We start from the raw sequence: 144,179 nt of genomic DNA on the forward strand, positions 1-144,179 counted from the left end.
TGACGTAGCAATACATGTGGCATCATCCGCATACTGTAAAACTTAACTGATCTACCACTCCCTCCAGGAACATGATATCCAATTATACTTTTATTTAATCTAATGAATCGCCAAAGTGGTTCAATAAATAAACATAGAGTAGAGGAGATAAAGGGCAACCTTGCCTTACTCCCCTACAAATCAGCACATCTTTACTAAAAACATTATTGATAAACAGACGACTCTTGATATCCGTGTATAGGATTCGTACCCACTGAATAAAATAAGGGCCGAAGTTTAACTTTTCTAAGACCCTTAGCATAAAGTCCCAATTTACCTTATCAAAAGCTTTGTGCTGATCCATGGAAATTAATGCACAGCAGTTGTTACGAAGTTTAGAACAATCTATAATATCTCTTAACAAACATAAATTAGAGTGAATAGAACGCCCAGGAACAGAACAAGTTTGGTGTTCGTCAATAATATCAGGCATTAATCGAAACATTCTTAACTGTAATATCTTTGTAATGATCTTATAGTCAACAGTCAAAAGGCTTATTGGTCGCCGGTTCGCTGGGCCAGCGGATCGCCTTTTTTGGGCAACAAAGTAATTATAGCGGTCTTTTGAGACTCTGACATACTCCCGCTCCTATAAAATTTCTTGATAGACAGCTAACAAATCTTCAGCAATAATATCAAAAAATTGTTGATAGAATTCAATTGGTATACCATCTATGCCTGGTGACTTATTTTTTGCCATGCAGGCTACGGCTTCTTTAAGCTCATTAATATCAAAGGGTTTATTCAAAGCTTCCGATTTTCTACAGCTCTCCAAAAGATAAATTAGACTTTTTTTGATCACGAAAATTCCAGGATATTCTATTTTTAAGAGAGGAATACTATATACCATTACTCATTTAAAATATAGTTAATAAAATCATATTTTGAAAAATGAATTTATTTTTAAGACGATTTTTCAACAATAAGCACTCAAATCAAATACGTTAATAAAAAAATAGCGTGATGCAAAACCCTTTTCTCGTGAAATAACAGAGGTGACGGTCGGGGACATTTTAACCAATAATTGTAATCGATTATAGTGATTAGATCGATACCATCATTTTTTTCGCATCATGACCTTCGCCGAGTGAAGACGCAACCTTGCAGCGGCTCCAAAACAGCTCACCCACGTGTAATTTGAATAAGAAAAAATTTGTGAGGAACACGCGGCAACACGAGTGAAAGAGCGAGAACTATGGAATCTGGAAGGGGGAAGCGGCCGCGCCCTGCTAAAACGCCAACCAGCCCTCTTTCTTCTGAGGCGGCAATTTTACCGGCTATTCAGCTTATGTTGAATGAACAGTCAACTAAATTTGAAAATCGTTTTTCGGTTTTGGAAAACAAAATTTTGAAAGAAATTAAGCTGATACGTGAACAATGCGCTGAGGTGGTTGCCACCGTTGAACATCATTCCATAGAGCTGAAGGAAATGAAACAGGAAATGGAAAAGCTAAAAGAAGAAATGGCTATCGCCGAAAAAGAAAATAAGGAGGAGCTCGACAAAATGGAAACCTATGTAGCAAGAGAGAACTTGGTATTCCTTAATGTACCGGTGCCTGAAAAGGTAACAAGAGAAGTAGGAAAGGAAAATGTGGAAGAAACAATGAAAGAGTTTATGATAAATAAACTACAGTTCACAGAGCAGGAGGTGGAAGGTATCGAGTACCAACGTATACACCGTGTCCAAGCCGGAACGTCACCAAGGCCAATCAAAGTAAGATATCTACGTTATGCGGATAAGGTGTCTATTCAGCAGAGGGCGAATCTCTTGAAAAATACGAGGATGTATATAACGGATGATCTATCTCGGAGGGTGAGAATGGAAAGGAGGAGCCAGGTCGAGGCGTTAAAGGCAGCGAGAGGAGCGGGGAAACTCGCCTATTTTTCGAGGGCTGAGCCGACGAAGTTGATAGTTGACCACGTTTGGATTCCGAAGAAAGACCAACCGAGATTCATCGAAAAGCTAGGAAGGAGGGTGGAGATAGGGAAGGATCAGGTAGTCCAACGGAGAGGAATACCCATGGTGGTCGATCAAGGAGCACGCGGAAATGATGTGATTGAAGCAGCAAACCAGTAATTATTTTTTAGTTGTCCTTGCTGTAATAACGAGGGGAGCGTGAAAGGAAAATTAGATTATGCAGAAAAAAAGCGATTAAAAATATTCAAATTCAAGAGGAAAATCCTGTGAAATTATCTTCAACTCCATCAGATTATTTGGTCTCCTGAAGCACTTGGGAAATACATCGTTGGAAATAAACTGTGAAGATGGAGATGCTGAAACATTGTAAGTGAAGTTTGTTTATTTCGACACCAGTATCAAAATGAAACTTGCTTCAAGATGCGAGATATAAATTTTATTTGAGAGTATAATAGACATTTATTCATATCTGTTTGAGTATTGGTCAGGATGGTTAGTATGGAATTAGATAACATGGATAATGAGACCAAATGTTTAAAACTTTTTGGGGGGTCAGTATGGTGGACACAGAAAAGAAACTTATTTAATAAGAAAGTTAAAAGAGTTTCTGGGAAATTGCCAGAGAAAGAAAGTGCTTGGAAACGTAGATAGAAAGAACGATTTATTTGCAAAGTCTATTTAGGTAAATCTAGGAAAAAGGGAGATTTGATTTTAGATATGATATCCTTTATTAATGAAACTGATGTGTACAGGCAATGGAGGTCCTGGTAAACTGTAACAACATCCCAAAAAAAGAGTAAAAAGGATTGTACAGAAAGGGAAGTGCTGTTTGATAGCTGTACAATATTTTTTTTTTTCATTTGCTTGCTAAGTATACAGTACTTAAGTCATTTGTTTTTATTGTGAGATACATGTTTTTCATATCGTTGGGCAATTTGTTTTAAAATCCCAAAGAGAAATTTAGGGCGCCCCTTTGCCTGGTTCAGGCAAGGATTACTGAAATGGATAATTTTAGTGTTTTACTAGAAATTATACTTTTCAGAGAAAAATTGCACATTTTGGAGGGTAACTAGTATCAGAAGATATTACTTTGTCTCTTTAGAAATGGATGTGTTCATTGCAATATTGGGTATCATTTTGAATATACATATAACCTCCGCTTGTATGTTGTTGTTCATCCTTGCTTGAACAAATAAAAACCAAAATGAAGAATAAAATTGTCAATAGGCCTATTTCGCTATCAGGTTAGAGGTCTGTTGTATGCAACGAAGTTTTGTTTAAAGGGCGAAATGGCGAATGTTTCAGGTATTGAATGAACATCGCATGCATTATCGTGACTTGCGGTAATGAGTGGCCCATGATTGCACATCCTTTTCATCCTTGTATTACCTGCGTAGACTATAGTGAATTGATACAAATGAGCAACTCTTATGACATTTTTATGCTTATTTTCAAAGCCAGTAGAATAGAAGGGCATATATTTTGAGAGTATTTGTAAAAAAAAATCACACAGTCCGGCCATTTTTTGTATCAGGCATATAGTGGCAGTTAAAAATAAGAGAGAGAAGTTTGAAAAATGTTGCAAATCCTCCAGAATAGCAAATTTTCTTGTTGTAAATGTAAACCTATTATGTTTGTTGAATAGTTGCAAGTGCCTATTTGGTTAGATTTCAAAATCAAAAGGAATAACAGTGTATCCTTTTCCCCAATCAATGCAATGATGAATTTGGAACATCTGAATGGGGGATATCCTGAAATATCTTTCCCAAGAAATGCAAAGTTTATTCTTTTGAAGAACGGATTATTTTGAACGTAAAGCATCGTATTGATTGTTAGAAGTATTTAATGTTAGATAAGCATTTCTTTCTTCATAAGGCCTATAGAATTGGAGTGTCTATTTATACAGGATCAACACTTTTAATATTGCTTGTCCCGGGGAATGTTGCTCATATTCAAGGAGGGATAATACTAATTTTTTGTTTATAAGTAGAACCATAAGATGGAATTTGGAGAGTTCGAGGCATTGATTGGGTACAAAACATTGCATTAACTTGACTAAAATTATTGTATGGTGAGTTGCGCATGATCGCTTCTCGTTTCATCCTCTATGAATTACCAAAGTGACACTATATAGAAACAAATAACACCTTGAATTTTCAATGCGTTATTACATCCAGTAGGTGAAAAGAAATAACTCTTGAGAGTATCTTACAAAAAATAAGCAGTCCAGTCATTCTTGTACTATGGTACAGTAGAATTTTAAAAAAGAGAATTTTGAAAAGGACTGCAAATTCTTAAGATGGAAAGCTTTCATGTTGTAATGTGTTTAATAGATACTTGAATAGCAGGAGTATGTATGCTTAAGTGTCTGTATGTTTGGTTATTAAAAAGGAACAACAAAGTGTTTCCTTTTCTTCTTCCCCAATTGATGCAAGGATGAATTTGAAATAAAAGAGTAGCCTGAAATGTATTAAGAAATGCAAGTTTATTGTCTTGAAGCATTGATTAGGAACACAAAGTATTGTATTGCTTGCTATAAGCAAGCATTTTTTGTTCTTCATTACACAAATTAGGCCAATAGAATTAGAGAAATGGCGATCAGCATGCTCACATGCTTTAGGAATGTTGCACAAATACCAAAGGAGAGACACTGAAGTTTTTTTTTGTTTATTAAAAGGAACATGAGGCATTGATTGAGGTATGGTGATTTGCGTTAGGAGTTGCGCTTGGTCGCATCTCTTGTTCACATCTCTTGTTCATGCTTGCATCGGTTGGGTAAACCAAAGTGAATTCAAACAAATAAGTAACAGTTTGGGTCTCTATTTTTTTTAGCAATATGAAAAAAAATCACAATTCTTGAGAGTTTCTTAGAAACAACAACATTTGCAACATTACTGCAACTTTGCAATGATATATATATTGAGCATAATGGAAGTAGAAATGTTATTTCTGACCATGGTCCAACAACCATAGGTTTGAAATTTGTCTTGTGATAATGTTACTTGAATACTTTTTGTATATTACAAGGGCTTACTTGTTTAGATTTCAAAAGGGAACAATAAAGATTTTCTTATTAATGCAGGTTTGAATCTGAAACAATCAAAGGGCAATGCCATGATATATCCTCACCAACGAGAGGCTTGTTGTGTAATATTGAAAAGAGGGACACGATGATTGCTTTTGTGTTCATGATGGAAATGGAGTGATTGATTAGTAGGGGTATAAACAACAATATATGAAAGCATTATTGGTGAGTGGAGCAAGATTGTATCTCATTTTCACCCTTGCATTAATTAAGTAAACTAAAATGTGTATACAACTTGGTGAAATTATATCAACGAGCAATACTGACTTTGTTTCTCACATTCACAAGAAGAAAGGGACGTAAGTCTTGAGTTTCTTACAAAAGAACAGCATGTTGAATACCGCAATTCAGACATTTTGTATAGAGCATTCATACATTTAAAAAGGAAAAGTTTAGAGAATGTATAACAATTTCAAGATGTGGAACGGGCCTATTATTGAAATAGTTTGCTTTTTCATATTTTTTGGCTCGTGTATGCTCCAAGTGTTTGTTTGCTTAGTTTTTAAGAAAGAAAGGAATACCAGGTGTTCCTTTATGTAAGATGGAACTAAATAGTCAAAAGGAGGATATCTTCGATACAATGTCTAAAACTGCATGGTTTGTTGATTTGAACCAATGATTAGGTACATTACCAGCATTGGAATTTATTGTCACATAAGTATTTTGTCCTTTATTCCTGACATTAATATGGAAACTAGTGTGTTTTTTTTTTCTTTTAAGTATAACACCTTTAATGTGCTGATATGGAATCCAATATCAGGACTAGCTTTTGTACATTGTTATATAGGGATTGGGTATTTAGTTACAGAAAGGTGAATCTCAGGACTGTTTGATTTTTTTTTATCTATAGAGACAGGGGGTTGGGAGTGCCTTGGGGCCTTGTTTGGCTATGTATCAACGGAGCACGTGTCATTGTTTACTTGTGTTGTTTTTGTCGGGGATATAGCCTGTGTATCCCCGGCGGAGGCAATGCGGGTGGGGTAGTGGTGCGTACGTGTTTGAGTTGGTGCGGCCGAGCAGGGTCCCGGGGCGTTCCTAGTCCCCTTGTTTCTATCATATAAGTTCTTATTAACAGGAAAAAAAATCTGGCTTAGTAGATATAAGTTTAAAATTTAACTTATTAATGTGGTATATGCTGATTGAATGCCAGTTTTTTTTTTTTTCATTATTAATTTCATTTACAGCTATTTCTTTATATTTAATAAGACAAAGAAAAAAAGTCAAGAAGGGGTAGATTTTTACTATTGGAAATACTACAGCAACCTGTAAAGTAGGGTGAGCTGTGAGGGAGTGCTGCTTTGGAGAGGGTCGTATAGATGGGATTCCTTCCCTTCTTTTTTTACCTGCAGGAATTACGAGCAACTTATTTAGGATTTTTAGAGATAATGTTCTACATGGAAGGGATAACAATACTCGAATTGATCGACATTCATTTTTGTTTTAAACAATGGCGCAATAAATTAGATTTTATTATTCAATTATGTACTGCAGTTACACTAGGAAATCCAATCCTCACTCTCCCTATAAATAGCATAGTGAAAATCTTAGTTTTTATACAAAAAAATGGTGGAATGATCTTTTTAGATTCTTTTAATGAATAGATGTTTAAATTGTAATTTTGTTTCCTTAAATGTTAGAGGAATAAGAGAATGCGCGAAAAGGGGACGAATATTTTCATGGTGCAAAGAAAAAGGGGATGTATTTTTTTACAGGAGACGTATAGTACAAAAGAAGTAGAGGATAGATGGAGTTCTGGGTGGGATGGGTCATGTTATTATAGTCATGGAACAAATCACAGCAAAGGAGTACTCATTCTTATCAAATTTCGCTAGACTTTAAACTTATAAATATAAAACAAGATGACGAAGGGCGATACATACTCATTGATTGTGAAATCCAAGGACATAGAATGGTCCTTTGTAATGTATACTTACCGACGAGGGATAAAGAAAATCATCAAATAAAATTTTTAAAGGATATGATTATAGAGTTAAAGAGGGTGGATAGTTTTGGTAAATTCCTCGAAATCGGCCTGTCACCATTCTAATTAATTTGTATGTAATATGAATCTGTATGCCCTAAAACAGTCATGATGTAGATGATATGAAATGAAATGGTGTTTTTCATGATAAATTATGCTCTTTTATGTGTGAATTTAACTCTGCGGGGATACCCGATAAAGTTTCAAAGATACCATAGGCCTAGGTCCTGCGGGCGGATCACCACTGCTGCCGTGCGTGTGCTACGCGAGAACGACAATGTAGTCCGCTACACAATTTAGTTGTCACTCAGTTTACAATTACAAGGCTCGTTGATGTTGATACATTGCGTTTTCCTTATTTTTTTTCTTGCATCAGATTAGACTTTAGATCTAAAATCTTCGATCGCATATCGATATTACTTTACGTTACATGCAACATCACTCTGTTTTCCTACCTTCCTTGCTCTTGCCTCGGCTGGGGCTTGCATTCGATAAACAAACCCGATCGTCCTCATTTAAAAAAAAAAGAAGTGGAACCACGGTGTGATACGCTGTTGCACATAAATATGCTCTCTAACTGTCGATATAACACGGGAACAATTTGTAAAACTGAATATAGAATGAGAACTGGAAAAAAAACATCTTTTCGGTTCTTCTCTGACTTCCCGCGTGTTAGTCTCGGCTCATATGTTGTTTCAGATCGTTTAATAAAAAAAGTTTATTCTATGATTCTGATGAATAAAGAGAAAAAAGGGGAAATAAAACCAACAGAAAGAAACCCTTACAAACGAATTTCCAAGATTATGCATCCTGTTTTATTTTTTGGAAATGCACCGATTTCTCAATAAAATTATATACAAACCGTCTTTGGGTTACCAGTGTTTGAATTTATAGACTAGCTTCACTATGCACGTTGGCTATGTGTGTATGTATCGGCCTGGCCTATGGGAATTTCATTCACTTGCATGATACGTGTGTGTGTGCGAGGCCGGGATGTGTGTTTTTGTGTTGAAGAATCACTGCAGGTTACGTAAGGAGGTTTGCCCTGCACGCTGAATTTATACTGTACTCGTAGTAATAAAAGGTCATGGACAGTTCAGTCCACTGGTTGTACACGTACATGTAGTTAGAATCCATGCAGGATATGCAAATCCCTGGTCCATGCATGTTCACTTTTCTCAGTCACTGATGTTCTGTCAGGAGAACATATGAATTCATCTCCTGCCCAGAGATAATCGAGCTCTAACTAAAACTCAGTATGTCAGTGTCCAATTTTGGAAAACTGGCAATCCTATGGAAATAGTAATGAACTTGTACATAAAGTTATGGAATTTATTACAGAACGTCACCGGCAATTGCCAACATTTTGTTCAAAACAAGAATATATATATATATATAAACAGATAAACAAAAACAAGAGTATTTTTGTCAAACAAAACATAAAATGACATTCAGTTTGAAAGTATATTTTTCCAAAATTTCACAAGTGGTAAACCACTAACTAAATAGGCCTGCCAAAAAATGAAATGTTGGTCGATCGTCATACTTTTCTCCATATTTCTATTTTCTCCTTTCTCTTTATAACTGCCATGGGGGACACTGCATGACGCCATATTACTGTAATGAATATCTATCTCACTTTTCAGATCTCTATGCATATATTCAGTGATCGATGTGCGCAGATTTTACCTTCTTATAACTTTAGACTGAATGAATATATTATTTTTATAACGTGTTTTTTGTGGGGGCGGGGTCATTTTCATATGGAAAAAATGGCAACGGTCACTTGATCTGCAACTAACTGTCCTATATCCACATGAGAAGCATAGCGATCAATTGAACGGAGTCCATCGCAACAAAAAAGTTTATTTGAATAAAAAGAAAAATCCAAGCACTGAACATTTCATCAAAATGGGATGTAAACTTTTTTTATGATCATAATTTCACATAACAGTAATTTATATGCACATCCTGGTCTGTATATGACTGACGACGTGTATGAAATATGACTATCTAATTTCCTCCTCATTGAAATGTGACAAAAAGTGTTATTTGTTCCTGAATATGTGGAATAACCGTTGTGGATTACATTTTGATGGTTGCATTCAAGTTGGTCCTTATTTTCAAATCTCTAAGACTATTCAAACAATTTCATTTCTTTCATTTTACATCCGGTTTTCGTGAAATTTTCAAAATTATGCAGTGTTTGATTTTTTTAATTAATTGATTCAAATCAATACTTTCTGGGGTGGACATTGAACCATGTGCGCAATGCAAAAATAGCAGGGACAATGATTTAAGTATAAGCACATTGTTCCAGTCATTATTTATAAGCACAAGAAGAAGAAACTGAGAACGAGAAGGAAAAATTGCAAGAGAGAAATTAGTAGATAAAGAAAGAAAGAACTGAAGAAGGGGGAGGGGCTAAAATCGCGTCGTTGGGAATTTGTTCTGACAACGATGGCCTCAAAACTTTATTGCAACTTTCCGTTTCTAACTTTACAAACAAGTCATGCACATACACATGTACGTCCCTCATTATAAAATGGATAAATATCCGGATATTGTCAATCGGACTGTATTTATGAGAGAAAAGCTATAAAAAAATATGGTGCGTTATCGGCCTAAATTATTAATTGCAACATAATTCATAGTGCACTGAAATAATCATGGACCTGGCTATGGAGGATGATCTATATTGTTACTGGGGGTGCTGTGACAATGCTCAATGTTCATTTTACATAAAAAAATCTTACTTGACATCTAACACGAAACGAGTGACCATTTCAAACTTTCTTCAAAACGTAGAATTTTATAAGAACCTTTTTACTGTAATTTTTGAGCTTGCCTGACACATTCATTCCAATTTGATATTGACTGAACATTATACTGATAAATCGTTCTTGTCCCAAGATTGCTAAGAAACAAACGTTGTTCATGCACCTATACCCTGGTCAAAATAATGGCAATGGGTACATGCTCAGTTTCAAGTTTCCAATTTGCACCTTCCTAAAGAGTCTGAGCAGAAATACAATTTAGTAAAGAAGAACATAGCTCTTTTATAAGGAATCTTTACAACTAATATATCGGAGACAGACATGGTACCAGGGGCGTCGATCCATTTTTCAGATGGGGGGGGGGGGGCAAAATCATTAATGTTCCAAAGGCGCTCGATCGTACAAAACACTCCCCCACACACCACACACACATAAATATATATGTATATATACATATATATATGACTCATGAGACCCAGACACGTATCTCACAAATTAATGCGAGCGCGAAGCGCGAGCTGATTTTTTTTAGTATACTGACAGGAAAAGCGTGCCTGTTTAGGACTGTTTGTAGTAACTCATGAGGAGGATACATATCTCACTACACAGATAGTACGAGTGCCGAGAGTGAGCTGAAATTTCCTTATATTCTGACCTGAAAACTTGATATTCTAAGCATTTTTGGTACCAATGATAAGATTTGTATCTAAAAGAACAATAGATGCGAGCGCGAAGCGCGAGCTGAAAATTTTGATATTTCGATCTGAAAAACAGTTTAGTGGACATTTTTGATGAAGAACAAGATATATATCAAAGAAAGAATGATTGCAAATCGAAGCAGGAGTTCTTTTGAGGCTTAGAACTGAAAGTGGGACATTTACATTCACCTATTTAATCATGAAAAGTATGGGTTTTTGCTACAGAAATGATGCGAGCGCGAAGCGCGAGCTGAAAATTTGTATATTCCAATCTGAAAAGCGGACATTTTGAGCACGATTTTAAATAAAGAACGAGTTGTGTATCACCATCTCGCTTGCTGAACATTACAATCTTGTTTTTTTTAATGCATATCCGGAATTATTGGGGGGGGGCAAAATGATATGTTTGGCCCCCCCCAATATTTTCATTGGTGGGGCGATCGCCCCCCCCCCTGCCCCCCCCCAGGATCGACGCCTCTGCATGGTACCAGCCTTCGCTGATGGGGGTGGGGAGGCGGATTTGTTTCTGCCATATTTTTCCCGATTGGCAGCTAGAAGCTTGATTTGTGTACTATTTGAAGGGGAGCACCACTATACCTTTATTCTTAAAAGTGACATTTTTACAGGACACTTTCTAAAAATCAGTTTGTAACTTTTTGAATTAAAGTTCGATTACTGAGCTGAAGTATGTGCATGATATGTAAATCACCTAGCATGCAGGCTATGCGAGCACGAACAGTGAGCAAAAATTTTATAAAGTGACATGAAAGATTTGTTTATTTTCCAAGTCTTCCCTCATTTTATTTTATTCATTCGTCTTCCTTCTCTAATTTATTTCACTTATTTCTCCCCCCCCCCTTTTTTTTGTTTTTGCTCCGCCAAAAAGGGGGACGATCCGTCGACCCCTGTGAAAGTTTAAAGTGAAAATATTCTGTAATGATGACAGGATCATGTATAGGCAGGGCTTACAAATCCATGGGGGCGAAGCGGCCACTTATAGCCCCCTCCCCCTCTATTGGCGGCGAAAAGGGAAGCTATAAGAAAAAGAGGGAATGAAAAGATGAGTTAGGGAAGAAAATTATAAAAGAAGGAAGAAAGTATTATAAAACTTAATTGGGAAGGGATAGATAATAAAAAAAGAAATAGTTCATAATATAAACAGAAAATTTGCTCACGCTTCGTACTCGCATTGACTTGAGCGACATAACAATCTGTTCAACATGTTCAAGAGGATATCAACTGCCCTAAACTATTTTTCAAGTCTAGTCAATAAGTACAAATTATTCTGCTCACGATTCGAATATTAATTGTCTTTTTTTATTCAGCAATACACATACTCTTCATGAAATACAAGAAAAGTTCTAAATTCAAATTCCAAAATATCAGTTCGCGCTTTGCGTTCACAAATTGCGTTCAATATCCGCTTCACAATTTTCCCATAGTGCTTGAAGGTAGCTGAAGTAACATTTCTCTATCATTTTTCATAATACCATATTCGTGAATTTTCATATACACCAAAAAAATTAAGATATACCCTAAAATTACATTATACTGTACAAAAAACACCGAGAACGAAACATAAATAACCCACTACCATCGATTGATATCGAGGACATGACCTCTTCCCCCTTTCAAATAAATTGAGATCCATTTACGCGCATGCACATCTAATACTCCCCTCTCCCCATTTCTCTCCAAAATAATACGAGTCCGTTACCCTCCAGGAATTGCTCGGAGTTCGGGGGGGGGGGGGGGGGGGGGTGAGTGTCGATCCAGGGGGATAGGGAATACATTAACTTCCCTTAATTCGACAGTCATAAGTTTTTATGAATTATAATGACAAGTATGTTCATGATAAGGAGGGAGTACATTATTATGATCATTATTCTCATGATTCTGGTACCATCGAAACTCCCGCTAGCATTGCTGATATAGTCCTTTTAGCACTTATTAGACTTGGTCTTCCCCCATCATGGTGCATTTGACCCCCCCCCCCCCCATTGAAGAGAAAAGAATAGTAAAAGAGAAGTGAAACATGAGTATCACGTCAAAATATAACACAAAGTTATATTTTTGTATTGAATTCAAATGGTAAAAAAAGATTGCTCGCTCGTAGCTTTTCAATAGTAATAATTTTATCCTTTTATGCACTCGTGCCCCCCGTACAAATTTTGGACTGGTTATGGAACTGACCACCCCCCTCAGAAAAATAATCATAATGTTAATAAAAAATTATAGGCCTTAGACTGGTTATGGAACTAACCACCCCCCCCCCTTTAAAAAAGTAATCATAATGATAATAATAAATTGTAGGCCTAAATGTAAAAAAAAATTAAATACTTCCATCAGGGACCAAACTTAATTGTGTCAGTTATCCAATCCTATGAAAACCGACAGTGGACATGCATACATGGCGGTAAAAACGAAATCTCTCTCCAGCATGGGGGGGGGGGGTGTTACACCCACAAATGTAATAATCGCCCACAAATGTAATAACGCCCACAAATGTAATAACACTTTACCCACAAATGTAATAACGCCCACAAATGTAATAACACTTTACCCACAAATGTAATAATTTCACCCACAAATGTAATAATGCACTTTACCCACAAATGTAATAATTTTTGATCGCCCACAAATGTAATAATGACTTTACCCACAAATGTAATAAATTTGAAGGGATTTTTTTGGCAAATCCGTTCTAAGCTTAAATCGTATAGTAATGCGTTCATTAAGCACAAAAGTGCAAAGTCTCATTTCCTGACCCGGTTAATTAACAAATTATGATATAAATCCAAAGTCTTTATTCCAGACCCGGTTGTTTCAAAAATAATAATATGAGCCCAAAGTCTTTATTCCAGACCCGGTTTTTTCAAAAATTATAATATAAATCCAAAGTCTTTATTCCAGACCCGGTTGTTTCAAAAATAATAATATGAGCCCAAAGTCTTTATTCCAGACCCGGTTGTTTCAAAAATAATAATATGAGCCCAAAGTCTTTATTCCAGACCCGGTTGTTTCAAAAATTATAATATAAATCCAAAGTCTTTATTCCAGACCCGGTTGTTTCGAAAATAATAATATGAGCCCAAAGTCTTTATTCCAGACCCGGTTGTTTCAAAAATAATAATATGAGCCCAAAGTCTTTATTCCAGACCCGGTTGTTTCAAAAATTATAATATAAATCCAAAGTCTTTTTCCAGACCCTGTTGTTTCAAAAATTATAATATAAATCAAAAGTCTTTATTCCAGACCCGGTTGTTTAAAAAATAATAATATAAGTCCAAAGTCTTTATTCCAGACCCGGTTGTTTAAAAAATAATCATATGATCCAAAAGTCTTTATTCCAGACCCGATTGTTTCAAAAATGATAATATAAGTGCAAAGTCTTTTCTCCCGACCCGGTTGTTTCAAAAATTATAATATAAATCCAAAGTCTTTTTCCAGACCCTGTTGTTTCAAAAATTATAATATAAATCAAAAGTCTTTATTCCAGACCCGGTTGTTTAAAAAATAATAATATAAGTCCAAAGTCTTTATTCCAGACCCGGTTGTTTAAAAAATAATCATATGAGCCAAAAGTCTTTATTCCAGACCCAATTGTTTCAAAAAATGATAATATAAGTCCAAAGTCTTTATTCCAGACCCGGTTGTTTAAACAGTAATAATGCAAGTCCAAAGTCTTTTTCCAGACCCTGGTGTTTCAAAAATCATGATATGAATCCAAAATCTTTTTTTCCAGACCCGGGTGTTTAAAAAAATCATGATATAAATCCAAAGTCTTTTTTCCAGACCCGGTTATTTCAAAAATTATAATTTTAGTCCCAAATGAGATACATTAATGATATTCCAGTGCTAATGGTAAATTGAAAATCAAGCATAGTCTTTGCTCCAGACCCGTTAACTAAAAGCTGAAACTTTATAGTAATGTGTTTATATAGCACAAAAATGCGAAATCTTTTTTTCCAGACCCGGTTAATTGAAAAATTATAGTATAAGTCCAGTCTTTTTTCCAGACCCATTTATTTCAAAAATTGTAATAATTAGAAAAAAACAAAGACCCACGATCCTATCTATGTTGAATAACATGGAAATGTAGCGTAGTCTTTCTGTCAGACCCAGTTATAAAAGTCATTAAAAACACAACAACAACAACAAAACAAAGACCCTGCAACCATTAAAGGTCAAGTCCTTTTCAGAAAAATGTTGATTTGAATCAATAGAGAAAAATCAGACAAGCACAATGCTGAAAATTTCATCAAAATCGGATGTAAAATAAGAAAGTTATGACATTTCAAAGTTTTGTTATTTTTAACAAAATAGTTATATGAACGAGCCAGCTACATCCAAATGAGAGAGTCGATGATGTCACTCACTCACTATTTCTTTTGGTTTTCATTGTTTGAATTATACATTATTTCAATTTTTACGAATTTGACGATTAGGACCTCCTTGCCTAAAGCACAAAATGTTAAAATAATGAATTTCCACGTGTTGCAGGGAGGAATGAAACTTCATTTCACATGACAATGACGAGAAAATAAAAATATTTCATATTTCATTTAAGAAAATACAAAAGAAATAGTGAGTGAGTGATGCCATCAGTTCCTCATTTGCATACCGACCGGGATGTGCATATAACTGTTTTGTGAAATGAAGCGAAACATTAAAATGCCATAACTTTCTTATTTTACATCCGATTTTGATGAAATTTTCAGTGTTATGCTTGTTGAATTTTTCTCTTTTTATTCATATCAAGTTTTTGTTGGGGTGGACTTGTCCTTAAAAAAAATAATTTCTTGTATATTCCTTCCTTTTTTTCTATGAAAAAACCTAAATAACAAAAACATTAAAATGCATATGAAAAAAAAAATGAGAAATAAGATATCAGTAAACAATAGGGGGATTACTTCCCGAAAACGATAAAGTTGTTGATTGACGATCTATGATATATTACATAAAAGAAAAACATTCTAACAAGAGGGGATAACCATTCCATTCCATGTTTTTATTTGGCAATAAGTCATGATTGACTATTTTTGCCACCCACTGTATGAGAAGTAGGGTAACAATTTTATTTAGTATTATTTTTATTACTTCTTTTTGTCTCACCTGCATAGCAGAGTGAGACTATAGGCGCTGCTTTTCCGACGGCGGCGTCAACATCAAATCTTAACCTAAGGTTAAGTTTTTGAAATGACATCATAACTTAGAAAGTATAAGAACCTAGTTCATGAAACTTGGCCATAAGGTTATTCAAGTATTACTTAACATCCTATTAGAGTTTCATGTCACATGACCAAGGTCAAAGGTCATTTAGGGTCAATGAACTTAGACCATGTTGGGGAATCAACATCAAAATCTTAACCTGAGGTTAAGATTTTGAAATATCATAACTTAGAAAATATATAGACCTAGTTCATTAAACTTAGACATAAGGTTAATCAAGTATCACCAAACATCCTGCATGAGTTTTACGTCACATGACCAAGGTCAAAGGTCATTTAGGGTCAATGAACTTTGGCCGATTTGGGGGTATCTGATGAATTACAATCAAAACTTAAAAAGGTTTTGGATCTGATTCATGAAACTTGGACATAATAGTAATTACGTATCACTGAACATCCTGGGCAAGTTTCAGGTCACATGGTCAAGGTCAAAGGTCATTTAGGATCAATGAACTTTGGCCGAATTTTTTTTTTGTTGAATTACCATCAAAACTTTGAAAGAATGTTGGTCTAGTTCATAAAACTTAGACATAAGAGTAATCAAGTGTCACTGAACATCCTGTGTGCATTTTAGGTCACATGACCAAGGTCAAAGGTCAATGAACTTTGGCCATAATGGGGGTATCTGTTGAATTACCATCATAACTTTGCAAGTTTATTGATCTGACTTTTGAAACTTGGACATAAGAATAATAAAGTATCACTGAATATCCTGTGCAAGTTTCAGGTCACATGATCAAGGTCAAAGGTCATGTGAGATCAATGAATTTTGGCCACATTGGAGGTATTTGTTGAATTACCATCCTATCTCTGTAAGTGTATTGGTCTAGTTCATAAAACGTGGAAATAAGAGTAACCAAGTATCACTTAACATCTTGTGCGAGTTATAGTAGTTTTCAAAGTCAGCACTGCTGCTATTTTGAATCGCGTGATGCAGGTGAGACGGTCAGAGGCATTCCACTTGTTTATTATTATTATTTCTTGTACATTCATTCCTTTTTTATAAAAAAAAAACAAAACCTTTAAATACATATAAAACAAAAAACTGAGGAATAAGACATCAGCACACAACATGGGGATTACTTCCCGTAAACGATAAAGTTGTTGATCGACGATCTATGAGATATTATATAAAAGAAAATCATTCTAGCATGAGGGGATGAAGTTGTAACAAATTCTTCGGTATTTTAAATTTTCAGTGTACCAAACACCATTTGTAATATATTCAGCATTTCTTTTTATTAGTTACAATTCCAATAATCTCAGTGGCCTAAGATATATTTTCTTGGGTTATATTGACCCGTTAAGTAAAGAGAGAGAGAGAGAGGATTTATGTGATCAAGAAGTGATAAGATATGAAAAAAAATGATTTGAAATGACTGAAAGAGAGACAGGCAAAGAAAGAAGAGGCCCCTCCCACACCCGTACCAGAGTTACGGAGTTAGGCTGTCCCGTCGGTGGATTCAGATCCATCAACATCTTGAGGTTTAATCTTTCCAGGGGGCAAACGTGTGTGGGTGTGTGTTTGAGTTTTGTCAGACGTGTCTAAATCAGATATGATTATTTACGTCTGGGACCGACCTTTAACGTCACCATCCGAAAGACGTGACCAGGGCTCGAACCTCGAACCTCTGCATCAATTTGTAACTTCCCCACATACCTTGGATTACAGGCGCACGCCACAACGCCCAGTGTTGTGTGTGTGTGTATTTGAGTTTTGTCAGACGTGTATCAATCAGATATGATTATTTACGTCTGGGACCGACCTTTAACGTCACCATCCGAAAGACGTGACCAGGGCTCGAACCTCGACCCTCTGCATCAATTTGTAACTTCCCCACAGCTTGGATTACAGGCGCACGCCACAACGCCCAGTCTTTAAATATGGTGTAGTCTTTGCTCTAGACCCATGCAGTTATTTCAAAATAGGAAATTATTAGAAACGATAAAAACAGACAAACAATATTAACCAAGACGCCACAATATCATTGATGTAGAATAACGTTGTTGTTGTTGTTATTTTGGGTTTTTAAGGCGCGTACCATTCAGATCTTAATATTTACGCCTTTTATTAATTTGACGTTTTTGTGGTATTCAATTCAATTGTATTTATTTCACTTCCATCAAACAAAAACAAGTTGTATACCAACTTACGGTATGCCTTATCACAGGGTTTTATAGTTTGGGAGATGCTGGTGTCTAAGTTTTTAGATTAATCTTTTGCTTAATTTGTATTTTAAGAGAACTGGATGTGGGGTAAAGACAACTCTCTAAACCCAAGCATTTTAACTGGGTTTAATTTTAAAGATTGGTCTTAGCTTTGATTTTTTTAAATACTTGTGTTATCTTATAAATAGCTGGGTCTAGACGAAGGTCTAAGCATAATAATAATGTTATTCAACAGGAATAAGAATATAACAAAGTCTTATGTTTTTAATATTGTTTGAATTAATTTCTAAATGACTGGGTCTGGAATAGAGACAACGCTCTAAACAACTGGGCGTTGTGGCGTGCGCCTGTAATCCAAGCTGTGGGGAAGTTACAAATTGATGCAGAGGTTCGAGGTTCGAGCCCTGGTCACGTCTTTCGGATGGTGACGTTAAAGGTCAGTCCCAGACGTAAATAATCATATCTGATTGATACACGTCTGACAAAACTCAAATACACACACACACACACGCTTTTGTACTTGGTCTTAATTTGGAGGATTGTTGGTTCTTAGATTCGTTGTTGGGGGTTGGGTTTTATTGTTTTTTTATTCTTAATATAATTGTGTCTGGAGGAAAGTCTACAATCGATCTCCATGTTATTCCACAGTAGTTAGATTATTGGGTATTTGTTTTAGACAATTTTATTTTTAAATAATAACCAAGTCTGGAAATGGACGTTTTCTTTGCAAATGCATAATTACAATGTTTTGTAGGGGTCTTAGTATTATTATACAAAAGAATCTGGATTTGGGGTACAGACATATTTTTTACTGGATGTAACTTTTGAAAACTGGTTTTAGATTTGATTTTCTTTTTTAATTCATTCCTTAGATAACCTGGTCTGGAGGAAAGAGTACGTTTTACAACTCATGTTATTCCAAGAGAATATGATATCGTCTTATGTTAGATTTTTTTCTCGTAATTTTTGTAATAATTAGGTCTGGAATAAAGACAACATTCTAAACCTCTTTTTAAAAACATGTTCTTAGGTTCAAGAATTGCTTGGTATTAGATTAGGATTTATTTATATTTTTACTCTTAGCCTTATTTTGAAAAACAAATGACTGGGTCTGGCTGAAAGACTACGCTATATGTCCATGTTATCCAGCATTAATAAGATTATGGGGTCTTATACGGTTTTTGTTGTTGTTGTATTGTTATTTACAATTTTTGAATAACAGGGTTTGGAGCAAAGGCTAAGCTCGATTTTTTTTTCCACTGGAATATCATTATGGTATCTTAGTTTGGACTTATATTATAATTTTTGAAATAACTGGGTCTGGAGAGAAGACTAGGCTCGATTCTCATTTTTATTCCACCGAAACATCATTATCGTATCTTAGTTTGGACTTATATCATAATATTTGAAAAAATCGGGTCTGGAATAAAGACTTTGGTCTTATATTATTATCTTTTGAACAACCGGGTCTGGAATAAAGACTTTGGATTTATATTATAATTTTTGAAACAACCAGGTCTGGTGAAAAGACTTTGGACTTATATTATCATTTTTGAAACAATCGGGTCTAGAATAAAGACTTTAAGCTCATATGATTATTTTTTAAACAACCGGGTCTGGAATAAAGACTTTGTACTTATATTATGATTTTTTAAACAACCGGGTCTGGAAAAAGACTTTGGATTTATATTATAATTTTTGAAACAACCGGGTCTGGAGAAAAGACCTTGGGCTCATATTATTATTTTTGAAACAACCGGGTCTGGAATAAAGACTTTGTACTTATATTATTATTTTTGAAACAATCGGGTCTGGAATAAAGACTTTGTACTTATATTATTATTTTTTAAACAATCGGGTCTGGAATAAAGACTTTAGGCTCATATGATTATTTTTTAAACAACCGGGTCTGGAATAAAAACTTTGTACTTATATTATAATATTGTAAACAACCGGGTCTGGAATAAAGACCTTGGGCTCATATTATTATTTTTGAAACAACCGGGTCTGGAGTAAAGACTTTGGATTTATATTATAATTTTTGAAACAACCGGGTCTGGAAAAAGACTTTGGATTTATATTATAATTTTTGAAACAACCGGGTCTGGAGAAAAGACTTTGGACTTATATTATTATCTTTTAAACAATCGATCTGGAATAAAGACTTTGGACTTATATTATTATTTTTTAAACAACCGGGTCTGGAATAAAGACTTTGGATTTATATTATAATTTTTGAAACAACAGGGTCTGGAAAAAGACTTTGGATTTATATTATAATTTTTGAAACAACCGGGTCTGGAGAAAAGACTTTGGACTTATATTATTATCTTTTAAACAATCGATCTGGAATAAAGACGTTGGACTTAAATTATTATTTTTTAAACAACCGGGTCTGGAATAAAGACTTTGGACTTATATTATTATTTTTTAAACAACCGGGTCTGGAATAAAGACTTTGGATTTATATTATAATTTTTGAAACAACAGGGTCTGGAATAAAGACTTTGGATTTATATTATAATTTTTTAAACAACAGGGTCTGGAAAAAGACTTTGGATTTATATTATATATTTTTAAACAAGCGGGTCTGGAGAAACGACTTTGGACTTATATTTTCATTTTTGAAACAATCGGGACTGGAATAAAGACTTTAGGCTCATATGATTATTTCTTAAACAACCGGGTCTGGAATAAAGACTTTGTACTTATATTATTATTTTTGAAATAACCGGGTCTGGAATAAAGACTTTGGATTTATATTATAATTTTTGAAACAACAGGGTCTGGAAAAAAAACTTTGGATTTATATTATAATTTTTTAAACAACCGGGTCTGGAGAAAATACTTTGGACTTATATTATCATTTTTTAAACAATCGGCTATGGAATAAAGAGTTTAGGCTCATATGATTATTTTTTAAACAACCGGGTCTGGAATAAAGACTTTGGATTTATATTATAATTTTTGAAACAACAGGGTCTGGAAAAAGACTTTGGATTTATATTATAATTTTTGAAACAACCGGGTCTGGAAAAAAGACTTTGGACTTATATTATTATCTTTTAAACAATCGATCTGGAATAAAGACGTTGGACTTATATTATTATTTTTTAAACAACCGGGTCTGGAATAAAGACTTTGTACTTATATTATTATTTTTTAAACAACCGGGTCTGGAATAAAGACTTTGGATTTATATTATAATTTTTGAAACAACAGGGTCTGGAATAAAGACTTTGGATTTATATTATAATTTTTTAAACAACAGGGTCTGGAAAAAGACTTTGGATTTATATTATATTTTTTTAAACAACCGGGTCTGGAGAAACGACTTTGGACTTATATTTTCATTTTTGAAACAATCGGGTCTGGAATAAAGACTTTAGGCTCATATGATTATTTCTTAAACAACCGGGTCTGGAATAAAGACTTTGTACTTATATTATTATTTTTGAAACAACCGGGTCTGGAATAAAGACTTTGGATTTATATTATAATTTTTGAAACAACCGGGTCTGGAATAAAGACTTTGGATTTATATTATAATTTTTGAAACAACAGGGTCTGGAAAAAAAACTTTGGATTTATATTATAATTTTTTAAACAACCGGGTCTGGAGAAAATACTTTGGACTTATATTATCATTTTTTAAACAATCGGGTCTGGAATAAAGACTTTAGGCTCATATGATTATTTTTTAAACAACCGGGTCTGGAATAAAGACTTTGGATTTATATTATAATTTTTGAAACAACAGGGTCTGGAAAAAGACTTTGGATTTATATTATAATTTTTGAAACAACCGGGTCTGGAGAAAAGACTTTGGACTTATATTATTATCTTTTAAACAATCGATCTGGAATAAAGACGTTGGACTTACATTATTATTTTTTAAACAACCGGGTCTGGAATAAAGACTTTGTACTTATATTATTATTTTTTAAACAACCGGGTCTGGAATAAAGACTTTGGATTTATATTATAATTTTTGAAACAACAGGGTCTGGAATAAAGACTTTGGATTTATATTATAATTTTTTAAACAACAGGGTCTGGAAAAAGACTTTGGATTTATATTATATATTTTTAAACAAGCGGGTCTGGAGAAACGACTTTGGACTTATATTTTCATTTTTGAAACAATCGGGTCTGGAATAAAGACTTTAGGCTCATATGATTATTTCTTAAACAACCGGGTCTGGAATAAAGACTTTGTACTTATATTATTATTTTTGAAATAACCGGGTCTGGAATAAAGACTTTGGATTTATATTATAATTTTTGAAACAACCGGGTCTGGAATAAAGACTTTGGATTTATATTATAATTTTTGAAACAACAGGGTCTGGAAAAAAAACTTTGGATTTATATTATAATTTTTTAAACAACCGGGTCTGGAGAAAATACTTTGGACTTATATTATCATTTTTTAAACAATCGGGTCTGGAATAAAGACTTTAGGCTCATATGATTATTTTTTAAACAACCGGGTCTGGAATAAAGACTTTGGATTTATATTATAATTTTTGAAACAACAGGGTCTGGAAAAAGACTTTGGATTTATATTATAATTTTTGAAACAACCGGGTCTGGAGAAAAGACTTTGGACTTATATTATTATCTTTTAAACAATCGATCTGGAATAAAGACGTTGGACTTATATTATTATTTTTTAAACAACGGGTCTGGAATAAAGACTTTGTACTTATATTATTATTTTTTAAACAAACGGGTCTGGAATAAAGACTTTGGATTTATATTATAATTTTTGAAACAACAGGGTCTGGAATAAAGACTTTGGATTTATATTATAATTTTTTAAACAACAGGGTCTGGAAAAAGACTTTGGATTTATATTATATTTTTTTAAACAACCGGGTCTGGAGAAACGACTTTGGACTTATATTTTCATTTTTGAAACAATCGGGTCTGGAATAAAGACTTTAGGCTCATATGATTATTTCTTAAACAACCGGGTCTGGAATAAAGACTTTGTACTTATATTATTATTTTTGAAATAACCGGGTCTGGAATAAAGACTTTGGATTTATATTATAATTTTTGAAACAACCGGGTCTGGAATAAAGACTTTGGATTTATATTATAATTTTTGAAACAACAGGGTCTGGAAAAAAAACTTTGGATTTATATTATAATTTTTTAAACAACCGGGTCTGGAGAAAATACTTTGGACTTATATTATCATTTTTTAAACAATCGGCTATGGAATAAAGAGTTTAGGCGCATATGATTATTTTTAAACAAACGGGTCTGGAATAAAGACTTTGGATTTATATTATAATTTTTGAAACAACAGGGTCTGGAAAAAGACTTTGGATTTATATTATAATTTTTGAAACAACCGGGTCTGGAGAAAAGACTTTGGACTTATATTATTATCTTTTAAACAATCGATCTGGAATAAAGACGTTGGACTTATATTATTATTTTTTAAACAACCGGGTCTGGAATAAAGACTTTGTACTTATATTATTATTTTTTAAACAACCGGGTCTGGAATAAAGACTTTGGATTTATATTATAATTTTTTAAACCAACAGGGTCTGGAATAAAGACTTTGGATTTATATTATAATTTTTTAAACAACAGGGTCTGGAAAAAAACTTTGGATTTATATTATAATTTTTTAAACAACCGGGTCTGGAGAAAATACTTTGGACTTATATTATCATTTTTTAAACAATCGGCTATGGAATAAAGACTTTAGGCTCATATGATTATTTTTTAAACAACCGGGTCTGGAATAAAGACTTTGTACTTATATTATAATTTTTGAAACAACCGGGTCTGGAATAAAGACTTTGGATTTATATTATAATTTTTGAAACAACCGGGTCTGAAATAAAGACTTTGGATTTATATTATAATTTGTTAACTAACCGGGTCAGGAAAAGAAACTTTGCACTTTTGTGCTATATGAACGCATTACTATACGATTTTAGTTCAGAACGGATTTGCCAAAAATCCCTTCAAATTTATTACATTTGTGGGTAAAGTCATTATTACATTTGTGGGCGATCAAAAATTATTACATTTGTGGGTAAAGTGCATTATTACATTTGTGGGTGAAATTATTACATTTGTGGGTAAAGTGTTATTACATTTGTGGGCGTTATTACATTTGTGGGTAAAGTGTTATTACATTTGTGGGCGTTATTACATTTGTGGGCGTTATTACATTTGTGGGTGCAACAGGGTGCATGGGGTATGCCCCCAAATTCTTTGGCTAGGATTTAGCATTTAATAACTAGGATAAAATGCTGGGTTGGTACCTCCGAAACCTCGCCGAAATTCAGCAATAACAAATTAGCAAGCTATTCCAGACATTATGGCACATACGTCATCACATTTTTTTTCCTCCCGTTCTTTTTTTTTTTTACTCCTCGATCGTCGATCCGGAGGTGTTTTTCTGGGCCTAATTCCACTTTCCACTTTTCCTTATTCCTTTTCTTTATTTTTAAATTCATCTTCATCGTTATCACATAGGCCGATCCAGGGGCGAAGTACCCTGGTCCCCCTATATAGTGGCGGAGCAAAATATCACGATAAGTTTTTCGCTCGCACTTGCATGTTTGATGTCGAGATACAAATCTTCCTCAACAGGCCGATATGGTATGCTAGCTAGCATTATTTGTCAAGTACCCATTCTCTAGTACTCATAATCTCATGTATTCCATAAATTCTCAAAATAATCCTATTCAGGTCTAATTGTCAAAACCTATATATATATATATATATATATATATATATATAGGGGCTATTCCACGGTTACTCACGTTACATTTGGAGACACCTTGACTCATACTTGGAGCTGTAACTCCATTATTATTGATAGGAACTAAACACCTCCGTATCACAACAAAGTACACAGTCTGACTATCCTTTGTATAAAAACAAAACTTGGGAAATTCTATTATGCTCCTGGCAAATCTTTGGAATGTGTCGGTTACTCACGTTACAGATTTGTCCCAACCTGTGGAATTGCCCATATATATATATATATATATATATATATATGCTTTTCTTTATTATTATGATGGTGATGCTGTTTTGAGCGCGATCCCATGACTACCAGAATGTTATCATTTCAGTTCTTGCCATTGTGAGCATTTTTGTATGGGTCCCTGAAGAAGACGCGTGTATAACGTCGAAAATTTGGACTAAAAAATACCACTTTGCCTCATTAATATCATCTATGTCCAACACGGGGAATGTATCATCGTTTTATATATATATATATATATGTATGTATATATATATATATATATATATATATATATATATATATATATATATATATATATGATATACAAAACCTATTTTAGCTCGGACATCGAGCTGTTGTTATTTTGTTTGATTTACATTTTTTAATTGCAGCCGTAATCCGTTTTATGGTAACATTATCAATGCAGCTCACGCTACGCGCTACCTTACTCACAAGAATGAGCATTTTTTGTCAAGTACCCACTCTCTAGTACTCATATATTCCATAAATTCTCGAAACATTCCTATTCAGGTCTAATTGTCAAAACCTATCAGCTAGCGCTACACGCTCGCAATTTGATTGGTGAGAAATTTAACTCTAAACAAACTATTCAAAAATTCTTTTATGACAATTTATCAAAATTTTCGGTTCGTGCTTTCTATTCATTAATACAAAAATGCTTAGAATATCCAATTTTCCGAACTTGATATCAACAAATTTCTCGCTCTCATCGAGCTTATGAGATAATTAACAATTTCATGAATTTCCAACAATTATATTGTCCTTTTTCAGAATGTCGACAAGTTTCAGTCTCGCGATTAGGGAGACTAATAGGACGATAATTACCATGTTCATATGATGAAAAAATGTCCTTAGAATATCAGCTCGCGCTTCGCGCTCGAATCTTAAGTGCGATCTAACTCCAATTTACAATTGTCATTGTCAGTGTTTGAATCTAGTGCTTATATATTGACGTTTTCATATCTAATATCAAAAATATTCTGCTCGCACTTCGCGCTCGCATTATAGATGTAGAAAGATACCTAGTTATACCCATCTTGTGTACCGTTTTTAGATCTAAATCTCAATTTTTCCCATCGCACTTAGCGCTCGTATTGTATATACCCATCCAGTTCAGGATTAAAGAAAATGCATAGAACTGTAGAATGCCAATTTTCTTAGTTTGAATGTCAAAATGATCGACTCTCACTTCGCGCTCACATTACTCGATTTTTGAAAATAGGCCTACATGAATGTATCGTCATGGCTATACTGCAATCAGAACAGGTCCCCTTCTATCAGGCTAGCGCTTCAGATTCATGTTCGCAGTAGTTATTAGTTAGATATACGAATCTTGCTCAGGATCAAAATCACTACTAAGAACTTTTTTTCAGGAAAAAATATGACATTTCCAAAAAAACTTATAGCTCTCGCTTTACGCTCGCACTATTGAATAGGGGATTATAGGATTAAACATTTATGTTGTTGAGAATAAAGTTGACTATTACAGGGGCCGCGGAATGGTTTTCAAGGGGGGGGGGGCTGACCATTAAACAATCGCAATCATATGGTAATTTTTACGTTTTTGTACACGGTTTTGGAAAAAATTGGGGGGGTAAATCCCCCAGCCCCCCTCCCCTCCCGCTTATAGCGATCGATCGTGGAAAATATGGGTGAACCCCCCCCCATATTGGCGAAAGCTGGATACGCCCCTGCTATCATAATAGCTCGTTCCATTCTAATTTCCTGTTTCCTTATTCCTCATTTCCTTCCCTTCACGAGACAAATTCCCGTTCCATTTTCCAATTTCTTATATATATATATATATATATATATATATATATATATATATATTTTTTTTTTTTTTTTAATCCCCATCATTTATTAGTATTTCGCGATTGTCTCACTTGCAGGCCTACATCTCTTCATTTTCCTCTTTCCTTCCCTTTCTTCTCGCCTTTCTTCTCTCCATGTTCTTTCTTTTCCTTTTCTTATCAATTTCATTGTTTTCTTCTCTTCTTCCTTTTGTTTACCTTTCATTTTCATTTTCTTTTCTCCCTTTTTCCCATTTCCCTTTCCCAATGCATGCGTTGAAATATGACGTGAAAATCATGAACACAATCATCGTACACCATACGTTGTACACGCAAAAATGTGTATGTGACTGTTTTGCTCAGCGAGCGTGGCCAATGTCGATCGCAGTGTAGTTCAATGCAAGGAGAAGATGTATCCCGTGGTTCAACCAATCTTGCACCTTTTCGTACGAGAAAAATTGTAGCCAAAATTTTCACAGAAACATCTCCAATACGTACGTTTTCATGAACATACGTTTACATGAACGTAACATGAAGGTAACATGTGAACTACAGGTTGGACGGACAGCATAAGGGTAAGAAGGTCCATATATTTTTATTCTCTATGCTAACCAATCTATTTTCGATGTTACCGTTGCCTGTACTGTGCTCCTCGACGAACTCGCTGGGGGAGAAACTCGACGGATGCATTGCTGTAACAGCTGATTGACGAGCGTACATACGGAATTAGCAGACGATACTCGCAGGGATATTTCGGGTTGGTAAAAGTGGAATGACCAGCGATCGACGAAATAATCAGTCGTGGACGGTAGTGGGCGCTATGTGAGTGCTCGTAAATTCAGCAAAATTCAGCGAGGAAAATGAAGTCATTTCTAAGCATTTCTTTGAAATTTTGATATTTCCAAGAAGAAATATTGTCAATTTCTCATTGAACTATTATCAGCAATTGTTATTCAATGGAAAAGATCCATTCAAGCGCAATTTTTGTATCCTTTACCAACACTATCCACGAGCTTTAAAAAAAATTAATAATTGTAACAAACCTGTTTTAATGGGAGGAGATTTTAATATTATAATGAATTCTGATTTAGATTATAATGGAACAGTAAAACAAAAATTACATGATAAGGTTAGTAAAGAAGTAGAAAATTTTATGGAGGAACTACAATTGATAGACATATGGAGGGAGAGAAATCCATTGAAAAGACAATTTACCTTCACTAAGAATAATCCATTTATGCAAAGTAGATTAGATCATTGGCTAATATCAGATGATTTGGTAAATGTTGTTATTAGGTGCAAAATTTTACCATCTATAGCTCCTGACCATTCAGCTATATTTATGTTTTTGTATGATAAAACTGAGAAGGAAATGCGTAAAAAGAATGGTTCTTATTGGAAATTTAATAATAGCCTTTGTGGTAATGTAGAATATGTGAAAAAAATGAAAATAGAAATACTTACATTAAAGGAGAAAATAAAAACAGAAGTTAAAGATAGAAGAGTTGTATGGGATTATTTGAAAATGAAAATAATGTCTTTCACAAGAACTTTTTCGAAAAAAATGGCCAAGGAAAAAAAGAATAAAAAAGAATCTCTCGAAAAGGAATTGGAATGTTTAGAAAGTAGTTGCGTAAATTCAGTAGATGAAGAATTAATTAAAAAGATAGAAAAGAAAAGGAAAATACTTGCAGACAGTTACGATTACATTAATGAAGGTATTAAAATTCGGTCTCGTGCGACATGGTACGAAAGTGGAGAAAGGGATACAAGGTACTTTAGTCAACTATTACAATCTAACAAAAAGAAAAGTACTATAACAAAATTAGTTAAGGTTAACGGAGAAATTACTGAAAATGAGAAGGAAGTTTTAAATGAAATTAAATCATTTTATATCCACCTTTATGCAAGGGAACACACGGAAGATTTTAGGGATTTCTTTAAAAATGTACCAACGTTATCATCTGTAGATTCTGAAAGCTGTGAAGGGGATATACTAGAAGAGGAGTGTATTTCGGTACTGAAAGAAATGAAGCAAAATAAATCCCCTGGTAACGATGGGTTAACAGTTGAATTTTATTGTACATTTTGGGCTGAAATAAAGGATGTATTGATTGGGGCATTCAATGAAGCATTTGTTCTTGGAGAACTTTCTGCATCACAAAAACAAGCAATTATCATTTTATTAGCTAAAGAAGGGAAAGACCCACATTACGTAAAGAATTATAGACCCATTTCGTTATTGAATACAGATTATAAGATCATATCCAAAGTTTTAGCAAAACGAATTAAAGAGGTTTTGGAGAGCGTGGTGTTAGTAGATCAAATAGGATTTATTAAAAACAGGAATATAGGAGAAGCTATTAGATTAATTGATGATATGCTTTTTCATACGTTATATAATAATATCCCTGGGTATATGATAGCAATTGATTTAGAAAAAGCCTTTGATTCGATATCCCACAAATTTTTACATCAAACATTAGGTTCATTCGGTCTTGGCCAGCAATTTCGCAAATGGGTCAAAATATTATATACAAATAGCCAAAGTTGTATTTTTAATGGGGGGGATTCTACAAGCTATTTTCATGTTGAAAGAGGGGTAAGGCAGGGAGATCCGCTTTCACCATATCTTTTCATTTTATGTATTGAAGTATTAGCGCATAATATAAGATATAATAATGATGTTAAAGGAATTTCCTTTGGAAAGGAAGAAGTAAAACAGGTTATGTATGCAGATGATATGTCTATATTTGTCCGAGATCTAGATTCAGTAAGAAAAGTAATAGAAATTTTAGAAAAATTCAGAAAAGTGTCAGGACTCAAAGTTAATAACGATAAGACGAAGGTTCTATTATTAGGTTCCTCCCAAGGAAAATCATATGATTTATCTTTTGGCCAAAAGGTGGATTTTATAAAGATTCTCGGTGTATTTTTTTCTTTAGATGTAGAAGTAAAAGAAAGATTGAATTATAAAGAAATATTAAGTAAAATAAAGAAGTTGTTAAACTGGTGGAAGCAAAGAGATTTAACTTTGATGGGCAAAATACAACTATTAAAGCAGTTTATCTTTTCAAAATTCATATATGTGGCATCTCTTACACCAATTCCAGAATGGGTTTATGTTGAGCTTGATCAGTTGACTTTTACTTTTTTGTGGGGTGGCAGAAATAAGATTAACAAAAAAACGATGTACTTAGATTACCATCAAGGTGGCTTAAAAATGATGAACTTTCAATGGTTAATAAAGGCACAGAGAGTTATGTGGATTAAAAGACTAAAAGAAAATAATACAATGAAGCGCTGCAATGAAGTGAAAACAATATTTCAATTATGCCACAAAACATCTGGGAGGAAATTTTATATTTTCATGTGATTACTTGCTTGGATTGTTGGAGATAGCATTGCCGCAATTTTATATAGATTTGTTAGAAGTATGGATAGAGACGAAGGATTTTCGTTTAAAATCTGAAACATTTAAAGGAAATGAGATATTTTTTAACAATAAATTTGTACGAATTGAAGGGAAATGCATATTTAACCAAAAAATATATGATAAAAATATTTACAGATTGAAACATATTATGGATTATGATGGAAACTTAAGGCCATTTTCGTACTTCCAAAGACAGGGTTTGAACATAAATGATTTTCATCTGATAGAGTCAATTTATAAAACTTTTCCAGTCAGCTGGAAACGAAATATGAAAATAGATAGCAAAGAGGCTTCTCTTAGGGAAGAAATATCATTTATATCTGGAAAAAGAATTTTGTCAATGGAGGAGTTAGTATCTAAAAACGTTTATGCAAATTTTATGAAATGCAACTTCTCAATACCTGATGTTTTCGACAGGTTAAAAAACAAATATAGTTTCTCTTATGAAAAGATTGAACACATTTTTATGAGACCAAGACAATGTACTCTGAACAGTAGATTAAGAGAATTTCAGTTTAAAATGTTACACGGCATTGCTTACACAAATCATCACTTGTTCCGTTTTAAAATCTCACAAAATAACCTTTGTTGTTATTGTAAAAAAGAGGAGGAAACATATCGCCATCTTTTTTGGAATGTGAATATGCTTGTCTGGTTTGGGATAATTGTAAGGAGATGTTTGGTTTTATTTCTACGGGTAATTTAAGCTGGGAGGAAATTCTTGTAGGGGTAGAATTAAAGGACGAAGGAAAAGAACGCTTAATCAATCACTTTTTAATCTTTGTTAAATTTTTAATCTTCAAAGGGAGGGAAAAGGGTGCACATATAACCATGGATGAAATTAAAAGGAAATTTAAAGAAGAAGAATGGGAAGAAAGAAGGCTGGCGCTAGGAAGAGGCAAGATGTCTCTTCATTTAAGGAAATGGGAAAATCTTAATTAAAAGAATAAATAGGGAGAGTGAGGCAAAGGTATATATACGAGAGACAAAGCCACAAAACAAAATAAATAAAAACACAGAAAAAAACCAATACGGAGAATTGCAGTCCCTTCCATGTAGAGTATAGGCATAAAGGGGAGAATGCTCCTAACCTGGGGGGGGGGGGGGGGGGTGGGAGGTGGAACAACATTTTTATCTTTTTTTCTCTCTGATCATGTCATATATTTTGTTAATATTTCATTTTGTAATTGCTGAAACGCATTAGTATATTAATTTCTAGTATTTTTGAAGTTTGATGTATAAGTTGTATAATTATATTGTAATGGATTTATTGTATAATTTATAATTATGTTTCAAATAGTTTGTACAAATTGTTTATAGAATCTGATTATGTATGTTGATTTGAGAGAATATAATAAAACATCCTTAAAAAAAAAAAAAATATATCGATTGAGAGGGCGCCATGAGGAACGACGGCATCACGCAATTTGGAGGTGCTGAATAATTCGTTAAAATCCTACGAAATCCACGGAATGAACTGCAAATAATAACTGATTTTAACATGAAATGAGTGGAAACAAGGAAAAGAACAAAAGAGGGCCATATTTGTTACGATCTAACAAGGTTACGAGAGATTTGAACATGTCTAATAATCAAGTCACCATGGAAGAGGACCATGCATTAGAAGCTGGCAAGACATCAGACATGGTAACACGTGCAGATTTTCAAAAACTGTCTAACCAGATTCTACAACGTTTGGATACATTGGGCTCTCAGATGACTGCTATCAAGAAGGATATTTCAGGAATGCATACAACACTTGCTGATCTACAGGTTGCAGCAGCAGATTCGGCTTCAAGAATAAGCGCAATTGAAAACCAGGAAATTCCGAAGCTAAGAAAGGAGAAAAATGCTATGGAAGCACAAATTAAGGATTCAATCCTTGCTCTGGAGCTACACGATCGCAAACTCAACCTTCTGCTGTACGGAATAGAAAAGGAGAAAGACGAAAATATTGAAAGGAAAGTAAGAAGCAGCATACAGAAGTTAGGTTTTACCCAAGAGGAAACGAGTAAAATTAAGTTCGTAAACGCCCACAGGCTTCCAAGACGTCAGATTCAGGGGGAGCAACGCAGAGGTCTGGATCCAATCATCGTTCGTTTTATGAGTATGTTCGATCGCGATGAAGTATTGAAAAAATATCAGCAAAGTCAGCTGAAGAAAAATCACCATGCTCAACCAAGTTCTGATAGTCCACGGCTTCGAGTTGTCACAGATCTTCCATTACAATTGAAAAAGCGACGGTTTGAGTTGGAAAATCACGCCTATCAATTGAGGAAAAATGAAAATAAATCAACAAGAATCCGTCTAAATGGAATCAAGCTAACCCTAGAGTGTAGAGTAAAGGGATCAACATCACCTTGGACAGCACTTGTAAACGCTTGAAAAGAAGTAGGTGAGCAAGCCTCTGTACAACCACATATTTATCATGTTCATTGATTCAATGTAAAACATTCAACAAAATATTGTAAAAATGTGAGCACCTTTGAAAGAAAATATATCATGAATATCTAATTTCACTGTAAAAGATTTTTTTTTCACAGTGAGTATGGATAAAAATTCCATTGGTTTGTTTTGATATTCTGAAAATATTGAATATATAGAAATCAATACTATGATTGTACAAATCCAGGATAGTTTCTCAAAGAAAATACAGAATTAATTCAAAACATTATAAAGTAAAGAAAGATAATCAAAACATTTTTTTATCATGTTCATTGATTCAAGGTAAAACATTCAACAAAAGATTGTAAAATGTGAGCTCCTTTGAAAGAAAATATTGTATCATGAATATGTAATTTCACTGTAAAAGATTTTTTTTTCTTCACAGTGAGTATGGATGAAAATTCCATTGGATTGTTCTGATATTCTCAAAATACTGAATATATGGAATAATAATACTATGATTGTCCAAATCCAGGATAGTTTCTTAAAGAAAATACAGAATTAATTCAAAACAGTATAAAGTAAAGAAAAAAAAATAAAAAAAATATGGCTATCATAGATGGGAAACAACTATGACAAATAAGTTTCCACTTTATGGTTGAAATAGATAGATAGATTCACTAAATAACAAAATGCCAAAGGAAGGTATAGACTAAGATGAATAGTAATTGCTATAAATGTATATTGGTTATGTGCTATGGGTTTTTTTTTTATAAACACATTAAGTTGAAATGTAGAACAGCCAGTATTCATCTATGTATGCATACAATTTCATGTAAAAAAAAAGAAAAGTGACTTTTATTTCAGTACATTGATGTATTTATTGTATCATTCACTCAAACAGCACAGACCACAGATTTTTTGCCACAGATATACGCATGGCACGTGGTGATACTATCTTAAGACATGAAATTTTATTTGACAGATTGTACAATGAATAATACTCAACATTAAAAACATCCAATGCGTAGATAGTGAAATAGACATAGGCTTGTGAAACTAGAAAAAGTGGAATATAATAACTTCATAGCTTGTAAGAGAAAGTAGTCTTTTTCAAGTTTGACAATTTTGAAATAGAATGATCTAATTATATTGATACGAGAGAAAAAAAAAAGTTGTGACATTAAAAATGTTCTAATTAAACGTAAAGAATATATATATTTTTTTGAATTATATTCAGAACGAAATGGAAATAAAAAAAAACATGATTCCATTCATTCACTTCATACAATTCTTGCAGTCATTAAGTATAGTTTAAAGTGCTTGAGCTAGTATGTCCGCATAATCATGATGCTTGGACGAGAAATCGAGTGAATCAATTATAGTTTTTTACAGAGAGTCAAGATATTTTTTTATATTTTTCAAAAGGAAGATTTTTTTTCCTTGTATATTTACTTGATAAATACTGTAAACATTTTCCGGAATATTAATTATGAAAAGAGCATTCATATGACTGTCAAATGACAAGAGATCAATATTATTGTGTGTATTAAGCGAGACCATAAGAAATAGTCATGTTTATCATGCATTTTACATAAGTATTTTCAAGATGTATTTTTACCTCGGTTATGTTTCTTTGAAAAAACTAATACGAAGAGATCTGTAACTCAATCGATGAAAGTAGCACCACTATTAGCAATTTGCTTCAGCTTAATTTTGTCGGAAATGTTTAAAAGCTGATGGAAGAATGATCAGGAAGTAAACTGAAGAAAATTTGATTTATGTTTATGGCATTTTAGGTAATTAGGTTGAACACGGACATTTTTTTATTTTTTTTTTTTGAGAACTCAATAGGCCAAAGTTGCTGTAAATAGCAAATATATATATATTATTAAAATTTCCCGTACTTTTTCATTATTTACAATTGCATCTACTATAAAAAAATATATATTTTAGGGTTTCGAAGCTTTTACCCTTTTCATTTGGACAATTATAATCACACTCTACAGCACCGGAATCGCTGTTCGCCTATTCTCATTTCAATGATCCGTGTTCATCTTAATTTATTCCTACATTGCATTTAACTTTGTTATGTTAAACGGTTGTAAATTCCCGGTCACACACTAGATATCCTTTTTAGGAACGAATGCCGGGAAAGAATGCTCTTTCATGAAATAAGGGCAAGGTTCAAGCTCTTTACATATTTTACGTACTTATGTAAGAAATGGATTTCGTAGGAGACCCCATGGGAAGCCCTACTCTCCTTTGTTATGTGTGGTATTTATGTAGGGAAACGCAGTGCGAGTCTCTTGTCTTGTTCAGGTGTTGTTTTGGTGTCGTCTTTTATGTTTAGAGTGCTTGTTAGATTACTCTTATTTTTATCTTATTTTTTCCTTCTTTCATTGTCGGAGGAGAGGGTTTCGCCTATGATGGTCATGGTCATTCCCACCTTGCCTCTTGCTCACAACATGAAGCTTACTCTTCGGAGTTGCCCTGGGTTTTTGGGAGGGTTTGGGGTGGGAGGGGACGGGGGCCTCAAGTTTTGGGATCCCCTTTGGTGGGTGATTGGCTCCGGTGTTCGGCTATTTGTTTTATATCGGTTTTTTCATGAGTCTCCAGATTAGTTGTAAATTGATCTCCCTCAATGTGAAAGGAATTAGAGATAGTGATAAAAGAGACCGTATCTTTTTTGGTGTAAAGATAAAGGGGCCGATATTGTCTTTTTGCAAGAAACCTTTAGTACTAGGGAATGTGAGGATAGATGGGATTCATCGTGGGACGGCACCTGTTATTTTAGTCATGGTTCATCTCATGGCAAGGGTGTATTAGTTTTAATTGCGCCAACGGTAGATATAGAGATATTACAAGTCTTAAGAGACAATGAGGGTAGATATATATTCATAGATTGTAAGTTTCAAGGGGTTAGGTTGATTTTAGGAAATGTGTATTTTCCTACAAGAAATTTTGAAAATGAACAATTGCAATTTCTAAAACAAATACGAAATACCCTTGCTAAGTTGAATAAAGATAGATACCCTGTTATAATAGGTGGTGATTTTAACATGATCAGGGACAATAATTTAGATTATAATGGACAATCTCTAAATAGGATTTCAAATAGATTTAATCGAGACTTTGGAAAATTTATGGAAGACTTTCAATTTTTTGATGTTTGGAGGGTTCGACATCCCCTGAAAAGACAATTTACATATATGCAAAAGAACCCCTTCATGCAAAGCAGACTTGATTACTGGATAATTTCAGAATGTTTAGAGGAAATGGTTATAAAGTGCGATATAATTCCATCTGTGGCCCCTGATCATCATTCAATTTTTGTACACTTATTCGACAAAAGAAAAAATAACATTATTGGTAGGAAGAGGTCATATTGGAAGTTTAATAACAGTTTATGTGAAAATGAAGATTATGTTAAAGAATTAAGGAAAGAAATTCATGAATTGAGAAATGAATTGCAATCTGAAATAAAAGATAAAAGGTTGTTATGGGATTTTCTAAAAATGAAAATTCGAAGGTTCACACAAAAATTCTCGAAAAAAATTGGCTGATAAAAGAAGGATAATAAAAGCGGATTTAGAAAGAGAAATACAGCTTTTAGAAGAACAATTGAAAGATCGTACTGATGCAAATACCTTAGAAAAACTAGAAAATACAAAAGAGAAATTAAGGGTAATCTATAGTTATGTTAATGAAGGTATTAAGGTTCGATCTCGTGCCTCCTGGTATGAATGTGGTGAAAGAGACTCGCGTTATTTCAACCAGTTGATGCAAAGTAATAAAAGAAAAACCACAATTAAAAAAATTAAAACCACAGATGGAAACATCTGCTGTGATGAAAAAAGAATAAATGAAGAAATCAGAGAATTTTACAGTAGGTTGTATGATAAAGTAATGTGCGTGTGTTCAGATAACCTCTTTGATGAATTTTTTCAAGGATTACCTAAATTGGCGGAGTCATCTCGAGAACTTTGTGAAGGAGTAATAACTAACAAAGAATGTCTAGAAATTTTGAAAGAATTGAAACATAACAAATCACCTGGAAATGACGGTCTTTCTTCGGAGTTTTACTATACTTTTTGGCCAGATATTGGAGATTTAGTAAAAGATGCTTTAAATGAGGCATATTGGTCCGGGGAATTGGCTTCGTCGCAAAAACAAGCAGTTATTACGTTAATCGCTAAAGATGGGAAAGATCCTCTTTTATTGAAAAATTATAGACCTATATCACTTCTTAACGTAGATTATAAAATTTTAACAAAAATTTTGGCTAAGCGAATCAAGAAAATACTTAATGAAATCGTTGTGGGGGATCAGGTGGGTTACATACAAGGTAGAAATATTGGTGAAGCCATTCGTACTATAGATGATGTTATTTTTCATACATCCCATTTTAATCTACCTGGCTTTTTGTTTGCCATAGATTTTGAGAAGGCCTTTGACTCGTTATCACATCATTTTCTTCAAAAGGCTCTGACGGCTTTTGGTTTTGGTCCATCCTTTCAGAGATGGGTCAAAGTTTTGTATACTGATACTTTAAGTTGCGTTTTAAATGAAGGAAATTCCACCGGCTATTTTGAAATAAAAAGGGGGGTAAGGCAGGGGGATCCGCTTAGTCCTTACCTCTTTATTTTGTGTATTGAAGTAATGGCTCATAAATTACGAAAAGATAATCTGATTGAAGGAATTAAATTTGGAGATGAGGAAATTAAATTAGCTCTTTATGCAGATGACATGACAATTTTTGCTCGTAATGTACAATCAGTGGATAGGCTAAAAGTTCTATTTGCAGATTTTGAAAAACTTTCTGGATTAAAAATCAATAATGACAAAACTAAAGTATTAAAATTAGGTTCATGCCAACATTTGCATTATGACTTCTCCTTCGGCGAGACCGTGGATTTTCTTAAAGTTTTAGGAGTATTTTTCACCTTAGATGAACATAAGAAAGAAGATCTTAATTACAAAGAAATCTTAAGCAAAATTAAAACACTCTTGAACTTTTGGAAGCTAAGAGATATAACGCTCATGGGGAAAATTCAACTATTGAAGGTGCATATCTATTCTAAAGTCCTCTTCCGAGCGTCTCTTACTCCTGTTCCTAAGTGGGTTTATGAGTCATTGGATAAATTAACTTTTGATTTTTTATGGAAAGGTAAGAAAGACAAAATTAATAGGAATACAATGTTTTTAGACTATAAGCAAGGAGGATTAAAGATGTTAAACTTCCCTGTACAGGTAAAGGCACAGCGAATAATGTGGATTAAAAGACTTTTAAATAAAGATGAAGATATGAAATGGAAACGGTACTTTAATTTTGCCACTAAACATTTGGGTGGAGATTTGTTATTTTCATGTGACTATATACCAGGTTTATTGAAAGTAACAGCTTCCAAATTTTACATGGACTTATTAGAAGAGTGGGTAAATATAAGACATACTAGAAGTACAGAGTTTGGGAAAGTGGTGATTTTTAATAATAAGCTTGTTCGATATAAAGGGAGTTGTATATTTGATAAGATTCTATACGATAAAGGGGTTTATAGACTGCATCATATTTTGGACAATAACGGTAAACTAAAATGTGATACACATTTTCTTAATTTGAATTTAGATGCAAATGATGTTGAAAAGATTAAGCATATTTATGCCTGTTTACCTGTTAGTTGGAAGAACAATAGTGAAATGAATGCAAAGCATAACTCTGGAATCGATTTCAATTTGGGTAAGAAAATGACTAATTTGATGTTTTTAAAATCAAAAGAAATATACGAACAGCTGTTATACAAAAATGAAATTAAACCTTCCATTTTTGACAGAATTAGAACGAATTATGATCTTACCAATAAGGAAATAGAAAGTATATTTTTAAGACTAAGATATTGCACACTGAATAGTCGATTAAGGGAGTTCCAGTATAAACTCTTGCATAATATTTTATACACTAACCACCACCTTTTCCGTTTTGGTCTTATTTCGACCAATTTATGCTCATTTTGTGAAAGGGAAGAAGAAACATATGAACATCTATTTTATACTTGTGAATTTTCAAAATCACTTTGGGATCTATGTGCAAGAAGTTTAAATTTTGAAATAGATAAATTTAGTTGGCAGGAAATTCTTTTCGGGAAGCAGGAGAAAAGTAAAGGTAAATATCAATTAATTAATCATGTCTTGATTTTAGTTAAATATCTTATTTACAAAAACCGAGAATTAAAAAAACCTCCTTCATTGATTGAAATAAAAAATAGTATTAGGGGGGATCAAAGAGAAGAAAAGAAATTAGCAACAAAGAGGGGGACTCTTACAATCCATTTCTGTAAATGGGAAAACTTAAATTATATTAGACCATATACTGGAGCCCAGAGCCAGTTCTCCACCGGATAGGGGATGGGGGTGTTCAAGGGAGGGTTGGGGGGGGGGAATGACAAGGGCTGAGAAAAAAAGAAAAAAAAATCATAATCCTTTTTTCTTTTATCCTTTTTTCTCTCTGATCATGTCATATTTTGTTAATATTTCATTTTGTAATTGCTGAAACGCATTAGTATATTAATTTCTAGTATTTTTGAAGTTTGATGTATAAGTTGTATAATTATATTGTAATGGATTTATTGTATAATTTATAATTATGTTTCAAATAGTTTGTACAAAGTATGTATGTTGATCTGAGAGAATATAATAAAACATCCTTTAAAAAAAAAAAAGACTGCATCAAGCATTGTTTATAAAACAAAAATTGTTTATTAAAGAGGAAATTCACCCTGAAAGCGACCTTTAATTGACAAATCATGGGGGAAATCAAGACCAATCTCAGAACGGGGAAGGGTTTAAAGTCTTTCACTCGGGTGCCTAGGAGTCTTATGTAATAGAGGCCGGCGTGTCTGGGAGGTCTAATACAGGAGAGCAATAGTTAGTAGACTAACCAAGTAGAAGCAAACTGTTGATTTTCACTTTGAAACATGTAACTTTCACAGACATGACAGAGGTTATTTATTTTGGTTTAGCAATCAAGAGACCTGCTATGAGTCTAGGAATTGGGATTGTTGGAAACTAGAACTGCGATAACCCGAAGTAAACAACGATCACGAGTTCGGTCAAATTCGTGTTGTCCGAACTTTTATCGCATTAGTCCGACGGGCTCTCATGACGGACGGATTATATTATGCAAGTCAATTGGCCATTTGCAAATTTCGTATTGATTCAATATCCCTATGATTCGGCAATGTAAGGTTGCTTTAACAGAAATGATAATACTCAAATTGTAGGTTTGCCGAAAATCAATTAAAGATTAAGAAAGTGAATGGAATTTCAAGTTTTGGATATGTGATTTCATAACCGAGCAGCTATATCATATTTTGATTAATATATAATGCATAAATTCAAATGTTTTACATTGTTTGTGATGAATTATTCACGGCTAACAAAACAACAAGAACAAGTGAATTGCGATTTGTCGTGGCTTTAATGAAAATAGAGATGAATGTGCATCTTTACCAATTCTGCTTTTTGTGTACAGTGTATGAATATCATCACATATACATATACCGATAATGTCTGAAACCAACCGATACCCTTGTTTAATAAGCTCCTCGGAGAGGGGTTAAACCCCCGGCTAGAAGGCCCCCCTCGTAAGTTCTTCAATGTTTAAAATTCATGGCTGTTTTCCCACTGGTTCCCTGCTAGCCGGACCGGAATCCCAGCACAGCTATTAATTATGAGCTATCGGTGGATTACAGATGACATAAATATAGCATATAGAGATATATGAATGCCCATGACTATAGACCAGCCTGCCCGCCTTTAAGATCAGGTCAGGCTAAGATTAAACTTTAAGCATGACACAATTATTTCAGTTTAACAGCGTTCTCAAACATTTGTATGTACAAATAGGTCCCCCTCACCTAGGTAACGAGTGGGGACCTGCAACTTACATAATAACATAACATAATTGATTAAAATCCACATGCCTGCCCTGGCATGACCAGAAATACCCAATTATTCTTGGAAAATACGTGTTTCAGGTGGCCTAATTGCCAAATTACCGCCAAACGAGAATATATAATTTATTTATATATGATCGACCGCCAACAAACACGTCAAAATTTTACTCGTATCTACCAAGATATTCAATAAATCTTAGCAACCATTACAGGATCATTCTACTAGTATTCACCAACGTTATCATCCTTAGTGCTTTTACCAGGGGGGGGGGGGTACCAGGGAACATTGCTCATTCCTCCATTACAATGTATATCTAGGTTATCCATAACTGACCCCAACATGATTTAATGCATGCATACATTGAACGTAAATGCATGAGCAGCTAAATAACAACAAATGATACATTATGAAAGCATAGACACACTGGTGAAACCGGCTCCAGACCAGCCAAAACCCTTATTCATACTATCGGATCGGACGGTCTGGAGTCGGTCACGCCGGAGCGACTAAGGTAAAATGTATAAATACATACTCAACGAAGATATGAAAGACCAACTTTTAACTCACTGATAAATCTGTCCAACCCTTCATCGGCCAGATGTAGGCCATCAGTTCTGTACAGCGAAATGTCATTATGGGATATTGATGGATGCGGTATGGCTTTACCATGAAATCTTGCAGCTAAAGCCTTGGCGTACCTATTGGCCGCCCTTCTCTTTAAGTCCAATTTACCTTGATCTCCTGTACAGCCAGCGGGGTACCAAACCCTCTCCAAAATGTCCGACCACACTATTTGAAATTTGTCCTTATTGGCGTCAAAAAGTCTATACGTCAAACTAGCCAGCTTCTTCTTGGACAGTGCCTCAATGTCATTCGTTCCTACATGCAATACTACTACTGAAGGCTTTGGTTCACTCCGACCCATCTTATCTAACCAATCGCTTACCCCTTCAATTCGTAGCCCCCTTTTCCCCAACCAGCGGACCGACGTTCCAAGTCCAAGGTCAGCCTCGCCGGTGTTCTTCGCCCTGCGATGTGCCCAAAACACTATCGAGTCCCCTATGATCCACACCACAGGTCCTGTAATAGAAAACAAGAAAAGAGGGCTGGGCAGAATTTTGAAGTATGAAAATTTCCCCCTGAAAGGTCTGCTACCCTTCACCACCCCTTCATCACGGGGTTTTCCCCTCCAAGATACAATGTATGTAATCACATTTTTGACCCCTCCCCTTAATCCTGAAAGCATTGATATTAAACACGTCATTATACCGTTGTAACATTCTCTCTAAAAAGCAGAATGCTCGTAATTGTGTGATATCATTAAACCCGCACTTACTCATTCAATATTAAGCCCAGAGTTATTTTGATGATACATGTATATTGATATCAACATGTACAGGGGGGGGGGGGGGGGGGGGTCGTTATGATCAATCTGATGTTCCAAACACCTTCCAATCAATATAGTACTATCCCTTTCTTCCTTTTGTATAATGTAATAATGTATAATGTATAAACACATTCCAACCAATATATAATAATGTATAATGTATAATGTCTGAGCACATTCCAATCAATTTATAATAATGTATAATGTATAATGTAAAATGTATAAGGTATAATGTATAATGTAAAATGTATAAGGTATAATGTATAATGTATAACGTATAAACACATTCCCATCAATATAGTACCATCTCTTTCTTCATTTTGTATAAAGAATGTAATAAAGTATAATGTATAATGTATAATATATGATGCATAATGTATAATGTATAATGTATACTGTAACAAGGGCTCCTTTGTAAACAAGCCTCTTGGCACTGAACATACCACCCTGCTTCTGAATAGGGCTGAATAAAATAAAACAATACCATGTAAGCAGATATATTGAGAATTATACACCCAAATATCCAACAACCCATCGGCCACGGCTTTGATTAAAGCACATGTCCTCGTGTAAAGTAAACGCGTTGTGACATTATTGGAAGATAACTTACACCTGATTTTGGTCAAAATGTCAAATAACCTAAAATCATCATTTCATATATATTTTCGTTCTTTTTTTTTTTTTTTTTTTTTTTTTATTTTTTTACTTAACCATGTCGAGTCTTATATATCTCCGATGTGCACTCGAAACCCAACGCCCCATGCGTTGGATTTCTTCATCCGAGCAACCGGCCATGGCAGCGGTCGTAGCCGCCCCAATACGAAAGGAATGCGATGAAAACATTGCCGCCGGCATATCCCCGTATGTCAAACATCGTTTTATCATGTTTCCAAATTCACGCCTAGTTAGCGGGAGAGCACCATATGAACAAAAGAAGGCTCCACCATTCTTTGGGCGGATTTCTAAATAACGAATAACCGCCATCACAGGGCAGCTAACTGTCCCCAACTCTGGTATCGAAATGGTGCACCCATTTCCCCGCTGGTCAGTCTTTGACTTCCTTAGGAATAATTCCACCCTGCGATGCGGTGCATCGCCAGTGACCCTAACATCTGTGTGCTGCAGAATAGACTCACATCTATGCCTGGACTCTACTGTCAACTCACTAACTCTCAACAAACCATAAAATGCCACTGAAAAAGCAGCAGAGTACATCAAAACATCGTAATGACTACCACAAACATGCCTCAAGTAGGCGAGCATTCTATTTAACACAGACAATGTGATTGGATGCCTAGCATCTCTTCTCAAAGTACTTCGCCTACACCCTTCAATTAACCTTGTAATCACAAAACTCTTGGTCACATCCTGTAGCCCAGATGAACTCATATAAAATGCCAACCCAGATATGTATGTTTGAATAGTAGACCCTGCATATCCCATAAAGGATAAATAAGAAATGAACTGCGCCACCCATTCTACATTAGGGGGTAGCTGGGGGTCGTATCCGTACACTTTACAAAATTTCACGTATGCCCCCAAGGCAATAGAGTAAGTTGTGTGTGTTCGAGCTGCCCTAGAAGCCATCAGCAGTCGACTTCTCTCGATAGCCAGCTCTTCCAAAGACGGACTGGAACCTCCACGCCCTCCCGGGCGGCCCCCGGTGCTAACGCATGGAACCTCGGCATCTGAAATCGAGATAGTGCATCAGCTATACCATTATCACATCCATGTACATGCCTAGCCCTCAACACTATATTATTGCTTAAACATATAATCACCACCTTCCTCACCAAAACCATAATATCAGGGCATAGCGCCGACTGCTTGTTAAGTACTGCCACCACGGCCTGATTATCACAATTAAACAATATATTCTTGTCCTTTAGCTCCATGCCCCAAATCTCCAAGCCTACCCAAATAGGGAATAGCTCTAAAAAAGCTATAGACCTCCTACCGGCCTGGAAATCAGCAGGCCACCTGGATTGAGCCCACCTGCCTCCAAAGAAAATTCCAAAACCAATGCCAGCCGCCGCATCAGTGAAAAACTGAATTTCCTCGCTTCCAAACCAGCCTGGAGCCCGGAAGAAAACTTGACCATTAAAATGTGCCAAGAACTCCAACCAAACCCGCAAGTCAGCCTTAGCCCCTCTCGTCAACCTAACCATGTGAAAAGGACGCTTAACGCTCTTAGTTAAGTCAATGAGCCGTCTCATGAATGCTCGCCCTGGAGCAATTGCCTTACATACAAAGTTTAGACTACCTACAATCGACTGAATGTCTCTTAGGGAAATTTTTTGTTTCTGTACCGCCCAATTTAATTTCCCTACTAATTTCTCAATTTTGTCCTCCGGTACCCGAACCTGCTGAGAAACGCTATCTATTACCAGCCCAAGATATGACAACTGTGTGGTCGGGCCTTCCGTTTTTTCTCGCGCTATGGGCACCCCAAATCGTTCGCAAATTGCTTCAAAACAATGCATTGCCCGCCTGCAATCCTCCGAGGCAGGGCCGCCTGCAAAAAAGAAATCATCCAAATAATGGACAATATTTTGCGACTTCGCAACTTTTCTCGCGCAAAACTCTAAAAAAGTACTAAAACATTCAAAAGTGGAACAAGAAACTGCGCAGCCCATCGGCAAACAACGATCAAAATAGTAACGACCATCTATATACATCCCAAGCAACTCAAAATCTTTGGGTGAACAGGCAAGAGCCTGAAAGCTGACTTAATGTCAGTCTTTCCCATAAGGGCACCCCGCCCCAATTGCGTCACAATATCTACCGCCGAATCAAAGGACGAATATGTTACTGTACACTGCCCCTCCGGTATGCCATCATTAACTGAATTTCCCCTGGGTGCCGATAAATGTTGAATCATACGGAACTCCCCTGGGGCCTTTTTGGGCACCAACCCCACTGGTGAACACCTCATATTCTCGAAGGGAGGAACAACAAAAGGCCCAACTATCCTACCTAAGTCTATTTCATCCCTCAATTTCTTTTTCAACGTATCCATGTGTTCGAATGCTGATTTCAGGTTTTTAACAACCAATGGGACCCTGTCCCCTTCAAAATGTAATGAAAAACCAAACTTAAAACCATTATACAAGCACTGAGCATGCTCCTGATTAGGATAAGTAGCTAACATGGGCACCAAACGTGCTAACTTAATAGGGGTCGGAGCAATAGACGACACCGCACTAGCCGTAGACCTATTTACTGCCAGCGGGACTGGAACCGGCCCGCCCTTGGCTACACTGCTTAGCCCCATGACCTGTCGCCTGGCAGCGGGAACACTTGTGCTCATAGATGCAAGCTTTGCCTCGCATGCACTTGCCTCTATTAAAGGCAAAGCACACGCCTCGGCTGGGTGTGCCATTGGCTCCGGGTCCCTTTCCTCCGAAGGGAAAAGATTTTCTCGCGCCGTACTCCCCTCTGTAGAACTGATGGCGAGGGGCATGGGGTAAATTGTGGCGCTGCCGCGGACCATTAGAGGCCACCAGCATCAACCACAACTCGGCGTCGACGCTCGCCCAGGATCGCCCGGGTAAACGCGCCTGCTTGCTCCTAAACTGAGTGTCATAGTCACGCCAGCCATAACCTGCAAACGCACGGGCTGCATGCCTTATCAAATCCATATATTTCATGAGCTCCCTGCTCCTTTCAATGTGCTTCTCAGCGTAAATTGAGGCAAATACTAGAAACACCGAAGTCCACTGCTCTACCGACATGATTTTCTTAGCCTTTGATTGAGGTTGAAGTTGCAAACCAAGACCAGATCCCGATTGACACAAACTCAAAGTGGTGTCACCTACACTCAAGGCCCCAAACTCATCACGTGCATTATTATGCTTAAGGAGCACTCCCAAATCTATATATTCACTTGCCCAAATTTTTTCCTTCAGTGAGATAGCCACTTCCACACCTAGTGGGTCGCATGCGCTAATAAATGGTTCCGGTGCCCCCAACACGGCAGAAAGCCTAGGCGCCTGGGGCTCAGATCTCTCAACACCGACCTCCACTAGATCTAGGCCTAGATCTTCGGCTACCCCTGCCGACCGCGCCGGCACTGAAACTGCTGGCTGAGCCTGCCCCGAGCTACCGGTATCCGACTCCTGAGCTACTATCTCACGCCAAGCAATAGATCTGCCCACGGGCGCCTGGCCTTCCCGCCCCACTAGATCTAGATCTAGCTCTGCCATTTTATCACCAACTTTAGACCTAGGCCTACCACTTTTTTCATCAACATCGACAACTTGAGACTGAGAGGGATTTAACTCACCGCTCCTTCCTGGCCCGTTGTTGCCGCCTCCCAGCCCCAGATCCACACTTGCGGGGGTTGACGTCGCCCGTGGACCTCTCGGCCGACCCGGCCTCCTCTTCGGTGTGTCATCTCCCTTCCTCGCACCTGCGGTCGTTATTTTCTTGGCCTTAACCTTTGGCATGATCAACTCGCGAAACTAGAGTTAGACTCGAAGCTCCGTCACTCAGCCCAAGTCCAATGAATCCTGGATGCAATCACCTCCAAAGTTCAATCAAGCGAACCGCCAAGAAAAAATTCAATCCTGAAGTTGCAAACTGAATCTTTTAGGTCCACAAATCGGCACAGCTAACTTAGTCTTAGTTCTACGGCAACAATTCCTGAGGCTGAAGTCTGAAGACAGTAAAAAACTGAAATCAGCGTCTGTATAATCCAATAAAAGTATGAATCCTTTGTGTAGATATCCGGTATAGGTAGCTAGACAAATGTCGAAATATCTGCCACCTAGGCCTAGTTGCCAGTGCCGAAAGAAAATTTTCAAAAAATTTTGTAAGCACGCTTTACACATGCACCGTCATCTCTCTTCATTGAAAGCCAAAACGAAAATGAAGCATTCCCCGCACTTTTATCCGCGCATAGCTCAACCGCGGCAAATGTCTGGCATTGTGCCCAAATTCTTTGGCGCGGGCGCCAAAAAGCGCTGCCCCGCCCTTTACGGGTCGGGTCACGAGCCCTTTCTCGGGCAACCACGCCCCCTTTCAAAATCAAAACAAACTAAAATGTGTATTTTGCTAGCCCGCTAATAAATCATTTTAAATCGTCAAGCCGTCTTTAAAATCCATTATTGTTGTATTCTTTTTAGGAGCAGATTTGAAATAATTGAACTATTGGTATACTCGTGATACAGTAAAACCTACATTTAAATTTTCTGAGAAAGTGGCCTTTCGCCGATTATTTTACCATACGATATGAGGGAAAACTGCTCGCATTACGTCACAAGTCAAATAATCAAAATGCTATTTTTACTATGAACGCTTTTTAAGGGTGAACCAAATTTCAATAAATGGCTTGTAATTCTTTGGCCGGGTACTGTAGTCTATTAAAGGAACCTGACCAGTAAAGTCATGTGTTGGGTCCTTGGTCACGGCACTTATGTCCGTGAGCAAGGAATTTAATCAACAATTTTATTCTTCATTCAAACACATGAAAATGATAGAGCATCATTTATAGCTACATGTATGTGTGCACTTCTTTAAGAAACATGAATGATTTTTATTCCGTAGAATAGAAATGGTTTTGTAGGGTTCTCCTGAATTTCACACATTCGTTTGCATAATTATATACTTCAAATTTATGCAAGATTAATCTTCAGCCTTGCAGTTTGTGCGAATTTTTGGACTGGAACACATATGTTAAGAATAATCGCTGATTGAAATATTTATCAAAATCATCGTTGCATGCGTATTTTATTCAGTAGACTGTCGAGGAACCAATCAGAATTGTTCTTTTATATTAGCAATTGATTATTAACCTTTGTGTTACGGGCCCAAATAGTCGAGATCATTCCAAATATTCTTTCTCAGTTACGTTAACCAAACGTTTCAGTGCCCCCCCCAAAAAAAAAATAATAATAAAAAAATAAAAGTACACTTACAATCGATTATAACGTGTGGCGGTGCCGTGGCCGAGTGTTCTAAGGCGCCTGGCTATACATGGAAAGTCCGGAGTTCGACCCCTGGCCGCGGCTCCTATGCCCGTGAGCAAAGCATTTAATCTACACTGCTCTCTTATTTTGCTTTCAAATATATGGAAATGCTATATACATTATTGGTAACTAGGTGTGCACTTGTTTTTTTTTTTATTAAATATGATTACTTCATACACTAATTGTTACTTCGAACAGTCGAATGCATTGAGAAATCTGTTTCGATCTGAGTTTCATGATCAAAACCATGGTTTCCTTTCAACTGAAACATGCCGATAAACAATCAAATCGTCGTTTAACGCTCAACCTGTTCCTAAGATTGGATTATCAACCATTAAGATTTGTTCTTTCATTCGTTTGATTTTAAAGGGGAAGCGACCAACACTAGCCAACACTGTGTGGTGTCTCAATGACTCTGTTGACTATGTTTTAAAAATGGCTAGTTTAGAAGGATTTTTCCCACAAACACCAACAACACAAAATCCACTACCATGCATAAATGGCTAATCTTAAAGTGTACCTTTTGTTAAATTAGACGAACTAAAGTTGATTAAGCAAATTACTCTCTTCCTCTCTCTCCCCCACTTTCCTTCTTTTTCTCCACAACAATCCACGCACACAATCCAACACGATGCATTGATTTTTACTTTAGGATGTATGTTTTTATTCATGTTTAATATTGATCAATACAACGCGCCCTCTCGCGCTTAAGATTAATTACTAATGCATTCATGCAGGCATTCTTTACACAATAAGAATACACGAATGAATTGAATAAGATTATGAATGAGGTACATCCTACTTCAACCCTGAATACCTGAATAAAAACTTATTGATATAATTTGTTTCAAACTTCTGAACTCTGATAATTCAAACCATGACATCTTCTGTAATTTTTTACAGAACTTCTTCATCAAAATATATCAAGTGAGTACTCACTAGGATTCGACAACTCCAACTCTGTCACATTGTGACCGTCATACGCACGCATGAGTTATTTCAATTATGTCATATTGTCTTTGTATTGTATTCTACAGGAAATCTTATAATCATACGAAAAACCCCAAATAATGAAATATTGTTTTATTTACTTTTTCATATTACGATTTACAGATTTATGCGCGTGAATGGTACTGCTTAAGCAAAACCCGTTAATCACGCTTGGTCATATTTCTTCAGTCGTCGGTAAGAACAGTCAATACGTCAAAAAGATTGAGTTGTAGTCGATCTTTTATTTGACAGCCAAATCGAAATGCCATGAAAGTGAAACCAAAACAAACAAGTAATAACAAAAATCCATCAAAGACAGTAGAAATGCAATAAGTACACTGTACAACAAGGCAGTCATATATGTAATAATATATCTTAGTATTGCATAGATAATTATATACATGTTTCTGTAGTATGATTATGTGTTTCAACAAAATATGAAATTTATAATTTCTCTAAATTCAATTTGTAAATGATATTGAAATCTTGAGCTATAACAATACAAGTTATTCATTACCACCCTCATCTGTATCATTAAATCAGATGATAAACTGTATATCTTGAGAACATCATCACCTTGAATGTGACTTGCAAATTCCTCTGACATGTCTGACTTGCTTCTCAATAGTTACTTCCTGTGATAATACTCGTCATCTTACATGGCAAGAAGTAAATAAGTTTGGAAATAAAAATCTAACTTGCAACCCTTACTCTTAACTCTTTAAACCTGAAATAACTCCTAAAAATAAAGTTAAATGCATGCTGGAGGTAGGCCTACACACACACACACACACACACATATATATATATATATATATATATATATATATATATATATATATACATATATATACATAGGTGTGATATTATATAGAATCATTTAATACATAACTGGATAATACTTATTACTATTACTACATGAACTGCCATTTTCAATAATCTATTACAATAAAGATACTAATTTTATAGAATCTTCAATTATCTGAAGCAAAAACTCTTATCAATCTTCAAATTCAAACAAGACATAAATATATCATGTCATCTTCTGGTCCATAGCAAAACTGTAATATTTACAAGACTTCTTAATTAAACCAGCTTCATGATTAAACTACCAAGTGAGTACTTACTTAGATTCAACAACTCCAACTTTAAGACCCTGTCCCATTGCGGCTATCATAACTGCATCCTACGAACAGCCAGCAGGCAACACAAAGATTAAATCAAAATTCAAATCACTAACCTGTACTCCAATATTTAAACACTGGAGCCCGTATTCTCAAGTCAAGTTTAACTTAGACCACGGTCTAACTCTTCTTAAATCATGGGGAGCCAAAAGTTCAAAAATTCTGTATATATTGTTTTATCTATATATTATGTTTACTATTTCGCTTCATTTTGCTATCACAATGAAGAAAAATACTTCAAAAATACATTTGTTATCAATCCCAGACAATTTGGCTGTCATGAGTTAATAAATTGGATATGCCCGTTTAGGGATTCGTGCCCCAACTGGCTCTCCTAAGTTAAACCACAACTTTAAACTATGGTTTAATTTATACCCGAATTCAGAACACGGACCTGGTTATTTAGTATTTACAGACATTAAAAATTGAATTCAAAAGATCATTTTTTATCATGTCTGATTTTAAGCACTATTAACATTGAAGCACTTCATATCATATTTACAAAAAAAAGTAGAGTCAAAGTAGGCGTGGCATAAATACAGTGGGTGGGCCATCTCCAAATGTCATTTTTCCACTATTAAACAAAATCTAAGACCACACAACCAACACAATTCAGATCTTCCAAATACAGAATCAATTCACGCATTTTATAAGCTTAAAATAATCCTTACCTTATTAACCTTAGCTTTTGTTAATCCTGATAATACACTAACCATACCTCAGTGAAAAATGCACCCATACGGTACATTTAAATATGCATATCGATCACATTCCCATGTTCTTTAAAGAAACACACTTGTCATTTAACAAGTAATATATATTCATCATTCCTAAGATTTTACATACTTGAAAGTTTTTAGTCATATCCTCTGTTATATTTGGTCGTAATCACACATGTTCTTATACAATAAACCAAATTGTCTCTATTCTTTTAAGCCGCTGAGAATTTCCAAACTGCAGAAGTACTTTTGACATAGGGCCTTTTCAAACGTGAATCTGAAATTGCATTAATGATTGCAATTCGTCTTTAGACTCATCCGACCTTTCACACGCTAAATCGAAAACTGTGATTTGAATTCGAATTCCTACCAAGCGAAGGCGGTATGTGTCCTTGGTGACTTGTCAATCAAAGCACTGTATAGATACGATGAGTACATGACAACTGTATTATCTACGGAAGTGCTTGAAAGGACACGTAAGCCCCCCCCCCCGGAAGATGTTTTGGAGGTCAAGCCTTTCGCATGTAAAATTCGTACAGTCATTTGAGTGAAATTTAACTGGAATTCACATTCGGAGTAGAATTGAATTCGTAATTATGATTGGCGTTCGTGATTCTAGTTTGGTTTCACACATGCTACAAATTTGCCATTACCCATATTTTTGCTGGAATCATCATTCAAATTACGATTTTTTTTGCCGTGTGAAAGGGCGGGTTGAGTAAGAGAGATTACTGATTGAAACCTCTTACATACTTGGCTGCCCAAGCGCATGCCAATCTACATGTTACACACATGCGCCTGCTCTAATAATGTATGCCGTTAAGAGAACCATTAGACGCCTTTCACACGGTTTAAAAACTAATTCGAATGATTCCAGTGAAAACAGGGGGTAATGACAAATATCTAGCACGTGTGAAACCAGCCTAGAAAATGATTAGAATCACGAACGATAATCACAGTCACCATTACAATAGTAATCATCATTATAATGATAATTGAATATTCACGTGCTAAATCTCTGCACTGTATGATCGTTGTTTTAAATACCCTTGCATGTAGCTATCATTAGAATCTAATAATAAACGATTCTATTTTAAGTGCACTGCAGTCTTATAAAAGTAAAAGTGTAGTTCTGTAAGTACAAGCAAGCATAATCACAACCCCCGACACTGACAATTATAACTTACACCACCACAAACATTTTCACAACTCATTAATTACTGGCAACGTGTTCACTTCTATGATTACATCGCTAGAAAAATACATCATGTCCCGTAGTTAAAACCATTATAACTTCAAACATTTGACAAGAAGTATGTATTTTCGAGAATATTTTTTTTCTTCAGATATGTTATAAATGCAATTCTCTGCTTTTATGACGAATAATTTTGTAAAATTCATATTGAAAAATATATTTTATGTAATGGAAAAATGAACGTTTATTTAAATTGAATTGAAAATATTAATCATATCCGCTTTTCTGCAATTATTATACTGTCGGTTAAATATGCATGAAAAAAGCATCCAATGGTGATATAAAGTTCAGTACAAAATGTTATTTGATGCTACCTGTCAACGAGTAATAATAGAAAACAAATATTTACAACATGATAATTATTGATGAATACAATACATTTTCATCTTTGGTCAACGAAAATACATAATAAACAGTTCATTATAAGGCTACTAACAAATAAGTGAAGATAGAAGACATTCGGTACGAGCAAATCGGGTCTGAACTAGTCATATTACTTATTATATTATAATAAGCTACTTTAAGAAATAATATTAATAAATATTATAGTAGCTATCACTACAAGATTAGGCACAAAAAACCCCATAAATTCATGGAACATAGCAGTTGACTTGACGAGTTCTTGTGTTTTCAGTGTCTAAATCCTTTCCATGGAGTGGTACTATGAACCTGCTTGCATTAGGCTTTGATGGCGCACGTTGGATTCAGCTTCACTCTCATCATACCCATCGCTCAATCGATGTGGGGAATCAAGTAGCATTCATAATCAAAAGCGTCATCCTAAAACGAGACACAAAACAATACAAATGCCACCGAGATAAACAACATTTCATAAGTGATGACACATTTTTCAATTTGTATATGATTTTAACGTATTGGGTATGGACATTATTTTTTATTAATATACATTGGTTTTGATAATTATACACCCCCTGTTTTTGTTGCCTCCTTCATTTGGTTGTAACCCTCTTCCGATTCGGAGCCCATGCCCATAGCCCTGGGAAGCGCAGGTGCTGGGTGCTGAATCGCCACAATATCTTTCTATTTCATTTATTTATTTGATTTATTTATTGATTTAGATATTAATTTATTCATTTTCATTATTAGTACTTTTCGGGGGGGGGGGTGCTGTGTATGTTATATCCCATAAGCAATTCCCCTGAAAATCACTTGGTGTGCAACTAAACGTAGATTTAACTTCTTGTAGAATACTTATTTCATCTAAAAATAATTCCCATGTCCCTGTCCGTTCCCCTTTTTATCTAATTTTCCTACCGCCCCCTATCACGCTACAGGATCCACATACTGTGACAAAGTCATATGGGAAAAGATCATTTTCACATGCAGCTGCTATTTTATGGAATAATCTGCCAGAATATCTTAGGTATATACAACCATACGAAAAGTTAAGAAATAGCTTGAAACACCTTTATTCACCATTTTGTAAACAATTAATGTAAGAACCCAGTGCTCTCCCCTCCATCTCCACTTCTTTTGTAAAAAGCGCTTAGAGACATGCAACTTTGCTTATGTATTTTGCGCTATACAAAAACGTTTCATTATTATTATTATTATTAATTTGTTTAATATATCTTCATTTCGTCTATATCTTTTTTTTCGTCTGCCAGTTATTGCGCTTACAATTCTCTTCATAGTATCATTTTAATCTACAATATGATTATACGATCAGTAAAATAATTTTCTTTTGATAAAAATGGAAAATGAAATATAGACTATTGGAAAAATAGGTTAAAACTTTGCTTCCTTTTGTTATTTTTGTTTCGATTTTCACTTTTTGTTATTTCCACGGAACGGTGACAGGGAAATAATCTAAACAAAACGAAACTTTTTTTCAGTTTAGCTATTGATTCTTCAATTGTTCCTGTATTTTAGTGTAAGAACTTAAATGGTCCGCAGGAACAGACAATTGTTTTATTTTCAATAGTGCATAATACAGAATCTGAAGCAGTTAGACTAGATTCAATATGTTGTGTGGCTGGCTCTATTCTCATTTCATGCAGACAGGAGAGATTGCAGCCTGTGCTTGCAGCCTATACATTAAGTTCGCTGTCCGTTACAAAATAATAATGCAATTTGCAAGTCATAATTGTGATCGAGTTAGGACTTCGATTTTCCTCCTTCATAGCGCTTGGTACCTACGTTTTACTGGTATAGGATCGCTCAAGAGTAAACTTGCGTAAAGGGAATATTTACATAATGGGGCTTTTGACCGACTACGATAAGAAATAGCAAAATTTATGTATTCATCATTAAGCATCCTTAAGTTCGCTGTCCGTTACAACATAAGTTGTAACGGACGAGTCATAACGAGTTATGATTTCGATTTTTCTCCTTCATAATGCTTGGTACCTGCGTTTTACTGGTATAGGATCGGTTAAAGGTTAACTTGCGTAAAGGGAATATTTACATAGGGGGATTTGGACCGACTTTGATTAGAAATAGCCAAATTTATGTGTTCTGACTTTTCTCCCTTTCCCTTCCTTCATCTCGCTTTCCCCCCTTTTCTCAATAAAATATAGGCCTATAGCAAATTATGGGTTAAAACGCGATCACATTTTCCCACATTCACAGTGTTTTACTGGGTGCTATTTGTTTTCTTCATTAGAATAAAATGCTTCACTTCCTCATTGTCATTGGATTATGCTAAAAATTGAAGGTAAAATTGATTAACGCGTTTGGCCTGCTTTCAATTCAATTTATTTCACGTTTGCATATAAGACGACAATACATACAACTACAGTGATAAAAGGCATATAATACATAAGATCACACAAAATACAAAGAATACAAATGTATGGAAACTAACAAAGGCCAACGGCATATCAAAGGCAAATCCCAAACAGTTGCAAACAGATATAAAAGGTGTTTAAAACAGAACTAACCTAGGCAGACACAACAAAGAACAAAACGTTTTATAAAAAAAATCTTATAAATTCGTGACTTGTTAAGAAACAATCCACGAATTTATAAGAAATTCTTTAGATTTTCGATGAAAGAGTGGAGTGAATTAGATTTCAAATTGGGCGATTCCACACTAGAACTTCAAAAATATCATAAATTTCAACATGCTTTCAATAAGTCATAAGTAGTGTAATATTTTACTATGATACCTAAATTTTATGAAAATTATGAGTTTTAACCAAAAGTGAAGACAGATATAGTTTTAATTGGGGGAAAATGGAATTTTAAATTTTCAATAATTTTGCTCATTGAATAGTCAAGTACAAAAACCACCTGAAACAATTATTTGCAAAGCAAGAGAAGATTGAAAATATTGCAGGTCAATAGAATGATATATCATTGATGGTTCCAACTAATATCTACAACATTTTCATGATCCATAAAGGGGGCAGCCCTGATTTTTCCGAACCTATTTTTGGCAATGTCCCGTACGACACATGACAATGCAAAAGTTTTTCCTACAATTTTATTTTTGATGATGCAATTTCATAAAATCAGTTTCTCTTTGTTTGACCCATGGGTGATCGATTTATCCCATAAGGATCTAATTACTGCCCTTCATTTTTCAAATATTGTCCTATTAAAAGTTGTCCCGTACGACACACAATGTAATAATGCATTTAATTGCAGGATTTGGATTCAGAAACCATAAATAGTAGGCATATTTAAATTCATTTAATTGATTTAATATAAAGTGAACTGAAAAAGTACTTTGTTTATCTCCATAGAACATGAAATAGGTGATTCTAAACATTTTAATTGATTTTATGTAGGCTTATTCTTTTGTGAATCCCTTCAGCTAAACTGGTGATTTTCACTGATCAGAGCAGGTTAATTTCTTTTCATTGAACATTATAATTATTTCAACCTAGCCTGGAAGATGACTTCCTCTTGCATGCTAATGTGGAATTATTATAAGATGTAAAAAAATACATATCAATCATCATGATCATCTATTTGGACTTCCCTTGATGATCACAATTTTTTATATACAGCATTGAAACTCCTTACTTTTTTCAAGTTGTTAAAAATAAATCTGGAAAATAAGACAAACCATATGGTTTCATGAAATGCAGATGGGTTTGAAAAGTAGAACCGCATTTCTTGAGAAAAAAAATGTGGAATTACAAGTGACAGTTGTGACAAATATCATGTAGATATTCATTTTATATAAACAAATTATAACATTTTAGCCCCATAATTTACACAAAGTTTCATTCATTCATTGTTTAAATAGTGTTTGGAAATTATCAATTAATTCCCTAAAATATAACTTCACACAAAACCTCAAGTTTTTCAGCTCGTAAAACTGCTGTGAACACTTGTACATTTCCCATCATGAAAAAATTATAACATATTGCTCCCAATTGTATATATTGAGGTTACTTAATTATATTGTCCTGAATGACTCCTTATTAAAAGATTTCTCATAAAACAGGAAAAATTTAGGGGCAATGCTCCTTCTGATTGATGAAAAGTTCTTTTTTTTATTCAGGCTGCCCAGTACAACACGCAAGTGTCTGGACGACACACAATTGTCCCGTACGACACATTATAATAAAAAAATAATGTTTAAAGCAAGAACCTACTCTACGTATATCATCTTCTTCACATGTCTACAGCATTCAATGAGGTACACAAAGTCATCCTCGTCTCTGCACCTAACCACCTTCAGATAGAGCTCGTTCAGGTTCTCGGTATGTTCCTTGATGAGAAGTCCCAATCCTCTCATTGTTTCTCTCGATACGCGACGCTTCTCTGGTGGGAGAGAGTACGGAGTGCAAAGGTTGATGCGTCTGAGGTTCAGTCCCCCAGTCCGACGAAGACCAGCCGTTATATGGGATATGTCTCCCTCTGCCTCATCGATAGAGATATCGATATATAGCAAAACAGGGAGCGATGAGATCAACCCTTCATAGCATTTTGACGTCACTCTCTCAGCTGATAGCTCTGTGATGGATGGTAGCTCAGGAGGAGATGGAGGGAAATCGATAGATGAGTCTGAGATGGTGAGATGGTTCAGTGAGGTGAAGGAACTGAGACTGGACCATATTCTCGTAGTCATCTCTGGATACAGTTGACATTTGGTCATCTGAAGAAAAAATGAAAATAAATTTGTGCATATATTGAAAATAATAAAATGGTTTTCAAGCGTGATTAATATTCACTACTTAATGGGTGGATAGATGCTACAGGTATTAACAAATTAAGTAGTATATATCGCTAGTTAGTAAGAAAGAATGATGGCTTTATAGATTTAATCTTCAGACATCTCGATACGTTTCATTTCAGTGAGAAAAAATTAAGTCCTTATTTCGAGTTAGGTTCTGCCCGTTCAGTCAAACAGTAAAGATTACGTTATTGATTTTACATTTTTGCATTTGAAATTCCATAAAACGTTGCACTACTCTCTTCGTATACTTGCTTTAATTTCCAGAAAAAAAAACACACACAACACGATCTTTCAAGTATTTATATAAAGTTCAGTTTTCTCTGTTTTGTGTGATTGGTAATTTCGAATTTTGTGAGTATACGGATGGTTTATGTCTGTTTCGGTATCTTAGCGGCTACTTAACGTTTGGCACTGTGCCCTAGTTTAAAACAGCATGACGAAATGAATTTGAACTAACATTTACCAGGGTTACCCCTCCAGTTACGACAATGCTTTGGTGAATCCCCCCTCCAAAAAAAAAATAAATCAAAATAAAAATAATTAAAAAAATTAATAAAACGATAAATAAATAGATAAGTAGTATGCATGAAAAAAAGAAATATCGTAAAATGTATATATTGATTTCCTGGCACATACCTCGAGCGGGAAAATAGAACATATTACAGTGATTGATCCTGTCTACTCCTGTACTAGTCAAACTGTATAAACAGTTTTAAAAGGGAAGTTGACCTTGACAAAAAAAGTTTATTGCAATAATAGCCAAAAGAATGGAAAATAAATATTGGCAGATTTGATTTGTGACGTCATATGCGACAACTTTCCTGCATATCGTATCGTCAAAAACCAAGGAAATTTCATTTTCGCAGAAAATTTGAAATGGGTTTTCCTGTACCTTCGTTATATCAATAGACAAATCATTTCGCGGCCGTTAAAAATAATATGACACCCACTCGTTTATGACGTCACATTTGCGAAATTTTAAAGCTTAATACCTTTCGTTATGTTTTATGGAATTCGCTGAACCTTCACCAATATTTTTAAACTATTTTTTGGCTATTGAATGAGCTTATGCCGTGGCGTGGCGTCCGTCGTCCGTGCACAATTAAAAATGCTTCTTCTTCTTCATTTAAAATTCGATTTCCATTCTGTTTGCTTTAGGTGGGGGATTCAAAACTTCTACACAGAATTTTGAAACTCGTTAAATATGCTAATGTATGCAATTTTTTCAAAATTTACCAAAAATGCTTTTTTTATTGACCGCTTATGAATTTTTTGCTTTCATCTGTCAGAGCTTTATGAGGTTCACCAAACTTGTACACAGAATTTTTAAATTTTGACTAGAACAATTTTTATGCTAATTTATGCGAAATTAATTTATCCATATTAAAAAAATCACATATATAACTTCTTCTTTACTTGTTGACCAATTTTGATTGTTGTTTCTTTCATCTTGCAAAGCTTCATTAGGTTCATCTACACAGAGTTTTTAAACTTGTAGAAGAAAATTATGCTAATTTATGCAAAATTCATAAATCACCTGTCGAAAATGCCTCTTCTTTATTCGTTGAGTAAATTTCAAAATTAAATATGCTAAGTCATGCGTATTTTTTTTTTAATTCACATAAAATGCTTCTTCTTTTTTAATTGTTGACCGATTTTGATTTTTTTCGTCCATCTGGTAGAACTTAATGAAGTTCACCAAACTTCTACACATAATATTGAAATTTTCAGTAGTAAATTATTAATACCTCTTAACGCGCAAAGCGAGTTAATGAGAGGTTATCTCAGGTCAGACTAGCTGGACAACAACATATCTCGCCAGCGGAACGTAACAGGTGTTTACAAGGAAGGAGCCTGGTCAGGCGAATTCCTTTGTCCTGGTGGAGATATGTTGCGATGCCAAATATGGTATTTTTCGGACTTCACGAGGAGGCGTGGCTCAAAAAATATTGCATTACGAATTTTGGTAGTTCGGACATCACAAGAAGACGTGGCTAAAGATGCTACGTCGCGTTAGCTGACGTGGTAATTTCGGGAGGGGGCATAATCCAATTTCTAACAAGTTAGCATTCTTCTTCGTGGAGTCGAGTGGAAAGCATTTTTTATCTCAATTCACCTGTTTCGAGCCACATACTTCCTGTATTTTTGTTATCCGTTCGTTGGACTCTTTAGCTGTGATCCTGCTAATTGTCATTTTAACCCATTCGTATAGCTATTAAAGAATGCTTCGCAGTTGAGAATTATTTTCCTTATCTGGGAATATACCTGTACATATTTCGTGTTTATATCCGTTTGTTGGATCTTTACCGGATTGAACTTTTGAGTTGTTAGGAGTCACAGTTTGCTCTTAGGATTTTTCAATTTCATCGCCACCCCCCGCATATTCCAATCATGCCTAAGGTTAAGCCCGGCAAAAAGTTAAGTCAGAGGAAGTCTACTCGTCGTTCGGTCCGAGATGCCGGCAGCCAGCCTTCTCCTGTCGACCTCGCGACAGACGTCGGCCAAGTTTTTAGTTCGACGCAGAGCCCAGCTGCTGGAAGTTCGGCGTCGACAAGCAACGGTGAGTTCGGGACAATGGGGGGCTCCTGGCCTCTTGTGACTTCTCCACAAGATCCGGTCATTCCCCAAATTCAATCTCAAGCTCCCCCTTCTATCCCTCCTGCCCCTGTAGCTGAGGGGCTTAATAGTCATGATAATTTTACACCAGCCCTCAACCCTCCTTTTCCTACGCAGCCAGATATGCTTAGCTGCGTGTGTGATGAATTGGGCGGGGAGGTGCCGTCTAGTGTTAAGGAGAAGATTTGGAAGGGTGAGTTTGTAGAGTTAGGTGGATTGCTAAAAAGGGAAAGCTTAAGTGAGGAAGGTTCCCAGTTGCAGGCCTTCAGCCTTTGTGCCTCCGGGTCAGCTTTAATGCTTCGCCCCCAAAGTAAGGCTCCGCTGATCGCGAGCATAGAGCAGTGGACATCTGCGTTCCTTATTTACGCGTCTATATACTTGGAGCGACACTGTATGAGTGCGCGCGAGCTCCTCAAGTATATAGATATCGTTCGTTCTATTGTGCGTTTTGGGGGTTTCAATTGGCGGGCCTATGACATTCAATTTCGGTTACGTCAGGCCCGTCATCCACATCGTTCCTGGGCTGTCATAGACACTGAGCTATGGCTGACAGTAGCTTCGACTCCCGGTCGAGCACCGTTTGCGTCTTTTGGGGGTAACCAGCCCTTTCGGCCATACGACCGGAAGTTCCGGCGGGGTAATTTCCCATTCTCAGGATATGCCAATAGACAAGGGGCAACTCGGGCCCCTGGCGCCGCGCCTGCCCCCTCCCGCTCCTCACCAGTCTGTTTCGCCTTTAACGCGGGGTCATGTCAACGCATTGCCTGCCGTTATGCTCACCGGTGCGGAAAATGCTCCTCAGCAGCACATGGCTCACACGCCTGCAATTCTGCCGCTGCAGTTGCCAAACAGAAATCTAGCTCCAACTCCAATTAAACTTTGCAGCATGCTCCCATTTCTTCAAAGGCACCATAATAAACAGAACGCAGCGTTTCTGATTTCTGGGTTTAGGTCTGGCTTTTCCTTGGGTTTCACAGGCGAGCGTCGCTCTGTGTTCTCGCGTAATTTGAAATCGGCTAGGGAGCATATGGGCATGCTGTTGGAGAAAGTTGGTAAGGAAGTTAGTTTAGGGAGAATGTCAGGTCCTTTCCAAGACCCGCCTTTCGATAACTTTCGCTGCTCTCCGATAGGGCTCGTCCCCAAGCGAAATCCGGGAGAATTCCGGCTAATTCAGCATCTATCCTCTCCTTGCGGGGCTTCGGTTAATGACCACATTGATTCCGAGTTATGTTCCGTGAATTATACTTCATTCGACAAAGCGGTTGATCTCGTTGCTCGCTTGGGAACTAATGCTCTCATGGGAAAAACCGATATCAAATCCGCTTTTCGTTTACTACCAGTAAATCCCTCCGACTTTGACCTTCTAGGGTTTTGCATTGATGGCGCGTATTACTTCGATAAATGCTTGCCAATGGGCTGCTCAATTTCATGTGCCAATTATGAGCGTTTTAGCACTTTTCTTGAGTCATGTTGCCGTGAAATTGCAAATTCAGAGCAAATTTTTCATTATTTGGATGATTTCTTTTTCGTTGGCGCAACACAGCAGGAATGTCGTTCCTTGATGTTTCATTTTAAGGCAATGTGCGAGGTTTTTGGCGTCCCGATAGCGGAGGAGAAGACTGAAGGGCCCGTTCCCACTATCACATTTTTAGGGCTTGAAATTGACGCGGCTGAGCAGAAAGTTCGGGTACCCAAGGAGAAAGTAGACGTGTTACAGGCAATGCTCATTGACTTTGTTAAGAAAGATAAGCTCTCGTTGCGGCAGTTGCAGTCGCTAATTGGCAGCCTTAATTTCGTGTGTAAAGCCGTGGCTCCTGGAAGAGCCTTCCTCAGTCAGGACCATATTCGATATACCACTAACGAGAATGTTAACGCGAAAACGTTAGTTTCGAGGTTCAACCTGTTATGCAACATTGCGCAATACTTTGGCCGCTGTGCTATAGCTATGGGAAACCGACCTCCGGTTTTGACATTCGATGAAACAAAAAATTATTTCGCGCTATGTACAGGTTGGTTTATTTTCTAGTTCCCTGTGTTGGAAGATGAATAAATGAACTAGCGGTTCAGAATTTTTCAGAATAAACCAACCTGTACATTGGGCGAAATTCGCGTCGAAACAACAAGTTTGAATTTTGGCTAAGAAATCCTCAACGGTTGTTCGTACACTAGTCTCGGAAGGACAGTCGTAAGTTCGGACTGTCAACCCATATTAACACATACAGCCAGCACACGATCGACGTATGCGTAGCATGCAATATGCATTGACTGCGAGCATGCGCTATTCACATGCAAGCTTGGTATGCTGGCATTGCATAACACCATGAACATGATGAACACTGATGCTTTGTCTTTTCGGAATAGTCTTTCATTCGAATTCTTTAGTAATACCTTGCACTGTGCCTTACTATCTTCCCGTCCCCTTTCCCGTTCTTTAAATAGATATCATTAAGGCATTCGTAATGAAAATGATACAAAAGACAACTGCTGTATCATTGGAGTGTGAGAGGAGAATTGGTGAAAAATATTTATTTTGTGACGACTCAAATAATTGGCAAAAATACGATAAGATGTTTCAACGGTAAGACTACCAATCTACGGATAAGAGAAGGGTCTGTTACATAAACTGCAATTTAGTTTGTTTTTTTTTCGGGTCGAATCAGCTGCTTAGCAGGCTGGGCTCCAATCAGAATTTGGGGATTCCAACCTGAAAATCAGTTGGCAGGTTGGAGTTTTATGCAACAGACCCCAGATATGCCAGAGTATAAAACTCCCGCCAACATCTCTTCGGTTGGTGTTCCTGTGCCATATTTGCTGTGTGTGCTTTCATGAACAGGGGCTATATGGAGAGATTAACTTTCATTAACCATACATATATTATTTTTTGGGTTTATCACCAATGACTGTGGAAGCGATTGGTCCCAAACTGGGACGATCGAAGAAAAGTGTGCCACTTGTTATTTGTTGGAACAACTTAATGAAATGCATTTCTCAGTGATTGACTCATGATGGACAAGCGTGGAATACTCTAATTTGGAATAACATAATTTTCTGTGAAGTATCGCTGTTCTAATGGCAGGTTAGCAATGGATTTCATTTTAAGGTAGGATACATGAACTCCTGTGGTTTAATAATCATAGTTATGCGCTTATTTTACAAATGCTGAGCTAAGCTAGGCTACCCATGTGATTTCTCCATGGGCTGGAAGAGAGGATACAGAAGAGAGGAGAGAGAGAGCGTGAGAGGGAAAGAGAAGCGGATAATCTTATGTGTATACAAGACGGTATGGGCAGACGGGTACACAATGTACTCTCATACTCATACACACCATGCACACGGGAGTTACGCCGATGCGAGATCGTAGAATGTTTCGCATTTGAGAAAACGGCTGTGAAAATGCTAGTTTTTTCGATCGCACAGAGCGTATCGATAGAGACGCCGACGCCGATCGAAATCCCTCTATGGGCATAAGTAAGCCATGAACGTTTCCACACTAATATTTCCTTAGTGAAAAATCGAATATGGTCCTGACTGTTCCTAGGAGACTTATCGATCTTACTAAAGGGGTCCGCACCCCCAACCTCCGGATAAGGCTTTCACGCGGCGCGAAAGAGGACATGCAGGCCTGGCTTACGTTTCTGTCCGATTTCAATGGCACGGTTATGTTTTCACACTCAACATGGGTAACTAATGCTCATTTTCAGTTCTTTACTGACGCTGCGGGTAGCATTGGCTTTGGTATATCCTTCCAGGATAAGTGGGCTCAAGGGAGATGGCCAGCTGAAATACTGGAGAAAAATTATTCCATTGCTTTTCTAGAGCTTTTCCCAATAGTAGTCGGTATACGTATGTGGGGGGCTCTTCTAGCTAATTCTAAGGTATTATTTTGGTCAGATAATCAAACAGTTGTTCATGTTGTTAATTCCTTAACTTCGAAATGTCCTAGTGTAATGAAACTGGTTCGTTTGCTTGTAGTTCTTTGTTTGGAACATAATATTATGTTCAAAGCACGTTACGTGCCAGGCTCTCGCAATGAAAAGGCTGATGCCCTCTCTCGTTTTCAGATGGACAGGTTTCGCAGGTTAGCTCCAGGCGCAGATCTGGCTGGCAGCAAGCTTCCCGCCCATCTTTGGAGCAGCTTCGTATAGAGAGAGAGCATCTGTTGCTTTCTTCGCGGGCGCACAGCACTCATCATACTTATAGGAACGCTTGGTCTGTGTTTAAGCAGTTTCGGCTGCAATATCATTATGATATAAGTATAGCTCCTGACGTTGAGCAGGTTGCTCAATTTATTGCTTATCTCTCTTGGAATGGGTATGCGGGGGCAACAATAAGTACTTATATTTCAGGCCTGGCTTTTACGATGCAAACATTGGGTTGGCCTGACGTGACTGACGCTTTTGTAATCCGGCGGCTGGTAGACGGGTGCAGGCGGAAAAACGCTCGCCGCGATACCCGGTGTCCCATTACTCTACCTATTCTCAAATCCATCCTAAATTCATTGACTCACGTATGTGTTAATACGTATGATTTGGCGTTGTTTCGGGCTGCCTTTTTAATCGCTTTCTTTGGTTTTCTTCGAGTAGGGGAGTTCACGTCTCGATCTAGACATGAACCCGTTCCTTTATCAGAAAAAGATGTTATTATTCAAGGAATGGGTAATCAAGCAAATTGCGCATTATGATTGCGAAGTCTAAAACAGATCAAACTAGACGTGGATGCTCGATTTTAATTCCACAGAATGTTGTTTCGTATTTATGCCCACTTCGCGCTGTAAATGATTACCTCGCTCTGCGGAACTCGTGCGGCTCTGCCTTTACCGTCATTTTGACTCGTCACCCCTAACGAGGCGCAATTTTGGCAAAGTTTTAAGACGTGCCATTACTTTTTGCGGTTTACCCGTTGCTCACTTCTCTTCCCATTCTTTCCGTATTGGGGCTGCAACTTCTGCAGCCATGGCGGGTGTTCCCGATGTTTGCATTCAAAATATGGGGCGCTGGGCTTCCAACACACACAGATTGTATATTCGACAACCTGTCCCCCCCCCCCTTAATTTAAGCAATTTTTGCCAGTATGTTTATCGCCTTTCTGTTTAAAATACCAGTTCGTGCGAAATTTAATATCGACCTAATGTTTTATGAATTTGTTTTGACACCCTCTAACAAGCAGTATATATTATCTTTACTCTCTCTCTCTCTCTCTCTCGCTTGTTGCCATGGTGACGGCGATGGTTACTTTACCCAATAATAGCTCCATGGGCGCAGACAGACTTGCTCGCCCACTGTTATTAGACTGTGGGCTTTGCTACTCTTATCATGTTTAGGGTAATTATGTAACCCCCCCCCTTTAGAATGCACAATTGGTGCCGCTGTTTCTTTCCTTTTCTCTCTTCCATGTGCAGTTATTTGGAGTTTCAACGTGGGCCGTGTCAGCCTTCCACGGAATCGTACGAGAGGAAGGGGGCGAATCACTTTTCGCTGACGTGGTCAGACCAACTCTAAATGGGGGCGGGCCCTCACAACTCGGCGCGTGCCCGAGTCCTAAAGCTCAATACATCCGCCAACATGAGGACCCTTGATTTCTTTGTCGCGGAGCGATATCACTGGACAAACAGCTGTTTTACCTCCGTCAAGCAATCGCTGGCTCGGACGTCGCGAACGATTGGACCTTTTTTATGAGCAGATGTTATAACCTGAATACATTATCCAGAACTCACACGTGGACTCATGAGATTTCAAGTTACCACAACTTCACTATTTAGTTGATAAGCCCCGCCCCCCCCTTTTCATAGAACATTAGACTCTTCGCCAGTGAACTGAATGAGCAATATTCCTGCTGGATGGTATAATGGTATAATGCGTCCTCGTTCGTTTAATGCACCCCCCCCCCTCTTTCCCAGCTTCTTAGCGTGGACCTTGTACATACAGCATGGTTGGAACTATTGCATCATATTGTGTTGTGGCGGCGGGCTGACGATGAGTCATCCCGTTTGGCGGCATTCCATTTTTTGCCACAACACATTATGATTCTTCACTTATTATGGGCTTCCTGAGATAATAATTTTCAGTTATTTAGACCAATTTCGTATATTCCACTCCTCAGGTTATAATGTGAACGGGGCTTGGTTCGTCACCCGATTTGGATGAGGCCACCAGCGAATTCCATTTAGGACCGAACATTAACGTTGCCTCGTTCACATTCTAGTTCGGGGCCGTTGGTGGGGCTTCTGAGCACTAGTTTCTGTTTTAAAAGTTTTCCTGCATAAGCTCGTGTTGCAAACGGGAATCTTTGCTTCGTAGCTTTGCAGATGGATTTTTACGTTTCCCACATTTGGCCAACATGACAAACTGGTGTCTTTGTCATGAATGTGGATGGACTGTTTTATTTTTCAATTGAGGAGATTGGTTTAATAACTTATATTTTTCGCATATGACACATCTCAGGAGGCTTTATTTATACATGTATTATTATGTTTTAATTCTTGCATTATATTATTTTGGCTTTATTTGATGCCACATCATTTTACATTTCGGTATACATCATTTGGAAGATGCTTTTCAGAAACAATTTATTAAACTCCACGGAAACTGCATTTACTCGCCTCTCGTGTATTTTGTCTGGGTTGAGATAACGCTAATTTATGAGAATCACAGAAAATGCCTCTTCTTTATTTGTTGACCGATTTTGATTTTTTTTGTTTCCATCTGGTACAGCTGCATGCGGGTCGCCAAATTTGTATACAATTTTTTAAAATTATGTCTAGAAGATTATTTCTGCGAAAGTTGTTCATAAATCAAAAAGCGTTTTTTTCTTTTTCATTTATTGATCAATTTCTATTTCGTTTGCTTTATATGATACCTGGAGGTGTAGATACACAATTTCAACACATAATTTTTAAACTCATAAAATATGCTAATTTATTCATATATTTTCAAAACTCACAGAAAGTACTCATTTATTTGCTGATTGATTTTGATTATTTTTGTTTCATCTGAGAGCTACATGAGGTTCACCAAGGTTCTACACAGATTTTAGAAATTTTGACTAGAAAATTATTAATGATTAATTTACATGAAATTTAATCATAGATCACAAAAAATGCTTCTTTCATTTTTTCACCAATTACAATTCTATATCCTCAATTTATGTCACCAATGTAATTCACTACAGTGTCAACTGGGCTGAAATTAAAATTTTGTTGCGAGATGCCCGATGAGCTCCACATCATTGATGTGCAAGTTATAACATTTTTTTCTTAAGGGGAAACTTCCCTTTTAGTTATCGTATTTCAAAATATAGTACTTAGAATAAGAACCTGCATGCGAACAGGGGGCTAATAATTGCTTTTAAACACTTTGCTCCTGATGGGATCATACGTTAGATTGTTTTCAAAGATCGTCTTATGGTATTAAAAAAAGGCGAAGCTCGTTAAACGTATCAATAAACTTCGAAACAATCAATGCTCACCTTTAACCCAAACCCCCTTTTGAAGTGGAAAGACCAACCATCAAGGAATCTATATAATAGAGGAAAATATCAATTAATGACATATCATTTTGATGAGGAAAAAAAACGTGTTGTCAGAAACATATCGGTGGCTTTATAATCTCTAAATCCGTTTTAATTTTGTTAACGAAAAATGTCTAATGGAAATCTCCCATGTCAATGGATTACCCTTTTAATAGATCCCTAGCGTGTTTATCAGGGGGGAAAGGGCCAGTTGGGCCTTCAATTCATATACTTCAGGAACGTAATAAACCCTGTGGTCAAATGATTCAATCGTCATGATAATGCAGTATAATGCAGAATTCTTTTTTGACCTTGTAAGATCCACGTTTTTTTTTCTTGCAATACGTTATGTAAGTTAGTACTAAAGAAAATTACGATTTTCATAACGTCATCAATGTTTAATAAAAACACAAAGAAAAGTAAATGATGACAATGATTTAGTAAAGGCGTAATGAAAATGATCAATATCAATTTCGTTGCTTTCTTTTTTCTCTAGGCTTTTTAAGACAATCGTTCTTTTGAAAATTGTGGACGTAGTTGCAAATGCGAATGGAAATGATCATTGATTGAGAGTAGGGAAATAGCAATTTTTAAGAAGGGCACACAACTTTTTATAAACTGTACATGGTGTATTGATAGAAATGTGGTGGATTTTGATTTGCCATGTACGATATGTTTTTTTTCTAAAAATAAGAACTCACTTTAGTTCCAGTTGAGCCAATGATGCCAAAAATGCAAACGACTCTAAGAATTCAACAGGACCTTTGTTTTCCGATTCGTTCGAGCTTCTGTCCTCCAGTCCGACGAAGAGCAGATGTGATCATGGCTATGTCCCCCTTTGCATCATTGATATATACCAAGTCTGTCAAACCAGGGAGCGATGAAATCAGACTTTCCAAACATTGTGACGTCACTTTCTCAACTGATAGACTTTTGATGGATGGTGGATCAGGAGGAGCTGGAGGGAAATCGATAGATGAGTCTGAGATGTTGAGATGGTTTAGTGCGGTGAAGGAACTCAGACAGGACCATATTCTTGTAGTCATCTCTGGAGACAGTTGACATTTAACTATCTGAAGAAAAAATGAAAACAAATTTGTGCATATATTGAAAATAATAAAATGGTTTTCAATCGTAATTATTATTCACTACTTAAAGGATAGATGCTACAGGTATTAACAAATTAAGTAGTATATCGCTAGTTAGTAAGAAAGAATGATGGCTTTATATATTTAATCTTTAGACATCTCGAAACGTTTTATTTCAGTGAGAAAAATGTAAGTCCTTATTTCGAGTTACGTTCTGCCCGTTCAGTCACACAAGAGAGATTACTTTAATGATTTTACATTTTTGCATTTGAAATTCCATAAAACGTTGCACTAATCTTCTCATAATCTTTTTGCTTTCTCTTCCAGAAAAACCATAACGACACGATTTTTCTAGTAAAATATAGTAAAGTTCAGATTTCTATGTTGGTAATTTTAGATTTTGTTTGTAATGGATGGTTTATGTTTTTTGTTATTTTAGCGGCTATTTAACGTTTGGCACTGAGCCGTTGTTTAAACCAGCATGACGAAATCATGTTGAACTATCGCGAATATATTTTAGTTTTAATATAACAGGGTAGCCCCTTCGGTTACGAAAATACCTTGGTGAATTGCCCCCTCCAAAAAATAATAATAAAGAAATGAATCGATAAATAAATAAATAAAAAGAATGCATGAAAAAAAAAGAAATATCGTAAAAGGGGTTACACTTCGTAATTCCGAAACACGTAAATTGCATACACCTCGATGTTCTGTAATCCGAAAACGTAAAAGGGTTCATAAATCCGAACATATGGGGCATTATTCCGAAGGTTCGTTATTCCGAAGGTTCGATAATCCGAAAACGAAATAAGGTTCGTTGTTCCGAAGGTTCGTCAGTCCGAAAACGAAACAGAAGTACGAACCTCACTTCGTTTTCGGACTAACGAACCTTCGGAATTATGTGAACCTCATATTCGTTTTCGGACTCACAAACCTTCGGAATTACGAACCTTCGGAAATACGAACCTTCGGAAATACGAACCTTCGGAAAAACGAACCTTCGGAATATTCGAACCTTCGGGATAACGAAGCTTCGGAACTACGAATGTATGCGCGTAAAAGGTATTATTGTAATGTAGTGATTGTATGAATCACTACATATACACAGTCTAGACTTCATAATGTATATGCCCCCTTCTCAGAACCATCCTTTTTAAACCCCCTTCTCAGAACCCTTATCATTAATTTAATCCAAGCCATTAAAACCCTTATTGTTCATAGTCAAACAAACTCCAATCAGAGAACAAAGAACTGCCTTCCCCTTCCCAATAATTAAACCCCTTTAGTCCTATATCCAAACCATTGGATTATAATTTGGGTACATGTATATATTGAGTGTACACTCAAGGGTTGAGGTTAGATAAGTTAAGATCATCACAGAGTTCAGATCTACATCGTCGTACGTTGTGATATGCTTCTACTCTACATGTAATATTGCTTAAGATTGATTATCAATAAAGTTTCTTGATTGAAATGTACATCGAACGTTCCTGCGTGGTCATTGTGTTGTGTTCGGGGACTGGATCGATTGCACTTTAACTTCAACCAGACTTAAATGAAGGAGTCAATACAAAGCCTGTACAGTTCATATATACATTTATTGAAGATGATAACTAAGTTGATGATGATGACAAATAATACAGGAACATGAGTAAGTCTGATGGTGACTATACTCTGCAGTATAAAATATAAACTCTTCTGTAGCTGTCTGTATGCTGGAACAATCTGTAAAGTAATCTGCAACCAATCTAACAATCTCTGAAGTAATCTCTAACAATCTGATTTTGGTTCAGAAGTGAACCCCTTTTATATTGGTCTGGTCTAGACTCTTTACAATCAAACAGGTGTTGGTCAACCTTGGACGCTTGACCAAAACAATCTGTACGTCATAACTTTACTCTGAATTGGGGGAGTTGACCTTTTAGGGAGAACATGAAATGTAGTGAATAAGAAACTCATAAAATGTGTGTGCGTCAGAAGTTTAGCTGGAAGAAGAATGAGTAATACTTTCTAATGAAAGTTGGAGCTGGTATACTTCCTGTAGAAGTATTGATTAAATATTGATTATGTATAGATATAATATTGAATATGTGAGATATGTCTTATCATCACATAACATCCCCTTTTGTTAGAAAATGTGGCTTTCCCACATTTGTTTAAAAAATATATTGAACTAATGGTCCAAGTCCAACATAGTTAAACAATTGAATTTCATGTAAAACAAAATAATAATATTGTGAAACTTTTTAATTTATCTTCTACCTCCTCTTTCTCTCAAACTCTCACACAATGCAGTATGAAAATACATCGATAAAGGAAAACTGTTTCCAATAATGTGCAGACTTATGCACTATTCCTGAAAAACTATATCACATATTTATACTGTACAAACAATCTTACATACAATAGAATACATTTAAATCCAACAAGATCAAAAAGTTTGTAAAAACAATTATTATAGGCGACATAGCAAAATTCAACAATCATTAAACACAAAATATCAAATTCACTGTTCTATCAGAAGATATATCCATAATCTTCTATCCAATCAATAAAAATCTCACAACTTATGATTTCGGAAATAAAACGAGGGCGCTCAAGATATTGGATATACTCTATGCAAATCTAGACCAATTTTACTTCATATAAAAGAAGTGTAAACACAGAATATTGTATAATCCAAACCTTACTCGTGTAAGTTAACGTCATATAAGACAAATTTTCCTACGTTATAAATATCTAAAACGGTTCTTCAACAAGTGCTTTTAAACTTGTAGATAATCATTATGAAATGATCTAAAAGCAAATTATCACATCTGCCAAATTATCAATGTCTTGATACATACTAAATACATTTGAATGTTAAACAGAGAAAAAACTCTAATAATCAGACATGATATATGAACCTTTATCAATTTCACACATCAAATTACATAAACAAATTCTGCAACATCCTCTTAGGAGTGCCTGTTACTGGTATAATCTTATCAAACAAAATCCTATGAATCAACTGTTCATGATCTGGGTACATATCTATATTCCACCAAAAATTCACTTGTCTACTAGGTTTGTTATCAACCTGTGGTTTGTCAAATGAAACCAGAATTTGCAAGTGTCCTGACTTAAATCGTCCTCTATGAAGAGTCATAATTTCACTGGTAGGGGCAGTCAACAATAAGTCAATTTGTTTCCTTAACTCGTCCTGTGTCAGTTTCCTAGGGGTAGCTATACCTTGGTTATCTATCATTGATGAAGTATAGAGACTCTCATCAATTGGTTCTGCTTGTTGATAGCACATGATTTGTTCACAATCAAACTTTGACAAAGTTTCATCATTTTCATTGATGAATTGTACTGTCTCTTTTTCAGAGCTTTCTTTGTCATTCTGTGTTTGGTTGTTTTCACCTAGTGCTTGTTTCAACTTTTGGATGTGAGTGATGTTTTTCCTTTCATTGGATGCTCTTACAAAGCAGGGTTTAAGCCTATTGTAATTGAACACATCTCTTAGGATTTCTCCCTTTAGTGTGGCCAGAATATAATGAGTTCTGTCTAGTACCTCATGGATTACCAAAGGTCCACACCATTCAGCAGCAATCTTTTTGGAGTTTGCTGTCAGGGAAGAAGAGCTTGGTTTGTACAAATAGACTAATTGTCCTACTGAGTAGATTGGGCTCTTACTTAGCTTCTGTGAAATGTTTGAGTTCTGTCTATCTTGTTGCTTCCTTTGCAACGAAAGTATGGTTCTAGAAATATGTTGGAATTTCTTCTTAAGATGATCTACATATTCCTCATAGGTCTGGGATAATCCTTTCATAGGATTGAAAGTCAAGTTAGTCAAGTTGGGAGGTTCCCGTCCGAACACTAACTCGTATGGGCTATGATTCCCTAATTGAGCTGAGGAGAATGAATTGTAAGCGTAGCATGTAGTTGAAATATATCTAACCCAATCATTTCCAAATTGGTTCAAGTTCACTTTCAAGAACTGTGAAAGTGTACGGATATGTCTTTCAACATGCAAACTACCGTGATTCTCTACGCTAATTACTTTCTTCTCTATCTGAAGTGTATCACACAACAATGTCAATAACTTGCCTGTCAATGATGCGGCTGCATCAGTTACAATGCAAGAGGGTGGTCCAAATACACAGATAACTTTCTGAATCAAAGCTTCACAGATAGTCTCTGCATCTAAAGTCTTCAATGGTGCACAAATTACAAATCTAGTTATCTCATCACATACAACCATCAAATGTTTATATCCTGTGATTGAATTTGGCATAGATTTGAAGTCTAAGCTAATCCTACCAAATGGGCAGTATGAGTCTGGAACTCGAGTATGAAATGGTCTGACTTTGTCTGGTTTACCACGAAACTGTTGACATCTAAGACATGCTTTTACATAATTACTTATCCTCTCAAACATATTTGGGAAATAGAAATTACGCCTGATAGTCAAGTACGTACGCATAGTTCCTTGGTGGTTACTAAGAAGATTGTCATGATACTGTGATATGATCGTGTCTGTTAAAGACTCTGGGATAGCAAGTTGTAAGGTGTAATCATCGTCATTGTCATGAAAGAATAAACGAAACAAAAGACCATCACACAAAATGTATTGCTCTGACTTGGTTTGTACAGCTCTAGCTGCTTTCTTGTCACTTGGCAATATATCATAAGCCAAATAGTCATAGACTGGCTTAAAAAATGGTGATGTTTCCTGTTCAGTTTTCAAATTCCTCATATCAATAGGCAAATTATAATCCCTAATGATCTTTCTTTTGATTACTTCCATGATTTTGTCTACCTCTTGTTGTTTCGGAACATGTCCGGCAACTACATTATTTACTTTAGTAGTAAGGGGTCTAGGAGGTGTATACAAATCACTTGGTACATCCCTATAATTATCATCAATAGAAGATTCTCTATTCTTATCAACTAATCTTGGTTCAACTTGAACATTATTCTGTCTACCAGTCCTGGGTTGAACAGGTGGGTCATTATTCAGTTCAGTCTGACCATATGGAATGTCATACTGAGATTGAGATCTAGGTAAATCCCTTGTAATTGGTAATGGTCCATTTGTGGTCTGCTGGGACGTTTTGCTTTGATTTATTGGGGTCTGTTCACATTGTCTAGTATCTGAAAGTTTCTTTGGAAACAAATCTGGGACTGAAATTCCCATCTTCTTGGCATAAGCCCTAGTAACAGTTCGCTCTGCGGGTTGTACAGGGTTAAGTGAATCATCACTTTCAAGTAAGTCTTCTTCTGAAAAGAGACTATATGCCATAGGAACAACATTGTCAATTTCTACATCATCTTCGCGTGGTGCGCGAGAAAGAAAGTCCGCCAAAACTAAATCTGATCCCTTCTTGTAACCAATTTTGAATGAATACTCTGACAATTTCAGTATTAGCTTCTGTAAGCGTTTAGTGCAAGGTTCTTCTTTTGATTTCATGATTTGTACTATTGAGCTATGATCAACAAATGCATCAAATTCACAACCTTTGAGTAGATACTTAAAGGCAGTGACATTTATCAAGAGTCCAAATAATTCTAATTCAGTTACACTGTATCTCTGGCATGCATTTGGTAAGACTTTGGAATAATATCCAATGATTCTTTCCTTGCCTTGAACAGTTTGAGTCAAATAAGAACCTGTTGCTGTTCTAGAAGTATCACTATACAATGAAAATCTACCAAATTTATGTGGCATGTGAAGAACAGGTGGGTTAGTCATCAATTCCTTAATTTTCTCAAATGCTTGTTCATGTTCATCAGTCCATACAAATTTACTATTTTTCCTGGTCAATTGGTGTAATGGTCGTAAAGTGGCCTGAATGTTTGGAAAGAAACTGGAGACATAATTTACTGCTCCCACGAGTCTCCTAACCTGTCTAGGGGTCTTGGGCTTGGGTAAATCCCTAATTGCCTTACATCTATCTGTCATTGGTTGGATGCATGGGTCACCAAACTTATCGATTGTTATTCTATGTCCCATGTATGTGACATCATCTCTGAAAATTTTACATTTCTTGGGACTGACCTTCAGTCCGTTCTTAGTAAGTGCTTGAAGTACAAGTTCTAATTGTCGCTTATGAGTGTTCTTGTCTGGGCTAAACAAAATTATATCATCATGATGGGCTATGCAAAAATTCCTAGAATTTGGTATTGTACTCAAAATATCATCTATCTTAGCTTGAAATATTCCTGGTGATACATTCAATCCTTGAGCTAGTCTCTTGTAATAGTAGTGTTTACCTCCATGGTATGATGCAATACCTGTGTATTTCTGTGCTTTCTTAGAGAGTGGGATGCAATGGAAAGCTGATTTCAAGTCAATAACACTCATTACCTTGGTGTTAGCATTTCCTATTCTTTTCAGTGTCTCAGATAGCAATGGAAAGGGGTGATTAATACGTCTAATACGAGAATTCAGATACCTAAAATCTGTCACTACTCTTTTCTCTGTTGTATCCTTCTTGGATATGAGAAGAACTGGGGAAGTATAAGCCTGGTGTCCTACTTCAAGTATTCCTAGTTTCACTAGTTTATTGAGTTCAAGCTCGATTCTTTTCTTGTCTTGTTCAGTAGCAAAGTAAGGGCGAATGAAAAATGGATCGTCATTAGCAAGTTCAATGTCTACTTCGAAATTTGGGCAACTGGAAAGCTCTCCGTACAAAGAAAATGCTTCCCTATTTTCTTTAAGTAATTCATACATGCTATCTTGTTCATCATGAGAAAGAACACTATCTTTCAAATTAATCTGTTGCCTAATTATTTCTTCTTCTGTCATTTTTCTTATTGGGTCATCGGGATTCAGGTGGGGATACTTATCTAGATTCTGGGATTGAACATCATTTGATGTTTGTCTATTGTCTTTTAACGTCACAAACATGTCATCTACTGGAAGGGGTTGAGTAGTATTAATTAGGTTCCCTAAATCTAAGGAGGCAACTGGTCTGCCTTTAGTTAGATGTATCGGCCTATCAGTGCGGTTAGTCACTAGGATCTGAGTCCTACCTTTCTGAAGTGTTACAATCATTGTATTAGGACAATGTTTACCAAGATAATTATTAGCATTGATGGTAACTTCAGAATTTCTGACATAAGCAGGCGTCTTGCCTTGCAATGTGACATGTTTTGTCTCTCCTGGGTTTATGGTTACTTTGCTCACTGGAGCCAATGCTACCTTCTTAGGTTTGATCTTAAACCTATTGTCTCGAAAGGTCAATGTACCATCTAGATCAGAAAGTGTATTCTGCCCTAAAATTAAATCAACACCTACTAGGTTATCTACAATCAGTGCTGAAATCTCAAATTTATGTCCTTGTACAGTTACGTGAAACTTAACTACAGACCTAGCAAGTAATAATTGTCCATTTCCAATCCTGAATCCAACAGGTTTAACTTTGGACGTTGGAAGAGTGGAAAGATATCTGCAAGATTTAACATAGTTTCCAGAAATTATAGTCTTGGAAGCACCACTATCAAAAAGTATAAATATATTCTTTCCACTGGGCAAATGTCCTTTAACAAAGTTACGTCCATTAAGTTTCAAGTCTACTTCGTCTGTACCTAAGTATTTAGAATCATTAGTCATTGTCGGTCTAGATTTTCCAAAAGTCGGGGAGGATGCGAAATGAGCGCTATTTCCATTCTCCCGTTCTAAAAATCCTGTTGTCGGTTATTATTGGACCTACGTCTGTTTTGTCTGTCTTCCACGTCTCTTTGTCTTATTCGGCATGCTCGCCATACATGTCCGGGTCTGAGACAGTAGTCGCAAATGGTCCGTCGTTTACCATTAAACTGGTGGGAACGTTGGGAGGGGAAGTCGTCCTTACGGTAGGGGCTACGTCCTGCGCTTGTGCTGCGCTCGCGACTGCGACTGCCGCCTCGCCATGTGCGGTCTCGGCTTCGAGGTCGGTTTCGTCTGTTGTCTTCGTCGCATTGGATTTTTAGGGAGTGAATTTCATCCCGTAGATGGGATAATTCGTCCTGTGTCGAAAAACTCACTTCAGTCCGAGTAGCAATGCAGTCATGATTAAGATCGATAAAACATTGCGCTTTCGCCGCAATTTCATCGCTGCCTGCTGTCTCGGGAAGAGACATGATTATCGCTGATCGGCATTTAGGTGTGAGAGAAGATAAAATCTTGTCTCTTACCTGTTTCTCCCCATAGCCGATGCGCGCCGCCGCTTGCCTTACGCGCTGCAAATACATCTCTGCGCTTTCGTCCGTCGTCATAGATAAGTCATTAAACTCTCTAACGTATGCATAGGTCGATTTCGTACCACTAAACCTTCCAACAAAGGAAGACTTCAGTCCTTTGTAGTCAATAAAAGTCTGGCCCTCAATCCAAAGTCTGGCTTGGCCTTGCAGGCTTCTTTTAAATGTCCGAAGAATGTCGGTGAATTGGGAAGGGTCAGTAGGGTTAAAGTCATGGGCATCCAAGTAGTCTTCAAATGTCAAAAAATGAGCTGTGCATAGGTCGCGGTCAATTTTGTCACCCAAAAATCTGTTAGGTAAAAAGTCAGTCTGTCGTAGGGGAGGGGTGGGTCTTGGATCTACAGACATATTGTGATTAATGTCTTAACAAAAAGTACAAATGAAAATCTACAAATGAATGGAGGAAAGTACAATACAGTTTAAATTAATCAGATGCATGGACTATATAACACACTCTTTCGCTCTCTCTTGTATCGAGGTAGAAAATTAAGTTTCACTTACCAAAATCAAATGAAAGAAACACGAAGCTTGAAAGATGCAAAAACTAAAGTTCAATTTTAAGCTAGAGTCCAAAAGTCATTTGAATTATTCTTGCTTCTAGAGGGGCTGGAATTATCAGTAGAAACAGGCAAGGTCATCTGTTAATTCTGTCGTCCGTCGGGGAAAGGAAACATTGATGTTGCTAGAGCATCCTTCTGGTCTTCCGTCTGTTCGTCCGTCTGTCCGTCCGTCTGATCATCCGTCTTTAATGTTTGTCGTAGAAGTTGTGGGGGCTGTGTCATTGAAGGTACATCGTTCTCAAGAGTTCTATATACAGGCTTGCAGAAATCTGCAGCAGTTTCATCGGATGTGTGTCTCTCTCTCTAACAATATATTAAAGTTCTATCAATCGGAGTTGAAGTTCATTGCTGGCTGAAAACGGGCTTCTCCACCATGTTGTGTTCGGGGGCTGGATCGATTGCACTTTAACTTCAACCAGACTTAAATGAAGGAGTCAATACAAAGCCTGTACAGTTCATATATACATTTATTGAAGATGATAACTAAGTTGATGATGATGACAAATAATACAGGAACATGAGTAAGTCTGATGGTGACTATACTCTGCAGTATAAAATATAAACTCTTCTGTAGCTGTCTGTATGCTGGAACAATCTGTAAAGTAATCTGCAACCAATCTAACAATCTCTGAAGTAATCTCTAACAATCTGATTTTGGTTCAGAAGTGAACCCCTTTTATATTGGTCTGGTCTAGACTCTTTACAATCAAACAGGTGTTGGTCAACCTTGGACGCTTGACCAAAACAATCTGTACGTCATAACTTTACTCTGAATTGGGGGAGTTGACCTTTTAGGGAGAACATGAAATGTAGTGAATAAGAAACTCATAAAATGTGTGTGCGTCAGAAGTTTAGCTGGAAGAAGAATGAGTAATACTTTCTAATGAAAGTTGGAGCTGGTATACTTCCTGTAGAAGTATTGATTAAATATTGATTATGTATAGATATAATATTGAATATGTGAGATATGTCTTATCATCACATAACAATTGATGCTCCCAACTAAGATATAAACGATCCCAACACAACATGGTGGAGAACCCGGTTTTCTAATTGAAAAATACTTCATTAACATGGCTATGTGCTTCGAGAAAAGACTGAGAATTGCTCTCATGAAAAGACAGTTAAGATACCATCTATCCTACATGTGTTAGCACCGGCATGAACCCCTGTTAGATCCTGAGCTACATCGGATGACAAAAATCGATGACTACAATTACCGCACTACAGAAACACACAGACGGAAGACAAAGACGGATGAACAGACGGAAGATACAGACGGAAGAACAGACGGACGATACAGACGGAGGAACAGTATGGACAAGGACATCGATGACAACACAGATGACAATGAATCTAACTGGAAACATGACAAGACGCCATCGTCAACGCCAAAGACGCAGATCACCACTACAACAACATAAATCTTGAATTATAGAATGAATAACTTTGACTCTTCCCCGAATATATCAAACACTGGACATTACTTTAATTGTGCTAAGACTACATTTTAATCATTCTTTTGAGTTATATTCTTCATCTCTGATCGGTAAGTGAAACCATTTTCTTTATTGTTCCACTGGCATATGAGAGAGTGCGAGAGGCTATATTTGATTTAATGTCCATTACATGCGCATAAATGTACATGTATTTTCATTGTACACAGCTACATTAATTTGTTATGATAACATCATCTTTATCCTTTGATTTGACATTGGAAATAGCAATATTTGACAAACACTGACTCTAACCAGTCTCATTTAAAATTGACCACGATGAAAAATAAACCACCTTTAAAACTTAAGACGAAGTCATTGACACTTTCGAATACTGAGCTTGATAAGGATTAACTAAGTTTATGTAACATATGATATTTCATTACTTCTCAAACAACATTGGATGTGATGTAATCAAGGTTAATGACATTATGAAGCAAGAATTTTTATTTTTCAATCAAAATCATGATGATGTTTTATTTGGTTAACATTAACATGTAAAGCAAAGCATTTTCCAGTGATGAATGATACTGGACTACACATAGGCCTAATGTGTCAAGAAATACAATTTTATTTTGGCTTTTATTATTTTCTTTTAGTATTTCACCGCTTTGTGTATAGCATGAAACTTGTCAAGTTTGAATGTACTTGAAAATGACCATTAAGACATTATCAGAGCAAATTAGGAGTGAAACTCATATAGAAGATTTGGTGCGTAATCCTATGACATAAATATACTTCGGAATTTGAAGTGAAAATAGAAGCACATTTCCCTATGATGAGGACGCCCACCGCTCACAAATTGATCGATTTATATAATATTGTTGCGGAGTGTATAGAAACTACTTTGGTGACATCACTATTTTCTGGAATCTTACAAATATCAAGGAAGCTTTAGGGAAGAACACAACTGCTCAAGAACAAAGGAAACAAAACACTGAAAAACCATCAGTGAACTTCATCAATGAGAATGATGAGAAACTTCCAGAGTTCAATGCTGAGCAAATTATGTGTACCCAATTATCAGACCCAATCCATGATTCAGATTACTTGCATGCAATAGCGGACAACAATGGTATAGCTGCCCCCAGACCTTTGACAAAGACCGACCTGGAAAAACAGTTTGAAATGCTTGTGAATGCCCCCATTGATAAGAACATGACTCTACATAGAGGACGTTTTAAGAATGGACATTTACAATTACTGACCTCATTCGACCAAAGCCTTAATAACACCACCAAACAAGTAAGATTTTGGTGGAATGTCGATTTGTATAGGGGCACGGACGATTTAATTAATGACATATTGACTAATAGACAAATACCAATAACAGGGTCCCCAGCAAGATTTTACAAGTCTTTGTATGCGTAAGCTTTAATCTCTTTATAATAGTGTATACCCTATTGTAATTTTATAGATATATTGTACCTTTGTTATTCCTGGAAGAGTTTACTTCCTAGATAATGTTTTAAGTCACAATGGTTTGAATAAGACCTGCAAGCAATTTGTAGTCAAAATCTTGCTGACGGTATGTTTGTGTTGTTGTGTTGAATTGAACACGTGTTAGACTGCATTTGTTTATGAACAAAGTTATATATCATAGATCATCATTTTATTGACATAACAAGGTTTAAGCATACTCTTGTTAGTGATACTGAACAAGTTTGAATTACTTGTTAAACTTTTTTTTTTCATTAAATATGATTGTAAAAAGAGATATTTGACAGGTTAGGTTGTTAGTGACTCAGGTTTCTATGTTGATGCTTCGTATGAAGTATAATATGGCCTATTTGAACATAGACACACTTTCAATACCTAGAGCGCACCTGTTTTTCTTATATATAATCATGTTGGAATATCACATTTGTATCTTTGGTTTGTCTATCATCCGAGTATGATGGGAATTTATTAATTAATGGTAGATAGCGGTGTAGAGAGAGACACACTAGCAAACTTGGCTTATATATTGATTGTAAATTATTACATATACAGGACATTGGTATCTACATATCTTCAACCTACAACTGTACCAGATTTGTTTCACTTACATTATAAAAACATTTGTTATCCATTACTGAATTTCCTTAGCTAGTAATAAGGATATTTGATACATTATGTTATTGATACTTGATTGTTAATCTAATTTTTCTTTTTCCCTGCATTTTACTTTGTCTTTTAAGTGCATAAGTCTGCACAATTTGTGATTAATTTTGTTTAGTTTAAGTGCATAAACCTGCACTGGTTTCTGAAAAATGAAATTTATGTTGTGAAATTTTGAGTAAGGTTAGCATTATGTCTCAGTTTATCATTACCACAATAATGGAAAGATTTATGCTAATTTTTAATATGAATTTACTGTAAATATGTATATAGGTTTGAAGTATTTGTTTGGGAGAGAGAATGAGCGTAAGAGAACACGGAACAATGGTCAATGTTTCACTTATCGTTTTCTTTTCTATTTTTCTGTATTTACTCTATGTTGTATATATTTTCATTTCTATTTCTTTGTATTGACTTTATAATGTATATAGTTCATTGACCCCATGGTATCTATTCCTCTGATTTTGCTTTCTTTGATAATTTTTTTCCACAAGGAGGGGAGCCTCAATTTTCCAAAGAAAGGGGATGTAATGTAGTGATTGTATGAATCACTACATATACACAGTCTAGACTTCATAATGTATATGCCCCCTTCTCAGAACCATCCTTTTTAAACCCCCTTCTCAGAACCCTTATCATTAATTTAATCCAAGCCATTAAAACCCTTATTGTTCATAGTCAAACAAACTCCAATCAGAGAACAAAGAACTGCCTTCCCCTTCCCAATAATTAAACCCCTTTAGTCCTATATCCAAACCCTTGGATTATAATTTGGGTACATGTATATATTGAGTGTACACTCAAGGGTTGAGGTTAGATAAGTTAAGATCATCACAGAGTTCAGATCTACATCGTCGTACGTTGTGATATGCTTCTACTCTACATGTAATATTGCTTAAGATTGACGATTAATAAAGTTTCTTGATTGAAATGTACATCGAACGTTCCTGCGTGGTCATTGATGCTCCCAACTAAGATATAAACGATCCCAACACAACATTATGTTGATCCCCTGTCACAGTTTACATATCTCGAAGGGGAAAAAAGAGAACATATGACAGTGATTGATCTTGTCTACTCCTGGGGTAGTCACACTGCATTAACAGTTTTAAAAGGGAAGTTAACCTTGACAAATTTTATTGCAATAATAGCCAAAAAATGAAAGAAAGATGTTAAAAAAAAATCCGTAAAAGAGTAACAAAGTTATTATGATTTTAATTATTTGATTTGTGACTTCATATGCGACACTTCTCCTACATATCGTACGGTTATAAAGCAAGGATACGTCATTTTCTCAGAAAATTTAAAATGGGTATTATTGTAGCTTTATTATATGAATAGACAACTCATTTCGCACCCGTCCCCCCCAAAAAAAAGTGGGGCCCCTGCATGTCACCTGTTTTCAAAAAATATTGATAAACTATCAAATTCAATAACTTTGCTATTTACTATCCCAAGTTGGTGAAATTATTAGCAATTCGTTCTGTAAAGCTTACTCTAATAAATATTTTCAACCAGGACCATCCCTTTAAATGGTAAGGCGAAGCTAGTTAAACATATCAACAAACTTCGAAACATTAAATGCTTACCTCAACCCCAAACGCCGTTTCAAAGTTGAAAAACCAACCACCAAGAAATCTATATAATAGAGGAAAATACAAATTAATGACATATCATATTTAAGGAAAAAACGTGTAATCGGAAACATATGGAAAACCTTATAACCTTTAAAGCTATTTCAATTTTAGTAACGAAAAATATCTAATAGAAATATCCCATGTCAATGGATTACCCTTTAATAGACCCCTAACAGGTATACTAATAGTATCGAGCGGGAAATGGCCAGGGGGCATCTAATTCATAGAGTTTGGTAAGACCATGAAAACCTTGTGGTCAAATGATTCAAATGTCATGATAATGCAGTAAAATACAGATTTGGTTTTACCTTGTAAGGTCAAAGGTTATTTTTTTTGCAGTACGCTATGAAAGCTAGTACTATAGAAAATTACGATTTTCAAAATTTGGTAAATGTGTAATAAAAAAAAAATAAAAGTGATGACATTATTTTACTGGACGTAATATTTTTATTGCTTTACTTTTACTCTTTAAGACAATCGTTAATTAGAAAATCGTGGACACAGTTGCAACTTTAAATGCAAACGATTATTGATGAAGAGTAGGAAAAAAAGCTATTCTGAGAAAGCCTCGCAACTTTCTATAAACTTTACATGTTGTATCGATAGAATTGTGGTGGATTTCAATTTGCCTAATCTTTGTAGCTAAATCAATTTTAATCTAATCTCACGTTTACTTAAAGTTCAAGACCACCTCAAAAGAAATTCATTTGAATCAATAGAGAAAAAAATCAGACAAGCAAAATACTGAAAATTTCATCAAAATCTGATTGAAAAAAGTTATTACACTATAAAGTTTCACTTATTTTTCACAAATTAGTTGTATGCACAATTTAGGCACATGCAAATGAGAGAATCGATGATATCCCTCACTATTTATTTTTTTTTTTTTTAATAATACATTATTTAATTTTTTACAGACTTGATGATAAGAACAAACATGCCTAAACCACAAAATGTTAATCAGTGGGAATTCATTATGTTCAGAGAGAAAAGATCATTTGTTTCACAGGAAAATGAGGAGAAAATTAAATACTGTATATCTTATATTTTTCATAGAATGAAATATAAAAGAAATAGTGAGTGATGTCATCTATTACCTAATTTGCATTCCGTTCGGGATGTGCATACATGGGCGATTCCACACTAGAACTTCAAAAATATCATAAATTTCAACATGCTTTCAATAAGTCATAAATAGTTATATATAGTTTAATTGGGGAAACAATGGAATTTTAAATTTTCAATAATTTTGCTCATTGAATAGTCAAGTACAAAAACCATCTGAAACAATTATTTGGAAAGCAAGAGAAGATTGAAAATATTGCAGGTCAATAGAATGATATATCATTGATGGTTCCAACTAATATCTACAACATTTTCATGATCCATAATGGGGGCAGCCCTGATTTTTCCGAACCTATTTTTGGCAATGTCCCGTACGACACATGACAATGCAAAAGTTTTTCCCACAATTTTATTTTTGATGATGCAATTTCATAAAATCAGTTTCTCTTTGTTTGACCCATGGGTGATCGATTTATCCCATAAGGATCTAATTACTGCCTTCATTTTTCAATTATTGTCCTATTAAAAGTTGTCCCGTACGACACACAATGTAATGTAAGGATTTGTAATGTAAGGATGTAAGGATTTGGATTCAGAAACCATAAATAGTAGGCATATTTAAATTCATTTAATTGATTTGTTATAAAGTGAACTGAAAAAGTACTTTATCTCCATAAAACATGAAATAGGTGATTCTTAACATTTTAATTGATTTTATGCAGGCTTATTCTTTTGTGAATCCCTTCAGCTAAACTGGTGATTTTCAATGATCAGAGCAGGTTAATTTCTTTTCATTGAACATTAAAAAAAAATATAATTAATTCAACCTAGCCTGGAAGATGATTTCCTCTTGCATGCTAATGTGGAATTATTATAAGATGTAAGAAAATACATATCAATCATCATGCTCATCTATTTGGACTTCCCTTGATGATCACTATTTTTTATATACAGCATTGAAACTCCTTAATTTTTTCAAGTTGTTAAAAATAAATCTGGAAAATAAGACAAACCATATGGTTTCATGAAATGCAGATGGGTTTGAAAAAGTAGTACCGCATTTCTTGAGAAAAGAAATGTGGAATTACAAGTGACAGTTGTGACAAATATCATGTAGATATTCATTTTATATAAACAAATTATAACATTTTAGCCCCATAATTTACACAAAGTTTCATTCATTCATTGTTTAAATAGTGTTTGGAAATTATCAATTAATTCCCTAAAATATAACTTCACACTAAACCTCAAGTTTTTCAGCTCGTAAAACTGCTGTGAACACTTGTACATTTCCCATCATGAAAAAATTATAACATATTGCTCCCAATTGTATATATTGAGGTTACTTAATTATATTGTCCTGAATGACTCCTTATTAAAAGATTTCTCATAAAACAGGAAAAATTTAGGGGCAATGCTCCTTCTGATTGATAAAAAGTTCTTTTTTATTCAGGCTGCCCAGTACAACACGCAAATGTCTGTACAACACGCAAGTGCCCCGTACGACACAAAAGTGTCCTGTACGACACACAATTGTCCCGTACGACACATTATTTTGTTTGTGATATATTGACAGAAAAATTCAGCTAATAGCGGTTTCTAACCTAATGAATGTCTTAGTTTGATAGAATTATCATTATCATCAGCCGAATAATGTGACTGAAGAAGTCAAAGTGACATAAAGTAAGAAAGTTTGGCTTCAATTTAGAGATGTCCCGTACGACACATTTTGAATGTCCCGTACGCCACAATGTTCTCGAAAACCATAATTTGTTTTATTTGTTCATGAATGTTTATTTTGCTTTCTTTAATAAATGTGTTTGTTCTTGGGTAATTGAGTGTCAATTTGAGTTCAGTTTCTATGAAATTTATCTGCCCAACTCACAGACTTTTGAGTACAAACTTGAGGTTTCTGAAAAAGCCACTTTTCTGCGTCCGTACGACACATTACTATTTTAAATCTGTATTATACAGGATGTGAATTCAAGTCATGTTAAGTCTTGGTTTTTCTAACGCTCTGGTAGTACTTGATGATCACCTATAGGTACTGGAATAGTTTTTTGTTTTTTCTTGTCAAAAACTGTAAAATGCTCTCTAAATGTCTCGTACGACACGTATGGAATCACCCACATCGTTTTGTGAAAAATAAGCGACATTTTGAAATGTCATTATGATAGCTTTCTTGTTTTACATCGGATTCCGCTTTTGATAAAGTGTTCAGAATTATGCTTGTTGTATTTCCCCCATTTCATTTAAATCAACTTTTTGTTGGGTGGACGTGTCCTTTAAGAACGGAATCACCCCCTAACACTAACAAATGAGACGGTCAGAATTAAGGACAACGGTCGACCCCCCCCCCAGAAAAAAAAAGTTGATTCGAATAAGAAAAGAAAAATCCAACAAGCATAACATTGAAAATGTCATCAAAATCGGATGTACAGTGCGTCCCACAAAAAAAAACGAGATTTATCGATATTTATCGATATTTATCATAACTTAATCACAAATACAATAGACAAATGACCTATAATTTGAAAGCTTAGAGTCTCCTCTTTCATCTGAAACTACTTAGACTAGTTCCCATTCACGCATGAGAGAGCGAAAAACAATTTGAAAAGGGAATACCCAAAAGTCACTTGGCGGGCCGTATCTTGGTTTTAAAAAGAAAACCACATTCTTAAGAAGTTCAATATCTGCTCTTTAATTTGATACCTAAATTACAGAAAATGGTCTAAAAATAACAAAATTCTGGTTATTTGAAATATAGCTTGAATTTCAATAATTTCATAAAATGAAGAGGTTTTACAGGCTAGCGTTCAAACCCACTCGACAATCTGTTTTGTTGACGATCAGCCATGCATTAAGTCTTTTGTTACCGTGCGATAGCTTCTGTGGTGAAAATAGGTTTATTTAATGAAATTATGGAAATACAAATATTGTTTCGAGGGACCATAACTTTTTTTAATTCTTGACCATTTTCTGTGATTAAGGTAGCAAACAAAAGAGCAGATAGTGAACTTTTCAGTCATGTGATTTTTTTTTTAAAATCAGATTACCCCCGCCAAATGAGTTTTTGGCATCCTTTCTTCGAATTATTTTTGCCTACTCATCAGCATGAATGAGGAATAATCTAAGTAATACCAGATGAAAGAGGAGATTCTAAGCTTTACGTTGTTAGGTCATTTGTCTATTTTATTTGATTAAGTTATGATAAATCATCACTAAATCTCGGTGTCGTTTTATCTGGGACGTACTGTATTATAAGAAAGTTATGACATTTAAAAGTTTCGCTTAATTTCACAAAACAGTTGTATTTACATCCTTGTAGGTATGCAAATGAGGAGACTGATGACATCATTCACTCACTATTTATTTTGCAATTTATTGCCTGAAATATTCCAATATTTTCCCTTTTGGCGTGTGAAACAAAGATTAATTCTTTCCTGAATATGTGCCATTAGCATTGTTTTAATTCTATATCGTTTAATCAAGTTGATCCTTATTGTCAAATCTGTAAAAAAAAATGAAATATTGTATAATTCATACGATGAAAACAAAAGGAATAGTGAATGAGGGACACCATCGATTGACTCATTTGCATGTCACTGAGGTGTGCATATCCCTGTTTTTTGAACATTTTTCGAAATTTTAAAATGTCATAACATCCTATTTTACATCCAATTTTGATGAAATTTTCCGCATAATTCTTTTTTGATTTTCCTCTATTTATTCAAATCATTTCTGGGGAGAGGTTGCCTTTAAGTTAATTCTTATTGTCTAAGAAATAGCAACTAACTCTAGTTTCAGTTGAGCCAATGATGCCAAGAATGCAAACGACTCGAGGACTTCAACAGGACCTTTCTTTTCCGTCCCCCCCTCCTCAAATTTAGGGGGACACGTCCCCCCCCCCCCGCTTCCGCCGCCTATGGGTCCACACCATTTTTTAAAGAATGTTTTAAAAAATATGAAGACAGGTAGACACTTCCTTTATACCCAATTTTATGTTCTCATGGTAGAAATTTAGTTTCGCATGATAATACTGCAATATTGCAATTTAGTTTCGAATAAGAATATGGGAATATTGGAGAGTGGACCTAACCCCTTTTACCATGTTTGCAAACAAACTTTTCTGAAGAGCTCATTTGTCAAAAGGGGTTAGGTCCATTGTTCATAATTTTTTATTGTTTTCTGTCTCAAAACCTTTATAATTTAAGCCGTTCTGATGAAAACAACGAAAATTTGACATTCATATGAAAACACGAACAAAAGTGGCAAAGAAATTAACGTTTTTAATCAAATAGATTGGATTCATTTCAGTTTAGTTGCAAAAGGGGTTAGGTCCACAATGACAATTTTTGAAAGAATATATAGAAAGAATTGAAGACAGGTAGATTTCTTGATACTAAATTTTATATTCACATGATCATGATGATAGGGAAGTACATCGTGACAATTTAGTTTCTCATAAGTGTAATGCGGTAATTAAGAATAAAAAAAAAAACATGTTTTTCGGAACGGTAAAAAGTGGACCTAACCCCTTTTGCAACTAAGGCGGCTTGTCAAAGGTGTGCGTGCGTCTCTACCTTCATATTCTGCGGCGAACCCACCGGTTGGCTCTCCGGTAAGATGTTTCTGCATGAGCGCCCTCTCTGTCCACGATATATGCGTTTTAGGCAAACTATTAAGGGCACACATGAGTATTACAGACCCCCATTCACTCACGTGTTATATCATAGCTCATCAAAAAATCATTAAAAATCAATCCCTAAATAGATTTTGCTTTAATTCACTGACATTAGTCACAATTAACAGTACATTAAGACTTGATATGTTAATCAGGTACTTGACCAGCTCAATCAAAAGTTAAATGGCCTGAAATAAGACTAACCATAATTTCGGCCAGTTCGTTGCCACAAAAACCAGAACTGCATTGTGGGTAATAATAATTAAAATGAAATACAAAAATGCAGTCTAGCCTCCCCAAACGCCTTAATTATGAAAGAGTATGAACGTAGCATTTTCTATATCGTTTTTCTTTTGATATACAAACATTTAATCTATTTTTAATGAATTATTTTAATCAATAAAGTCATGTGATCTTTACTTACGCCTGTCCGGCATGCTTTGCGCGCGGTTGAATTACTCTCATGTGCCCTCAAACGCCCAATCTCTAGTCACTGATCTGAATATCGTTGCGTCCTTGTATCGGTGTGCGTAGTCCAGTGGGATATATATTTCCAAAAGTTACGCTTTCACATTTTTTTTGGATAATTTTTCATTTCGGGTTTCAGTATATGACAAAATTCAATTAGATTTAGATTTCATTTGTTAAGCTTTAGCCCTTTAGCACGAGCATGTTGTTTTATTTTGAAGAACATACCGTTAAGATAATGAATTTCTGAAAGTAAGTGTTCAGGCGAGGGTAACATTCTTTTTTTTCATCACACTGAGCCCACACAGTCAGCATTGTCGGGTGAAAAGGAAAAATATGGAATTGTCCTTAACATCTTTGCAAATGAAATGCAGAAACCCACGCAAAAGATGCAACATAAATCATACCTGGGTCCAAAAATGATGGCATTTAAAGTAATACATTGAAACGCTACTGTGACATAAAAAAATAACAATAAATACATAAAATGCATACGTTTTTGTGGAAAAAAGGCTGAAAACTAAGGGCATGCAGCGTTGAAATTCAAATTTGAGCTTAACATAGGCCTATGTTTAATGTAGCCCTCTTACTGTACGTATCTTCACTAGCGTACCTACGGGGGGGGGGGGCAGACCCCCCCTGACGAGTCACAACCCATGCAAGGGACCTATCCCTGCCCCCCCCCCCCCTGACGAGAAGTTGAAGACTCTTTTTTTTGCTTGCCAATTTGTTTTTGCTGTGAAATGTCCTTTATATCCTGTTGAGGACTCTTTTTTTAGGCGATTTTGCCCCTCCCCCCTTGTGGAAAATCTTAGGTACGTCACTGCATTTGTTTAAACATTTAAATTTTAGAAACTTATATATTCACACATAATACAGATGCCGTGCAAAACAAACGAATAAAATATCATTAATTTGAACTTTATAAAATGAATTGGATACTTAAGCTGTTATATCGGTAATTGTAGCTTAAATGAACAATTCTTGAATTTCATTGCCCGAAATTCAGAACAAAAAGTACTGTCGTTACTTTTAAGACCATCACAAAAATCTTTCCCTTCGAACGAAATCAAAAGCACTTAAAAATAAATATTGAAATAATCAAAGTTGAAGTAGTCTTGACCATGAATAGAGTTGGGTGTTTATAAAGGAATTATAGCGTCTTCTATTAATCCCATTCTAAACTTTGAATGACCGATGAAAAATATCGCGTGAATCAAAATGCAAATCTTTTTACCTGGGATCCGCATTTTGCCCTTTAAATACAAAGTGAATCGATTTTATCTTTTGATGGTAATTGAAACAATCAACGCGTATTATTTAACCATTAATAAACATTGAGTATCGTATCATTTATTTATTATTCCTCATACATGTCATACGACTATGTCCTTCAATAACCAGAAAAGTGAGTAAAAAAAAGACCCACGATAGCTGGCTTTTATTTTCTAAACTCTGATCTGTTAACTGTTTGATAATGGTGTTTGGTTCATCCATGTATTTATTTATTCGCCTTTATCTGTTATGCTACAGCTGGCTCGTTTGGTTTAATCTGAAATGATAACATCGGTTAGTACTGCGCCACAAAAATAGGCATATTGTATGATATATGAAGCATAACATCATGGACTGTATGGGCTTATTTTTCTGGCAATCCTCTGGCATAAGATTACCTGCTGTTTCAGCTCAAGTGGAAGATTTCGCATCCCAACGATAGTATACACTGTCGGTGACTTCAAGATTATACGCCGTGACGTCACACACCTTCGTACCAATAATGACACATTCCCATCGTTGACCCCAGACTCTGATGAACAATCTAGGAGAATACGATATCGCTCACTCTCAGATAAATAACTATTTGAAAGGACGCTCTCCATTATTCTAATGCAGAGATTGCTCTTCGTACCAGAAGCAAATCGAATAAGATTTTCATATTCTCCAATGCTTGTTTTTATATATCGCAGTACCCGGTCTAGCTTACTGAACTTCAGCAGGAACAGAAAGCGGTTCGTTTTATCAGCAAGATACTTTCCTGCTGCATGTTCTTGAGCAAGTTTGTGATAAAACTCAATAATAGTTATGGTAGTCGTAAATGCTTTGTCAAGTTGTGGAAGGCGTCTGGTTGAAACAACAGTCTTTGAGACAATTCCTAGGGCGCATGCCAAATCAAGAATAGAGGGAACTCTCTGAAAATCACAATACGAGAAAAATAACTTCTTAGCATCATTAAGCAGACCAGTGAGAGCAATTTCTCCCAGTTTCAGTATTATTTGGTTTAGTTGTTTGGGAGTTTTTATCAAGCCAGGTGTCCGAGCATTTGCGTGGAGCATTAAGAATACGTTCACTTGATCGAGTAATGCTGTTTGAGTTGTAGTGTCACGCTGAAGTAGATCTTCAGACCACAAGTGACAGACCATTAGGCAAAATAGCGGAGTTTTTACGAGTTCCTCAATCAAGGGTTGTTCATCGAGGTTAACTCTCAGACCATCCGCTTTCATAGGTTTCTGAACAGAAGTAAAGAACCTGTCAATGTAATCGCGTGCGTTTCCTCGCGAGAATCCTTCGATCTCCATCTTTGTATACACCCTTGGTAGATCCCCTTGACTAAAAATGTCTTCTAGGTGAGGTCGTGTTGTTACAACGACTCGACATTGTGGAAACATTTTCCAGCGAAGAATGCTCATGATATTGCTTGAGGAGGAGATACCAGCATACTCATCGAGCCCATCTAATATAATGTGACATATTCCCTGATGCTGTCTGATGAACTCCTCCAGGCCCTGTGGCGTCAGATCTTTAACATCACTCAGGAGTTGTGATATAATGGCTTCTCCAATCGATGTAGTGTGACTTGTGTTTCGAAACTTGACTACGAACAGAAGTGGCAAGTCCTCTAATCCTGAGCCATCCTCTCTGTGAACCCAGTCGTGCGCCATCTTAGCGACAGCTGTTGTCTTTCCTCGTCCAGCCGGAGCCGAAATAAGGATTCGTGATGGAAGATTCCCGTTTACTTTTGCTGAAAATATTTTTCCAACAGAGCCTTGAAGTATTTGTTTTGCCTTGATATCTCTTCCACGAGCATCCTTTTTTACCATGGTAACAACGGTGTGCATATCTTCAAACTCTGCATAATCATCTTTGTCCCAAGGCTTCATTTGGATTTTACATAGCTGATTCGAATATTTGTCCTCCAAGATTGTGCGACATTTTCGAACAGTCAGAGATTCCGAAATCTTCTCACTGTAGGTATCTGGAACGATATAACAAAAACCTTTAGCAGAATGAGTTCAACCACGTGATATCTGCCCTTTGAAATAGGACAAAGAGATGATTCGGAAAAAGAGATACTTGTACTGGCCTTTTTTCCATTATTCAATATGATAGTACAAAAACAAGAATACATACCAAAAAACAATCCTTTGAGGAAGGAAAAAAAGGGAAAAATATTTTGTAACGATACTTGTTGCAAAATATTTACACTCAGCGGTAGATTAAAAGTGGGAAATAAAGCCGTAATAGTGATATCTAATACCTTGGTCACAGTTGCTCTACGGCAGCCGAACGGCGAGTCGAAAACAGCCGTTTTATTCATTTTTATTCAAACCACCTATATTTAGCTGGTACAAAAATGCTAAAACGGCTGTTTTCGACTCGCCGTACGGCCGCCGTAGAACAAATATGACCATGTTAAAAAGCATATTTTTTTAGTAGGAAGATTTTGCTTTATACGCTCTAAGTCTATCTGATGAAACTGGAAAAGGTAAAATGTTAATGTTTATTTCAAATTGATAGTTTGATACTTCCAGGAGATAAAGATTTTATGGATAGAGTAAGAAAAATCCTTCATTTAATCTACAAAAAAAACATATTCATGTTTCATTCATTTATAATTGATATATTATTTGGCCTGAATTATATTTTTACCTTGGTAAGCTAACGTCTCTTTGAGATAAATTTCAGCAAGCATGACTAGACCAGCATCAATGAGAGCTTGTTTCAGCCTAGGATGCTGATTGGATGGATCCACTCTCTGTCTCCAGTCAAACAGCATGTCACGTGTTCCCTTGCACGTGACCCGTCCTTCGAGTCTGCTAGTTTCTGCGTATCTAATGATGGCTGCAGTGTTGAATCCGAGCGTTCGTCCCAAGGCCTCCATCTGTTCACCATTCTGGATGTCTTCAGCTAGCTATACAGAGAAGCTCATCTTGAATATATTGTTGTGTTGCCATCGCTGTAATATAATAATAGATATAACAAAGAAGAATTATAATCTAATCGGAAAATTGAAATATTCAAAAATCTTTATTGTATCTGTTCCTTATTTAACATCTTTAAACTAATTAATTGAATGTAAGTGTAATTTATTTCAATAATGTGCATCGTCTTCAAAAACCTTGGCGAGACTGTGATATTTCGGTGCCAGGTAAAAATGTCAGAGGTAATAATGGCAGAGGTAAAAATGGCAGAGGTAAAAATGGCAGAGGTAATAATGGCAGAGGCAAAAATGGCAAAGGTAAAATGGCAGAGGTAAAAATGACAGAGGTGTAGATCATGGCATGCTACAGCAACAAGGAAAAGACACAGCCTTTTCAGTTAATGTCGGTATAATTATTGGCCTTGAAGGAACTCCTAACGACGGAATGAGCATTATGAAATGAAATGATATTATTTTTTTAATTTTTATTTGAGATCAGCTCTATACTTTATCGTTGATATGATTCAACATTTTCATGCCAAAATGATTTAAATTAGTGAGTGATGAAATGATTTATCTTGGCCATTTGCAGAGCAGTTAATCACATACATACCAAAATAATTTTATTGTAAACACCAAAATGTGCGCTACCATTATCACACTGAAATAGACAAGTTCGGGATTTCTTCGAATCACTTGCATCACTTTGATAACAGAAAAATAACAAAACGTTCTACAATAAAAGTAATTTTTCATATTTCAACATCATAATTGATCCGAATAGACGTTGATATGATACGTACATAGTTCAATGTAAATGATATAATAATAGCAATTAGCGTTCATATTTTCAGAGCAATACCTCATTGCAGCTAGTCCAAGTGGATGTCAGGTTCCTAAACTAGTTTCTATGGTTACGGTTACCGCATGAATTTTGAAAATGTTTTGCGAATCAAGGATTTTATTTCAAATTTATAGGCTTTTCTTAGGTACCATTCTATCGACCTGTTTTTGAAGGGGAAATTCGCCCTGACAATTCATTTACTGTAAAAATAGCAGAAAAAATATTGGGGAAGGTTTACAGAAAACCCAGCAAATATTAAGAAAGTTATTAGAAGTTTGAATTTTTGATCTGTGACATTATACGAGCAGCTGCCCCGTATTACTTTTCACATTTTTAATCAGTGGTTCATGATTTCTAAAAAAAAGTCTTTCAGGAGCGGATATGAAATGATTTCTATGTTGATAAACTATAATAATTATTTAGAGGCGTCCACACAATAAAATCACTGTTTTTAGTGGATCCCTCCATTTTCTCAGAATTTTATTTTATAATGATATTTTGCTAATATACAATACTTTGCTTTTTTTACTTATGGAAAAATGTAATATATTGTACATGCCTCAATTATATATTGTCTGTATAAGTTCATTGTAATTATTTCGACCACTTTACTTTGTTCTGTTGAAAATGAAATAAATTGAAATTGAAAAAATTAAAATACAATACAAAGTATTTTCATTTTTTAATGACAATTCATTGATAGTTTGTATTACACGAGATTTGGAAAATACTGCTAGCAAATAACGTCACCATTAAAATATAAAATTCTAATAGCTTTTTAAATCTTTGATGGATTCCCTTCTGGGCGTCTGGGCGTTGTGGCGTGCGCCTGTAATCCAAGCTGTGGGGAAGATACAAATTGATGCAGAGGTTCGAAGTTCGAGCCCTGGTCACGTCTTTCGGATGGTGACGTTAAAGGTCGGTCCCAGACGTAAATAATCATTTCTGATTGATACACGTCTGACAAAACTTAAACACACACCTTAAGCCCTAACCAATATCATTTTAACTATTTCCTGCTATTTTTACAATAAACTTTATGTCAGGGTGAATTTCCCCTTTAATTAACTAAGTACAATACTTGGAATCGAAAGTGTGCTTCAAATTTGAATATTAGAAGAGCAATTTGACATGAGAAGGCTGTACATGCATAGTCCAGGAATATATTAAGAAAAACCAACTCAGGTGTTATCAATTTAGTGCAGAAAATCTAAGTATGATTAAATAAAAAAATGTTACCCATTCTATTCTCTCAATTCACAGAACCTCTCTTATTTAATTTACTGTACATGGAGGGGCTATTAGGTTTTTTGGCATAGGGGTTTAAGACTGGCCATTTATACCTCTGTCATTTTTACCTCTGCCATTATTACCTCTGCTATTTTTACCTTTGCCATTTTTACCTTTGCCATTTTTTTACCTCTGCCATTTTTACTTCTGACATTTTTACCTCTACCATTTTTACCTCTGCCATTTTTACCTCTGCCATTTTTCCTCTGCCATTTTTACCTTTGCCATTTTTACCTCTGCCATTATTACCTCTGCCATTTTTACCTCTGCCATTTTTACACCGAGCCGATATTTCTGGGTAGTGTCTCCATCGTCGGATTAAAAACCAATTCAATACGATCATCAAAAGAATAAAAGAAAAGAAAACAAATAACATCTTAAATCAAAAATTCAACCTACAATAGATCCCGATCACGCTAGTTTAAAAACATAATGGTCTATCACAAGATAATCGAAGTACATGTACATGTAAACATAGTGCAATATACATGTACGTACCCTCGGATTTCCGAGGGTAAGTGCGGGCACGGCCAATATTATATAGCACGCGGGAAACCGCGGGCCCGTCTAAACGCCCTAGACCGCTCCCCTTGAATACCCTCGGTTAGACGCAAAAGCCCCCTAGGCTGTTTGCGTGCTCGGGCGTGATGTTTCCCGCGGCCGGCACTGTATGTCTCCATCGTCGGATTAAAAACCAATTCAATACGATCATCAAACAGCCAAAAGACTGTAATTGGCATGCTTACAATAAAAGGTTCACAAGTCATACATGGGTAAAAACATCAAACAGGTATATTGTAAAAAAAAATGGGTAAAGTTTTAACCAACACGAGGGTAAGTATGACTGTGTCCAACCAATATGGGGCAGTATTCTACCCAATGCAGGAAACATATTGTCATTCAATGTTACAACAAGTGGAATGCATCTGGCCGTCTCACCTGCATCACGCGGTTCAATATAGCAGCAGTGCTGACTTTGAATACTACTCTAACTCGCACAAGATGTTCAGTGATACATGGTTACTCTTATGTCCACTTTTTATGAACTAGACCAATAAACTTACAGAGATATGATGGTTATTCAACAAAAAAACCCAACATGGCCAAAGTTCATTGATCTTACATGACCTTTGATCTTGATCATGTGACCTGAAACTCGAACAGGATGTTCAGTGATACTTGATTACTCTTATGTACAAGTTTCATGAATCAGATCCATAAACTTTCAAAGTTATGATGGTAATTCAACAGATACACCCAATTCGGCCAAAGTTCATTGACCTTTGACCTTGGTCATGTGACCTGAAACGCGCACAGGATATTCAGTGATACTTGATTACTCTAATGTCCAAGTTTAATGAACTAGACCAATAAACTTTCAAAGTTATGATGGTAATTCAACAGATACCCCCGATTCGGCAAAAGTTCATTGACCCTAAATGACCTTTGACCTTGATCATGAGACCTGAAACTTGCACAAAATTTTCAGTGATGCTTGATTACTATTGTGTCCAAGTTTCATGAATCAGATCCATAAACTTTCAAAGTTATGATGGGAATTCAACAGATATCCCCAATTCGGCCAAAGTTCATTGACCCTAAATGACCTTTGACCTTGGTCATGTGACGTGAAACTCATGTAGGATGTTCAGTGATACTTGTTTAACCTAATGTCCAAGTTTCATGAACTAGGTCCATATATTTTCTAAGTTATGATGACATTTCAAAAACTTAACCTCAGGTTAAGATTTCGATGTTGATTCCTCCAACATGGCCTAAGTTCATTGACCCTAAATGACCTTTGACCTTGGTCATGTGACATGAAACTCTAATAGGATGTTCAGTAATACTTGATTAACCTTATGGCCAAGTTTTATTAACTAGGTCCATATACTTTTTAAGTTATGACGTCATTTCAAAAACTTAACCTCAGGTTAAGATTTGATGTTGACGCCGCCGCCGCCGCCGCCGTCGGAAAAGCGGCGCCTATAGTCTCACTTTGCTTCGCAGGTGAGACAAAAAGAAGCATCGATCACTTTAGAATGGGCACTGGGTGAATAAAAATTCCCAAACGAAATGCCCAACATTGGTTGTACACATAATTACCCCCACGAAGATTTTTTCCCCAATATTTATTAGGGTGTACGTGAAAGAATTTGTGATGTACATAGATTCAAATTCAAAATGGGATAAATATTAATTGGAGTAATACTTTACGAAAATCAAGTCTTTAGAATGTAAAGAAAATAAAACGCCACTGCAAAGCTATAATTTAGTACAATTTTTGTGAATACAGGTCGATGAGTATTATATAGATAAGCAACTTATTATCTCATATGTATTTTCTCTGATGCATTGTGTGCTAATCAAAAACAGGGGGCTCGTGCAAAAAAATTGAGTAATGATAAGTACGATTAGGCAAAATATTTATATCATTATTACGATTATTGATATTTTTTCATTAATTTCGTTATTACTATTAGCAGTGTTATTATTGTAAATTGTTCTTTTTTATACACTCTAGTGAGTTTAGGCTAATCTTATTGCTTATCATTATTACCATTATTATTACGAATATTTCTATTATCATTTACTAATATTAAAACATCATCATATCTGCACTTTGTTTTTTACTTTATGCTACGAAATTTTGATTTTTCTCAGTTCCATTTGAATTTGCATCGCTGAGTTGAATATTCATCCTCGAAGACTGTGCGATATATTTTAACGGTCAGAGACTCATAAATATCCTTACTGTAGATATATTGAATGATAAAACGGGGCAAAATTAGTTGAATCACGTGCTATCCGACAGTTGAAGAATTGAAATAAATCAACATGAAATAGCGACAATAAATAAGGACTCAGTAGCAACTTTGTAGTTGTAGATCAATACTTTTATTAACCGTAATTAACCGAAGTGTAGGACAGACGAGTTGTCGCATGACTGACGCAGATGGCGCTATAACACTATAACATCAGATATAAATCAAATGGCGTAACCACTTTTTCCTTACGTAAAAAAAAAGAATTTTGCAATGATCCAAGGCAAAAAGCTTTGTAAAAGTATTGTCATAATATACAAGTGTAAACTGCAAAGCAAATACGCAAACATTAGCGCAAAGACATACCCACAGATGGGACATCACACAAAACCGAAAATAACCAAAAAAAAAAATTAAATGCGCAGCATAACTTATCACAAGCACAAAAATGAGCAGCAATTGGTAGTAGGCGAACTAGCTGGAGTGAGAAAAGGTATTCGTTTGGTAAGGTGAGGATCCTGACAGCAATAAACTATCAAATTAGAATCAAAATCTTTAAATAGAGCTGGCTTGCTGTTTTCGTTTGTCTGGTAGCTGAAAAAAGCTAGACGCATTAAAGAAACCCATTAGCAAGCATAAGTACACCCAAAAAGTTAAAGCTGCAAAAATACATTAAAAAAACAAAAGATATACACCAAGAAATAGTGTCCATCAGCAAAAGTCCATCAGTAAAGGGCAAGCTGGACAAGGCACAGGCAATGGGGAGTGGGGAAGGGACATAAAAGCAGGCCAAAGTCAATCACAAACGTAGTCGCTAAAATACGAAGGGGGGACACAACGGCGTAAGGGATACCGCCGGCCATTATCGGGGGTATTGATGTCAAGAGGCCCTGAGGGATCTGATTGACCAGAAAGTGAAAGGGGAGGACAAACATCAGGGTGAGAAAGTTCGTGGGGAATATCAGGGGGGTCATGAGGGGGGCAAGGGACATCCGGCACATCAGTAACGTCAGAGGCATTAGGCAAGCATTGTGAGTCATCCGCCGAGCTGGGACTGGGGAACTCCTCATCATGGTGGTCGTCGTCATCGTCATCAGAAACCCTCGGTCGAGTAGGATGGGAGGTAGGAATCCCTGGGGGGACCTTCAAGCAATCCGAGCGCCGGACACGGTATGACGTAGAACGGAGTTGGCTCCCAACAAACTTGCGGATGTTGCACCAATCGTTGTCGACACTGCAGACAAGGTAGCGAGGTCTGGCCTGGGTCTTAGTCCGGTCCGAGCGCAGGTAGACAAGGTCACCAACGTGAACAAGAGACTCATCCATCGAAGAGAGGCGTTTGGGTGCCTTCGATGCCATACTGGCCCCATGGTTGGAGAGCCGTTTCTCATGTTGATTGGTAATAACGTCCATGTCATGCAACGGAATCTGTTCACTGGTGAATTGGTCACGCTGGGTCCAAAGCTCACGAGCAGAGAGACCAACGCCACGGATACGGCTGTTAAGACGAGCGGTGGCCAGAGCAAGTGCAAGTGGAGTAACAGGACCACCACGGGGATCATCACGAAGCAGCTCATCTTCCAGCTCACGGACAGCCTTCTCAGCGACAGGATTCTTGTTGATGTCCTTGGCACGGCCAATCTCCAAAGTGATGCCCTGACTGCGCAAAGACTCATCGTGTTGTAGAGGAGAAAATCCAGGTGCAGGGTCGGTGCGGACGACAGATGGAGGGCCATCAAGTGGCCTGAGAGGTGCGCATAGCTGAAGGAGGGCTGCGCGAAGAGTCTCCTTGCGTTCATCTGGGATCAAAGCGATTACAGTGTAAGAAGTGACACTCTCCCTGAGGATGAAAATGAGTTGGCGAGAACGCTTGTTGACATCCGCAGCAAAAGACACCCCAATGACACATGGAGGGTCTGTTACACCCACAAATGTAATAATCGCCCACAAATGTAATAACGCACACAAATGTAATAACACTTTACCCACAAATGTAATAACACTTTACCCACAAATGTAATAATTTCACCCACAAATGTAATAATGCACTTTACCCACAAATGTAATAATTTTTGATCGCCCACAAATGTAATAATGACTTTACCCACAAATGTAATAAATTTGAAGGGATTTTTGGCAAATCCGTTCTAAGCTAAAATCGTATAGTAATGCGTTCATTTAGCACAAACGTGCAAAGTCTCATTTCCTGACCCGGTTAATTAACAAATTATAATATAAGTCCAAAGTCTTTATTCCAAACCCGGTTTGTTCAAAAATTATAATATAAATCCAAAGTCTTTATTCCAGACCCGGTTGTTTAGAAAATAATAATATAAGTCCAAAGTCTTTATTCCAGACCCGGTTGTTTAAAAAATTATAATATAAATCCAAAGTCTTTATTCCAGACCCGGTTGTTTCGAAAATAATAATATGAGCCCAAAGTCTTTATTCCAGACCCGGTTGTTTCAAAAATAATAATATGAGCCCAAAGTCTTTATTCCAGACCCGGTTGTTTCAAAAATTATAATATAAATCCAAAGTCTTTTTCCAGACCCTGTTGTTTCAAAAATTATAATATAAATCAAAAGTCTTTATTCCAGACCCGGTTGTTTAGAAAATAATAATATAAGTCCAAAGTCTTTTTCCAGACCCGGTTGTTTCAAAAATTATAATATAAATCCAAAGTCTTTATTCCAGACCCGGTTGTTTCGAAAATAATAATATGAGCCCAAAGTCTTTATTCCAGACCCGGTTGTTTCAAAAATAATAATATGAGCCCAAAGTCTTTATTCCAGACCCGGTTGTTTCAAAAATAATAGTATGAGCCCAAAGTCTTTATTCCAGACCCGGTTGTTTCAAAAATTATAATATAAATCCAAAGTCTTTTTTCCAGACCCTGTTGTTTCAAAAAATGTTATAGTAATGTGTTTATATGGCACAAAAATGCGAAATCTTTTTTCCAGACCCGGTTAATTAAAAAATTATAATATAAGTCCAAAGTCTTTTTTCCAGACCCATTTATTTCAAAAATTATAATAATTATAAAAAAACAAAGACCCACGATCCTATTTATGTTGAATAACATGGAAATGTAGCGTAGTCTTTCTGTCAGACCCAGTTATAAAAGTCATTAAAAACACAACAACAAAACAAAGACCCTGCAACCATTAAAGGTCAAGTCCTCTTCAGAAAAATGTTGATTTGAATCAATAGAGAAAAATCAGACAAGCACAATGCTGAAAATTTCATCAAAATCGGATGTAAAATAAGAATGTTATGACATTTCAAAGTTTTGTTTATTTTTAACAAAATAGTTATATGAACGAGCCAGCTACATCCAAATGAGAGAGTCGATGATGTCACTCACTCTTTCTTTTGGTTTTCATTGTTTGAATTATACATTATTTCAATTTTTACGAATTTGATGATTAGGACCTCCTTGCCTAAAGCACAAAATGTTAAAATAATAAATTTCCACGTGTTGCAGGGAGGAATGAAACTTCATTTCACTTGACAATGACGAGAAAATAAAAATAATTCATATTTCATTTAAGAAAATACAAAAGAAATAGTGAGTGAGTGATGTCATCAGTTCCTCATTTGCATACCGACCGAGATGTGCATATAACTGTTTTGTGAAATGAAGCGAAACATTAAAATGCCATAACTTTCTTATTTTACATCCGATTTTGATGAAATTTCAGTGTTATGCTTGTTGAATTTTTCTCTTTTTATTCATATCAAGTTTTTGTTGGGGTGGACTTGTCCTTTAAAAAAAATAATTTATTGTATATTCCTTCCTTTTTCCTTTGAAAACACCTAAATAACAAAACATTAAAATACATATGAAAAAAACTGAGAAATAAGATATCAGTAAACAATAGGGGGATTACTTCCCGAAAACGATAAAGTTGTTGATTGACGATCTATGATATATTATATAAAAGAAAAACATTCTAACAAGAGGGGATAACCATTCCATTCCATGTTTTTATTTGGCAATAAGTCATGATTGACTATTTTTGCCACCCACTGTATGAGAAGTAGGGTAACAATTTTATTTAGTATTATTTTATTACTTCTTTTTGTCTCACCTGCATAGCAGAGTGAGACTATAGGCGCTGCTTTTCCGACGGCGACGGCGGCGGCGGCGTCAACATCAAATCTTAACCTAAGGTTAAGTTTTTGAAATGACATCATAACTTAGAAAGTATAACAACCTAGTTCATGAAACTTGGCCATTAGGTTAATCAAGTATTACTTAATATCCTATTAGAGTTTCACGTCACATGACCAAGGTCAAAGGTCATTTAGGGTCAATGAACTTAGACCATGTTGGGGGAATCAACATCAAAATCTTAACCTGAGGTTAAGATTTTGAAATATCATCATAACTTAAAAAACATATAGACCTAGTTCATTAAACTTTGACATAAGGTTAATCAAGTATCACCAAACATACTGCATGAGTTTTACGTCACATGACCAAGGTCAAAGGTCATTTAGGGTCAATGAACTTTGGCCGATTTGGGGGTATCTGATGAATTAGAATCAAAACTTAAAAAGGTTTTGGATCTGATTCATTAAACTTGGACATAATAGTGATCAAGTATCACTGAACATCCTGGGCAAGTTTCAGGTCACATGGTCAAGGTCAAAGGTCATTTAGGGTCATTTTTGGCCGAATTGGTTTTTTTTTGGTTGAATTACCATCCTATCTCTGTAAGTGTATTGGTCTAGTTCATAAAACGTGGAAATAAGAGTAATCAAGTATCACTGAACATCCTGTGTGCATTTTAGGTCACATGACCAAGGTCAAAGGTCAATGAAGTTTGGCCATAATGGGGGTATCTGTTGAATTACCATCATGACTTTGCAAGTTTATTGATCTGACTTTTGAAACTTGGACATAAGAGTAATAAAGTATCACTGAATATCCTGTGCAAGTTTCAGGTCACATGATCAAGGTCAAAGGTCATGTGAGGTCGATGAATTTTGGCCACATTCGGCGTATTTGTTGAATTACCATCCTATCTCTGTAAGTGTATTGGTCTAGTTCATAAAACGTGGAAATAAGAGTAACCAAGTATCACTTAACATCTTGTGCGAGTTATAGTAGTTTTCAAAGTCAGCACTGCTGCTATGTTGAATCGCGTGATGCAGGTGAGACGGTCAGAGACATTCCACTTGTTTATTATTATTATTTCTTGTATATTCATTCCTTTTTTATGAAAAAAAAACACAAAACCTTTAAACACATATAAAACAAAAAACTGAGGAATAAGATATCAGCACACAATATGGGGATTACTTCCCGTAAACGATAAGGTTGTTAATGGACGATCTATGAGATATTATATAAAAGAAAATCATTCTAGCAAGAGGAGATAAAGTTTTAACAAGTTCTTCGGTACTTTAAATTTTCAGTGTACCAAGCACCATTTGTAATATATTCAGCATTTTTTTTATTAGTTACAATTCTAATAATCTCAGTGGCCTAAGATATATTTTCTGGGGTTATATTGACCCGTTAAGTAAAGAGAGAGAGAGAGAGAGAGAGAGAGGATTTATGTGATCAAGAAGTGATAAGATGGGAAAAAAACTGATTTGAAATGACTGAAAGAGAGACAGGCAAAGAAAGAAGAGCCCCCTCCCACACCCGTACCAGAGTTACGGAGTTAGGCTGTCCCGTCGGTGGATTCAGGTCCATCAACATCTTGAGGTTTAATCTTTCCAGAGGGCAAACGTGTGTGTGTGTGTGTGTGTGTATGTGTTTGAGTTTTGTCAGACGTGTCTCAATCAGATATGATTATTTACGTCTGGGACCGACCTTTAACGTCGCCATCCGAAAGACGTGACCAGGGCTCGAACCTCGAACCTCTGCATCAATTTGTAACTTCCCCACATAGCTTGGATTACAGGTGCACAACGCCCAGTCTTTAAATATGGTGTAGTCTTTGCTCTAGACCCATGCAGTTATTTCAAAATAGGAAATTATTAGAAACGATAAAAACAGACAAACTATATTAACAAAGACGCCACAATATCATTGATGTAGAATAACGTTGTTGTTGTTGTTATTTTGGGTTTTTTCAAGGCGCGTACCATTCAGATCTGAATATTTACACCTTTTATTAATTTGACGTTTTTGTGGTATTCAATTCAATTCAATTTTATTTATTTCACTTCCATCAAACAAAAACAAGTTGTATACCAACTTACGGTATGCCTTATCACAGGGTTTTATAGTTTGGGAGATGCTGGTGTCTAAGTTTTTAGATTAATCTTTTGCTTAATTTGTATTTTAAGAGAACTGGATGTGGGGTAAAGACAAATCTCTAAACCCAAGCATTTTAACTGGGTTTAATTTTAAAGATTGGTCTCAGCTTTGATTTTTTTCAATATTTGTTTATCTTATAAATAGCTAGGTCTAGACGAAGGTCTAAGCATAATAATAATGTTATTCAACAGGAATAAGAATATGACAAAGTCTTATGTTTTTAAGATTATTTGAATTAATTTGTAAATGACTGGGTCTGGAATAGAGACAACGCTCTAAACATGTGCTTTTGTACTTGGTCTTAATTTGGAGGATTGTTGGTTCTTAGATTCGTTGTTGGTGGTTGGGTTTTATTGTTTTTTTATTCTTGAAATAATTGTGTCTGGAGGAAAGTCTACAATCGATCTCCATGTTATTCCACAGTAGTTAGATTATTGGGTATTTGTTTTAGACAATCTTATTTTTAAATAATAACCAAGTCTGGAAAATGGACGTTTTCTTTGCAAATGCATAATTACAATGTTTTGTAGGGGTCTTAGTATTATTATACAAAAGAATCTGGGTGTGGGGTACAGACATATTTTTTACTGGGTGTAAATTTTAAAAATTGGTTTTAGATTTGATTTTCTTTTTTAATTCATTTCTTAGATAACCTGGTCTGGAGGAAAGAGTACGTTTTACAACTCATGTTATTCCAAGAGAATATGATAGGGTCTTATGTTAGAATATTTTTTTCGTAATTTTTGTAATGGTTAGGTCTGGAATAAAGACAACATTCTAAACCTCTTTTTAAAAACATGTTCTTAGGTTCAAGGATTGCTTGGTATTAGATTTGGAGTTATTTATATTTTTACTCTTAGCCTTTTGAAAAACAAATGACTGGGTCTGGCTGAAAGACTACGCTATATGTCCATGTTATCCAGCATTAATAAGATTATGGGGTCTTTATACGGTTTTGTTGTTGTTGTATTGTTATTTACAATTTTTGAATAACAGGGTTTGGAGAAAAGGCTAAGCTCGATTTTCTTTTTTTCCACTGGAATATCATTATGGTATCTTAGTTTGGACTTATATTATAATTTTTTAAATAACTGGGTCTGGAAAAAAGACTTTGGACTTACATTATAATTTTTGAAACTACTGCGTCTGGAAAAAGACTGGACTTTTGTGCTATATGAAGGCATTACTATAGGGTTTTAGTTTTTAGTTTTAAATAACCGGGTCTGGAGAAAAGACTATGCTTGATTCTCAATTTACTCATAGCGTGTATATTCACAATACGTTAAGTATAATTTAAAACAACAACAAAGACTTTGATTCCACCAGTTTTAATTAACTGGGTCTGGAGAGAAGACTAGGCTCGATTCTCATTTTTATTCCACCGGAACATCATTATCGTATCTTAGTTTGGACTTATATCATAATATTTGAAACAATCGGGTCTGGAATAAAGACTTTGGACTTATATTATTATTTTTTAAACAACCGGGTCTGGAATAAAAACTTTGGATTTATATTATAATTTTTGAAACAACAGGGTCTGGAAAAAGACTTTGGATTTATATTATAATTTTTTAAACAACCGGGTCTGGTGAAAAGACTTTGGACTTATATTATCGTTTTTTAAACAATCGGGTCTGGAATAAAGACTTTGGACTTATATTATTATTTTTTAAACAACCGGGTCTGGAATAAAGACTTTGGATTTATATTATAATTTTTGAAACAACAGGGTCTGGAAAAAGACTTTTGATTTATATTATAATTTTTTAAACAACCGGGTCTGGAGAAAAGACTTTGGACTTATATTATCATTTTTGAAACAATCGGGTCTGGAATAAAGACTTTGGATTTATGTTATAATTTTTGAAACAACAGGGTCTGGAAAAAGACTTTGGACTTATATTATCGTTTTTGAAACAATCGGGTCTGGAATAAAGACTTTGGACTTATATTATTATTTTTTAAACAACCGGGTCTGGAATAAAGACTTTGGATTTATATTATAATTTTTGAAACAACCAGGTCTGGAATATTAAGACTTTGGACTTATATTATTATTTTTTAAACAACCGGGTCTGGAATAAAGACTTTGGATTTATATTATAATTTTTGAAACAACCCGGTCTGGAGAAAAGACTTTGGACTTATATTATCATTTTTGAAACAATCGGGTCTGGAATAAAGACTTTAGGCTCATATGATTATTTTTTAAATAACCGGGTCTGGAATAAAGACTTTGTACTTATATTATAATTTTTGAAACAACAGGGTCTGGAAAAAGACTTTGGACTTATATTATCGTTTTTGAAACAATCGGGTCTGGAATAAAGACTTTGGACTTATATTATTATTTTTTAAACAACCGGGTCTGGAATAAAGACTTTGGATTTATATTATAATTTTGAAACAACAGGGTCTGGAAAAAGACTTTGGATTTATATTATAATTTTTTAAACAACCGGGTCTGGAGAAAAGACTTTGGACTTATATTATAATTTTTGAAACAATCGGGTCTGGAATGAAGACTTTAGGCTCATATGATTATTTTTTAAACAACCGGGTCTGGAATAAAGACTTTGTACTTATATTATAATTTTTGAAACAACCGGGTCTGGAATAAAGACTTTGGGCTCATATTATTATTTTTGAAACAACCGGGTCTGGAATAAAGACTTTGGAGTTATATTATAATTTTTGAAACAACCGGGTCTGGAATAAAGACTTTGGATTTATATTATAATTTGTTAATCAACCGGGTCAGGAAAAGAGACTTTGCACTTTTGTGCTATATGAACGCATTACTATACGATTTTAGTTCAGAACAGATTTGCCAAAAATCCCTTCAAATTTATTACATTTGTGGGTAAAGTCATTATTACATTTGTGGGCGATCAAAAATTATTACATTTGTGGGTAAAGTGCATTATTACATTTGTGGGTGAAATTATTACATTTGTGGGTAAAGTGTTATTACATTTGTGGGTAAAGTGTTATTACATTTGTGGGTAAAGTGTTATTACATTTGTGGGCATTATTACATTTGTGGGTGCAACAGGGTCACCTGTAGACTGGGGAGTAGCAACACGAGGAACATTCTGGAGGGAGAGACAGCTATGACATCCGACAGTCACCTGTTGAATTGCTGCATCAAGATCCATGGCATAGAAAAACCGTGTGACAACCTGCTTGAGTTGGTGTGATGTGGGGTGACCAAGTTGGAGATGCAGGGCAGTAAGAATCCCCTGGAGTACATTGCGAGGAATGACGATACACTCCTGCTGTGGCAAGAATGCATGATCCCGGCGGACGACCAGTAATCCATCACGAGCGATGGTGGCAACCTGGAGATATCGCTTCACATCACGGATACCTGTCAACTTCTTCGACGGGCCAGTACCCTGAGTAAGGTGGGCATGGGCACGGCGGAGGGCTGGACAATCAGACCGAATCCTACCCCATGCGTGACGAGATGTAAAAGGGAGGCGTATCTTTCCTGAGAGGATGTCAGCAACAGAAGTAAGATGGACAACAGAGTCTTCCATCCGTGAAATGAAAGTACAGATCTGGCATCGAACATCATGGCATGGAGGAGCTTTCCTACTCGCAAAGTCAGCTGGGACATTGGCGGAGCCCGCCAGGTGACGTAAGGAAACCTGGTATCTGCTAATGGTGGCCAAAAAGGTAGAAAACCGAGGACAGGCAGAAAACTCACCACGACACAATTTCTCATAAGCCTGAACACATGGTTTGCTGTCAGTAAGAATGCAGACAGGGTGGTGAGACTGGATGATGTATGGGCTGAAATGCTTGGTGGCAGCAGCGATGGATAGTGCTTCTACTTCACAAGGTAACCATGTGATTTGACGACCACGGAGCTTCGCGCTGAAAAAACCTGCGACGAAAGGCGTCCTGTCTCTCGTGACGTACATGGTTGCGCCAAGACCATGGTTCTTCACGGATCCATCAGTGACAACCCATAGCTGATCAGAAGGCCGGGGAAGAGTAACCGTAGGAGTAGACTTGATGCCGGACTGGGCTTTGTTGAAGGCATCATGAAGCTCATCCGTCCAGCAGATGCAGTCTTGAGATTTCATACCTGCAATCGAATCATCCAGGGGGCCCAGATAGGATGCGCAATTTGGGAGAACGCGAGCAAGCATCTTATAGGCTCCAATGAAAGACCGCATTCCCTTCACGGTTGAAGGGCGTGAGCACGTTGACAAAGTTGTTATCCTGTGAGGACTTGCTTTGAGGTTCCCTTCAGACCAAACCCATCCTAAAATAGTGGATGTTTTTGGACAGACAGTAGTCTTAGATGGAGACAGGTGAAGACCATTGGAGGCTAGTGCATGTAACACCCTGGACCAGTTATGCAAAAAGGGCCTGAGAGGTGTCAACACCACAGTACAAGTCGTCTGCAAGCTTGACAACAACACCTTCAAACAATAGATCTCCAAGCACTCGACACATCAACTCCTCCAATGCCGTCTCTGATCCCGGCATACCCATAGCACAACGGGTGTAAACCCTGATGCCGCGGAAAGGGGTAGCAACACCACATTACTTCATTGAATCATGAGAGAGAGGTATTTGATAAAAGGCACTTGCAAGATCAGATGCAATAATGTACTTCCACTGACCTATCTTTTTCAGAGTGGAATCAACGTCTGGCAAAACTGAGGGCTGGGGCTTAGAGTAGCGCCCAACATCAGCAAAGGCTGTGACAAGACGAGAGCCGCCATTTGGCTTCTTCACAAGAAACGACGGGTTGACATATTCAACCGTAACACCAATATCCTCAGGGTGTGCAAAGACGCCAAGTTTCTCAAGGTCATCAAACTTACGCTGCAACTCAATAAGCTTCTCTTGGGAATACAAGGGAAGGTGACCCTTGCGTTGTGGGGGCTGAACAGGACCCATGTTCACGACGGCCTTGAATGGACCAGATGCACCATTGTAACCCTTGAATGAAGGGTTAAACACACAATCATGTACTGCATGAAGAGACTGAAAATCACCCCTTGCCTTTGGGGGGAGGATATTATCAGGATCCACAATAACACACTGAGAAGGCTGTGATAATGACGGCCCTCCCTGAACCACAGAGGGGAGGGCAGTCTGACTAGGAGGAATTTGCGCAACCTGATCGCCATCTGAGGCAACCACTGGACAAACCTGACAAAGATGTTCATTGCGACGGATAACACAAGGACCGCAAGAGAGGTTTGGGATGCGGATCCTACCAGCAACACTAGAGACAACACCTGGAGCCGGAAAGAATTCTGTGATCATTGGTGTAGGAGGGGAATCTGAGCGAGGCTCTAAGACAAGTGTCTCATCAGCAGAAAACTCAGGAGGTAGCGAAAACTCAAGGAATTCACCTGGCCAAATAGTAGTAGTTTGAGAAGGGGCACGAAGGACAAATGCGCGACGCACTGCATGACCAGCCTTAGGCTTACTACAGGAACCGTAACTGAACACAGTACCATCAGCCAAGGAAATCTCCCTCCTTGCTGGCCTGATGGCCACATCATTCCTTTCCATGAATGGAGTACCAGCCAAAACGTCAACATCAAGGTTCTCAATGACCAATCCTTCAAAATGGAACTCATGATTGCCACGACAAACGGTGAAACGGGTTTCACCACAAACCTGCAGCGGGGAGGACCCATCAGCCTGATGAGCTGACTGGGTGGTGGAGGACACGTTACAACCTAATACTCGGGCCGTAGAAGCACGCATCATATTCCCAGTAGCACCACTGTCGAGGGTGATACGAACAGCATGATGATCATAAAATGCGTCAAAATAAGGAGACTGGCGAACTTGGACACGCAGTGTGGAAGGGTACCTCCACGGCCAGGGTCTGGTGACAAACAAGCCTCGTGACATGACTCCTGGGGGTCAACCTCACCGTCAAAATCAGAACCACCATCATCGAAAATCTTTGCAACCTGCCTGGCCTTAGCCATGTACTGCCGATCGGAGTCTGGAAGGTAAGGACAGACACTCATAAAATGTTCACTAGGACGGCCAGCCTGAACGCAGAGTGGACAAGATTTGGAAGGCCTGGGACGGAACTTCGCCGGGTTTCGAGACTGAGTACGCTTGGGAGCAGTCTGACTACGACCACAGGGCGGAAAGGCCGCTGTACGCATCGCCCTGGAACATTCAACTGACTCCAAAAGACTAGTAAGAGCCTGAAAAATTTCAGGTTTGAGGGATGCAAGTGTACGTGAACGGAGTTCTGTGCCGTACCTTTGCTTCACTACCTGGGGGAGGTCAGTGTGCAAAAGGCAAAGCCACTGCAGAACAATGAAATTCTCAATGGAAGGTGAAAGTTCTTCATCATCCAAGATGGGATCACCGTGATGGGTAATACCACTACCAACTGTCAACAAATTGTCCTCGACAAAGGCAAGTAATCTTTGATATAAATCTTCTGGCCGCTCATCAGATTCCAGCTTGATCTCGCAAAAATCCAAAAAATGGGCACCTGTTGCCTGAAAGCCATAGTGAAGTCTAATAGTGGCCCAAATGTCGTTCAAAGAAGTGGAATTGCGGACAATAGAATTTCTAGCAATGACGGGACAAAAGTTAGCAATCTGACCTAGCATAAGATCAAGTAGGTTCGCTTTCTGTTGAGCAGTTTTGCGTAATTCTGAAGGAACAGAGGGATTGTCATCTATGAAACCCCTTGTAGGGTTAGCTTTTGTTTTCTTACCCCATGTTACCGACTCAGAAAGGAAGAAAGCAAAGTTAGGATCAAGATTCAAAGTGTACAGAAGATTCTGCCTCCATCCTTCAAAGGATGTAATGGATTCAATTTTACCCAAGCACCATTGCTTAGGTACTTTCGGCATACTACACGCCATTGTAAGGCTGTGGGACCGACACTACTTACGGCTAGATCTAACCAACTACTCGTTCACGGTAAACTTACGTTTACGGTGCAACCGGCTGTTTTCCTCTCAGCAAAGTCCTTCAAACGTGGCCTCAGAAAAAAAATCAGGCGTGAGTGAATCCCAAGAGCGGCCAGCACGACAATAAATAAGAACTCAGTAGCAACTTTGTAGTTGTAGATCAATACTTTTATTAACCGTAATTAACCGAAGTGTAGGACAGACGAGTTGTCGCATGACTGACGCAGATGGCGCTATAACACTATAACATCAGATATAAATCAAGTGGCGTAGGACTTGAAAAAATTGTTGACTCAGATAAGTGGGCGTTTTAGTACGTTCTATTAAACATGCGAAAACTTGAACAAAAAACCGCTATAAAGTCCAAACAAAAATGAATCACACTTTGTGAAAAAAACTAGAAGAAAATATTTGTTCCTATCTAGACTTGTTGCATATATTATATAGAATGTTAAGAGGTGATTACATAAGTGTGTATACGATGCGCGTCAATAAATCTGTTACAATTTTGGAAAAGCTGTCGCCGCGAAATGTCGTTTGTTTAATATGATGAGGGAGATGTGTAACACAGAACGTGTTATAGTCTACTTTATCAGATTAAACTAAAAAGAGCCAAGTTTGTTCAGGTATTCCAGATCATCGGCCCTTTTTTTGCCAAAACAAGGTTCCCGCTAAAAGGGAAAATTACTGAGTAGAAGCAGTTGTCGGATTGGTGCATCCATATGTTGGGGACGGGCTGCGGACTGACTGGCATTGTAACGTTGGATCTACCTCGGCTCGAGAATCACTGCTCCAGAGCAAAGACTACACCATATTTAAAGACGTTTGTCCCCTGGAAAGATCAAACCTCAAGATATTGATGGACCTGAATCCACCGCCGGGTCGCGATTTTTTTTTCCGTACTTTAATGCGCAATAGACCCATGTGTGCATGCTTCTGGACTTTGCCAAATCTGTACAATAAAACAATATAATTTTTTTTATGTTCTATCTAGGCCCATCAATAACCATGTAAATCACTCAAGTGTTTGGTTGAAATACATTTCCAATACTCGGAGCTTGCAGGGTCTGAATAACAAAGTCTGCCTGTAGACATAAGGGTCTGAATCATACAACTATGCAGACTCGTATAGCACCATATAATTCCACGTGGGCTAGTCATACTAGCAAATAGAGTCTGTGTGGAAAGACTACGCCGTGTGCGCTGAATTTGAGAACGAGGCGAAGTACAAATTTGGCAAAGTCCAAACGCATGCGCACATGGGTTTATTGCACATTAAAGTACGGAAAAAAAATCGCAACCGGGTCCCGCCGGCGTATTTTTTATTTACACCACTGCTCCGCCAAAATCCACAGAAATACGAAAGAAACGGCTTGCAGGCAAGTCTAATCTGTGCGCTCAAGCAATTGCAAAGCCTCGGATCGTTCTCGTGTGAAATTTGTGTTAAGTTCTCATTTGTTGCTATGTTACTATATGAAATCATAATTGTTTCATTTACATTTGTAAATGATGTGTCTCCATTATGATGAAATAAGTTGCGGTATGAATAACTAAATAAATACTTTATCATTTGTCAATCCAATTATTTTATAATTGTAGAATTTTTTAATAAACCTATTTTCATACAATAAAATACAAAAATACAAATGGGGATACTCATCAGCCCACCTAATGAATATTCATGAAGACATGCCTAGAACTGATAATGCAAATCATTTAAAATTCAATAACTGTTATTTATGGCGATTTTGAAAACATTTTCAGCATTTTGCTCAGGCCGTGAATTTTACTCTATTTATTGAGATATGAATATATCCTGCCTGGACCATCCCTTTCAAAGGAGAGACTTTCCAAGCAGAAAATCAGATGAACAAAACAAAAAACGTTTGAGGAATATTGGACACTAAAGTAAGTTAGGAAATTTTAAACATATGAAAAAAATAGGGAAACCACAAGACAATTGCAGATATTGTGAAGACATGGATGCACCACTAACCACTTAATTTGTTTACAAATGTACTAAAGATTCATTCTTTGACAAAAATTAATCACCGATTATTTTTTTCAGAACTCGAATCAAGTTTACATTTTTTATATTGTTATATGTAGGCCTTAAAACATAATGAACTAAAAATATTTAGCTTGACTATATCTTTGTACCTTTAATCACTCAATTACTATAAACATTGAATCATAAATTCATATTTTCGAGGTTGTTAAAGAGAACTATAAGTCTGTGTAATAACGGAATCATGAAAAAATATCAATCATCAAGATATCCTGGTTAAAAGTTTTGAGGATATCAAAATTTCGGAAAAGGTAAAATTTTGTAGTAATGATCCTAGTAGATAAAATAAATTGTTATAGTATAGTGCACCTAATATGATTAAAAATTCATTACTTATTTTGTCAAATTTTCCTCCAACTTTTTAGTTCTGTCAATCTGATTTTTCTGGTCCTGTTGAACTATTTTGGGGTAGACTGTCTTTTAAAAAAATTGAGAAAGAAAGACAGAATAGAGGGGTATAGAGAGATCTTATCTGCCAAATGAAAATAATGAGAACATAAAATCATATTTCTATATTATAGCGCATATCAATGCAGAAGCAGTCCCTATAATTATGTTCATTGTAAATAGCTAGAGAAAAGCAAGGTGTTATCAAAGCATACCTACGGGGGGGCACTCTGCCCCCCCCCCTGACGAGCCACAACCCATGCAAAGGACGTATACCTGCCCACCCCCCTGACGAACTTGAAGACCTATATTGCCCCCTGACGAGCTTGAAGACCTTTTTTGTTGCTTGTTATTTTTTTTTTCGGGTACGAAATCCTTTATTTGTGATTGAAGACCTTTTTTATAGCTTGTCAAATTTTTTGGCGGACTTTTTTGCCCCCCCCCCGTGGAATATCCTATATAGGTACGCCACTGGTGTTCATACAAACAAAATTCATCGACAAAATGTGCCTAATTTAACGAAAACAAAATAAAGGTATTTAGAGTTGGGCAAAGAGCAAGAGAGCAATGCAGAGGCCACTGCACTGTCGCCCGAATACAGAAAGGAGAATGCTGGAGAGAGCGAGGATGAGTGCTGAAGAGACCCGGTGAAGAGAGGGGAAAACTTAAGACGAAGAAAAGAAAAAAAAGAGTCTGCGGCTATAAGAACCCTAGTTCTTTTTTTCATGGATCTGCATGAATATCTGGAAGTGCCATAACTGCGAAAAAAAGGTTCGTACGATTCCTTCACATTGTGGAATTAATAAATAATGCAAGCAGATTAGATCCCAACAAACTTAACGCTTTTTAAAAGCTATATATCTTCCATTATCGAAATAAGGTTTGTTATAAAGAAGTGCGCGGCACGTCAAAACGTGTGGTTAACGTGTTAGACGTTTCTGAAGGGATTTTCAATGTTTTGGCGGAGCAGTGGTGTATATAAAAAATACGCGTCCCGCGCCGCCGGCGCGTTTCCGTTTTACACCCTGGCGAAGGCATTTTCCGGAAAAGTAGCCAAAAAGCGACTATTGAAGAGTCTACACACGTCGCTGGTTGCATGCACCGTGCGACACACATGACACAGGCGAGTCCACCAATATTATAAGGTCTTTGTCACCATCGCATGCAATTTGCACAGTTACTGATCAGAGCACAGAGTTCCTCGGCACTTCATGTACAGAGAGACCGGCAGTCAGGAGTGAAATCCGAACATGCTTTTGCAGTCGCGTTGTTTATGATAGTTATTTTTTTTTCTAAAAAAAAATTATTAACTAAATGATAAATAGAATGACAGACAAAATCAAAATAAACAGATACTTATATGGAAAGACAAATTGAAGTTTGATGGATTGATACACTTAGAAGCTGCCGAAAGATAGATATAGAAGACTGATAAATAGATAGAGACAAGATAGACAGATATATAGATAGATAGAAATAGAGAGAGAGAGAGGTGGATAGATAGATAGAAAGAGAGAGAAAGAGGGAGAGATGGTTGGATAGATAAATAGAGAGAGGGGAGAGACAGAGAGGTCGATATATAGAGGGAGAGGGGGAGAGAGAAGAGAGAGAGAAGGAAAGAGAGAGAGAGAGATGTTGTAGATAGAAATATGGACGGACAAAGAGAAAGAGAGAAAAAAGACAGACAGATGCTCGAGAAGGAGAGAGATAGAGAATATGAGAGACAGATAGATAGATACATAGATAGATATATAGAGAGAAATAGAGAAAGACAGACAGATGGATATATAGATGAGTGATAGATAGATGTTAGATAGATAAATAGGGAGAGAGAGAAAGAATATTAACAAATTAACATATAGATTAGTTAAAAAATAGATAGATAAATAGATAGAGAGAATAAGAGAAAGACAGATGGATAGATAGATGGATAGAGAGATAGATAGATAATTTGAGAGATAGATAGATGTCAGATAGATCAAGAATGAGAGAGAAGAGCGACAAATTAACAGATAGATACTGTAGTTACATAGGTAGGTAGATAAATAGAGAAAGACAGACAGATGAATTGGATAGATAGAGAGAGATAGAGAATTTGAGATAGATAGATGTTAGATAAAGAATAAGACAGAGAAGATTATTAGATAGATAGATAGATACTGCAGTTACATAGATAGATAGACAGAATTTGAGAGATAGATATATAGACAGATAGAGAGAAAGACAGACATCAGCAAATCGGCAAGGCAAATGATCAAGGCAAACATTCGTATTGAACCTGGAAAGTATAAGCTCAGCTGCATTTGCAAGTACGGTATGTTCTGCGGATAACTTCGGTGCGGACTTTGGATCGCGCGCCCAGCTGATAATGTAAACAAACGTAGACGTAGACTCTTCACTAGTCGCTTTTTGGCTACTTTTCCGGAAAATGCCTTCGCCAGGGTGTAAAACGGAAACGCGCGTCCCGCCGTGGGGCCTTTGCATGCAAGCATGTCCGCATAAGGGAATAATCGATGTGGCAGATACATGTCTGGCAAGTTCCGACTCGGAGTCCTCGTATAAGACACAGTCCAGATCTATTCTAAGTAAGTTTAGCCACATGGCTGATTTGCTAGCTTGTTTGTTATGTTCAAAACAGTAGTCCATAAGTCCAGTACATTTTATTTAAGGCACGAAACTCGAATTTTAATTTTATTTTATTTTTCCAGCGTGTTGTCCCATTGAAGACAATCTAAGAGAATACGATAACGCTCACTCTCAGATAAATATTTATTTGTCAGAAGCGTCTCCATTATTCGAATGCAGAGGCTGTTCTTTGTGCCAGCAGCAAAACGAATAAGATTTTCATATTCACCAATGTTTCTTTTAATCTTTCGCAGCACTCGGTCTAACTTAGAGATCTTCCAATTCAGCTGCAAATGACTGGTTTTATCAGCGAGGAACTTTCCGGCTGCGTGTTCTTGGGCAAGTTTGTGATAAAATTCAATAGTAGTAGAATTTGTTTTGTTAGTTTGAGGAAGGCGAGCGTTTGATACAGTTGTCTGTAGCGTTTTAGGGGTTCGCCGCTCTCTTGCTGCCGCTCCCGAGCGGTCAATAGATTGGGAACATAACTCACTCACGAGAGCAAAGGCTTCTCACCAAAATATATGGTATTTTAACACGATCACTGTCTCGCTACTCTTACTCATTGCTCGCTCGCCTGGTCTGTTATCGTTCAACTAGTTTACCTAATTTTACACTAGGGAATAATCAATCACAATCATCCCAATTAACCTCAGATCAAACGATAAACACAAAGATATCGAACCTGAATGAATAATTCACACCTTTCAACTTGTCTTTATTATTCAGAAGTTAACAGCATCCTCTGAACAATCTAGGTCTTCAACAAATATAAATATAAAGCAGAACTGTAGGGATTGCACCCTGAATTGGAGGTCTAACTCTGATAAACTCTGAACTGAAACTGACTGGAATGCACTGACCACTTATGTAACACAACCACCTGCACTGATTGAACTCTCTAACTGAACTGACTGACATGTCTGACTGAGTACACACAGTCCCTGTGTACAAATAACAACTCTTGCTGGCCCTGACACTAATTCTAGCAAGCGCCCTCGATAGACCTATTTCGTCACAATACTATCCCTAGTTCACAAGCCATATCAAGGACAGAGGAAATCTTCTGAAAGTCACGAAAATCATTAAGCAGACCAGTAAGAGCAACTTTACCCAGTTTATGGATTGTGTCCACAGTTTCAGGCGTGAATAATCCATCAGTTCGTTGATTTGCGTGGTGCATTAAAAAAAAACGTTTACTTTGTCGAGTATTGCTGTCTGGGTTGAAGTCTCACTGTGGAGTAGATGTTCAGACCATAGGTGACACACCATGAGGCAAAATAGGGGTATTTTGACTAGTTCCTCAATCAGTGGTTGTTCATCAGGGTAACATTTCAGACCATTTGCTTTCATAGGTTTCTGAACTGAAGTAAAGAACCTGTCAATGTAATCACGCGTGCTCTCTCTTGAGAAACCTTCGATTACCATTTTTGTGTACACTCTTAGTAGATCTTCTTTACTGAAAACGTCTTCTAGGTGAGGTCAAGTTGTTACAAGAACTTGTTGTTACAAGACATTGCATAAACATTTCCCAGCGCAGAATGCTCATGATGAGATACCAGCATACTCATCGAGCCCATCTAGTACAATATGACAGATTCCCTGATGTTGTCTGATGAAACTCTCTAGCCCCTCTGGAGTCAGATCGTTAACGTCACACATGAGTTGTGATATGATGGCTTGTCCGATCGATGTACTGTGACTTGTGGTTCGAAACTTGACTACGAACAAAAGTGGCAAGTCTTCTAATCCTGACCCTTCCTCGTGAACCCAGTCATGCGCCATCTACAGCTCTCATCTTTCCTCGTCCAGCCGGAGCCGAAAAAAGGATTCGAGATAGAAACCTCCCGTTTACTTCTGCTGAAAATATTTGTTCAACAGAGCCTTGAAGTATTTGTTTTTCTTTAATATTTCTTCCACGAGCATACTTTTTTACCATGGTAACAACGGTGTGCATTTCTTCAAACTCTGCATAATCATCTTTGTCCCAAGGTTTCATTTGAATTTTACATAGCTCATTTGAATATTTTGCCCTCCGAGACTGTGCAACAATTTTCGAAAGATCAGAGACTCCTAAATCTCACTGTAGCTGTCTGGCATAATAAACAGACCAAAATGATTTCAACCATTTGCTATCTGACTCCTGGAGAAAAATATGAACGATTACATACACTGTGAAAAAAAAGAGTAAATTTGCGTTGGTCATTTTTTTGTTGGGTAATATATACGTTGGTTATTGTTTTGTTGGGCATTATGTGCCCAATACTTAGGCAAATTTTTACTCTGCCGCTGCCAAAATACAGATGTCCAATTGTTGGGCTAGTAATTGCCCTGCTGAGTGGTAAATGTTGCGAAACTTTACGATCACGAGTTGCGCTTGCAGCATGCTACACACGGTCGATAAGATATGGAGGAGCTTCTAGATGACTGGGGGCTGGGGAGCCTCGCTGAATCTTTCATAGATGAGTTGCTTAAACGTTTTTTTAATTTTTTTATTTTGGACTTTACGTTAAGCATAATTTGTAAGGAATTTGTCAGAATAGGCCTACATACATGACATATATCTGACGCTGTTTTGTTTTTGCTTCACTCACTTGAGATATGCACTTGCACTTGTATGCAGCGTTATTGTGCATGCAAAGCACTTTCGGATAAGGTCTCCGGATCGACACGGACCAGGTACACGAAGTGAGTGTAGGCCTTGCCCAGATGTTGGGTTAATAACTTTATTAAAAAGTTGGGCAAATTAATGTCCCCCAAAATGTAGTTCAAAATATTACCCAACAGTTGGGCACATTAATGCCCCAACAACGTTGGGTAAAATATTGCCCAGTAGTTGGTAGGGTTGACTATCGGCCCAACGTTGGGCAAAATATTGGGTAAAATATTGCCCAATTTTTTCACAGTGTATGGAGGGGACAATTGCTGACTCAAGATAAGTGGACGCTTTAGTCGTATTTAACATGAAGTAAAAACAATATTACAAGTTGAAAACAATTAAAAGATGCTAAAAATTATCAAAAACCTTAATTAGCCCATGTGGAAAGTAATTAGATGAACGTAATTGTTTGTATCAAGAATTGTTGCATTTATAATTCAAAATGTCAGGGGAGACGTAATACATATGAGTGCATACAGAGCGCATCATTAAATCTGTCACATTTTTGGAAAAGATGTCGAAATGTCGTTTGTAATGATTACGAATATTTGTTAATACTTAACGTGATATATTCTACTTCATCAGAAATCACGAAAATTGCACCATTTTGTTAAGGTGATGTATTCCAGAACACCGGCTGTTTTGCCTAAGACGTAATCAAAAAGACCTGGCTATGGCCCAAATCGGAAACAAAATTATAGAATGAAAACAACTGGCTGAATTGAATGCTCCAAGACAAAATGTGTTTATAGCTTGTTGCATGCATGCCAATGTGAAATATGTACCGATTAGGGTTTATAGGCATCAATTTTCTATGTCCGTTGATGAAAAGGTATGTGCAAGAAGATCACCCTTTCGATTGAGAACCTGAAAATACATCCCGATAAGAACTAGAAGACAAGCTAAATCTAAGTATTAGTCATGACAATTTTTTAAGCATTTATTTTTCATCTCAATAGCTTTCGATTTGGGGAGGAGGGGGGGGGGTGCTCCCTCCTCAGCCCTCCCCATCCATATCATGTACAGTCACTCTTACATATGAATATAGTATCATTGAATATAAGTTGTTAGGGATTGCCAAGCAGTCAAGCGAAGCTAATAGTTGCAATACCTGCAACGTTGTTAAATCGTTACGTCATACATGTAACATCTCTTTTGAATAACAAATATTTTGTTATGTATTGTTTTCATTGATTTTCTTTAGTTTTATATGAAAAATATGCAGAAATGAATGAAATGAAACGAAATGAATTGCTACCAGTTGAATTGATATCAGTATTCTATGTTCCTTTTCAGAGTGGCAATCGATGGGACTCTCGTTAAAGGCTAGGGCTAATGATACTTGAGTTGAATCGATATCCGTTGCCAGTATTTACGTGTCATACTCAGTAAGATTTAATGGTAAATGAACATGTTTAGCAAAGCAAGAAAGCAGATATAATATTATAACCATTATAATACTTTTAGCAACAATCTAAAGATAATTTTAAATGTAAGGTAAACAATGCAATAATTTATAGATGGTCTCATAAAACATTTAAAAATTGATATAGGTAGAGATGAAACTCAGTATGGGTATATCATTTTGTTTGTATTTATTGGGGGTATACTTCACGATGATGAAAATATCCTATTCATTTTGTCATTTTATTTCATTTTCTAAATTAAATGAAACCTCCCTGACCATCTACAAATGACGGTTTGGAAGTTAAACAGATTTCAGTCGTCATTCCCGATTTGTGCGGTATTGGTACGTCCGGTAGGTATTCACCCATACAGTGCGTATCAAAAAAAAGTTTACACTTAGAAAAAATCCTGTAAAATCATATATTTGTAATATCCTGAAGATTTTTCCACATTTTAACAATGGTACAGATCCACTTAAGCAAATGCCGATGTGAGCACCATGTACTTTTGAAAAGTTAGTGAAAAGGGATTTGCGCAGAACTCTGAAATAGTTACGCGAATAAAAGTAGACCTTAATAATGAAGAACACGAAGAATTTAGCTAGTAAACTTGATTTCATGATATATTTAACCTTTTTTCAACTTGTTTCCTTGCCAAAAACACTTCGAAGAGTGCATTGCGCCCCGCCCCACTCCCCCAATCACCGAGGCCAACCGGATGATATTTACACTGAGCTGTGATTTACATGAAATGGCTTAGGCTTTATTTTCATTTTGTTAATCATTTTCGAGCTTGTGAAAAGTGTGGGGAAACAAATATTAAACGAAAAATGAAATGTAAACCCACTTTAAATGATACAAACTTAGTAAAAAAAAAATGCTGGAAATGACTGATATAACTTTTGTTGAGATCCAGTTATGTCCTCAGATCCTGCTGGCACAAAAAGGGTAAAGGTTGTGCTCAATAAGTGTTGAAATTTCAATTTGGGTGGCAAAATTGTTAAAGAATGCTTGAATGTATCCATTTAATTTTAATTGACTAATATTGGAAGGGAAATGGATGAGAAATGTTTCGAAGGGTAAGTTTGATTTCGCCCTTTCCCCTAAAGCGTGAACACAAGCATATCTGCGCAAACAGATTTCTGCGAGCTTTACAAAAATGGACAGTGCTCACTCAAGTGTAACATTCTGTCAAAACTTTTACTTGCATTAGATAGATGAGACCCAAACCTAAGATTATATGTGAACAAAATTACCCACATGTTTTATATTCTTTAATTCCCAGGGCTTTTTCAAAGTGTAAACTTTTTTTGATACGCACTGTATACATTAAGAAAAGCAACATTATGTTAAATGGAAATGTTATACTAGTAATCAAAAATACACCTTCTAAAGTAGTTACATGTTTAATTTGTCAAATGTTTGAAGAAATATATCACCGATTTTTATCCATAGATATCTCACTGTGTAGAAGGTCAGTATGTTAAGGATGAGTTCTTCCTGTTTCCATTTTCATAGCTACGTTCATGTTTTTAACGTTATGATTTGCAAAAGTAGAAAGTAGTTATGTATCCGTGCAAGGAGGTAAACCTTTTTGAATAAGAAATATACCTTGAAACACCCCCCCCCCCAAAAAAAAAAGAAGAAATAAATAAAATATAATATAAATAAAAGTGAAAATGAAAATAAATAAATAAATAAATTAAAATCAAATGATAAAGCAACAATTAAAAAATTAACGAAAAATCCTTCATCAGATGAACATAATCATTTCGTCATATCGAATTCAGGGGATAGGGATTTTTGAAGAGGGGCGCTGGTTTGTAAACGAGTACTCGTACAACCCCCCCCCCCAAAAAAAAAATGGTAAACACAATAACATAAATAGGTGATTAGAATTTTCAACATAAATCGATCACACTTGTAAATTGAAGGCTATTTCGATAATACAATATTTGAAAAACAAACAAGTCAAAGCGTTTTGCTCCCAAAGGACAGAGATTTTGATCAATCCTTACGTGTAATTTCCAGGGAGTGCTTCACCTACCCGCCCTCCCCCACCTGTTCATATGGCTATGATCAAATTCGAATGGAACCTTCGAGAGAATTGGATCAGTTTAATTTTAAGGGCCGCTATTTATCGTGGCAAACACCGGTTCCTCAGATCATGTAAAAGAGCAATCTTCCAGACTTTGGGACGGTTTTTGTCAGTTGTTCAATTATATATCCGATCTCCCCCCCCCCTCACTGTTCGTTCGTCTTATTGTGTTATATCAACCCTTCGCTCGCCTTCGGCAGCAATATTTTCTCAAAGAGGTGAATCGAAAAATAGATATCCTTTGCACGTCATATTTATCCTTCGCTTGCCGTTCGTTGATAAAATTTTACAATAGTTACTGATCGCATGATCTGACGGAAATTTTATTTGAATTTCGTTAAATTCGCGTGCATTTCGCTCATGTTACCATTCGTCACCCTTCGTCCGCCTACATTCGGTCTGGTGTGAGGGGGCTTTAAATAATGGTAAATCTACTGGATACATTCCAATTAAGATACGAGTAAGGTTGATCACCCCAATTTATTTACCATCTCTATAATATCTTTAGAAACAATTGCTATACGCATTACAAATTCAGTTTATGTAAGAGGTACTTGTACCAGTTGTTTCATCATGACTTTATTCAAGTTCAAAGACACTGATATACTAACAAGGTCAACCGTTTCCATTCCAAACAAATGGCAGGTAAGTACATGGATTACAAAGACGTATACCAATATAGAAAATTATTTAGAGTAACCTAAATGCAAGAAAATAATCAGTTAAAGCTGTCGTTGTATCACGTTGGAAAAAAAAAACACATAATCAATTTTATGAATTAGAGTTGGATATGTAAATGGAATTAATTATTGCGTATAATTTGAAATGTGCAGACAATTTCATGAGAGGTGTTTTGTATCAAATTTCCACTACGATATCGTTTTAATTATTATTATTATCATATACGGATGTGATCATTATATGTTTTTGTGTGTTCAGATAAACTTGATTAGCTATTGACATCATAGGGTTATGAACGTAATACTAGTAAAGTACATTTGCCTTGCGCAAAAAAAAACCATAACTAACCAAATTATCTTGGGCCCCTGTGGATAGTTACGGGTCGAAGTGACGTACCTCCCCCCAGGTTCGCTTGTTCTAACGGGTTTTTTAAGGCGGTGCTTATTGTAGAATGACACCATGTACCTATTTTCTTTGATGTCCCTAACTATCGACTGATACTTTGTGACTTTCTTTCGTTGTGCATCATCAATGTTGATTTAAACTGTCTCAAAACTCAGACAAGTTTGTTGACTTTGTTCAGATGTTAATTCTCTGAACTCATAATTTGATATTATACAACAGTTTGAGAAATGTTCAAGTTTAAATAAAATAGAAATTCTAAAGATCTTCATAAGCATCTGTATTAATACGGCAATTGAGTTAACATGTAGTATTTATTTAGTAATTATATACTGTGGGCCGAATGATGGGATATGTATGAAGCGTCCTTGTTGCAGTTGTGAAGACTATTGACGTTTGAAAATAATTAATAATATAAGGCATGCATGTACATGTAGTCCTGAGCCAAACTTTTTCACCACATGTGAAATAAATGGATGTCAAAGTGTATACAAATTGTTCTCGTCTAATTTAACACATGTTCATCGACACAAGGAAACACTTCATCATGAAAGTGAAGGAGACGTTCGTGGTCAACCAGGAACAAGTACACGTTCTTCATGTGAAGAACTACCTGATGAAAGACACAACGAACTGAACATCGTGAAGGATACATAATGTCAATTGGGAGAGGAAAACACTGTTCATCACCCAAATGACAATGCCAAGCAACTTCTGTCGTATCTGGAATGCCAGTTTGGAATAAAAATAGAAATAAACTAGAATTTTAATTCGTCTTGAGGACGAATTAGGTGATCTGTCTCTGATTTCATGATCACGAAGACAATCAACGTGTTTATTGAGATCAATATGATCATCATAATGAAAACTGAACTTCTATTACGAAAAGAATGTGTTGAATACTCTTGGGAAAGAGAGAAATGAGAAAGTAGTGTGAACAAGTTTAGGTTATACACATACATTAATAGGAATTTTAATCTCTTTTATTATCCAATGTTTCATTTTATATACATTGTAATGGTCACAAAGGACCATTTTTGTAATTTTGAGAAGAAAAAAAAAAAGGGAAAAAATATTATGTTCACCCCTGGGTTCGAAGTGTGGGCCTTAAGGACGCAAGTCTGATGCCTTCTCAAATGAGCTACACTGCTTCCCATAGACTTAGCACATAATTAAATTAAGCATGTTAAGAGGATCTCAAACCCAATTTTGCAAGTAAAATACGGGCATTATCCCGGCTTGTGATCGAAAAATGGAGACCACATTACGATAGCTTACAATCTCAGCCACAACATACTCAAAGTTCAGGGAAAACCGACATGAAAAGGTGGAGATATATGGCTCGCGAAATAGAGGATATGTAGAATTCAGTTTTTAGAAAAAGTCATTTCCCGTAGAGATTGCGCACAAAATGAGCAAAAATGACATACCCCTATAAATTCACATTTTTAGAGATAATCCGTTCCTTAAAATGTAAACAAGGGAAAGAAAGAGAAGGGGGAAGAATTAGGAGAAAAGAAAAAAAAAAGGGCGAAAAGAAACATGAATTTAAGGCAGAATGACGTGAGTGAAAAGGGCTAAATTCTAAATAAGGAAAAAAAAGAAGTACTCAAGAACACTGCAGGGCTGCAAAGAATATAAAAAAATTAAATAAAGAACAAAAATTTGCAGTAGATCTACAAGATGGGACCAAAAAATCAAAATCAGTCAAGAAAGCATGGTCAAGCATTATCTGTGAATTCTAATTAGCATATTTCATGTCGTACAAAGTTTGTGTAGAAGGCTTAAAGCCATTCTCTAGTGTTTTCGTTTTTAACAAAGAGATTAAAGTACAACGGACGCCAAATCTGGCCATTCAGGCGCTCAGGCTTGGTGTGCTTAACATTCCCGTTCACATCATGCAACCGATGTTTATTACCATGGTTACGCCCCAGCTTTTACCTCAATGCCGTATCATATTTTGGCCGAAAGAAAATTAATACGTCTTGCCTCATAAGCAACATTCCTAAGGGGGGGGGATTACAGATTACAAATTAACAAGCAAAATTACAGGCTTATGAGAATAATATATTATTTTGTATCAAGCAAGGTACCTTTTGGTGTCGAGACGACATCTTTTGCTGGTATGTCTTTGACAGCTAATCTCAGTCTGAGTTTCATTCCAGCAGCTTCTTCGAGTTCTGGAGTTACCAGGAGACTTGCCAAGCCTTGAAAGAATGTGCTGTCTCGGTCTTTACAGGCTTGAATGAAGGCATCCCTGTTGGGCCCAACCTTAACACGAACGAAGAAATGAACGGAGTCGAACTGAGCCTTACTGAGAAGGGCGCCTTGCTCTTCAAAGAGGTCTTTAATTTGCCGCAAAAGTCTGTGTTCTCTTTCCATTTTTCCACGTTGTGGCAATTAGCGAAAATTCTCTGTATGAGCTTCAGGATTCTAGGATCAACTTCAGGGGTATATTCAGCATCACCCGCTCCCGCTGCTGCAGAATCCGGTAAAGGTTCGATGTCGGCTTTTACTTCCATTTCTAAAAAAAAAGAAAGGAATCTTGAAAAGTGAACAAACAAGATACTTATCTGAATTTAAAAATTACGTAAATTCGTCTCTCATTACAAAAAACACAAACGACGTTATATTGTAAAGGCAAGTGCAGCAATATGCAAATAATTAAAAAGATTAAAACACATTCTTAAAAGCGTATATTAGTGCACGACCATGCTGAGAAAAGTATCAAGAGAAAGGTATTCTCCTGTCTGGCCAGACTGAAAGAAAACAAGAAAGAAAGAGTAATAAGAGAAAGAGAAAGAAAGAAAGAAAGAGATTTCAATTGAGCTACAGAATCAAGTACATTTGCTTGATCCCATAAACACACAACTAATGATAAGTCTAATCTCCATTAAAAAAAACACACAAAAACAAAACAAAATGCAATCTGCCCCTCGAATCCTGTAGATCCACCATGTTTCTCATGAGTATGGTCATGATTATAAACGTCTCCAACATGGATTGTGTTTACATCGCCAACATTGATTGTTTCAATGTTCTTAAAAATTAAAGTCTTTCCATCAACCACGATCGTGGGAGATTCATCTGCAAGATAACGAAGTTAAGAAAACCATGACAAGTTGACGGGTTGATTAGACAAAATTAGTGAAAAAAATAATCCAAGTACGATAGTCCAGGTTACAGATGCCTCGTACTTTTAGTTCGACCCCAATCATGTCAATATGTAACACACCTTTTTCAGCAAATTATTCTAGTATATAGGGTTGAAGTAAACGGTGATAAGGCTGAATAGCATCGTAGTTTTCGTCACTGTAACGGTAGAATTATCTGTTTTCAGATGTCGGGAAAAGATCCGACACCTGTCTAGAACATCTTGCTTGTTTTGTCATTTGTTTTTCAGCATTGCACCAGAATTGTTAGGCATCTTTTCCCATAAATACCTTGATGGCATTAAATTATGTTCGAACGCATTTTAGATCGTGCCCACAACTGGCACGATGTTTGAGCTAGATAGATTTTCCATTTTTATTAAAACCACTTTGATGTTGATGTGGAAAGACTTTAAATGAGAGGCATGTGACTAACTTAATTACGGTTATGTCGTTCTGAAACTCCAAGGCGTGGTTGGGGGGGGGGGGGGGGTATGCAATGTATGCATACCCCGTAAGAATAACGAACGATGGATGACATTTATCTTATAATTTTCTTGTGTGTCAAACTTTTTGGCAACGAAATACACCGTTTGACCTGATGACAATTCTTTTTATTTAAAAAATATTCCTTTATTTATTCATTCATATATCTTTTGCTTGTCAATTTTTACGGGAACAAAGTGTGTTGCTTGTGCAAAATTTCAGGTACATTCGACCCCGTCAAAGTCAGGCCCTGGATCCACACCTGACCCCCTTTAGGATATTCAAATACCTGATGGAGCTGCATCTGAAGGGGGAGCAGGAGCATGAGATGAACATGATGAATGAGGTACACTTGCCTCCTTGGATGGAGGCTGTGGATCAGACGCCCGTCCCGACTTCTTCTGATTTTTTTTCCTTCCCATCTGTGTATTACAAAGAGAGAGGCATGAGAGGGGTTGCTTGAAAATGGGGTGTATAAAAACCTAAGAAAAAAATAATTTAGTTATTCTCTCCGACGCGCTTCCTTTCTCATTAGTTCCCGTTTGATTTTTTTCCCGATCGTACACATGTTTATTATCTTTTCCCATTCTGTCCCCTGCTTCTTATATCGAAATTCATAATACGTAAATTCATTGAAATGGATGGTCCGGGCTGAAAATATTTACATCTTAATAAATAGAGTAAAATTCACGGAGCAAAATGCTGAAAAGTTCATCAAAATCGGATAACAAATAAAGAAGTTATTGAATTTTGAAGATTTGCATTATTCCGTTGAAACAGTTCTAGACATGTATTTATGAATATTCATTAGGTGGGTTGATGATATCATATTGCCACTTTTTCTTTTGTATTTTATTATATGAAATTAGGTTTATTCAAAATATTTATACTAATAACTATAACAATTGGACTGACAACTGATTAGTGCATTAGATATTTATTGCTACAACTTATTTAATCGTAATGGAGACACATCATTTACACGTGTATGAAAAAATGAAAGAATTATGATTTTGTGCTATAACATAAGGAAAAGGAAGGGGGTGACATCATCAGTCCAGCTAATAAATATTCATGATCGACAACTTCGTTCCCATCCCTGGAGATTGAAAATTTAAAATATTTAGAGCCTAAAAAAAAAAAAACGTTAAAATTACCACAAACATCATCACATTTTTTTTAATCAATGCGCGCATGTATATTGTCCCATGCAGAGAAATTAATAACTCTTCAGGCAGCGATATCCTGAACCTGTCTGCGTGACTATGATTTTTTCTTCGAGGGGGTTTTATTCTTTCATATCACAATATTAAATGGGCCTTCAACAAACGATAAAGTCAAGTGATCTTTTTTAAAGGATGCTTCTGATTTTGTTACCATCACTCTAGCACATGAATGCATCATGTGGACATGCATAAATTCACACATAATAGGGCAAATCTTTTTTTTTTTGCTTCTCAAACTTTTGCATCAAATTTACATCAAATTTTTCCTCGGGAAAATGTCCCCCTTCCTTGAAAATCCTGGATCCGCCCCTGAGGCGAATGGATAGTAAAAGGCGTAGTCATGAATATGAATTATAGGAGAGGTATACAATGTTCATAATATTTAGATTGCAATACAGCAGGCGCGAATCCCCCCCCCCCTTTGAGAAGCAAAATTTAAAAAAATTGATTTAAAAATGTCATGAAAACAGAGGTGTGCCGCCTCTTTTGAAATAAAAGACCCCTTTTCGGGTACGAAATACACTTTCGTACGAAATACCCTTAATTTGTGGTTGAAAACCATTTTTTTTTGGCTTGTCAAATTTTTCCTTCAAACATTTGCCCCACTCCCCTTTAGTAAAATCCTGGATCCGCCCCTGTAATACAGCATACGCCTGTAATAGTTTTAGCCTAATTGAAATGCAAAAAAAGCCAACAACAAATAAATGGTTTTGTGTTGACTCTCGCATTAATATGGTACGAACTGGTAGGAAGTGGGAATTCCAAAAGACCGGGCCAAAATAAGGGTTCACCAATGCTACTGCCATGGTACACCTTTTCACAAAAAAAAAACAAGATCCGTGAGGCGTTTTAACTGTGGTTGTAGCGAATGACGACTTGTCACGGCACATTATGGCAATTTACCGATATGTGCCGAAAGTATGACATGTTTTGGCGAGGAGATTTCAATAGAATCTTTTTGGTTTTTGTAACTGCAGAACGGCACATTTTGTTAACTTCGTGGATCATTCGCCCAGTTGTCTGTATTCGTAATATAATGTCGTTTAGTCGATATTCATTTGCTCCAATACCCACTTCAGGGGTGGATCCAGCCTCCGCCAATAGGGGGGGGGGAGTAGTTATTTTTTCACGCATGTTTTCCCCGATCGGCTGCGCAAGGTTGATTTTTGTTTGTTTCTTTGAAGGGGTTGTCCCAGTGGCGTAATGAGCCAAAAAATTAAGGGGGCTCGATGTGGTGTATTGCGAAAAATTGATAAGAAGTTACGAAAGAGCGAAGCGAGCAAGCAAAAATTTTGAAATTTTTATTACAAAAATCCAAGTTCGTGATAGATTTTAACATTATATTTGGAAAATGATATTATATTTCACCCTTTAAACTTTAAATTCTTTAAATTCGGTCCGACCATTGTTAAATGGTTTGATGTTTTTTATGAAAATGCTCAATCTTGTGTTTTAATCAATGGACACCTGTCTCCCAGATTTTCAATAGAGCGAGGCTGTCGCCAAGGAGATCCGTTGTCTCCATATATTTTTCTATTATGTGCTGAAATACTTGGCGTTTTGTTTCGACAATCAATGTCAATAGATGGTTTGAGGATGCCCTCTGGTAAATGTCATAAAATATTACAGTATGCAGATGACACTCTTCTGACATTAAACGGTTCAGAAAGAGAATTGAGTAGTGCTTTTGACATCTTGGAAAAATATAAAACAATTTCAGGTTTGACTGTTAATATAACAAAGACACATGCAATATGGATTGGAGGATACAAGAACAAGAAAGACTGTATTCTTGCCAACAGGAATTTGAATTGGGTATTTGATGAATACTTCAGATATTTAGGTATAGATTTTTGTACAGATCTTCAGAAAATGACAGTGCATAATTACAATGAAAAGTTTAAAGAAATCAAAAGTCAAATGACTTCATGGTTGAGACGTTACCTGACGGTCCTTGGAAGAGTTACGGTTGTCAAGTCATTGTTTGTGTCTAAATTGAACTACTTAATTCTTTCTCTCCCGAATCCAAGTGAGTTATTTCTAAAAGATGTAAATTCCCAATTTCATAGATTCATATGGGGAGAGAAACCAGATAAAGTAAGTAGAAATCAAATGTCTCAGAGTTATTCTGAAGGTGGAGTAAAAATGATAGACATAAATCTGCATTGCCAGTCATTGAAAATTTCTTGGATGAAAAAAATGATAAACGGTTCCATTGACGGTAATATTATTTGTCTTCTCCACTCTTTTTTGCATAAAACTAAAAACTTGGATCTTTATATGGGAAATAGCTATTTTTTTAGACTGGCACACGAAATTAAAAATACTTTTTGGAAAGAAATGTTCTTAGCGTATAGCACACTGTTATCTATGCACTGTAATGATATACCTTGCCAACCATTATGGAACAATGATTTTATCAAAATAGGTAATAGCTCAATTCACAGTAGATCTCTAAATAATAGGGGTGTTCGTTTTGTTAATGATATTTTAGATGTACATGGCAATTTCCTCTCTTTGAATGACCTTCAGGAAAAATACAATGTTCAAATAAATTTTCTTTTTTACCGTGGATTATGTGATGCTATAAGAGACGGTTTTAGCAATGGCACACACTTTAGCAAGTTCCAAGAACCTATTATCCCTGATACAATAGCACTTGTTATGAAATATGATAAAGGTTGTTCACACATCTATACGATTCTTAAAAAGAAAAGAAAAGTGGAGAGTAAAAGTTTTCTTAAGTGGAAGTGTATATTCGATATGAATGATAAGCAATGGCAGTCGTATTGCTCTATTGGATTCAGTTGTACTACCGATGTGAATTTACGTTGGTTTCAGTTCAAAATAATGCAACGCATTTTATATACAAATGAAATATTGTTTAAAATTAACTTAGCTCAACAAAAAGAATGTACTTTTTGTAATGTACACCGTGAAACAGTCACTCATCTACTTTGTGAATGTACATGTATTAAACATATATGGGACAAGTTTGAACAATGGATATTTCTTAAAACTGGAAATAGAATATTTTTCTCTAATAAAGAAAAATTATTTGGCTTAAGAGGTTCAAGTAATCATGCATTAAATTGTTTATTGATAGTGATACGGCAAATGATTTACACTTCCAGAGTAAAACATCAATTACCTGTTTTTGATAATATCAAATTTGCACTTCAGAACTATTTCAAGAATGAAAAATATATCGCAGAGTCAAATTGTAAAATGGTAAAGTTTACAAAGAAATGGTTTCAATTACGTGCCATGTTTACATGAGGTGGTCTGTTCAGTTCCCTTTCCATGTACAATTATACATATGAATATTATTGTTCATTTACTCCTCGCTTGTTTCTTAAATTGTTTACTATTATGTGAACCTGACAGTTCAATTTATATATTTGTTGCAATTACTGTTGTACTGTCTTTTGTTATTAATTTGATTTGTCATTGAAAAGATATCTTGTTATGTTTGAATAATAATAAAATCCCTGTGGAGGGGAAACAAATTGAAAAAAAAAAAAATATTTCACCCTTATGCCTTTCCTTTTCTCCTTTTTTTCGTGATCGTGATTTTTTTTTCATAAGCCCTATTTAAAAAGTGTGAGCACGAAGTGCGAGCTAAACAATTTTAAAATTTCATCTATTTAATTTAACATGTACCATTCGAGAAAATTTGTTATTTCTGTTTCTGCATGCTATGATTTGATAATTACACCTAAAACGTTTATTATTTTGGGCACAAATAGCATTTATAGCATTATGATAATTTTTTGCCCCTTAAAATAATATTTAGGTCATTTTTTATATGTATTTTATTGTTCTTTGATATCTTTTATGTTCTTCTTGTATTTTCTGCTATTTGCTTTGTATATGTTTGATACGAGATCTTAAAAAAATCTAAAATCAATGGCAGAAAAATATTAAGCTTCAATGATTAAATCATCTGATAAATTTCTTTGGCCACAGCTGTTAATTGTACTCAGGAACAAATACACACACATGCTCCCACACCCACATCTGTATATAGAAAATAGTATACTTGCACGGTATAGTAGACATGCCCAAGTATAAAATTATAAAGATGCTGATCCTATAATCAAGACAAGTACCAAATTCAATGAACCCGTAAGAAAAGAAGAGTTTAGTAGTTGGAATACCTGTAATCATGCTGAGATCAAATTTCTTGAAATACGTATACTTAAATGTTTTAAATATTCTTTATAACTAGATAAAAGATCTAATAATTTATTAAACGTATGATTTATGCAGTGTAGTTTATCAATCGGATGTAAATATCAGTACATGTATTTGATTTAGCTCCATCAGAACTGCAATCATGGCAGTTCACCAAAGAACAATTTGTAATAAATGCAAAGGGTCTGTATTACTGGATCACTTACTATTTTTTTGTGGTCATTACCGATTTATATTTATTTGGCAACGATATATTTTGCCCAAGTCAACCATCAAAGTGATAACTGAAAACCACAGCTTTTATCCAATCTTTGCCTTTGACATGTTCAAAGATTCTTTGACGAACGATACGAATACAGAAGAGGAAATGATAAAAACATGGGGCTAAACAAAGATTTAGTCGGGGGCTGGGAGAGTTTATTCAGCTGATCGGGTAGAAAAGGTTTGATGGTCCCATCATGTTGGCATGAAGGCAGTGATCAAGGAAATGTGTTGCTGCCGGGCCATATCCTGTACGGAAGGCCCTGATAGCCCCAAATAGCCCCCCCCCCCAAAAAAAAATGGTTTATTCAGCTGAAAAGGTACATGGCTAATTCTTTTTGCAATGGACTGAGTATTCAATGGGATTTCCCAAAATACCCATGTTGTTGTTGTTGAATATGATGGCGCTCTTCTATCTCTCCAGATTATATGCTCCAGTCGCTTTCGTAAGTAGGACGTCGTCGGCAAAGGCGATCCATACGGAGTCAAACCATTGGTGACGATTATATGATCTATTAATATAGATTAGTCACCCGTCCACCTATTATATTAGTAGGTCCTACCAAATTAAACTTTTTCGAGGAATAAACATTTTAATACACATAGAGAAATTAAATATCGCTCGTGCTAAATGATTGTTCGTGAAAAAGGGCACAACAGCTAACCAATCGGCTACTAGCATGACTAGTTAGATAATTTCTTAAAATCTTCGTGAAATAACAATTCAATTGTGACATCACATACAATTTCTCGTCCTTCTTATTTTTTTGTTTTGTTTTTTCTTATTAATAAGAAATATCAATCCTTTTTTCATGTCTAAGGTTTGAAGAAAATGACACACACCTAACTGTCAAAACGGTTAGTGGCATATATATAAAACATAGTAGTTCCCGTGTATAATCAGGATTGATTAATAATTGTTTTAGATTCGGGTCATTCATCTTAAGTTTATTAAACATGATGCGTCTCTCCTTTACATATTTTGAACAAAATAAAATATAATGTTCAATAGTCTCAAATACATTGCACACCTCACAGAGGCCTGAAGAGTGCTGTTTAATTTGAAACATATAATAGTTTAATTTGCACTTACCTATTGTGATTTGATGAAGGAGGCATTCCTCTTTCCGAGAAAAACCTTTTCTATAAGCCTGCTTAAAGACATCATGAATAGCATAAAAATCTACCATTTCTAGACGCATTCCAATCTGCTTGCCAGACACCTTTATAAAATGTCATACGTGAGCATGTAAGTTCATTTATAGTGTTTGGTAAAACGATGTCTATAAAATTTTTCGCGGCTCCTTTTTTGGCAGCTTTATCGACGATCTCATTGCCGTTAATATTACAATGTGAGGGAATCCATTCAAAATTAATACAGATACCTTTTAAACTTAGTTTATGAATTTTGAATAAAATTTCATTAACAATAGTGTATTTTATGAAATATGAATCGATCATATTCAGTGCTGACAAAGAGTCGCAAAAAATACCACTGAACATGGTTTATCAAAGGAGTCTAACCACTCAAGTGCCATTAAAATGGCCATGAGTTCAGCTCTCATGATACTTACATTAGATAACCTGAAACACTTTTTTATTTTATACTGAGGAACATAAAATGCTGCCCCAGTTCTAAAATTATCCTGTTTGGATCCATCAGTATATATATATGTAAATAACCATTCCACACAATTCCAATTCTTTCTAGAACGATAGATTTCATCTCGGCCGTTAGCATATCCTTTTTTTCTATTGTACGATGTGCATAAAACGACACAGGAGGGCGGGACAAACGCCATTCCGGGATTTTTGTTAATAAGTTGTCTTGCTTCTCTACAAGTACCTCATCACTACAGGCTCAAAGATTGAAAGGTCTTTCCCCTTCCTTCCATTCGTGTCTGTTCGTATGTTCAATGAGAATTTCTCTACTTGGATGACATGAAGTGCTAAACAACAAATAATATCTAAATTTATCATTAAACAGTTTTCTCCGAAGATACAACGGTAATTCACCGGTCAAAACTTGTAGAGACTCTAATGATACATTGTATATCGTTCCTGTAATGATTTTCAAAGCTCTATATTGTATAGAGTCAAGCTTTTTCTTAAGAGATGTACAGGCAGAATCATACATTTCACTTCCATAGTCTAAAACAGATAAAATAAGACCTTTGTATATCATCATCAAAATTTCATACCTATTCCCCCAGGACGTACCCGAAACGCAACGTAATAAACTTATTTTTTTCTTACATTGATCAATAATCGCATTAATGTGGCTAGACCAAGTTAGTTTCGAGTCTAACCACATACCAAGAAATTTGAACTGCTCACAATGAGGCAAAACATGCCCATTTATTTTCAAAGTAATATCTTTCTTTTGTTTATTGGTAAAAACTAAAAATACAGACTTAGTGTGAGAAATATTTAATTTCCATCTCCAGCACCAGATTTCGATTTCATGGAGGGCTTCTTGCAGCTTTTGGCGAACAAGATCTAAGTTTGAGCTAGTAAACCAAATCGCGATATCATCTGCATAACATGATAGTTTTACTCCACTTTCTTTAATCTTTAAGTCATTTAACATCAATGTAAAAATGACAGGACTTAATGAGCTCCCTTGAGGGATTCTGTGCTCTAATACATACCTTTCTGACATACTATTGTTAACTTTCACGTTACAAAATCTATTTCTTAAGAAAGCTCTAATAAAGAAAAATAATTTTCCACTAATATCCAACATTGACAATTTTTTCAAGAGACCTCCTTTCCATAACGAATCATACGCCTTTTCCAGGTCTAGAAAAACTGCCACGGTGTATTTTTTCTCCTTCAATGCTAAATGAACATCTGTTTCAAGCCTGACTAAATGATCTTTGACACTACGATATTTGCGGAATCCTGATTGAAGTGGGTTTAACGTTTTCTTATTATCTAAAAACCAATTCAGACGGTTTTTAATCATTTTCTCCATGACTTAAAACAGGGTTGATAATAAAGAAATAGGTCTATAGGACGACACTAAACTAGGATCCTTTCCAGGTTTCAAAATAGGTATTTGAACAACTTCATACCACTGACTAGGGAAATGTGAAGTTTTCCATATGTCGTTGTACAGATCTAAAATAACATCAAGCGCTGTTTGGGGTAAGTTTGTTAAACATAATCGAATGAATATCATCCTTACCTGGCGCTGAGTTTTTCAAATCTTGTAAAGCACTCTTCATTTCATTCATGTTAAAATCGTCATTAATGCAGTAATCATTCGACATTTCTTTACATAAATTATCTTCATTTTCACCATCATTATTATAAAAAGATCTGTCAATAGACTTGAAAAAAGGGCAACCGCATTAGCCTTATCTTCAGATTCACTAACGATTTTGCCGTCAACGATTAGATTGTGGAAAATATGAGTGTTCATTGCGCTATCTCTCATTCCTTTTACTTGTTTCCATACTTTTCCGATATCTGTAAATCTATTCATTTTACCGCAGTATTTAGACCTGTATTAATGAGCAAATGGGCAAGATTTATCCAAGTCCTCTCGTGGCTGAATTCATGTCCCTGCAAAATCTCGTGAATTGTGAGACTTTTTTCTCAAAGAATTTAACCACTTTCTCCTGGAGTAAAATTTATTATTTTTGTACCATTGGGAAGAGTAAATGTTACTCTTTCATATTGGTTATTTCTTTTGAATAAAATATTTTGATAAATAAGTGAATTTTTTACCAGAAAAGATGCATCAAACAGAATTTTCTTCCTCTGTTTTCACTTGCAAATTGTGCAACATTTTGTGTTTTAGGTACCTACATTATTTATATCATCACAAAGCTCAAACTCTATACTTTCTTACAATGTCACTCTTGATATGTGGCATCTTTTAGATGGGTCAGCAGCCAGCTTTTTCCATCAAGATGCAAGACGAGATTTCTAAAATTTCTGAGTAACATAAAATCCAGAGTTCTGATTGGCTGAATAATGTTTTCACAACAAGAGGCGCGGGTTATTTGAAGAGATTACCACATGGTGAGTGTGACCTTGCAGAGGCCCAGTGTGGGGAACATTGGAATTTGCGTGGGTGTGTGGTCTCTGTGACCAATCAGAGTGCAGTATTCTTGTTTTTGAGCTGCTAAATGTACTTGGCCTATGAAAAGCTGGCTGCTGACCCATCTAAGATACATCTTCTTATACAAATTACATCATATTAAAGCATAGATCTTCAGCTTTATTATGATTTAAAAATCATTTGTGCTCAAACAGAAATCAAGTGTGAAAACAACAACATTTGTTGCATGAAAAAAATCATTTTGTTTCATGTTTTATATCAAAAGTTTTTCCTATATTACAACATTTTTTAAAAATTCCAAACACATGACCTGAAAGAATGATTCTTCTTCTTTACAGAAATACCAAAAACATGAAATTTGGTTAATATTTAGAGCAGCAATTGCAGAATAAAAAGAGGTGTTTTAGTTCGCACCAAGCTCATTAATAATGCAAAAACCCTATAGTCATGAATATCACTTGGATAAAAGAAGCTACTTTTTCAAGGCTTGCCGACTGACTGCAGTAGTCATATCTTGCTCGCCGTTGCACCTTCTGAGCAAATGCTTTCTTTTTCAAGTATAGTTGAAAATCATTTCTATCATAATATCTTCGTAATCTGTTTTTAATGTGATTTCTCTCCGCCAACGCTTTTTTACATGCCTCGTTCCACCAGGGAGTTATTTTACCTCTGTTTACTCCTCCTATTCGCACTCGACGAATACACCTTTTCGAAGCATTCAAGATTACCTTAACTATCATATCACATCGTCCTTGAATATCCAAATTACATGCCGAGTAATGTCTCTTGTAATTTAGGTTAAGTAATTCATTTTTAATAGCTTTTCTATACTCTTCCCAGTTTACGTTTCTTAAACTCCATCTACGACCTATATCTGCGTTTTCATTAATATTTACGTTATTTGTCTGTATTAATTTCAACACGATTGCATTGTGGTCACTGCCAAAGTTATTTGTCAATACTTGCACTCAATACTACAAGCTAGTTCCTTGGAGACTATAGATAAATCCAACATGGAATAAGAACCAAAGTGTGGTTCTAGTCTTGTTGGCGATCCGTCATTTAGTAACGCTAGATCATTAACCACCATGAAAGATTCAGCAGTTCTTCCGTTGGAGTCAAGCTTGCTGCTCCCCCATAGAAGATTGTGGCTATTAAAGTCACCTAAAATAATAAGCTTCCCTGGCACATATCTAATCATGAAGTTTAATTCTTCTAGTTCAATCTTTTTACAGGGATTATAAAAATTGATAATGGAAATAATTCCTTTCTTTGAAAAAAATATCTACCGTTTGATATTCTATGAACTCTTGGACTTTCATAACCTGGAAAGCGATGTCCTTTTTAAAATGCATAGCTAGACCACCTCTCCTACCATCCTGTCTGTTTCTACAAACACAAAAGTAATTAGGAATGAACGACACATTAAAATCATTAAACCATGTTTCCTGAATACAAATTATGTCTGGGTTGGAACCCAGTAAATTATTATCAAAAAGAGAAGTTAGAAAGTCCGATCCATGTGAAATCATGCCTTGAGCATTCCACTGGACTATTACTAGATCAGAGACAGACTGTTTTATTTAAGGTGACCCTTGACCATTTCCATGGTTATGTCTGTCTTTAAGAAATTACGACTAGCATGTACAACAGATTCCAAAAACTGATCATCGTTTTCAGACTGTGGTAACTTACGTATTACAAATAGAATAAACATAATGAAATCCAAGGGTGCTACACTCAATGTGTTGACAGTATCTTTCTTTTTGTTATTGGAATCAGTTCCTTGCCCTGACTCCTATCTCTTTCCCGCCTTCCTTCATTGTTCCTTTGTACTCGGATTGGGCGCGGAATCTTTGATTGTTGGATTGATTCGTGGTCAGATGCCATTGAATTTGAAATGGGACCAACATTCTTTAGTTTCCTTTGAGTGTTTTCTTTAGTATCGCTAGTACTGATGGTCTTACTGGCTTCTTCCACTATTTCACTTTTTTGAGTGCGATACACCCTAGTCGCTTGTGCGTATGTTATGTTTTCCTTCAATTTAACCTTTTGTATTTGTTTTGCCTCTATGTAAATTTTGCAACCTTGATACGCCGCCGAGTGTTTATCTCCACATCTAAAGCATTTTCGATTTTCCTTTTGTGTGCATTCTTCAAAATCATGTTCCCCTCCACATCTCACACATCGCAGTTTACCCTTGCAATTTTCCTTCATGTGCCCAAAAAGTTGACATTTGTGACACCTTGGCACCGGTGGACTAAAGTTGTCCACACGTTTAAGCTCATACAGAAAGTTTACTGTCTCGGGTTTATTCTTGCCTTTGAAGGTGATGAGAACTGATGGGGTTGGTACTATTTCACCATTGATTTTCTTCATAAAACGCTTAGCATGAATTACCTTCTGATCTTTCAATACTTCTGCAATTTCCTCAATACTTATCTGTGTATCTATCCTATGAATAACACCTTTCGTTGTGAAATCATGATTATCTTCATAACGCGTTGCTTTAACGTCTACACCAGCAAGCTTGGCTAGTTCCAACAATTTCATGACTTGTGTGTCATTCTCACATTTCAAAATCAGCATTTTTTTTCTCTTTCTCTTTCCCATTCAGATCGATTGCCTACGAGATTATGAATTTCTTTAAACACCTGTACTGGGTTTGCTCTGCAAATATTCTTATTTTCAAGGCCAACAATACCCTCCTACTTGAATGCGTGGGAGTAGAGAATTTTGGCATTTTACTGTTCTTATTTAGAGTACTATCGCTATTGCTCCTAACCCTTGCCCTTTTCTTAGCCGATCGGATAGAATTTCTATTGATTGCCATTTTCCAAGAACAATTCGATTCATCATAACTGTCCTTACCATGGGCAGTGTGATCATCGGATGATATAACTAATTCATCTGGCGCTTGCCTAAATCTATTACTCGCTGCTGCTAAATAATCCTCTTCGCCCGAGGACATCGAAGAGGTATACGCCATAGTTATCTATTTTACAAGAACTTAAAGGGGAATGAAACCTTTGGACCAAGATAGCTTGTGTGAAAACAGAAAAATCAAAGAAACAGATCAACGAAAGTTTGAGAAAAATTGGACAAGTAATGAGAAAGTTATTAGCTTTTGAATATTGCAATCACTAATGCTATGGAGATCCTCACATTGGCAATGCGACAAAGATGTGTGATGTCACTCTTGAACAACTCTCCCCATTACTTTAGTATACATGTAAATTTCTCTTAAATTGCCTCTTTTATTACATCTATCAGTAGAACATGTATTATTTCTATAGGAGGGAATGTAATACATAATTTTAAAGAATACATCATGGATAAAGAGTTTGTATCACCTTACGAAAAAGCAAAAAGTCACATTTTCAGGGTATTTCATAGTCCATCAAAGGGAAAGTTGTTCATGTGTGACATCACACATCCTTGTCGCGTTGCCAATGGGAGGATCTCCATCATGTCCATAGCATTGGAGATTGCAATATTCAAATGCTCATAACTTTCTGATTATTTGTCCGATTTTTCTCAAACTTTCTTTGTTCTTATTCTTTGATTTTGCTGTTTGGACACAAGCCTTCTTGTTCCAAAGGTTTTATTCCTCTTTAATAATGTGTAGGCCAATTGAGAAATTAAAATTAGTCTCTTACCAGTTAACACAGTGTTAATAAGGTGAGAATATGAATGAAAATAAGTGACTATCACCATGGGAACGACTATGATGGTAACCCAAGCCCCCAACTCCGCTCACTACGGCAACTGCGCTGTTCAATCCTCGAGATACTACAACTGGTGATCAGTCAGAATTCATTTCCGTTCAACAGAAAAGGGAAAGCAGGCCGATGGACTGGAGGTGGCTAAGAAGCGGCACGGATCCCGGTGAGGAGCAGGGTCCTCAGTTTGTAACCAAGGGGGAGGGGCGCTATTTTAAATAATTCATTAAAATCGAATTTGCCTAAATTTTTTATTCTAGTAAGTGACAAAATAAAACCACAAAATTTATAGCACAGTCACATAATCTCAATTTAATTCGCACTAAACATATGTGGAACTTCATAAACTGTTATTTTGTTTATTCTAATAACAGGAAAATAATTTAGGGGGAATATAACAATCAAAGGCAAATACAATCGCCAAACCCGGCACCAAAAAAGCCTAATTGTGTCGAGTTAACATTTTCTTTGAAAATATATATAATATATGTTTTCTTTTTCATGGATATATTTTACGGCCTGCCTCTTGACGATGTTTCGAGTTTAATATAAATTTTGATTGTTTTATTTTCAATCATATTTCGTTTCACTACAAAGTTTGTATACTAAAACTACACTACGTAAAAAATAATCTGGAATAATAATGTAAATATGAATAGTTGTAATATCCTGATTTTTTTTCCACATTAAACAGTTTTATAGCAAATTAAGACACCATTGTCAAAAAATCTTTTGGCTCTAGTGACTACCACTTGCTGTCGAAAAGATTGTGAAAAAATGATTTTCGCAGAACTTGAAAATAGCATTATGGAATAAAGTGGACGTTGATTATGAAGAACACATGGAATTCAGCTAGAAAGAATGATCTGAATATATCGTTTATCTTATTTTTAACATTTTCCTTACCCATAACACCTCATAGGGTGTAGTTGCGCCCCACTTACACGTATTGCGAGGTTAGTATACTAACCTTGCACCATGAACTGCGTTTGGCAGTGGATTTCTAACCAGTGGTTCGCTCGTGCTGGGATCTTACTTCTGGTGTCCACAACACACGTCTTCTATGTCTTGATTTTTCTACGCGCGACGGCAATTAACGAACCCTTCAATGGTTGGGCCCCTCCCCCTCCCCACACAGCGGGGTTATCGGATAATATCTGCGTTACACGGAGCTGTGATTGGCATGAAATGACTTCATATTCCTTCTACTAATCAATGCCAAGATTATGAAAAATATGGAGAAGCAAGTATCAAATAAAATATAAATTGGAAACCTATTTAAAGCAATTTAAAAACCTAGGGAAAATATGCCGGAGATGTTTGAAGTAAACTTGGTTTACAACCAATAATGTATTAGGGTGGGTGTGAAAGTGATCAGTGCTGACTAAATTGTCAGTGCTGACTATTTTAGTGAAATCCTTGCTTTTGATTGGCTGAGAAGCACTGGCCTCTGACTGTTACTATGGTAACTGTCGGAGAGAGACAACTTGTTAGTGCTGACAACTTTCATGAAACGGTCCCCAGGTTCGTCCGGCACAAAAAAAAATATATTGTGCTTACCTTGGTTTAAATTAATAATTTTGGTACAAAAGTTGTTACAAAGTGTTTAAATATATTTGTTTTTATTTCAATTGGCTAAAAATGCTAAGAAATGAAGGATAAATTGACCGCATTGCAATTGGCGCTATATATATACACATCAAAAAAAGTAAGTCCCCCCTAAATCAAATTGCTGTAACTTTTGAACGGAATGATTTTGAGATATGATGTTTCGTAGGTGGATTTCTACACCCATTAGGCAACTCCTGAGGAAATATGAAACTGATCGGTTGAGTCATGCATGAATAATCAAAGATTGAATTAAAAATGACCATTTTTGAAAGTCACAAGAGTCGTGTTTCAGATTGTGCAAATACAATGTTGGACAAAAGTTGTTTTTTAGGTGAATTTTATGGTGTTATACTGGTTTACTATCCATCATTTAGCCACTCCACACACAATTTTGATATCGTATGTTCATGGTTAAGTGAGCACATTGTATTGCAGGGGCCGCGGAAGCGGGGGGGGGGGGGGGAGGGGGTTCAGCCCCCCCCCACTTTTTTCAAAAAGCATGTACAAAAATGACCAAACGATTGTGATTTTTTGCATGGTCAGCCCCCACCCTCCCACTTTTGGCTCAGCTACCCCCAACCCCCCCCCCCACTTTGAAAACCGTTCCGCGGCTCCTGTATTGTGACGTATCATCATAGGGGGTTATGGTAGTATCATTTACAACTTGCTATAGATCATGTTAGAATTTGAAAATGTTCTTGGCTCCCCCGATTATAGGCCCCTCCCCCATTTTAAGATTCTGGGTCCACCACTAATTTGCCCATAAATTAAACTGATCATGAAAATTTGTTACGAAAAGAATGCATTTATGCCGTATAAAGAGTATTCATTCCTAAGTTTTCGAATGTGCTCGCTCAACCATGAAAATGTTTTGAGTTCGAAAAGTGTGTGGTGATAGAAAATATGATGGATGATAAAACAAAAACATTTGAAACCGAATTTGCCCTCAATATGCACTTTATGACCCTTTAAAATGAGTCTGTGACATTGAAAATACCAATTTTCCCACTTTGATGCGTGCTCACTCATCCATGAATAAACATATTGATTTCATTTTTGCACAGAATTCTGCCCATAGGTTATTAAACATTACTGCCAAATGACATTGCTAAAGACAGCCTTGAAAATAAGTTCCACCATATTGAATAAGGGGTTAAGTATGCTTAAACATAAGCACCCATAATGTACACAAGTCTATGAGAGAAAAGGTCAAAATTTTCACAAATATGAAATGAGGGTTTGTTTCATGGACGGTTTGTGCTACTTCTGCCAACAGTTTTTCATGAAACTACGCACATGGCTTCAGAGTAACACTATCCAAAAGGCGCGCACACCAAAATAACCATTCAACACGGCACAGAGTGGGGCCAAGGCTTTGAACTTTCTTCTCATTTGCATAATTTTCGAATATTATGTGCTCACTGATGCATTAAACATCGGGATTTTCATAAACATCAAATCAAATGAACTATGCAAGGAGGTTTTTAACGGATATCCATAGTTACGAATTGCATTTTTCCAATAACGTAAAAAAGAGAGCATCACATTCCACATGTTCATTCAAGCGTGAATGTTTAATTAAAAGCCTTTGAATCATTGAAGCAAGTTAAATGGTCGTGAATATAACGAAAAAGTTGAGAAAATATCATTTTCAGTTACCAAAATGAAACAATAATTGTCTATGATGTTTGAAAATCGTATTTTTTGTTTTTAATAAATGTTCATTGAACCGTGAAACGATGAATATTGTTGAAGATACTCTTCCCAAAAATAACTGTCATCATATTCTTTCATTCTTAGTGATATAAATGTGTAAAAAATTCAATTATTGCAAATTTGGACTTGTGTTTATTCAACCATGAAATTTAGCAAAAAAGTTGTATCGTACTTTAGAAAGTACATTTTACAAGCCTTCTGACTATTTTTCATGATGAGAATGTGGAATTAGTTCCAGTAAAATGGAATCAAAGTCATGATATTTGGCTTGTGACTTTTGAAAAGTGACATTTTGCCTTCTGACGGTGCTCACTGAAGCATGACGTAAAATACGTACATAACATTTACTCAGAGGTTAGCCTATGAAATTACCTACACGCTCATGGAAAAATATATCAATAATTCGAATTGGTTCGGAAATTATTGATGTTTGTTCAAGGCGAGACTTACTTTTTTGTTGTGTATAGAAAAGACTATACAGTAATATTGTGCGTAAAATAATTGTAA

General features: G+C 36.1%; 6 protein-coding genes and 1 long non-coding RNA gene across 8 annotated transcripts; 1 reads left to right on the forward strand and 6 right to left on the reverse strand.

The window, feature by feature from the left end:
* Positions 1-42,608: 42,608 nt before the first annotated feature.
* Positions 42,609-43,963, reverse strand: LOC121416747 (the record flags this gene model as incomplete). The annotated part of the gene is made up of 2 exons (XM_041610204.1): positions 42,999-43,963; positions 42,609-42,710 (listed from the first exon to the last, which is right to left on the reverse strand). Coding segments are annotated over exons 1-2 (576 nt in total), but the record flags the coding sequence as incomplete, so codon positions are not given.
* Positions 43,964-45,373: 1,410 nt separating this feature from the next.
* LOC121416902 lies at positions 45,374-46,703 on the reverse strand (the record flags this gene model as incomplete). The annotated part of the gene is made up of 1 exon (XM_041610429.1): positions 45,374-46,703. A coding segment is annotated over exon 1 (960 nt), but the record flags the coding sequence as incomplete, so codon positions are not given.
* Positions 46,704-56,569: 9,866 nt separating this feature from the next.
* On the reverse strand, positions 56,570-57,067 carry LOC121416748. The gene has a single exon (XM_041610206.1). It carries the CDS (start codon positions 57,047-57,049, stop codon positions 56,570-56,572), a length of 480 nt encoding a protein of 159 aa, XP_041466140.1. The 5' UTR covers positions 57,050-57,067.
* A 2,458-nt stretch (positions 57,068-59,525) lies between these two features.
* LOC121416903 lies at positions 59,526-66,207 on the forward strand. Of its 2 annotated transcripts, none has more exons than XM_041610431.1 (2): positions 59,526-59,717; positions 65,172-66,207. In XM_041610431.1, exons 1-2 carry the CDS (start codon positions 59,613-59,615, stop codon positions 65,346-65,348), a joined length of 282 nt encoding a protein of 93 aa, XP_041466365.1. In that variant the 5' UTR covers positions 59,526-59,612; the 3' UTR covers positions 65,349-66,207. The 2 variants fall into 2 exon arrangements, with proteins under 2 accessions (XP_041466365.1, XP_041466364.1); XM_041610430.1 differs by lacking the exon at positions 65,172-66,207 and adding an exon at positions 63,835-64,586.
* A 1,871-nt stretch (positions 66,208-68,078) lies between these two features.
* Positions 68,079-87,318, reverse strand: LOC121416904. The gene is made up of 3 exons (XR_005970269.1): positions 87,248-87,318; positions 82,339-82,387; positions 68,079-68,352 (listed from the first exon to the last, which is right to left on the reverse strand). It is a non-coding gene; the product is annotated as an uncharacterized LOC121416904 (long non-coding RNA).
* Positions 87,319-90,225: 2,907 nt separating this feature from the next.
* Positions 90,226-92,684, reverse strand: LOC121416749. The gene is made up of 2 exons (XM_041610207.1): positions 92,531-92,684; positions 90,226-91,856 (listed from the first exon to the last, which is right to left on the reverse strand). Exons 1-2 carry the CDS (start codon positions 92,655-92,657, stop codon positions 90,226-90,228), a joined length of 1,758 nt encoding a protein of 585 aa, XP_041466141.1. The 5' UTR covers positions 92,658-92,684.
* Positions 92,685-138,363: 45,679 nt separating this feature from the next.
* On the reverse strand, positions 138,364-139,212 carry LOC121416751. The gene has a single exon (XM_041610208.1). The coding sequence runs from the start codon at positions 139,210-139,212 to the stop codon at positions 138,364-138,366; it is 849 nt and encodes a 282-aa protein (XP_041466142.1).
* Positions 139,213-144,179: the final 4,967 nt, after the last annotated feature.

Source organism: Lytechinus variegatus, chromosome 6, assembly GCF_018143015.1.
Source record: "Lytechinus variegatus isolate NC3 chromosome 6, Lvar_3.0, whole genome shotgun sequence".
Classification (NCBI taxonomy): Eukaryota; Metazoa; Echinodermata; class Echinoidea; order Temnopleuroida; family Toxopneustidae; genus Lytechinus; species Lytechinus variegatus.

Coding starts and splice junctions, on each gene's coding strand:
- LOC121416748 (XM_041610206.1), bottom strand. CDS start 57,049: ATGACTACGAGAATATGGTCCAGTCTCAGTTCCTTCACCTCACTGAAC.
- LOC121416903 (XM_041610430.1), top strand. CDS start 59,549: ATGCCTAAGGTTAAGCCCGGCAAAAAGTTAAGTCAGAGGAAGTCTACT. Junction 59,718..63,834: donor TTCGGCGTCGACAAGCAACG/GTGAGTTCGGGA, acceptor TCTCGTTTTCAG/ATGGACAGGTTTCGCAGGTT.
- LOC121416751 (XM_041610208.1), bottom strand. CDS start 139,212: ATGCTGATTTTGAAATGTGAGAATGACACACAAGTCATGAAATTGTTG.
- LOC121416749 (XM_041610207.1), bottom strand. CDS start 92,657: ATGCTGTTTGACTGGAGACAGAGAGTGGATCCATCCAATCAGCATCCT. Junction 91,857..92,530: donor AGAGACGTTAGCTTACCAAG/GTAAAAATATAA, acceptor ATATCGTTCCAG/ATACCTACAGTGAGAAGATT.